General features: G+C 46.2%; 7 protein-coding genes and 1 long non-coding RNA gene across 13 annotated transcripts in view; 4 read left to right on the forward strand and 4 right to left on the reverse strand.

Annotated features, from left to right (window-relative positions):
• The first annotated feature begins 7,434 nt into the window (after positions 1-7,434).
• Positions 7,435-15,230, forward strand: GPR142 (G protein-coupled receptor 142). Its single transcript, XM_083490405.1, has 4 exons — positions 7,435-7,477; positions 9,272-9,515; positions 11,073-11,219; positions 13,497-15,230. The coding sequence occupies exons 3-4, from the start codon at positions 11,093-11,095 to the stop codon at positions 14,396-14,398; spliced, it is 1,029 nt and encodes a 342-aa protein (XP_083346531.1). The 5' UTR covers positions 7,435-7,477; positions 9,272-9,515; positions 11,073-11,092; the 3' UTR covers positions 14,399-15,230.
• A 9,745-nt stretch (positions 15,231-24,975) lies between these two features.
• On the reverse strand, positions 24,976-33,203 carry LOC310700713. Its single transcript, XR_014522748.1, has 2 exons — positions 26,222-33,203; positions 24,976-25,539 (listed from the first exon to the last, which is right to left on the reverse strand). It is a non-coding gene; the product is annotated as an uncharacterized lncRNA (long non-coding RNA).
• Positions 33,204-34,122: 919 nt separating this feature from the next.
• On the reverse strand, positions 34,123-62,044 carry GPRC5C (G protein-coupled receptor class C group 5 member C). Its single transcript, XM_083490297.1, has 5 exons — positions 61,008-62,044; positions 45,630-46,695; positions 39,739-39,833; positions 37,893-38,039; positions 34,123-36,568 (listed from the first exon to the last, which is right to left on the reverse strand). Exons 2-5 carry the CDS (start codon positions 46,669-46,671, stop codon positions 36,536-36,538), a joined length of 1,317 nt encoding a protein of 438 aa, XP_083346423.1. The 5' UTR covers positions 46,672-46,695; positions 61,008-62,044; the 3' UTR covers positions 34,123-36,535.
• A 32,838-nt stretch (positions 62,045-94,882) lies between these two features.
• Positions 94,883-100,865, reverse strand: CCDC137 (coiled-coil domain containing 137). Of its 2 annotated transcripts, none has more exons than XM_083490518.1 (6): positions 100,731-100,865; positions 99,492-99,613; positions 98,350-98,545; positions 97,153-97,235; positions 95,752-95,831; positions 94,883-95,467 (listed from the first exon to the last, which is right to left on the reverse strand). In XM_083490518.1, exons 1-6 carry the CDS (start codon positions 100,805-100,807, stop codon positions 95,255-95,257), a joined length of 771 nt encoding a protein of 256 aa, XP_083346644.1. In that variant the 5' UTR covers positions 100,808-100,865; the 3' UTR covers positions 94,883-95,254. The 2 variants fall into 2 exon arrangements, with proteins under 2 accessions (XP_083346644.1, XP_083346645.1); XM_083490519.1 differs by having other exon boundaries at positions 99,492-99,597; positions 100,712-100,835.
• Positions 100,866-100,988: 123 nt separating this feature from the next.
• On the forward strand, positions 100,989-111,420 carry OXLD1 (oxidoreductase like domain containing 1). Its single transcript, XM_083486855.1, has 2 exons — positions 100,989-101,134; positions 109,134-111,420. The coding sequence occupies exons 1-2, from the start codon at positions 101,036-101,038 to the stop codon at positions 109,578-109,580; spliced, it is 546 nt and encodes a 181-aa protein (XP_083342981.1). The 5' UTR covers positions 100,989-101,035; the 3' UTR covers positions 109,581-111,420.
• A 418-nt stretch (positions 111,421-111,838) lies between these two features.
• On the forward strand, positions 111,839-120,447 carry PDE6G (phosphodiesterase 6G). Of its 5 annotated transcripts, none has more exons than XM_083490606.1 (4): positions 111,839-112,313; positions 114,843-115,049; positions 119,367-119,407; positions 120,191-120,447. In XM_083490606.1, the coding sequence occupies exons 2-4, from the start codon at positions 114,904-114,906 to the stop codon at positions 120,265-120,267; spliced, it is 264 nt and encodes an 87-aa protein (XP_083346732.1). In that variant the 5' UTR covers positions 111,839-112,313; positions 114,843-114,903; the 3' UTR covers positions 120,268-120,447. The 5 variants fall into 5 exon arrangements, with proteins under 5 accessions (XP_083346732.1, XP_083346729.1, XP_083346733.1 ...); XM_083490603.1 differs by lacking the exon at positions 111,839-112,313 and adding an exon at positions 113,291-113,839; XM_083490607.1 differs by lacking the exon at positions 111,839-112,313 and adding an exon at positions 113,798-113,900.
• Positions 120,448-122,253: 1,806 nt separating this feature from the next.
• On the reverse strand, positions 122,254-126,852 carry TSPAN10 (tetraspanin 10). The gene is made up of 3 exons (XM_083490391.1): positions 126,303-126,852; positions 124,857-125,458; positions 122,254-122,991 (listed from the first exon to the last, which is right to left on the reverse strand). The coding sequence occupies exons 1-3, from the start codon at positions 126,402-126,404 to the stop codon at positions 122,622-122,624; spliced, it is 1,074 nt and encodes a 357-aa protein (XP_083346517.1). The 5' UTR covers positions 126,405-126,852; the 3' UTR covers positions 122,254-122,621.
• Positions 126,853-129,331: 2,479 nt separating this feature from the next.
• The window catches only part of NPLOC4 (NPL4 homolog, ubiquitin recognition factor), a 51,904-nt gene continuing 39,577 nt past the window's right edge, over positions 129,332-141,658 (forward strand). Inside the window, exons 1-3 of the mRNA XM_083490080.1 lie at positions 129,332-129,569; positions 135,788-135,868; positions 137,755-137,867. Coding sequence (XP_083346206.1) covers positions 129,555-129,569; positions 135,788-135,868; positions 137,755-137,867 — 209 coding nt within the window. The 5' untranslated portion in view covers positions 129,332-129,554. The remainder of the gene's footprint in view (positions 129,570-135,787; positions 135,869-137,754; positions 137,868-141,658) is intronic.

Below are 141,658 nucleotides of genomic sequence, written 5' to 3' on the forward strand. Positions count from 1 at the left end.
GCAGATCCAGCCTTTTCAATCCACTGCCCTTGTTCATTTCAGATAGAAAACGCCTATGCAGAGAGAGAGAGAGAGAGGTCCACTGCCTGAGCGATTTCATTTCATTTCATTCTCTTGCATGGCGAGGTGCAGGAGTGCATTAAAGGAAGAACTCTTCTCCCCCAAAGTTCACTCCCCCGTCTTGATAACAGTGTCCACTCTTCAAACTGGCAATGCAAAGCTTCTATTGTGTCTCACAGTGGGAGGGGTGGAAGAGCCCTTGACCTGTGTCTCAGCACTGGGCATGCCAACAGCTCGTGACCAGTGCCAGCCTTTGCTAGAGAGGGAGGAGAAACTCAGCTCAGTTCAGATTGAACGCAAGCCTACATAATTTGCGTCTTCCGAAACACCGTCCATCCTTTGAAATTCGCACCTCTCCAAATGTTGTGATGCAGTTCTGCAACCAAATAATGTGAACATTTGAAGGGGGTGTGTGCATAAAAACGCACAGATTTGTTAAAATGCATTTGTAGCAGGGATTATAGGTGTCTTCTCCGAAGTTCCATTCCCTTGGGAAGGGTATCACATTTCCCCAACCCTCAAACTAAAACATTTATTGCTGATGAAAATTAGATGATTCCACACGAACGCCCAAGCAAGCGATCACATCCCCTTGCTACAGTGGGTCAAGTGAATGAATTTTATTATTTCGGTCACGGACCAGTTCCAGCCCACATACAATATCAAGGAAGTCATAAAACACGATAGGGATACATTTGAATATGCAATTAGGTATAACAGGGACAATACAGATATAGCAACAGTTTAAAAATATATAAATTAAATGGGACAAATGTGATTGTGGAAGTGTCATCGGTCTCTGTTATGCAGCGCCTGCAACATCACTAGCGGTGAGTGACATGACTCCCCTCCCATTCCTTCCTTTGTATTTAGCCTAACAGTGTGACCATATACCCTCTAGCCACATGTGGCAATGGGTGGAAAAACACAGCTTCCCGCCCACCTCTCCTCCCAGTCCTTTGCTGCAATGGTGAGAGGAGCTCCCCAACTCCATCTGCTTACTTCTAAAAGGGCATCTTTTCCCTCTAGTGTGGCACCATCACTATGCAATCTTAGTAGGTGAAAACAGGAAGGAGCACTCCTGAGTGCCAAGAGCAATGATGCCATGTCAAATGAAAAAAGAGGCACCTCTTTCTCCTGGGCCAAAGCATACTCTCCAACATTTCTTCAATAAAATAGGGATGTCCTGTTCAATACGACGACGACGACTAACAATAACAATAGTGTTATTTATAGCCCATCCATCTGACTGGGCTGCCCCAGCCATTCTGGGAGGCTTACAACACATATAAAAACATAAGGCCTGGCCTTTGGTTTGGACTCAGTCTGACCCTTATGTTTCCCTCCCCTTATGGTTTTGAGCTATGGGCTACTATTAAAATGAGGCTGCATTTTAAATTATATTTTAATCTGTATTTTAAATTGTATATATATATTTGTAATTTTACTGGTGTTAGCCACCCTGAGCCCGGCTATGGCCAGGGAGGGTGGAGTATAAATAGTGGTTAAGAGTGGTAGACTCGTAATCTGGGGAACCGGGTTCGCGTCCCCGCTCCTCCACATGCAGCTGCTGGGTGACCTTGGGCCAGTCACACTTCTCTGAAGTCTCTCAGCCCCACTCACCTCACAGAGTGTTTGTTGTGGGGGAGGAAGGGAAAGGAGAATGTTAGCCGCTTTGAGACTCCTTCAGGTAGTGATAAAGCGGGATATCAAATCCAAACTCCTCCTCCTCCTCCTCCTCCTCCTCCTCCTCCTCCTCCTCCTCTTCTTCTTCTTCTTCTTCTTCTTCTTCTTCTTCTTCTTATGAAGAAGAAGAAGAAACATTAAACATTTAAAAAAACCTTCCCTATGCAGAGCTGCCTTCAGATGTCTTCAAAAGGTTATGTGACCCCTTGGCTCGAGGTCACATAACGCCATGCCCTCCAACATTTCTCCAATGAAACTGAGGACATCCTACTATACCCTCCGACTTTTCTCCAATGAAAATAGAGACACCCTAAGGAAAAATGGGGCACTGCATTATCAAATCAGAAACTGGGGCATCTTCAGTAAATCTGGTTGTGTCTCTGTTAAACAGGGACCCTTAGAGGGTCTGCTACAGCAGGTAGAACAATCCTCCTTCAAATCTGTCTTCCTTTGTAATAAAATTGCCCCTTTCTAGTATGCCATACTGAGGCTTGAAATCCATTATCCACCTACTCTGCATAGGAACAAGTTCCCTAGTATAGACAATATTTTGTGTGGGGGGGGGTAGTGACTCCCCTGGAAAGGAGCCGAGTGTTCTGAACTGAGAAGATAGAGATGTGATTTCAGAAAGATACGGGGACAAAAAGCAAAGTCACCTCTTGGCCTTTTTAGGTGCAAAGAACGGCTGCACTGTGACCCTGAACGCACCACTATCTACCGCTAAGTAAGGCTGCCAAACTGGGCAAATATGGATTCTTGGATTAGTACCCGCGATGGTGCTCGGCACTGCCTGCCATTTGGTAGGTTAATTGTTTGACAGGCCATCTGCCAATGGCTCATTTAACCGCCAGCGTGAAAAACAACAGCTTGCTGAGGCAACGCAGGCAGCCATAAAGGAGAAAGGAGGGAGGGAGAGAGGGAATGAATGGATGGGTGGATGGATGGATGGGGAAGCTAAGCGGTAAGGGAAGGAACAGCGCTAGGGCCTTGGACAATTAGCGGTGGCTGGCAGGAATAGGTGTGCTTCCTGTGGGTGAGATCCTGCAAAGGGCAAGACTCATCAGGACCATCACTGGGAATATATATGATGGACAACTGGTACAAAATACTTGTAAAAAAGTTTTTGTTTTTTATTGGGGTTTTTAAAAAAGACTTTGTTCAGACAAGCGGGAGCCAAGCTGCGCTGTTTTCACACAGCCAACTGCTTCCTGTTCAGAATGTCTGCTTCTAGAAGCTTTTCTCTATTGGCCCTCTGTCTGAGGTGGGCAGTTATATGCAACTAGCTCAGGGATCAGCTAACTTTCAGCAGGGGGCCGGTCCACTGTCCCTCAGACCTTGTGAGGGGCCAGACTATATTTTGGAGGGGGGGAATGAATGAATTCCTATGCCCCACAAATAACCCAGAGATGCATTTTAAATAAAAGGACACATGTAAAAACACGCTGATTCCCGGACCGTCCGTGGGCCAGATTTAGAAGGCAATTGGGCCGGATCCAGCCCCCGGGCCTTAGTTTGCCTACCCATGAACTAACTGCTTAGCACTTTTCCTCCGTATGCTGATGTTGCCATTCTCCACCTGTGAGCGCTAAGCGTCAGAGGCAAATTGTCTTGAAAATGATTTACATAAGGTGATTCATTTGCACAGAAGAGTGAATGACTCAGCCGATGGTCTTCCGATTGCTTCAGTCAAAGCCGCTGACTTTTCTTGCTACAGGATCTGTGCTACATTTATGGTCCATCTTCCAATGCTAGCAGTCTGTTCATAGGTTGCGAGTGACGTCCTGCTGTCAATGCATTGGTTAAAGGGTAAAGGTAAAGGGACCCCTGACCATTAGGTCCAGTCGTGACCGACTTTGGGGTTGCGGCGCTCATCTCGCTTTATTGGCCAAGAGAGCCGGCATACAGCTCCCGGGTCATGTGGCCAGCGTGACTAAGCCGCTTCTGGCGAACCAGAGCAGCGCACGGAAACGCTGTTTACCTTCCCGCCGGAGCGGTGCCTATTTATCTACTTGCACTTTGACGTGCTTTCGAAGTGCTAGGTTGGCAGGAGCAGGGACCGAGCAACGGGAGCTCACCCCGTCGCGGGGATTTGAACCGCCGACCTTCTGATCGGCAAGTCCTAGGCTCTGTGGTTTAACCCACAGAGCCACCCGCTGTGTCATATCTTTATTCTTCCAATTCATCAAAATCAATCTCTTGTCCACCATTTGGGGCGCGTAGGGTCCATTTTTGTTGTCCCATTGTTAATTTCCTTACAGTAAGTATATCACTCGATAGAATATTCTCCGCTGAAAGATTAAACTTTTTCTGCACAGTCATAGTTACACAGCCCAGCAAATTAACAGGATGTCTAGACAAATGGGTGCACCGACATCCACAAAATATCAATGGGTTTATTCTGTTTTTATTTGCTGTGCCTCCTCTTTGCACAATCATCAGTCACGAGGCATCTAAAAATATTGCTCTGGGTGCTGCATTATGATTCCAACTGTCTGTTTCCCACAGGCACCCAAAGAAACCTCTTTACCTGAGCTTGCAGGTGTGCGGTGGGGGGAGAGAGAGAGAGAGAGCAGGGAGGGAGGGGCAGGAATTGAGAGGGTGGGGTCTTTCTTTCATTGCCGGTGGTTTTCCAGCCTTCCCGCACTGAGCGGCAGCTTCTGTTTACTTTGAGATGGCAAGTGCAAAGCTCCTCTATCAGTCCATCAGTTCACTGCTAAACACCTAGTGATATTTACACAAGGCAATACTCAGCAAGCACAGTGGCCAGAAGGGGCTATGGCCAGAAACAGGACCCCTCTCCAACTCAGCCATTGTCACTGAGTGTCCTGGGCAGCTGGGGGCTTAGGCTGTAGTTCTTAAGGACACAGGAAAAGAGTCCTGCTTCATGAGGTCCATGGTTCTAGTTCAGCAGTGGAGGTCCTATAGCCACTACTTTCCCGGGAGCATGTTGCACTGAACTCCTTGGGACTTACTTCTGAGCCTCTTGGGCTTGCTAATCAGAAGATTGCAGCGGTTTGAATCCCCATGATGGGGTGAGCTCCTGTTGCTCTGTTCCAGCTCCTGCCAACCTAGCAGTTTGAAAGCATGCCAGTGCAAGTAGATAATAGGTACCACTGCGGTGGGAAGGTAAACAGGGTGTCCATGCACTCTGGTTTCTATCACAGTGTCCCGTTGCACCAGAAGTGGTTTAGTCATGCTGGCCACATGACCCAGAAAGCTGTCAGTGGACCAACGCCGGCTCCCTTGGCCTGAAAATGAGATGAGCGCCACAACCCCATAGTTGCCTTTGACTGGATTTACCCGTCCAGGGGTCCTTTACTTTTACCCGGTGGCGCTGTGGGTTAAACCACAGAGCCTAGGACTTGCCAATCAGAAGGTCAGCGGTTCAAATTCCCATGATGGGGTGAGCTCCCATTGCTCGGTCCCTGCTCCTGCCAACCTAGCAGTTCGAAAGCATGTCAAAGTGCAAGTAGATAAATAGGTACAGCTCCGGCGGGAAGGTAAACAGTGTTTCCATGCGCTGCTCTGGTTCGCTAGAAGTGGCTTAGTCATGCTGGCCACATGACCCGGAAGCTGTATGCCAGCTCCCTCGGCCAGTAAAGCGAGATGAGCGCCGCAACCCCAGAGTCATCCGCGACTGGACCTAATGGTCAGGGGTCCCTTTACCTTTATCTTACCCGTCCAGGGGTCCTTTACTTTTACCCTTTTATTGCTTCTTAGTTAGAGGGTTAGAGAGGGTGTAGCCACATTAGCACTCCCTAGTGTGGTGTCCTCCAGCAGTCCAGGAATTTCAACTGCAATTCCCACCCTCAGGCAGCGTAGAGTAGACAACTGCCAAGAATGATGGGAGCTACAATCCAACAGCATCTAGATGGAACCAGGTTGGAGAAAAGGCTGGTCTACAAATATACACATGGTATAATTTGTTAGTGGGGGGGGTGAGGTGGCTTCACATATCAGGTGCCTCATTTCTCCCCATTTTGTGTCCTTTCTGCCAAATGAAGGTTTATGTTGTGAGTGAATCGGTCCATCGATCTGCTTCTTCCGTAGGTAAAACAACAAAAACAATCAATACAAAACAGCAATACAAATAAAACCTCCAAGATATTCATAGTAACAATACAACGTTACTTGTTTATCAGACTGAAGGGCTCAGACTTCAGAAAATTGTCTCAAACTGCCCAAGCAAACCTTGCCACTGCTAAAAGGGTCATCCTAACACAAGTAGCCCGTGGGAAATCAGTTCTCCGCAACTCAGACCAGATGGCTTTCCCCCTCAAGAGCTGGGTCTAAAAATTTAGACCCAGTGGCAGAAAAGATAGGGCAGAGTTTAATCCTGTGCTGCCTTTCAGCCAAAAACATGGCTCACAAATCTATAAAATTCAAACAATAAAATTCAGCTCACAAAAATGAAGAAACCAGTGCCTCAACAACATCTTTAAAAGAAACCTAATATGCAAATACAACCATCCTGTCCAAGCATAGTTCCCCTCTGTGGTTGTGCTTGAGAAGTGACAGGAGACATCTTTCTTCTCACAGAGATGGGTCTTTGGGAAGGACAAGCATAGTTACAATCCACCTTTGTGATTCTAGTGGATTTAAGTACAGCTAACTATGTGAGAATGGGACGTGGGTGGCGCTGTGGGTTAAACCACAGAGCCTAGGACTTGCCGATCAGAAGGTCAGTGGTTTGAATCCCCATGACGGGGTGAGCTCCCATTGCTCGGTCCCAGCTCCTGCCCACCTAGCAGTTCAAAAGCACGTCAAAGTGCAAGTAGATAAATAGGTACCGGTGGGAAGGTAAACGGCGTTTCTGTGCGCTGCTCTGGTTCGCCAGAAGCAGCTTAGTCATGCTGGCCACATGACCCAGAAGCTGAATGCCGGCTCCCTCGGCCAGTAAAGTGAGATGAGCGCCGCAACCTCAGAGTCGGCCACGACTGGACCTAATGGTCAGGGGTCCCTTTACCTTTACCTTTAACTATGTGAGAAGCATCCCAAAACATTGATCGTCTGGCTTGAAAGGGCAAAATCCTGTACACTGACCAGCCAGTTTTGTGAATTACATTTCCCCCTCTTCAGAATGCTTTTCTAAAACTTTGTAATCAAGCCAGCTAAAAGAACGGTCTGCTTCTTAAATCGGTGGTTAGAGAAAGTCACTGTGCTGCTCTCAGCAGTTCTTTTAAGAAATCTTAGAGACATGGTAGTTTGTTACTGATTAAGTTCCGGTTGCTAAAGTTGACCGAGGTGTTACAATACTAATGAATCCTGTAACTTTCCTTGACCTCCTGTTAAACCCTGTTGCCTGTGGAACTGAGCAAATGGGCTGTATTAAATGAATTTCATGGGGTTGTGCCACCCCCTCGGGCTGTTGCATTTACATCCACCATGTTGGAAGGCAGTGGGAAACCCAGAGGCTTCCTGTTGTTCCAAAACTTGATCATATTTTGCTATTCTGAAACAAGGCAGGACAAATGTGGAAGATGAAAAGGGTGGGGGAGGAGAATTACTTCAACAAACCTTTTTTTCTTTCTTTCTGTGATTATAGGAGATTTGATCCCAATTTATCCCACTACCATATTCCCATCTTTTCAGGCTACAAAGCTCCCAAACCCAAGTATTTGCACCACCAGGGTACAAGAGACGTACAGGTTCTCTTGCTTTTTCCTGCTGATCTCTTTGTTGTTGATGAGCTAATTCACCCAGGGAACCCCAGCTGAATGTCAACTGGAAGGTATTTGGCTGTCCAAAACAATACTGGAAGTCTGTTGGTTTTAGGAACTTGTCATGCCTATAAGATTTATTCCACCACCACCAACCTCCTTTCTTGTCTAGTTGCTCACGTGATGGGCATAGACCCATGCCTAAGATCACCCAATCCCGTCTCCTAGCACATAACTGCTAGTCATATGCAAATAGACTTGATCTGGTCTTTGAATCTGGTCTCCTCAGATCAAAAGAGCCGTGACTTGTGTCTTTCATCAAATGAATGGTTTAAAATTGTACTTTGATTCTAACATTCATGGGCAATGCCTTCATCACGACACACCCAAATGCCACAAAACGGTGGCAAGCTTTTGAGTTCTCCAGAACTCTTCATCAGGCAAGAGGCTACACAAAGCAGGGACACAAATAAAAATAAAAAAGCTCCGAAATTAGGCTGGACGTTGTAGTCATGAGGTCAGCTTGGACCAGGACCTCTGCTTTTTTATGTCATTTGATTGCTTGTTTGTATATCCCTACTGAGGATGCTTCTTAGTTGCAGTGTTGACTCTGTGCCACTGAGTCCTTGAGCCAGCAAGGCTGTATCACTTTAGCCAAGAAAAATGTATGGTTTTGTCAACCAAAGCAGGTCCTGGCCAACCAAATGCCAACAGTCTTGCTGCTAATCCATTGGCATTGTAACTGCAACCATCTTCCATTTTACATCCGTCCTATCAATATACACTTTTTATTCCGGGGTGCATTTAATTTTTGTTGTCATATGCAAGTCAACTTGCAAGGATCTTCTGAGTCACTTGAAGAAGTATACCGATTTAGTGTTTCCTTAAAAAAAATTCTATTTTGCCCCTAATTCAGTATGGAGGGATGGATCAAGCCAAATGCTATTTCTTGTGGCTCTTTGCTTCTAAGCATTTTGACAACTAAAAACCTAATGAGTGTTGGTAATCAACAGTGTTTTTCTTTTCTTGCTTCCAACAATACCTAGAAATGTGTCTGCATTTCTATCGGCCCTGATAGTTGCCATGTATCTAATTACAGTGGTACCTCGGGTTAAGTACTTAATTCGTTCTGGAGGTCTGTTCTTAACCTGAAACTGTTCTTAACCTAAAGCACCACTTTAGCTAATGGGGCCTCCTGCTGCTGCCGCGCCACTGGAACACGATTTCTGTTCTTATCCTGAAGCAAAGTTCTTAACCCGAGGTACTATTTCTGGGTTAGTGGAGTCTGTAATCTGAAGCGTATGTAACCTGAAGTGTATGTAACCCGAGGTACCACTGTATGTTGTTCGCAGTCCCCAGAAATAGTGGCTTTCATTGCTTGTAACTTAATGTGCTGTGTACCCTTATACACTCCTCTGCTGCTTTAAGATGAATGTTTCAGACATTTTAGGTAGTATAATCACTTGCTAACTGCTAGGTCCTTGGTAGTGGTTCAATCAGCATATTAGAGTAGATATGTTTAAAAGACAACCAGTTTGTATTAGCCATTTCTCCCACAGCTGGTGAGATTGAGTTTTGATCCCCAGGCACCACAACAAATCTTCCAAAGGCGTATGTGATTTTAAATGGGCTCAACATCCCAGGAATAGCAATTGACAGGCATTTGCTACACATAATAATTTTATTATTCGTACCTTGCTCATCTGACATGGGCTGCCCACATATTTTGCATTCAACACTCAGATCTGAGCCTCTGTTTCTTCCCACATGTAGTTTATACCATGTAACAGGAGCGTGACAAAAAATGCCCTGTGGCCACTCCATCTGTGCTACGCCTGCTCACTTACACTCTCCACTCATTCCAGGTTTGTCTGCATCAAGCACACACCTGCTGCTGCTCCTCCCTCTTTCCGAGTCTCTGGCCGCTCGCTCAGCCTATTTCACAATTTGCCTCTCAGCGCTGGCTCTCAAGAGCAGGCTTACAGGTTTGGTGCACAGAGGAGGAGGAGGAGGAGGAGAAGTAGATGCACCGTTGAACCATCTGATCAGGGAGAAGAAGCCAGAGCAAATACAAGACAGGGGACCAGTTTCTGCGGCACAGGCATCAAGGTAAGATTCCCACCAGCATCCATTGCAAACATCTGCCTCTCTAGTAATGTGGGTTGAGCAGAGTGGCATGATCGACAAGGGGGGTAAGGGGACCCGTGCCCTGGAATTAACCCGAGGTGTGATGTTACCTTGCTCAGTTCCATGAGACCCAAGGGACAGACGGACAGGAGATTCCAGCATATTGTTACAAAATCTGGGTGCCACCCCCACTCTCTGCAAGACTCCAGGGGGTTCCAGGCACTCGCCCAGGATCTGGGTTCCATTGAAGGATTGAGACATGGCAGAGACTGTCTTAGCTTTAAGAAATACAGTGGTACCTCGGGTTAAGTACTTAATCCGTTCCGGAGGTCCGTTCTTAACCTGAAACTGTTCTTAACCTGAAGCACCACTTTAGCTAATGGGGCCTCCTGCTGCCGCCGCGCCATTTCTGTTCTCATCCTGAAGCAAAGTTCTTAACCCGAGGTACTATTTCTGGGTTAGCGGAGTCTGTAACCTGAAGCGTCTGTAACCTGAAGTGTATGTAACCCGAGGTACCACTGTATGGTTTATTCACCTATTTACGCCTTCAGTCTGTATGGAAGGGTCCAGATAACTAGGAAAGGTTGGAATAAGTTATCAGCACCCATTATAAAGGTGTGTGTCCATTATTCATGCTGCTGCTGTCCGTCTGTGTGACTTTATGCCTACCGTTTCAACCAAATATACCTCTACTTAGCTTCTGTCTCAGGGGGGTTTACTAAGCGGATCCCTCATTTTAACTTCCTTCTATTTAACGATCACTTGCTGCCCACACCCTAAGTGGGCATCTTTGCAGGTGCGTAAATCATTGGACCCACTCGTGTCTCTGAGGCTTCAGCAATCCACTGGCCTTGGGTTCTGTCGTGTGATTTCACATGCTTGTGTGTTTGTGCGCCCCCTTCTACCACTTCGTTTTACATGTTTAGATGGCACCCTTCATTCCTTTTGGACGGGAAGGTGGGAAGTGGCTGTCGTGGCATTTCTGAAAAAACCTGTAAAGGTAAAGGGTAAAGGGACCCCTGACCATTAGGTCCAGTCGTGACCGACTCTGGGGTTGCGGCGCTCATCTCGCTTTATTGGCCGAGGGAGCTGGAGTACAGCGCCACCGGCGTCCCTCAAAAACCTGTAGCCAGCTGATAATCTTCAGGAAACAGAAGTCAGCGGCTGATCATACCTGGGTTGGGGGAGAGAAGAGGCATCCAGCTCGTACCTCTCCATATGTTTTCGCCTTGAACAAGACTGCTAGCAGCAGGCCAAGCAAGAGAGCCTCCGTTTATATATTGATACCGATCAGGGTGGTCTGCCACAATCTAGAGATGCACAGAGTACACCAGGAGGTTAAAAACATAATCAACAGTTGCCAAGAGTTGCTGCAACCAATGCTATATCGATCTCTCTGCTTGTACTGTTGTTTTTCGCCCTGTGCTTAGCGAAGGGAGAATTTCAATCAAAGTGTCCCACGCTTTGTGGGAAACTGGGATTATGCAGGCCAAGAGTTGACTGTATTCTTCACCATTTGCTCCTTTGCCTCCCTCCTAGCTGGAAGGTACTAAGGAAAGATGAACATGACCGATGCAACATGGGCAAACAATGCCAGGGACCCAGATGGGGATGGAAAATCGCCTTGTCTTGCTGGCACTGCTGCTGTCATCTATTACGGCATCCTGCTGTGTGTGGGTCTGCCAGGTAAGGAAAAGGATGAGAAGCAAGCCATCTCCGCAGGTGTGTCTGGGAGAAGCTTAAGAGGTACAAAGAACAAGGAGGAAGAGAAGCAGCAATTCAGAGTGAAGGAATTTTTAATTCGCAGTACTTTACTTTGAAAGAAAAGTGGAATTTAAATGTAGTGAAATAAAAATGTGTTTTTCTATTTTTATTAAATAAAAATATGTTTCTAAAAATTTAAATGATATAATCAAAAACACATTGCAACAACTTTTTTTAAAAATGAAACAAATAAAAGCCCACAACAGAATCACAGAGAGAGCTGGTATAATATAAATGCTTCTTGGAAGCAACCTAAAACTTTGATGCCAAGGGGCCAAACAGATGCACTGTTGCAAGTTGTGGAGCCACCACTGAGAAGGACCTGTGTCTGGTACCCATCAACAAAAAGGGAATAAAATTCTGAGACCATGTGGATCATGAGCTCTGGGGTGAGAGAAAGTGGGGAAATTTGGGTGTGGAAATAGCAAGGGCTTTAGGAAATAGTTTAGAGAAGTGTTGGCATAAATGATTTGCAAACAAAATCTGACAATGATCACGATAACCTTAGGAAGTTCAGAACGATGCAAAGCCAAGGGGTCATGTGATGAGAGAGCAGAAAGCAACAAATTTTAAAAAGGCATTTTTTTCCAAGTGAGGGTTTGTTGATACATTGCTGCTTGGTGTGGATTAATTTACCCCTTGTTTACAAAATAAGAAACCTTTTTAATCAAATGCAGCGAGGTTCATTTATAGTGACCCAGCAGTTATCTGTTAGCAGCATTCACACACCATATTGGAAAGCAGGAAATGGAAAATGGTTATGAAATGTCCTATATGAGCAGAAGTCATAAATGCTACTAAGCTTTGTAAATAGAGGAGTGCCGAGTTCTCACAGAATTCATTAAGTAAAAAAAATGGGACGCTGTAATGAGAATGAAACCCATTTCAATGCAAATAAATTTTAAAAACCCATTTCAATGCAAATAAATTTTAAAAAAAGTTGTGCCAGTGGTTGGAAATAAATATAGATAGCAAATTGGGATGTTGTGCCAAAACTCAACCACGGTGTAACAGCCTTGCTACAGTGAGAATTGGTGGGGATTTCTTTTATGCTGCACAAAGTGGGGGTGTTCGTTGACGGCACCAAGTTCTCTGAAATTCTAAATTATAATCTGCATGAATGTCACTTAATTCTCAAACTTTGGGATACTTTGCCAAGGCACAACTCACAAGAGACCCATCTCTTTGTCTGTGGCCAACTGCATCAATAGGACATTTCCCACCCCCTGTGTTGTAAAGGGGACACATTTTTTGAGCTAAAAAAAATTGCAGCTTGCTGTGACATACCTTCAGGAAACGAAGAAAATATATATATAAGTGATTGGCTTGGGAAAGGAAAGCTTATTTAGGACAAATAGATGGTCCCCTTATGTAAAGCAGAGTATTATTTTTTAGAGCCAATCACTAGAGGGAGCCATGAGCTCATGTAGATAAGACAATCCAGGACATGCTACTGGTTTGGACAGTTCAGCAAGTGCAGCTCTGTGAATCTGTGCTGGGGAAAAGTAGACCGGAGGCCCTGAAAGAGAATCAGGGGGTATGAAGGAGAATCTGATTTGTACTGTGGAGGGGAGAAGGTTCAGAGCCAGGCCCAAATTGAGGTACACATGCTTCCCCAATATAAATAAGAAGACTTTGGATCTCGATGGGATAGGGACCTCCACTGCTTAACAGAGAAAGTTGCCTTATACTGAGTTAGACCACTGGCCCACCTGGCAGCTTAGTGTGGTCCACTTCAACTGGCAATGCCTCTCCTGGGTTTCCAACAGAGGACATTCCCCACCCTTGATGGAGTCGCCAGGGATGGAACATGGGAGCTTCAGCTTGCAAAGCAGATGCTCTGCTACTGAGTTATGGCCTGGAGAAACATTGGGCACATTGAGGAAAGCTGGGGAAGGAATGCGCAAAAGGTCACCCAATGGGTTTCATGGCTGAGTGGGGATTTTGAACCCAGGGCTTCCCGACAGCCACACTGCCTGTCTTTAGCAGAGTCATTCTGTTTGGAACTACCACCACATTTCCATTTCTCTTTTTTTTAATTTGTAAAACTGAGTTTAGAATCAAGTGGATTTGCAGATGGAAGCTATTGGTTATGTTCCTGTGCCTTGCTTGTGGTTGTTGTTGCTGCTGTTGTTGTTGTTGTTTTCTGTGACGATCTCCCACCTGTTCTGACTCGCTTGCCTCTTTTCCTCGTTTCAGTGAACATTTTGGCTGCCGTTGCGCTGACCCGCCTGGCTGCCCGCACCAAGAAGTCCTCCTACTGGTACCTCCTGGCCCTCACGGCATCCGACATTATGACCCAGGTCTTTGTCGTCTTTGCGGGCTTCATTGTGCAGGCGGCCATCTTGGGCCGCGAGGTTCCAGGCGCCTTCACCCTCACCATCAATGTACTGCAGTTCACAGCCAACCATGCCTCCATCTGGGTGACTGTCCTGCTCACTGTGGACCGTTACGTGGCCCTCTGCCACCCGCTGCAGTACAGGGCTGTGTCTTACCCAGGGCGCACCCGGAAGATCATTGGCACCGTCTTTGCAATATCGTTGGCCACCGGAATCCCCTTCTACGGGTGGCTGGATGTTTGGCATGATGCCTACCCACCCACCACCATGGACAAGATCCTGAAATGGCTTCACTGCTTCCTCATCTACTTCATCCCCTGTAGTATTTTCCTGGTGACAAATTCTGTGATCATCTACAAGCTCAAGCACTCGGGCTGGCCCCACCGGCGCCTCAGCAAGACCACAGCCATACTGCTGGCTGTCACCACCGTCTTCATCATCCTCTGGGCTCCACGGACCATTGTCATGATCTACCACCTCTACGTGGCCTCCGTCAGACAGAACTGGGAAGTCCACCTCGCAATGGACGTTGCCAACATGGTGGCCATGCTCAACACCTCCCTCAACTTCTTCCTCTACTGCTTTGTCAGCAAGACTTTCCGGCGCACTGTCTGTGAGGTGCTGGCGTCTATCCGGCTCCCATGCACCCAATCGCCAAGGAAGAATGGCCCCTCGGATCCGGCCCTGAAACCCCTGGGGGTCTTAGATGGGACCATTCTAGGAGGAGCATCTCCCTTCTGCAACCAGCTCCAACATTGCTGAAAGTTTCCACAGCCCAACAGCTCACTGGGACAGATTAGGCTTGGCGTCCTGGCATGACTCTGAATCTAGAGCATTAGATGACAACACAGGAGGGTCTACTAGACATGGATGCATATGTGTGCATGCATATCTATATATGTATGCTTGCATATATGTATTCTGTGTATCTGTGCATGGAGATAGGGTGTGCGTGAGAAAGAGAGAGAGAGAGAGAGATTTCATGTGCAGAGAGATACAGTCATACCTCGGGTTAAATATGCTTCATGTTGAGCGCGTTTGAGTTGCGCTCCGCGGCAACCCGGAAGTAACGGAGCACGTTACTTCCGGGTTTCGCCGCTCACACATGCACAGACACTCAAAATGATGTCACACGCATGTGCAGAAGTGGCGAAAAGCGACGCGTGCATGCGCAGACATGCCATCGCTAGTTACGTTTGCTTCTGGATGCGAACGGGGCTCCAGAAAGGATTCCGTTCGCATCCCGAGGTACCACTGTAACCATTTACAAAGTAGGAGCGTTTCCACAGTGTGCATATATCCACATGGGGAGCTGGTCATCTGTAATATCCCAACTAATGGGATGTAAGAGGACAGGTCATTGCTGTTTTTGACCACACCACGAGTCAACATGCTCCCATGACAAAAATCAAAGGGAGGAGGCAACTAGGAGCCACTCAGGGCTCATCTATACTGTTGTTTATTGTGGATCGCAAGCTTCCTGTACCTCCACACAGGTCAATTCTGAGTCCAGAGCGACTGTCTACTAGCTCCATATGGTACTCCGGCTGAGACCTTACCTGCCTACGTCCCATCTTGTCAGAGTGGTACATGCTCTAGTTATCTCCCGCTTGGACTACTGCAATGCACTCTATGTGGGGCTACCTTTGAAGGTGACTCAGAAACTACAACTAATCCGAAATGTGGAAGCTAGACTGGTGACTGGGAGTGGCCGCCAAGACCATATAACACCGGCCCTAAAGGATCTTCATTGTCTACCATTAAATTTCTGAGCACTATTGGTACTGACCTTTAAAGCCCTAAATGGCTTCTGCCCAGTATACCTGAAGGAACATCTCCACCCTCATCGTTCAGCCTGGACACTGAGATCCAGCACCGAGGGCCTTCTGGCGGTTCCCTCACTGCGAGGAGAGGTTACAGGGAACCAGGCAGAGGGCCTTCTCAGTAGTGGTGCCCTCCCATCAGATATTTAGGAAATAAACAACTATCTGACTTTTAGAAGACATATGAAGGCCGGGATGTTTTTAATATTTGATGTTTTACTGTGTTTTTAATATTCTGTTGGGAGCTACCCAGAGTGGCTGGGGCAACCCAGTCAGATGGGTGGCATATAAATAATAAAATTATTATTAGTAGTAGTAGTAGTAGTAGTAGTAGTATTTTTCCATTGTCCATTTGGCATTCTCCTCCAAATCACTGCCTTGCCGCACTTTCCCCTTCCTCAATCTGGACTTTCCCATACCAGGGATACTCAAAAAGAGAGGGTTTGAAAAAACAGAGAACTAATGGAGGCACAGAAACTTTACTATCCACATTAAACAACAGTATGGATCAGCCTTCTGTTTGCTCTGATTGTCTCTCCACACACACAGTAAGAGGTACCACACAGGGATATTTTAAGCTGCTGCCCTGTGTGCCGGTTTGGTGTCACGAGTAGCCAGTCCGTTGATCTCGAACACGGGTTCAAATCCCCACAAAGGCCACTGAACCAGTCACTGTCCCTCAGCCCTTACCTACCTCACAGGATTGTGATGAGGAATAAGGGGAATAACTAGCTGCCACCTCGGCTGCCCTGAGAGCCTTTAAAGAAACTCTGAAAGGTTTCGAATTTCATCCAATGAATAAAAACATGGCTTCATCCTGACATAACTCTTCTATCTTGGCTCAGGTTTGTTTGGCTGGGAAGAGGGAGTAATTCGTCCTCCTTTTATGCTGTAAAGGTGAAGGGCCCCCTGACCATTAGGTCCAGTCGTGGGCAACTCTGGGGTTGCGCCGCTCATCTCGCTCTATGGGCCGAGGGAGCCGGTGTACAGCTTCCGGGTCATGTGGCCAGCATGACTAAGCCGCTTCTGGCGAACCAGAGCAGCACACAGAAACGCTGTTTACCTTCCCACCGGAGCGGTACCTATTTATCTACTTGCACTTTGGCGTGCTTTCGAACTGTTAGGTTGGCAGGAGCAGGGACCGAGCAACTGGAGCTCACCCTGTCGTGGGGATTCGAACCGCCAACCTTCTGATCAGCAAGTCCTAGGCTCTGTGGTTTAACCCACCTGCAACCCTTCCTTTTATGTTGAGGACTTGCAAATATCCTCGGTTTTGTTGCTCAGCACTAATGTTGTCACAGATCCTACCCAATGGTGGGTCACGGAATCTACACAGATATAGGATGGCATTCAACTAAGTTTTACTAAGAGAAATTAATTAGTCATGTTCATACATTTCAATAGGTCTGCTATAGGTATTGCTTAGTTGAATACCACCCATAATCGGCCCAACACTCCTAACTGATGCTGTATGGGGGAAATGGGGCAGGAGTACATTTCCCCAGTGACAAAATATTGCATGCTAAAAGAGTTAAAATAATGTGATACCCCCGTCACAGAAGTGCTGTCAGTTTCTGGGCTGGGTGGGTGGTATTTGGAGCCCAGTCGAACTCCCCATTCTACTTTATCCCTTTTTCATACCAGCCCTGGTCCACTACCAAGACACAGCATTTTTTTATTCTGGAGACAGAACTCAGCATCTGACCAGAGTGAAAAACCAGGGAGCTGAAAGGTGAGCAATGAGCTCAGTCAATGCCCGAGCCTGCAAAATCCATTCCACGTTTTCAAGATTACAGGCACGCTTCTCCTCGCACCCCACCCCCTTGCTTTTTGCTCCCATAATATTTGCCTTTGGGTGGGTTTCTCTCCCTCTCTGAAAAGCTCCTTTCACACCAGTCCTGAGTGCTCCTCAAACCTGGCTGCATACCAAGTCGCTGGAGGCTGTAACACAGCCTGGGAGAAAAACTGGCTGTATCCTGCCATGCTCATCATCAGCTCATGCTCTCTCACACAAGATGCATTTATTTCAGCTCCAAACATCACATCTGTGTGTGTATATACATATATATATAGACACACACACATATGCATTCACACACATTTGTATATGGATGTGCAAAGCAGAAACACAAATGTATGTGGTCCATTCAAAGGCGGTTCCACCACAGGTTGAAGGTGCTTGACTGATGGCTTAGCTGAAGACACTGTAAAAAGGTAAAGGGACCCCTGACCGTTAGGTCCAATCGTAGATGACTCTGGGGTTGTGGCGCTCATCTCGCTTTACTGGCCGAGGGAGCCAGCGTACAGCTTCCAGGTCATGTAGCCAGCATGACTAAGCCGCTTCTAGCGAACCAGAGCAGCGCACGGAAACGCCGTTTACCTTCCCGCCGGAGCGGTACCTATTTATCTACTTGTACTTTGACGTGCTTTCGAACTGCTAGGTTGGCAGGAGCAGGGACCCAGCAACAGGAGCTCACCCTGTTGCGGGGATTCGAACCGCCGACCTTCTGATCGGCAAGTCCTAGGCTCAGTGGTTTAACCCACAGCGCCACATGTGTCCCTCGAAGACACTGTGAATCCTCCTTATATCCCAGCATGGCCCAGTCTTCTCACTGAGGCGATAAACTTAGGTCTGGACCACTTCAGGGTCTTGCCACACTTTCCCCTCCCTCAATCTGGACTTTCCCATACCAGGGATACTCAAAAAGGAGAGGGTATCCCTTGTTGTTGATGATGATGATGATGCTTATTAATCGCCTTCCACATGCACATTTCAAGGTAGCGGTTTCCAACCACATATTGAAGTATAGCTGAATCAGACCAGTATATGTGGAAGATACAATGCTAATCATGCACACATTATAAAAACAAAACAAAAAACTGGATCTGAACAGCCCATTTGAGATACAAAGTCCCTACCTGGAAGCACCCTTAAAATACTTGGGTTTTTTAAATACACATTAAACATCAGCAGTCAATATTCTCTCTCCCATCACAAGAGGGCAGAAGAGACAGGGTCAAGAAAGGAGCGGATAGAAATAGACTTGAGAAAAACTATACTGATTTTAAAGACATTTGACATTTTTTCCACAAGCCCTAGGGGTTTTTTATTTGCAGTTTTTTTAAGAGGGGGAGAGCAGGATAGAAACTACTTTCCCCATTAAGGGTGTTTCCTTCGGGCCTGGCTGCTCAATATAGATGTAAAAACCTAGGCTGGATCTAGACAAATAAAAAAATGTGTTTCAGGAAAACGTGTTGTAAACTTCAAAATGGGAAATCACATTGGCAAAAGACGGGACTCTGCAGCGCCTTCTGGTGCCACAGTGTTATAACGCATATAAAATGCTTTTTCTTTAGTAATGTAGCTGTGTCCTTAATCACACCTTTAATGAAAATAAACAACAGAGAAGCCTGCAAGGATTGTACTGTATTGATTTGTGTGCCTTTCTTTGAATGTACAATTGTAATATGCAGTCAGTCACCTGATTGTCAAGGGACTTAGATCTCACAGTCCCTGGTGAATAGGCTCAGCTGAAGAAATGGCTGAATGCTCCTAACTGAGTCAATTTTTCTAGCAGTGTAGTTATGATCCTGTGGTTTTAGCTGGGTGTGCTTTCACCAGAAGGCTATTTTAGTAGCTCCCATCACGCAATGTTTTTTAAAAACAAAATCAAAAAATGAAAAGAAAGCTTACATTTTATGGGAAACATTTAGGCTACCCCCTCCCTTGTTTCTTTGCTTTTTTAAAAATAGAAACTACTTTTTTCAGAGACAATTTGTGTTACAACAGAGTGTTAGAACTGGAGAGAAAGGATCTTTCCAAAGATTACTTCAGCACTTCCACTCATGTCAGTGAAACATATTCACATGCTTGTATTTAGTTTTTTATTACAGTGGTACCTCGGGTTACATACGCTTCAGGTTACAGACTCCGCCCAGAAATACTACCTCAGGTTAAGAACTTTGCTTCAGGATGAGAACAGAAATTGCGCTCCGGTGGCGCAGCAGCAGCAGGAGGCCCCATTAGCTAAAGTAGTGCTTCAAGTTAAGAACAGTTTCAGGTTAAGTATGGACCTCCGGAATGAATTAAGTACTTAACCCCAGGTACCACTGTATTTCACATTGATGACTTCTTGTTGTTTAGTCGCATCCGACTCTTTGTGACCCCATGGACCAGAGCACGCCAGGCACTCCTGTCTTCCACTGCCTCCCACAGTTTGGTCAAACTCATGTTGGTAGCTTTGAGAACACTGTCCAGCCATCCTGTCCTCTGTCGTCCCCGTCTCCTTGTGCCCTCCGTCTTTCCCAACATCAGGGTCTTTTCCAGGGAGCCTTCTCTTCTCATGAGGTGGCCAAAGTACTGGAGCCTCAGCTTCAGGATCTGTCACATTTACTTACACATGTTATATAATCTTACATTCCACTAGCAGCACAGCAAAGCTTTAGGATACCAAAATGCTTTCTCAGCAGGCCATTTAAGAAAAGCATCACCCAGGTTTTAATATTTGCTTTAGAGGTACCTGTAAAGTAGCGCAAAACAATAAGTATCCATAAACGAAGCATGGTAAGTAGCCAATAGCTGCAGGAGCAAGAGACACTGGATGGAAGTGTGTGGTTCTGCAAACTGCGAGTGCCCTTGATAAGAGAGAGAAAACTGCATTTTCTCAGCAGCATTTTCTCTGTTCTCTTTACAGGGCAGTTCTGTACATTTCTGCCCAGACGGAAGTCCCACTGTCCCACTGATTTCACAGGGCTTACTCCTAGCTCGAGGGACGCGGGTGGCGCTGTGGGTAGAACCTCAGTTCTGATCATATGGTCAGCGGTTCGAATCCCCGCGGCGGGGTGAGCTCCCGTCGTTTGGTCCCAGCTCCTGCCCACCTAGCAGTTCGAAAGCACTCTTAAGTGCAAGTAGATAAATAGGTACCGCTTTATAGCGGGAAGGTAAACAGCGTTTCCGTGTGTTGCGCTGGTGCTGGCTCGCCAGAGCAGCTTCGTCACGCTGGCCACGTGACCCGGAAGTGTCTTCGGACGGCGCCGGCTCACAGCCTCTAGAGCAAGATGAGCACGCAACCCTAGAGTCGGACACGACTGGCCCGTACGGGCAGGGGTACCTTTACCTTTACTCCTAGCTCAGTTGATATAGGATTGCAGGCAATGAGAGGCTTATTCGTGGCCTGTGAATTTGTATCACTGCTCTCTGCACTAAATAAATAAATGAGTGAGTGGGTGCGAGTGCAATCATATACACAGTGCTTCTTTCGTGGGGGGGCGCAGGGGTATGCATACCCCTAAACATTTTGTGAATCTTTGTACTTTTGTCCATTTACTCTATTTATTTTCCCCCATTGGAACTATAAAATGGTGGTTTTTTGGAGTCAAAATGAGAGTACCCCAAAACATTTTATAAGAAAAAAGCACTGCGTATACATATCTGTTAGTTGCTTTGAGAGGCGGTGGCTCGACAAAGCGGGATTTCAAATAGAAATAAATAAAACAATAAAAAATAGCAGTTCAAAAGCATACCAATGCAAGTAGATAAATAAAACAATATAAACACAATCGCAGAGGAAAAGATACATCTAGATCTCCCCATAGCAAATGAGCAGCTGATGGCGGTACATTTTTTAAAGACGTCATCCCAAAAGGCCCTGAGAGGCAGATGGTCCGGAAATGGAGACATTTTGTGAAAATCTCCGATACTGGACACAGCATCTTTATCAGAAAACTCTCTGCCTCGGAGGGCATTTTGGAATGGCTGCTCTTATTGCACAATGACACCTCTGTGCTTTAAAACACGTTTTGTTTCTTCTGGCTGCTGTTACCATCTTTGGCAGGTTTTAAATGGCCGCTTGCCAAAAGTAGCTGCCTTTGCTCAAATTCCAGGCACAGATCCAGAGGCCGATTGCTGTCCTTTAGCTAACTGGGCAGCTTTGACAGGTGAGCAGTGGGATGTTGTAGGGCTGGAAAGCAAAGTCAATGGCGTGCTTCAAGAAAACCACTTGCTATGGGCCCAGTGCAGCTCATGCATTCAAGTTCTTCACAGCTTCCAGTTTACATCACCCTCATAAACATGCCACCCTGTTCCCAAGCGCTGAATCTGGATTTACCATTTCCACATGGTGCTTTATTATATTACTTAGCCACTGCTTTTTTTCTATTAAAAAAAGTTTAGGGGTACTCTCATTTTGACTCAAGAAAATCACCATTTAGCAGTTCAAATTGGGGAAAATAAATACAGTAAATGGACAAAAGTACAAAGAACATGCATTATCTCATATTACATAGCTGGCAGCTGGCAGTAAATTCCATGTTGGCGTGAGGTTGTGTACACTAACATCTTCCCAATTCCTCTGCTTGCTGTTGGTGAAAGATAGTAATTTTCCTACTCATATTGAAATACTGCCCCTCAATGAGGTCAAATTTTCATCAATAAAACACCCCACATCCACATTCCACACTGCTTCACACATTAAACGCTCGCTTCTGTCTGAGACTCAGGAAACACCGGGAAAGGAAATGAAGCCGCCATCGGAGGTGGTAACAACGGAACTGACGATTCACTTTGCTAGAGAAGAAACTAAAAATTGTAACATTTTTAGTTTCTTCTCCCGTTAGATTCACAAAATGTTTAGGGGTATGTGTGCCCCTGCTTCCCCCCAGAAAAAAGGCACCGTACTTAGCAGATTTTTCCATGGAAATGGTAAATCTGAATTGAATGGGAAGAGAAGATGAGAGAGCATTTTTGATGAGGACATTGTGTGGTCGCTGCAAAAAAACCCCCAAAAGTTTGCATGCATGAGCAGCGCCAGTTTTGCAATAAACTGCTGTGTGACAGCCTCCTATATCAACTCATATGCATTATGTGAGACTTTCTTAGGCTTCTTTCAATAAGGGATGCTGCCTTGAATTAAGGTATCTATTTTGGTAGCCTGGGAGAGAATACAGACATTTTGATTGGCACTGCAGTAGGAAAAAGAATTCAGTGTCATTCGAAATCATGCCGTCTGATATACAGGAAACTTCCTCCAATGGATCACCAGCTTTGATCCATCAATCTGACTGCATTGTCCACAGTGACGGGCAGCAGTTCTCCGGGATCTCAGAAAAAGATCTCTTCCAGCCCTACTTAGAGATGCCAAGGGGTAGACCATGGGTCAGCAAACTAAGGCCCACAGGTGGAGGAAGGGAGCTGGGCTTTGATTGGTGCCAGCCAATCCGAAGCCTCACCACCCGCACACTGAGACGTGGCCCAGACTCGCCACCCGCCCGCCAGCCTCTCTGTCCATGGCTGCGTTGTGGGCATCGTGACTGGTGCATCATGGGGCTTCGGCTGGAGCTTGGTGCGCCTGCTGGTCCCACATCTGGCGCCTGGGAAAGCTGGCCCAGAAAAGAGGCGCCGCCATTGCCACCGGCTCCCAACCTCAGGCAGAGCGGAGGAGGAGGTAGGAAAGCAGGGGGAGGGGAGGGGGGAGAGATAGAAGCCCCCCTCCACCGCGTGCAGTCTGGCCCACCACAAGGTCTGAGAGACGTTGAACCGGCCCCCTCCTTAAAAAGTTTGCCGACCCCTGGGGTAGACCTTTGCATGGTCATCTTATAACATAGGGTGGGCCAAATAGAGAGAACAATGTGTCTTCTTTTCATTCATTGGTGTTGGGAGCAAGTTATGCAAGTTGGAGTTCACTCTTTATGAGCAAGAACCCAATCTGTACAGACTTGGCAGAGTTTCAGGCCTAATTGACACAGCAGCTCATCCTCAGTATACCGGTATATTGCCCCATGGATTAGTTGCTGAAACTGGGGAAAAACCCCACCTCCCCACAGCTGTCTAGGTCCTGTCCTCCCCAGGGTTTCCCCCAAGCAATCAGAGACTGTGCCTTTGTGAAGCTAATTTCTCCTCCACCCTTTTCATGCCTCTTCTGATTTTGGGAGACCAGGTGCGGAGCTTGTCGCAGCAGGAGAGGGAGACTCCCGTGACTCTTCACCACCCGGACTCATCTCTGCTTCTTGGCCTCCCTCCTCTCCTGCTTCAGCTTCTGCCTCTGATTTTGGACCTCTCTCTGCCACAGACTCCCCTAGCTCACTAAGCCCTGTTACCTCTTTGAATAGCACGTGCTGATGAGAGGGGCACTTTCTAGATGTACTCACCTGTTTGCTATTGAAAGCACAATGCTGCCCTAGCTAGAATTTCTGATCCAGCATAGAAAGGCTTGGTGTATTGCGTTTTATAGTCTTCCAAAGCAACTACTCTATTCCAAACTTAAAAATGGAAAACATGATGCCGGTGGTTAACAGACTCTCTCAAGGCAAATCTCAAAAAATATTGTATAAACACCGACAACTGGGAAACACAGGCCTGTAAGCGCTCCAATTGGAGAATAGCCTTTACCAAAGGTGTAATGGGCTTTGAAGACGCTCAAATTGAGGACAAAAGGGAGAAACGTGCTGAGAGGAATGTATGCTTGGCAAACCCTCACAGTGGTCAACTCCTGCCCAGAAACCTAGGTCCCTACTGTGGAAGGACGTGTGGATCCAGAATTGGCCTCCACAGTCACTTACGGACTCCCTGTTAAGACCGGGTTCATGGAAGACAATCTTACTCGGCTACGAGTGATTGCCAAAGAAGAAGAAGAAGATAACTCTTCAGCTTCTGACACCTCCACCTCCCAGACTTTCTCTTTTCTTTATGACCTCTCATTGTCTTCCCACCGCCAATCCCCAGGCTCAGAGCTGTCTTCTCTTGGGGGTTCCCCAGCTGGGTCCTCCCGTCATTCCTCTGTGTCCAACCGATCCATGACATCTGGTGCCTATTGCCTGCTTAATCTGCTCGCTGATACTCTTTTCATCCTTCAAAGTGGAGGAGGCTGGCAGACAAGGTCGCTTTCGCTGTTAGACTGGGGTTTTTTGTGTGTGTGCTTTTTAAGAAAAAGACCTGAGTTAATAGGGTTGGTGTAACGCTCCTTCCCCCACCTCAATCCTCCAAGAAGCTCTCAAGTCATTAGGGGCTGATTGGATTCACTTGGCAAACACAGACAAAGGTCTGGCTGTTGTTGACTGTGCGTAAAGTGTCCATCTGACTTCATCTGCTCTGTTTGAACAAAGGATTTCCTGTTGGTGTGCTGATGTGTCCTTGGGCACCAGTGGCGTAGCGTAGGGGGTGCAGGGGGGCCGGCCGCACCGGGCGCAACATCTGGGGGGTGCGCTTGCACTCGCAGCTCTCTGCCCCTACCTGGCTCACTCGGGTTAGGGGGCGCAAATTACTTGCCTTGCCCCGGGTGCTGACAACCCACACTACACCACTGTTGGGCACTGCTGGCTGGGTTGAATGGTTATGCTCCCAGGGTTCTCTCTCCCCCTTCCCAAAATATGAACACATAATGTTGGTGGAAGATGGCAGCTACTATAGCTGGGGAAGATGTTGTGCCTGTGTGTGCATGCAAACTCACACAACTACACACACATGCATACACACTGTATTTGCTCAAAGCAGGTGGAGCCTAATTCAGAGAACGTGCCGTCTGTAAAAAAATACGCCACATTTTATTTATTTACACAGTATTAGAGCCGACCTTTTCACAAATCCTTTTTTCAATGTAATAAAAGACAACATAAAAACGCAATAAGACTTTAAAAACAATCAACGCACAAAGCTGAACAGCAGCAGAATAATCGGAAGTGGTACAGTTCAGAATTCTACCAACTCTGTCGTTTACCTGCTCATTCCGTATTAAAGCTGTTATAAGAATTTAAAGTCTCAGATATATAAATTAAATGTACAAGGCAAACACGTACATAAACATATAAACCACATGTCTGAAACAGTACAGGAAGACAGTCCTGAAACCATTTTGACTCTCCCAAACTGACCATATGCTTCTCTGCAAGGAGGGAGGAAAAAACCTCCCCATTGTCTCTGTGCTCACAAATCCTGCCTTAAGGGCACATTTAAGGAGTGAATAGGGTGAGCCTATGACCTGGCTCAGGAATTAAGTATTTATCATTACAAAAGAATGGCCAGGCTGCCCGGGTGATCCAATCAGTGACCATTGACAGGTTTTTTGCCAGACAGGATTTTGCTGGAGACTGTTGTAAATAAAAATATGCCCTTTTCCCTTATGGGGTATCCAAGAGCCCATATAGAGTCCTTACATAGGTTCCCTATTGGTAGGAGAAAATAACAGAGGCCAACCAGAGAATATTGAGAAGCAAAGCAGCTAGTAAGCCTGATCTTTATTGATCTGTTGCAACAGGGTGCTCCCCTCACTCGCAGGAAAGGCGGAGGACCCCCAAAATTGCTGTGCAAGGGCTTATAAAGACTTTTGAAATTCCCATCCTCTAGATCAAGACCACCCCCAGAAACATTATGCGTACATCACAGAAGGGGTGTAACCTAAGACCACGCCTCAGATACATCCCACCTACATCACAGAAATTTTAATGTTGTTTTTCTCCTGTCATAGTTTATCTCCTGTCTGGCAAGTTACTTGATTGGATTGCCTGGGGAGCCTGGCCATTCTTTTGTAGTGGTAAAATACTTATTTCCTGGGCCAGGTCACAGGCTCACACCTTATTCAAACAGACATATCCTTGAGACAGGATTTGTGAGGAAAGAGACAATGGGGAGGCTTTTCCAGTTTAACCTTGCAGAGAAAGGATTTGGTCAGTTTAGGAATCAAAATGGTTCCAGGTTGGTCCTCCTGTGTTGATCTATGTATGTGCAGTTATGAACATTACCATATATCTAAGACCATAAAATTCCTATCACAAGACCACCTCTTTCTGTGATGTATGCATGATGTACTGGGGGTGGTGGTCTTGGGCTACACCCCTTCTGTGATGTATGTATGATATTTCTGGGGGTGGTCCTGAGTTTGAAGGTGGGCAATTTCAAAAGTTTATATAGTGGCTGGCACCACCTTTGTTCCGGGTTCCTCCTCTTTCCTGCTTGTGGTGAGTGAGGACCCTGTTGCAGCAGTTTAATAAAGATCAAGCTTAATAGCTGCTTTGCTTCTCAATATTCTCTGGTTGGCTTCTGTTATTTTCTCCTACCGATAGGGAACCCACTTAAGGACTCTATACGTGCTCCGGAATACCCCATAAGGGAAAAGGGCAGATTTTCTTTACAACAAAGCCGATTTAAGAAAGGGATTCACACGCAAACGATCTACTTTGCACAGGTACATAGTGTTCTCAGCCCGTTAACAAACAAACAAAACTCACATTTTACTGCTTCCAAGGTTTAGCCACACAGCCCACTGTGCATTAGTAAATGGGGAAGCTGAACTGCCTTGTGCTACGCTGACGAAGGACCGCAAAGTGATGGCACACACAATGGATCCTTTTTGCTCTTTCTCTGGAAGATCTATGCCATCGGCAACACTGCGGCACAAACTGCATTGGCAGAACCAGCCGATAAAGGCCCCGCATTGCCCTATTCACAGCTTACATATATGGGGCATTTCGACAGATTGTGTTTGTTTTTAAGATGCTGCAAGACTCTTCCTTATTCTTTGCTGTAACAGACCACCATGGCTACTTTGCTGGACATGCAGGGCAGAGTATGTCCCTGGCAAAATCTGCTTTGCCCCCGGGACATCCTACCCCAGCCTCCACCCGTGCTGTCATTCTCATTCCTTGCTGGGATCAAACACACACCAGCATGGGTTGCCCCGGGCGATAAGCTCAGGATGAGAGTTCCTGTCCGCTCAAAAGAATGAGTAACATTCTCCGCTTGTCAGAGAGCAAAGGAAGGGCATCATTCACACCCCTCTCCTGTTGCATCTGGCTGCCACCTCCTCTGCCAGAGACCAATGTCAAACAGAACATAGCTGGCAAGCCACAAGCTGTCTGTCACTGTGACATAGAGTTGCCACGCAGCAGAAAGAAATAAGGAAAACAGCCTGACCACCTCTCCCACTTTGGAATCCATTGTCAGGAAAGCAAGAAGCAAGGCCATCGCTAACACCATGGCATTTGCTGTCTGGTTTTTAGCTGAGCCCCTTAGTGTAGCCTTTGCCAACCTAATGACTGCCAGAAAAATGCAACCTATACGTATCTAGACTTTGAGATTAGACCACTGAAGAAGCCCGGAAAACTATCTTGGGAGTGTGCTACCTGCAAGCCCCACTTAAAGGGCCCCATCGGGGGCGAACAGCGGCCTTTTGATTACTTGGACTGCCAGGGCGAAACAGATGCAAAACGCCGGCACCCTGTCTCTATCTACAACTCTGCTAGGATCTCTTGGTATTTTGAATACCACCAAACTTACCTTTTGTTGGTATCTTCATGAACTTATCTAAAAGACTGAGTTAAGCATTTGAAAAATCTATTGAAAACAGACATTATAAGTTCATTTTAGGTTGGGTAGTTCGCAAGTCTTTGTGGCTTTATTTAATGTTATGTATTTTTCTCAGAAGGTTGATAAAGTATGTATAATTATTGTTCTGTGTATATTAATCGCCAACGTGTTGCATGAGTCGCACTGCAACCTAATGACTGCCAGCTGTTTTGGACTACAATTCCCATCAGCCCTGGCCCAGGCAATAGGTTCACAGCGGCTGCCTTAATGAATGAACAGCATTGACTGGGTCTCCCATCCTCACCCTGTATCCATCACGCCCCCTCCACTACTGCCCTGGGACTTTCTTACAGTCCATCAAAGATCGTGGAGATCTGCTCCACTAGCTCTACCAGCAGAACACTTTGTGGGCCCCACATAGATACAAGAAATTTTGATTTCAGTAGATTTATTATTTGTTTGTTGGATTTATTCTTACTTGTTAGTGAGCTGGGGGAGATCAGCTGCATGGGCTCATTTCCTTACCTCCTTCCTTCTCAATGTTCCTGACTATAATTTAGGTTCATAATTTAGGTCATGATTTAGGTTCATAATTTAGAGGGGGTGTCCTGAGGCTAAGGGACAGTGACCCAGCCTGGTGAGCAGCAGCTGAGACTCAGAAACAACCACATGAAATTTGGCTGTGTACAATTTAAAAAAGAGCCCAATTATCCTCCTTCTTTCCCATCACAAACTTTTCCTCCACGCACTCACCCAGCCATGTACAAGCCTGTTGCGCAGGTCTCACCAGCTCATGTCAGGTTAGCTTTGTTCCCTTCAAGAGGGAGGGTGCCAATTGGGTGAGAAAGAACTCAATGCTTGGCTGTCTCTCATGTGGTTATGATTTTCATGTGCACACACTTCAGCCACATGGGATAGTGGCTTTCAAATGATGGGCTGTAAACAGCACGTAGCCTCCATTAAATGAGAACAACAGAGAGCGAAAGAGAATGCTTTTCCGTGTCTCCTGCATGCTCCCTACGCCTGTACATGTGTCTGAGTACTTTCAGGATCTGAGAACAACATACCCTCCAACTGCCCCAATATTCCCAAGATGGTCCTGTAAATTCCCCCAAGCCATCACGGCTTCTGACTTGATCCCAGAATGTCCCGATTTCCCCCACCAGTGGATGGAGGCTATGGAAGCAGCTCCTGGGGTGGCAGCAGTATTGGGAAGGAGGCGAAGGCAGAAGAGTTAGCTTCATAATCCGCAATGATACATTGGGCAATAGATATCGGTCATAAATATAGTCATGGAAGCATGGGGACTATTGTAGAATATGGATATAAAAATTTTAGCATGTTATGGTCTAAGAGAAAATTATATGAAAATGATATATTGATGGTATCTAACACCGAGTAAATTGGCAAAAAATGTATAAATCTAAATCAAATAAGTGTTGGAGGTGAGGGTCCCACGCCTTGCCAAGCCCAGATGCTGCAATGAACATAAAAAGTGTGGCCCAGGTTTCTCTTTCTTTCATGGAACCCTGATAGCTGGAAATTTGGCAGGTGAAGCTTTTTTCTGGCATAGCAATAAATCATGAGAAGTGTTAATTAAACAGGTAGGTAGTCTAATGGCAGGCTGCTGTTGAATCCCGAATGAAAAACCTACGGCTCTCCAATGTTAGTAGACTACAAACTTACATCATCCGATCACGCCTGACCATTTGCCATGCAGACTGCGGTTGAGCCACACATCTCACAATTTGGTTAACAGTCCCACAACCTTGTGTTACAGGGACAGAAACTGGAAAAGTGGGTGTCAGTGCTTAGCAAGGCTAGTTTCTCTCATGTCTCTGGTTCAGTCAACAGAGCAGTTATAGCAAGTATTTGTTCTGTTATCTTAAGCCTTAGGACCTGCCAGGAAGTCCCCCTCATGCCTAAGTATTTATTCTGTAGCTATGACAAGGTCAGCTCTCAGCTTTAGGGCCTCTGACGCCAAGCAGCCCGGAAACAGGGGCCTCTGGATAGAGATGGTTTTAGACCAACAGGAATTTACAACAGCTCCTTCTCAGACTTTGCAGCTGGGAAAGGCCAGCTCTCACCCTGATTTATGGCCAGATTACCAATTCTTTCATTTGATTGGATTGCTTCTATTGTTTAGGTGGGAAAAGGAAACACAGAAGACAGAACAGCCTTCACTAGAGCAGGGTTTCCCAAACAGTCTCCGGCTGTTGTTACCATCATCCCTAGCTAGCAGGACCAGTGGCCAGGGATGATGGGAAATGTAGTCCAAAAAAAACACAGCTGGGGACCCAAATTTGGGAAAACCTGCTCTAGTGAAGGGCTGGCGAATCTGTAGCTTTTCAGATGTTGTTGGATGCCATCAGCCCCAGCCAGCATGTCCAATGGTCAGGCATGATGGGAGTTATAGTCCAGCAACAGCTGGTCAGAAAGAGGGGCAGCTACAGGTCCTACAGAACAATGGGTGGAAATGGTAAGATTACGGCTAAACATTGAAATAAATGTCCCAAAGATAATTATTATGATTATGATTACTGTATTTATACCCCGCCCATCTGGCTGGGTTTCCCCAGCCACTCTAGGCGGCTTCCAACTGAATATTAAAAACAATGCAGCATTAGACATTAAAAAGAGAGAGCTGTTCATTAGTGGATCGGAATGTCTTGGGAAGGTGGGCAGACTCTCCTTCTTTGAAAGCATTTAAGCCACGCATGTCCAAAGTCCGTTTCGGGGGCCTAATCCGGCCTGCCGGTCAGTTTAATCCGGCCTCTGTGGCAGTTTATTCCTAACTTTGGGGTAAAATCATAAAAAAAACACTCAACAACTTCAATCCTAAAAAAGGATAATTTTGGTCAGCCCTCACGGCCCTTCACTTCATCAAATCTGGCCCTCTTTGAAAAAAGTTTAGACACCACAGGTTTAAGCAGAGGCTGGGCAAACACCTGCAGTTCAGCCTTCCCTGACCAGGTCCCTTGTAGATATTTAGGGGGCCTTTTACAATTTTAAGCAAATATCTAGGGCTTTGGGGGGGGGGGTTGTCTGGATTTTTGCCTCTGGAAATATGGCAACTCTACCACAATACCTTATCAGAATAGACTCTGCTTATGTTCGCAGGCTGCCGATTGTATGAAACATATTTTATTACACTGTGGGCTATATAAACAAGCCAGGAACCAATTAATTAATCCCTTATTGGCGAATTTACCTGGAAACGCTGATATCATCTGTCAGGTATCTCCTTGGAGATAAGATAAATGATATAACTGTGGCAAAAAAAATTCTCTCGGAGGTGATAAGAATTAGAAATCAGCATGTTCTGGATAAAACACAGTGACTGGCTAGAAATGCCTTTCCTGTATTTCAAAATCGTTTTCTGTGGGTCTTTGGACCGTAATGAAGATTGTGTGTGTTCCAGAGCAGATTTGGGGAGGGGGGGCCTTGTGGGGAAGAAGAGAAGTGGGGGGAGTCCTGTTGTGCTAGCTTCTGCTAGCCCAGCAAGCTGCTTGAATATATAGCCCTAGGATTCTATGATGCCATTTCCAACGGGCTCGTTAAAAAATGCATGCGGCTCCATCACAAAGCACCCAGTCTCCAGCTCTTGCTTTGCAGAGCTCCTGGGCCTGCCTGAAGGAGAAAGGGAAGGTCACCGAGTCTCCACCAGCCACATCGAAGCACTCAATAATTAATGGTGTCTCTGTTTGCTTCGGCTGCCATTTCCTGAGTGGCTGAAAAATTGCTGCTGATAGGAAAGGCTATCTGACCAGGAGATGTGCCGCCTGACCTTGGCACGACCTCTAGCCCACCATTGAGTTGCTGAAGCACTCCGGAAAGTTGGTTCCACCAGATGCCTTTCGAGAAGAACGCTAAAGCTTCATCAGAGGCACTGGTCATTTTGCAGCTCCTGTTCAAGATTGCAGAAAGCAATTAACCCATCACCTGGGAATATCCACAAGGAGTATCGGGGCCTTTGATTTTGCGGTAACAGCCTAGCATGGCTACCTCTTCATATTTTCTGGCATAGGAGCCAGTTCCAGAGGGCCGAGGTCCCTTTGTGTGCCCCCCCCCCCAAATAGTTGAATATTCAAATGTTGTGTAAGTGCCGCATCTTGTGATTATGTGGGGTGGGGTTGACCTGGTCCCCCAATATTTTATTCAAGTTGGCACCCGTTTTCAGGAGTGCCTAAGAAACCAGCTTTGCAGCACTTGTTCCCTGAGACTCCCCAGGCATTCTTTGCTAGTTTTGGAAAGCGGTGTTTTGAAAACCCCTTTCATTTCCATAAATGTACATCCCTCATGATTTTTAGATTAAATGTTTCAGCTAGCATTCCAGGGCATCTGACAACCATGTTGTTGCTAGTGCTGAGGACATACAGTTTCTATTTTGAGTGTTTTGGGTTGTGATGGAGTGGTTTATAGATTTTTGTTGCTGTGCATTTATTTAGCCACCGTGACCATTTGAAAAGGTACATTAAAAAAAAACCACACACACAAATAAATGCAAATGCGGGGAAAGCGACAACAACAAAAAGTGCTTTTACTGTAATAAACATGCCCTAAGGTAGGGTGGCCATATCCCCTGAGGTAAAAATCCAGACCAAATATATATATATATGCCGAGCTTCAGCCTTTTGGGAGATCAATTGCTCAACCACCGGCCATCTGCTGCCACCGACGTCCACGCCAAAGCCCAAAACACAGCCAGAATTGCCCATGCACATATTTTTTTCTAAACCCCACCCCTGCAAACCCTGGATATTTGCTTAAATTGTAAAAAATACCCCTGGATAGGCATGTAGCCCCCCAAAAGAGGACATGTCCGGGATGTATGGCAACCCTACCCTAAGGGGGGAGGGGACACAACTGAGGGGGAAATTGCATATTATGCCAAATGCATAGGGCAGAGTTCACCTAAGGATTCTTGTCAGCAGATGTCCTGCACAAGAGCTTCTGCTTGCACAACAAGGCTTCCTCCCACCCCCATGAACCCCCCAAAAAATGGTTCAGAGGGATCAGAACCCCACAGAACAGTGTGTGGGGTGTCATTCCATCTGGTACGCTTGCCCATATTAGATGTGCGCCATTGTGTGATGGAGAATGGCACGCTTAATGTACAACTACACGTCTTGGTGATTCTTTTCTTCATTTCAAAGGTGCTGGGGTGACAGGTTCTCATAAGGCCTAATCCTTCCTTCCTCAACTGCAATCCCAATGAGAATCTCACACACAGATACACAAGGCTTGGGGGGGGGGAGTGCTCATGGGTAGGGGATGTGCTTCTCATCAGGATCGTGGCCTATAATTAAACAAGGAAAGATGGGAGCTGCGTGGCACACAGCTGGCCAATTTGCACTTTGGACTCTTCCTTTTGTGAAGTTTCTAGGCTGAGGTTCAGAATTTCCAGGTACCGTATTTTTCGTCCTATAGGGCGCACCGGCCCATAGGACGCACCTCGGGGTTTTTTTGGGGGGGGTGAATTAAAACAAATTATTTCCCCCCCAGCTGCGGCTGACGCCCCAAGCCTTGCGCACACCTGCCCGAAGCATGGGGTGCCCTCCGGAGGGCGCCCCGTGCTTCGGTCTGCAGGCTGCCGCCCCAAGCCTCGCGCACCTGGCGGGACCTCCCGCCGGGCGCGCAAGGCTTGCGGACACCTGCCCGAAGCATGGGGCACCCTCCGGAGGGCTCCCTGTGCTTCGGGCTGCAGGCTGCTGCCCGCAAGCCTTGTGAGCCCGCGGGAACTCCCGCCGGGCTTGCAAGGCTTACGGATAGCTTCCTGAAGCCCTGAGAGCGAGAGGGGTCGGTGCGCACCGATGCCTCTCGCACTTCAGGCTTCAGCGAAAGCCTGCATTGGCCCCATAGGACGCACACACATTTCCCCTTCATTTTTGGAGGGGGAAAAGTGCGTCCTATGGGGCGAAAAATATGGTATGTGTTTGAACATTTTCCCGCCTTTGTCCTGGCACCTTCCCCGGGTAAACCCATGTTTTACCGCCGAACTGGAGCAAACGGCAGCTGGGTTTTCCATGGATTGATCCGATTCAGTGGTAAAGCACGGGTTTTCCTGGAGAAAGCGCCAGGGCCTAAAAACAATGCCACCCCACTTGGGCACGGCGAGGAAAGCCCAGATCTGTGCCTAGAAAATGCAGAACAAATGTAAGTGTAGATGAGCCCTTAAAGGAGTATAGCAGACCATGAGGAAGTTGAGTGGGATTGGCTTTCCTTGATCACCTGACTCTCAAGGTCAGGAAGGCCCTGTTTGTTGCTGGTTCTCCAAAAGGCCTGCCCGTATTATGTGGCCTCCCCATCCCGTTCCTCTCCAAACTCACGAAAGAATATAAGAGAAAACAAGAAGTCGGCCACAAAAATTAGGAAAAAAACCAAAACTGATTTAATTTGTCAGAGAACTCTGGGCTAAAAAAAGCCAGTCCTAAAAAGGACACACTTCTTCCCCCGACCCCCACTTAAATAACACTTGGATTAAAACACAACAGTCGCACACAACCCTCCTCCTGAGTTCTTCCTGCCATTCACTTTTTAAAAATCACACTGCATTATCTATATAGAGAACAACTCACCCAAATACACACATACATACAACAGCAAGGCGCAGAACATCATTCTCAGTAAGGCTGGCCAGAAATCATGACGGTGCGAGGCTCTTCATGACTAGCCTTGGCTTCAGTGAGCATAAATTCATATTCTTGAGCACAAAGTGGTAGGGCGGCAGATTCTAAAAGCTGGATATGATCCCTCTCCTGCCATTGTAGAGAGTGCTTAAGATAAAAGGGAGGCCCATCTGCAAAAGGCACTGAGTAGACCCACTCTCGGAAAGCAGAGGCCAGGTACAAAGGCATTGCCGGGAGTGCTTTCTGCATGTCCACTTCTTCAAGCCCTTCTCCCAACCAGGCCCACACAACAGCAGCGTCCACCTCCCTGCCTGTATCGGAGAGAAAAACAGAACCTCTTTTCCTCTCTCCAAAGTGAGAACAAGGAAGAGGAGATAAAAGGTGCTGGAGCCTCAGGTTGCTAAGAGTACCAAGAGAAAGGTCAGGCCATAGCCCAACACAACTGGCACAGAGCAGCATGTGAGTGGTGGCACCTTAAAAGACTAAGGCTGAGATCCTGGCACCACTTACCTGGGAGTAAGCCCCACTGAGCTCAGAGGGACTTGGGTGTTTTTTTTTTATGTGGTGAGGTTTGTACTGTAACTGTTTTATTGCAGCACAAAGCTCTCATGGGTCAAGGCCCACTTTTGTCAAAGGTGGAGAAGGCAAGGGGATTATAGGGTTGTTATTAGCAGAGACAGATTGCCTAACAATGCAAGAGAAAAAGGGGGCGTCACTTTATAATGTGCACAAAAGCCAAGAGAGCTTTAGGCAGGAGATTCAGAGTAGGTGCAGCCCATTCTTAGCAGATGAGGAGTGAATAAAACTAAAGAGAGGCAATTACTTTTCTGTGATGAGCTCTGCAGCCCAAGACTTCCAAAGCTTTATCCTCTGAAACTCCAGTGGAAACACAGCAACTTTGGGCATGGAAAACTCCCCATTCTCCTGCACTGCTAGACCCTCTGGCTTCACTTTATAATTCCATCTCCCCTCCTTCTCTCCTTTCTGTGGAGATGAACTTACGTATCTGTCACGAAACTGAGGTGATCACTTTGCGAATCTCACTCAGAGGTCCAAATGAGCTTGTGCTAGGGAGGCAGAACTGGGACGTTGCATCTACTGACAGGGAACAGCAAATGTCATGGATCTCCCACAACTCTCATTCTGTGTGAAAACTAGGAAGTCCCCTATCTGTCTCCTTTATCTTTCCCCATCAGTTGGCACCTCCTGGATGTTCAATGGGTGGCACCAAGAACTCACAAATACCCCCAAAACACAGTCGTCACAGACATCCGAGGTGCTGCCTGCAAAATAAGGCAGAACTGCAACCCCCCTCATGCGCCTTGGCACCCAGAGCTAAGCACCAACATTAAAAAGTCCTTATGCGGCCTTCATTTTGTGTTGCCCTGAGGGGTGGAGAGGCAGCAGATCCGGAGCAATCAGGATTCTGGGACAGGCATAATATCTGTTGCACTTCAGGGTTGGTCCAAAGGCAGGAGGGCTATGAGAGAGCGGTTACCACAGTTCTTTCTACACTTGACAAAGTTTTTCTCCGCGGAAGGACTAGCATCTACACGGCCTCCGTCAAAGAGGAATCGAAACAGCAGCACCCTTCTCAGTTCTGAAGCACTCCCTTGTGGGATTTGGCAATGGGGTGCAAGGTAGGGGCAACTCAATCATCCACCAGGAGGCCAAGTTGTGGCCTAGATAAGATCCTCTCAGTATTAGGAAAGGCGGATTTGTACAGCATAAAAACAGGTAGCATTGCGGAAGAATGTGAGACACAGCAAAGTCAACGTGGTCCATGAATGGCGTGGCGTGTTTAAAAAAAAAAGGAAAGAGTCCCGAAATGCTGGCTAGTTGTACTGCAGAGGTGGCACTAAGAAGAACTTGATTGAAGGCTCCAAGGAACACAGAAGTCCTGTTGTCCAGAATTTTAAAAAACAAGCAAACCACAGGTGTATCCCAGTACGGCAACCCAGATTTTCTAAAGCAGAGGTCAAGCAGAGCACTTGGAGTTACGTGTAACAAGAAGAAACTGTATTGTCTCCACTGCCAGAATGAAATCTCAATGGCTAACTGAGGCCTAGCCTCATTAGATGCTCCTTCACAAAGGCAGGTTTTGCAAGGCATCCTCGAGGAACGGGACCTTCCGAAATCAAGGCTTTGGCTTCTACCACCTGCTCTTGCTGTAAGGAGATGAAGCCTGAAACAAAAGAAGAGATTGATACATTTGTTTTCTTACAGCAGGAATGGTATTTTAAGTGCAGCTAACTAAAGCCAACTGGGATGGGGTGGGGGCAGGAAACGAGCCCCTCTAAGTTTGGAACCGACTCTAGATTGGGTTGCACTCCTCTGAAGGATCAGCTTTGCAGTTCACACTCCACACTTACTGGAGTGTGGTTCAGGTGCTGGAGTTGGCAAGGGGTGCTTTTTAACAGCTTCAGTTGGTTCACCAGCCGCAATCCTATCTGGAGAGAATGGACCTTGCCTCGGTTACCACCTATTTATTAGCGACATGCAGGCTTCTAAAAGCTGCTTAGAAACTTCAAATGGTAGAAAATGCAGCCACCCACTGGTGTATATTTACAGTGTGTTTCTGGAACCAAATTAAAGTGTTGCAAATGACCTTTAAAGCCTTGGAATAATTTGGGACCAGGTTACTTAAAGGACCATCTGCATCCATTATCAACCTGTCCCTGCCTTTAAGATCCACTTCAAAGGCCCACCTACAAAGACAATTAGGTTGGCTGGCAAATGCCAACCATGACTTTCTCAGTGGTGGCCCTACAGTTATGGTGCTCAGTTCCACATCATATATTTACTAGCATTTTATGCTGTTTAAAACGTCTTTTTTTTAAACCGTGTTAGGAATTTGGGGGGGGGGGGGTTGTACATTTTTGAAAACTGCTTTGGGAAGCACTTTGCTTGAAAAGTGGTGTATAATAATCAGTGCTTTTTTCCTTTTAAAATGTTTAGGAGTACTCTCATTTTGACTCAAGAAAATCACCATTTGATAACATTATTCCTGCTTATAAAACCCAATAAAAAAACACAGGGAAGAAAACCCCCATTTTATAGTTCAAATCGGGGGAAATAAATACAGTAAATGGACAAAAGTACAAAGAGTCACAAAATGTTTAGGGGTATACGTACCCCTGCATAACCCCAGAAAAACCCCCACTGGTAATAATAATAATTTAAAAATTAGCAATCAACCTAAATAAAATTTGCAGGATATTCCAAAATTCAAAGTGAGGACCAAATCATAGCTTGTATTTTCTCCAGGTTCTGCGGCTGCACAAGTCGTGCGTTACTCTGCAAGGCACATAATATAAACTCACAGCAACATACAGGTCAGCTGCAGTCACATGGGTGTATTATGAATTGCAGAGATTGTATCAAGGCAAACTGGGCTAGAAGCAGTGTATAAATCAGTTCAGAGGGGCAGAAAGATAGGGATTCACTACATATCTGTAGTTGGGACTGGAACAGAATTCCAGTCGCAGCTGCATTAGCCAATTACACACCTGCCCGCTCTTTCCATCTTTCTGTGCCACTGCCTGCTTATTCTGTGAAATGTAGGCATCCTCAGCACGCAGTGTAGAATTGGCACTGCCCATCACTTGGCTGTTGGCTGTGGCACGAGGGAGGATGACATCATAGGGGCCCTCAGACTGCAAGTAAAACAACAACAACAAAAAGAGTAAGAAGTTTGCAGAAAGTGTGGTCAGAAAGGCAACCAGCAGCTGCAGTATGGTCAAAGAAACACAGCCAGTCAACATTCTGCACGCATCATCTATAGGAATACATATTTGACCTTCAATGAAGAAGGCTTGAACTGTTCCATTTTCAAATCACTAAAACATTTCCACTTTTCACCAGGCTGTATGAAACTTTTCCTGATTTTGGACATCATTTCCACACGTGAGAAACTGTTGGCACATGCCACAGATCTGAGGCTTTTTTAGATCAAAACAGAGGAAGAAAAAACTGTTTTGTTTTGACTTTTCAAGGGCATGACTCAGACAGAGAGCATTTTCACTTGGGTCCCTGGAGCAGCATGGTTACATGCACACTTCAAGTTCACGCACACCTTGGATTCCTAAATTGCAATATACTAAAACTTGCAAACAGTAGAAATACAGCAGCTGCTGCGGCGGTACCAAAGATATTGAGTAAATGCCCAAATCCAGCTTCTGCCGCATTGTTAGATTAACTTCTGTATAGAAATACAAATGGATAGTAGGGAAGGTGCAAACTCCTCTCTCATCATCTCTGGCACCCCAAATTCACTGAGTATATTTTGACTGTGTTCAGACAATCATGCCTCATTTTAATATGCTGAGGTGTGGATGATCCTCTCTTGGCCATGCCCTGCAGCCCCTTTTCATTCCTCTCTTTGCGTGAGCTGGCAAACAAATCATGGGGCCTTCCAATTAACTATCGTGTCCAGTTTTGTCTGAAGCAGGAAACAATGATTAACAACTCTGGAATAAGCCAGGATATTAAAACCAACTTTAAACCATGGCTTTGTGTCTGGCTTGTTTGAAGCTTTTCATGCTAACCATCGTTTCCCCCAGTTCGGATGAAACAGTAAACTATAGTTATTGGAAGACTTCCTGGTTCGTTTCCCAGCTCCCGCAAAGGGTAGCACCAAGGGCTGTGTATGCAAGCTGAATAATAATCTGAATGCTTTCTTTGACCAAGTCAGATGACAAAATAGTCAGATGAACTGTCTTCCCTAGCCTCAATCCTTTCCCCTGCCACAAATATAATCTCTGCAGGACAATGCAGGCCAAATGAACTCCTTCGGTTTTGGGTTGTTGTTTTTTTTAAAAAACATGTTCCTGTCAAGCCTACTTCTCCCAGGAAGCAAATGAGGTGGTGAACCTGATTCTGATTGTACCTTCTCAGACTCTGAATGAGGGCTTGCATAACTGAACACTTATCCATGAAATAAAATGTTCTGAAAACATTTTTTCAAACTAGGTGTTGAGGCAAAGGGTCCTAGGCTTGCCATCTGAATAAGGCGCAGATCAGAAGCAGTTTCACCCCATTACCCTGCAGAATCAGGGCAGAAAGAAGGCTGTACTCAAAGACCTGCGAGTGTTACGTTTACATCCAAAGAATGCAAACACACAGAGTGACGCTGTTTATCCTGCTCCCTTATCTAGAGATAACTACACAGAATATCTGGATTTGACATTTATGAGAGTTTTCACCTCTTTCTGTCAGGAGCCAACTTCTCCTGCTGAACTGCTCAAGAGGATGTTGTGTTTTTCATTTTATCTTTTTTAAAAAGCCCAACATTCTGGAAGCTAAGCTACAGTCGAGAAAGATAAGAAACACCAGCAGAGCTTCACACTCACTTACAGGCCCCTTGTGCATGAGAGCCATCTCTGTGGGCTGGTACACACTCGTCAGCAGCTGCCCGTTGTATCCGCTGTATGGGGACACAGGTTTTTTGGCTGAAAAGAAAGAGAAATCACAAGAAAAGTAACATTAAAAGGCACACAGGCTTGGGAGTGACAAAGATGGTTTTCAGACAGTGCAGGCTGAGCAGAAGCAGAGAAGATTTTTTACTCAAATAACCCATGTAAGACACAGAATAGTGGTTCGCCCCAGGTAGCTCAGTTGATTAGAGTGTGGTGCTGATAAATGTCAAGATTGTAAATTCAATCCCCATATGGGACAATTGCATCATCCAATTGCAGGTGATTGGACTAGCTAATCCGAGGGCCTTCTGGCGGTTCCCTCACTGTGAGAAATGAGGTTACAGGGAACCAGGCAGAGGGCCTTCTCGGTGGTGGTGCCTGCCCTGTGGAACGCCCTCCCACCAGATGTCATAGAGAACAACAACTACCAGACTTTTAGAAGACATCAGAAGGCAGCCCTGTTTAGGAAAGCTTTTAATGTTTGATGTATTATGGTATTTTAATATTTTGTTGGAAGCTGCCCAGAGTGGCTGGGGAGGCCCAGCCAGATGGGCAGGGTATAAATAATAAATTTATTTTTATTTTTATTATCATCCTCAGGGTCCCTTCCAACTCTACAGCTCTATGATCCTATGATGCATACTTCTGTTTGTACCACTTTTTCTAGGCACAAGTCCATGACTTCCAGACATGGGTGCTAGCAGATCTTCTTTTTCTTTTTGGTCCCACCACTTTCCCCAGGAAAATCCACTGTTTGCTGCTGAATCAGAATACAGTGGTACCTCGGTTTAAATACTTAATTCATTCCAGAGGTCCGTTCTTAACCTGAAGCTGTTCTTAACCTGAAGCACCACTTTAGCTAATGGGGCCTCCCGCTGCTGCGCGCCGTCAGAGCACAATTTCTGTTCTCATCCTGAAGCAAAGTTCTTAACCCGAGGTAATATTTCTGGGTTAGCGGAGTCTGTAACCTGAAGCATATGTAACCTGAAGCGTATGTAACCCGAGGTACCACAGTAAATGTCAATCAGGTTTTCCATGGATTGCTGTTTGTTCTGATTCAGCGGTAAACTGTGGGCTTCCCCGGGGAAAGAAAAAAATCGTGCTCAGACCTGTACCTGGAAGTCACAGAGACCTGTGCTTAGAAACTGCGGCACGAATGGAAGCATGGAAAAGCCCATACTCCACAATCTAGTGTTAAGCAAAGAACTGAAGCAGATCACAGAGATTTCCCCCCCCCCCCACACACGACAGAAACATGACTCATGTCAACGTAAGTTCAGTGTTGTGGGCACAACTCTATTGAACTCCCTCTTACTAGAAGTTCCGAGAGGCACCGCCCATACAGAGTTTCAGACACCTGGAGACCTTTGCATCATGAATACTTATCTGACGTTTTAAATTTTCTGATGCTTGGTTGTTGTTTTTAAATAGATTTTAAATATCTGAGATTTTTAATTTTTTGAGATTTAATTTACATTCTAAACTTTTTTTGCTTTTGAGACCTAGATGATAAAAAGCAGGTTGTGTTTTAAAAAATAAACAATTACATCAAAAAGGTAAAGGTAAAGGACCCCTGACAGTTAAGTCCAGTCACAGACAACTCTGGGGTTGCGGCACTCATCTTGCTTTACAGGCCGAGGGAGCCGGCATTTGTCTGCAGACGGTTTTTCCGGGTCATGTGGCCAGCATGACTAAACCGCTTCTGGTGCAACACCGAAACCAGAGCAGCACACGGAAATGCCATTTTTTACCTTCCCGCCAGAGCGGTACCTATTTATCTACTTGCACTTTTTCTGGTGTGCCTTCGAACTGCTAGGTTGGCAGGAACTGGGACCAAGCAACAGGAGCTCACCCCATCGCGGGGATTCAAACCACAAACCTTCCGATCAGCAAGCCCACGAGGCTCAGTGATTTAGACCACAGAACCCCCGCGTCCCTCAAATAAATACATAGAATACCCTATATGGTAACCTCCAGATGTTGTTAGACTCCAAATCCCATCAGTCTCGGCCAACAACATCTGAACGCCACCATGTTGTCTACCCATGATATAGGGTCAGAGAAGGCGTATGATTGGCTTACAAGAGGCATACATGATGGTAAACTTCTCGCAAGCAGAAGAACCATGCCTAAAAGCCAAAATAAAGCATGCCAATTTTAACACACTATCCAATGATGCATTCACAAAGTTGCATCAAAAAGATAATATCTTTTCCTCAATTCAACACTGCATTAACTCATATTTAATTTACACAGTTACAAGAGCAGATCCCGGTTAAAAAGGGTGGGGTGGCAGCCCTAAATGATTGCATGGGCAACAATCACATTCGTAATCATTTTGACAGAATCGCTATATATGTATATTGTTGTAAACAAAAATCTGCCCTTTTCCCTTATGGGGTATCCAAGAACCTACATAAGGACTCTGTATGGGCTCTTGGATACCCCATAAGGGAAAAGGGCAGATTTTTGTTTACAACAATATGTATATATATGTATATACATACATACACACACACACACACACACACACACACACACAGAGAGAGAGAGAGAGAGAGTCAGACGTACAAATTAGCCCTGAGAGAGCAAAACTGTTAGATTTCCTCTCCGTAATATACAATGCTTCATTTCATATGCCACTATGCGTTTGCAAAAGCCTTCACCTCTTTGCAAAGAAGTGATTGCTATATTTCTTCCATGCTGTTGGAATCAAAGCAGGAAGCACTAACTAATCAATGTTCCCAAGTGCAACAACCATCAGAAGCCTGCTGGGGCATTCTGTGACTTAAGCCAGCATAAAACAAAGCCTTGTTTGTGGGTAACTATAGACAGAGTAGGTTTTAATGAGCACACTGTGCTCAGGAGACCTTTCCTAAATAAGAGAGTCTTCTCTAGGGTTTAAGAGGCAAAGCGTGCTGTAATAAAATCCTGTCAGCCATGTAGTCATATGTGTGTATATTTTAGCCTATTGGTTTTTCCAACAAAGAATTGTGGAGCGGTTGAGATTTTTGACTGTGTGTGAAATGGCAACAATCTTGGTTACTATTGCCATCAAACATACATGGGACTTCCATTCCGGTTCTTTGTCCCTATCATAACCTAGTTGTGTTGTTGTTGTTGTTGTGATTTACATACCGCCCTCAGCTTTGCTGTCTCCTTCTATAGAAGAGCAACAAAATGAAAGGTCTTAACTTTGGCTTTCTTCAGCAGTGTAGTACAGTGGTACCTCGGGTTACATACGCTTCAGGTTACAGACTCTGCTAACCCAGAAATAGTGCTTCAGGTTAAGAACTTTGCTTCAGGGTGAGAACAGAAATCGTTTTCCGGCGGCGCGGCAGCAGGAGGAGGCCCCATTAGCTAAAGTGGTGCTTCAGGTTAAGAACAGTTTCAGGTTAAGCACAGACCTCCAGAAGGAATTAAGTACTTAACCCGAGGTACCACTGTCTATATATTTCCACAAAGACTGAAAGATTAATTTTTTTAAAAAGTGGGGGAAAAACAATTTTGGAGTTGCTTCAGTGTCTGAAATATGGAGAACCAAGTTCTACAGGGAATCCAAAACTAGACACAGAAAAAGCAGATTACTTTTCTTTTCAATGCAGAAATATTCAGAAGTTCTAAACAAAGGAGGAATACATAGCAAAATTGATCCCTGAAGAGATAATCTAAGGAAATTCAAAGACATGGTGAATAAGTGTAAAACAGCAGGAAGCAGAGGCATTTCGGAGTGAGTCACAGAACAATGCTGTGAGTTCTTCACTTCGTATCATGCAGATGAGGATAGTTTTGCATATTGGGGCTTTTCTTGGTGGTGCTTCTTATAAAGCCTGGAGAGAGAATGGCAACAGCTTGTTCCAAATTGTGCTCTTCCGGTGACACATACAGGTTTTTCCCCTCTGCTTGAAACTAGGGGAGGCTAAACTGGCAACAGGTTTCAAGAAGACACTTTCTGTGGGATTAAGGTGGAGTCTTAGGTGGGAGGTTGGCAGCCAAGAACAGAGGTTAGAAAGAATATATTTAAGTGATATTTTCAGCACAGGGAGCAATGCAGGAAATGGCTCCTTCTCACCCAGGCAAAGCAGCTTCTCATTTATATGTGGCACATATACCCCACACTTCATTTAGACAGCTCAGAATGGCTCACTTGGGGATCCGTGATGAGCTGCAAAAGCATCATGTGCTCATGAATCATTTTCTAAGCCCGCTGGCAAAGAATCAGTGCCACAGTAGTAGATTCTTTAAAACAGGGCACGGACTAGTGAGTGGAGGGGGAGAAGTCAAGGTAATCCAATCATCAAAACAATTTCTTTACAGAAATACTCATCTGGGTCCATCATCTCACGCAGATGGAATTGTGGCCTTTTGAGCAACTACTAGGGCAAAAAGGAATCCAGCAATTTATTTTACAAGATGCGATTCCTCTCATTTAAGTTTCTAAACTCCTGAAACTAAAATTTTGGGGAAAGAGACACGAATCCTGGATTTGCAGATGTAAGATTATGCATACTGCCAGCTTTGAAAATCTGAAGGAGTAGAATTTAGGATCCTCTTCCCAAGTTTCAAATTATCATCACCTGAACTTGGCCCATGATGAAAGTAAAGCCAGTGCCATCCTGGGCTCCTTTGAAGGAAAGTCGGGATAGAAATTTAATAAATAAATTTCACACCGTCATGTTCTAAGCCAAACAATATATTTATAGCCCAATCCTATGACGCTCTCTGAAGTTAAGTGTGAAACAGCTTAGAGGTTTTATGCACTATCAAGAGGTATACAAGCTTTGTTAAATAAATAAATAAAAAGTTTGTAAATTTTCAGCCACACATCTTCTCTGCAAGGTAGGTTTCCGAGACTCAAAATCCAAAACAATTTAGCAAAGCTAAATACTTTGCAAAGTAACCAAGGTCTGAGCTGTGATTTGACCTAGCCACTCTTGATTCTGTGTGGCTTATTAAATGAAAGTGAAAGTGACCGGAACATTAGAAAAGTCAGGAAACTGAATTACTACATCAGAGGAGGAGAGGGAAGCAAGGGCGGAAATCAGCCATAAGGCCATATCTCTTCAACCCGAGCACAGAAAAGATGTCAGGTCTGTCTATGCCAGTGCTAGCCATTGTGTTGGGTTTTTTTGCCACAAGTGTGCCACAAGTCAAACTGAACATATGAGTGCTCTTGCGAGCACCGCTTTATGCATGCAATTCTTGCATGCCTTGGTGTTGTTGCTTTTCCTTCCAAGTCTACTGAGCCAAGCAAACATGTTGTAACACAGATTGAGACAGGAAACCAACAGGGTAAGGCGGACTCTGTACCACAAGTCAGGCCCTGGTTCCTCCTGCTCTTCTTCAGGTATGCCAAAGATGCCCATCACCTGCTTGCGGCGCTGCCCACTTGCACTGTATTGTACTCTAAAAACTCAGAAGATAAAGACAAGGCAAACCTAAGCATTTTTTTAAAGCAATACAGTCATACCTTGGAAGGTGAACAGATTCCGTTCCAGAAGTCCGTTTGACTTCCAAAATGTTGGAAAACCAAATGGCAGCTTCTGACTGGCTGCAGGAAGGTCCTGCAGCCAATCAGAAGCTGTGGAAATCCTGCCGGACGTTCGGCTTCCAAAAACGGTTCAAAAACCGGAACAGTCACTTCCGGGTTCGCGACGATCGGGAGCTAAAACGTTCAGGAACTAAGCTGTTCAAGAACCAAGGTACGACTGTATTTTAGAACAAGCCTTGTGGTGTTTATGCCTATAGAAAAGCATGATGGAAGTTTCCACAAACCAACCCCATGCCCACTGCCAAATACCTCTCCACAACAAGTATGCGGAAGCCTACCTGAAGAAGGTTCGTCCATTGAGAAGGCCTTGTTCTCCACAAACATGCTTTGGGATTTCTGTTCCTTGAGGATGGTTTCATATCCCACTCCCCGGGTGGGGTAGACATCTTCCTCGTAGATTTGCTCCGGTCCTGGCCGGATGACTTGGGAGATCTCTGGGATGACATAGAAGAAAATAAAGACGCAGGCGTTGGAGACGAGAGCAATGGCCAACGTGGGGTCGTCCCAGGCCTGGCCTCCTTCCTGCTGGTTGCCGTAAATGTACATCACAATCCACACAACCCAGATGGCCATAGAGAGGGAGGTGGTGAGGAGAACAAAGATGGCGTGCTTTCTCCAGTGCTTGTAACGTCCACACAAGACAGGCCACGAGGCAACGAAGGCAAGCACTTGCAGGAACATGACGTAGATCAGCGCCATGACAAAGTCTTCATTCTTCACCCGGCAGGGGTCCTTGGGCGAATCATCGCCCCTCACCACAGTGATGATGAGCCACTCAGCGTTGATAATGACCTCCACCAAGACGAGGAGCAGGGCCATGCCAAAAGTGACCAAGCCCCGGGGCCCATGGTTCCGCCGGGCGAGGAAATTGAGGCTGAGGGAATGCGCCACCAGGCAAGAGAAGCACACGGCAAAGAGGACGCCGAAGAGGAAGCGTCGCGAGGCGCACGTGGAAAAATCTTGCTTCACGATGAAGGCAAAAGTCAAGCAGAAGAGCCCAAAGGTGCCAAACAACAGGAAGGCTTGCGTCCCTATCAAGCTCTTCTTCCGATAGTCCTGGACAAACGGAACGCTGGCCACAAGGACGACGGTGAGGACAAAGGTAGTCACGACACCAAAGGCGGCTACCGCCTCCAGCACGACGCCCCAGGCTGACGACAGGTCGCACAGGTTGTAATAGATGGACGGCAAGTCCTTGCCACAGCCTGCCGGCGGCGATGGAGTCACTTCCGCCAAGCATACTTTGGCGGGAAGTCCCAGGAGCCAAAGGTATGGCAGCAGCGCCTTGGGTACACCCATCGTTTTGGAGCGATGACACATATTCTTTGGCACTTTGGGAAAGAACTGAAAAACAGGAGGGAAAAGACAAGGTTAGCGTATCCGAAAGAAAGAGTATTGTTATCAGAACTGGGCAATTTTGTAGTATCGATGGTGGTGTTTGGTTATATAACAGAACCGGTGATGGTCTATGCCAGCGTTTCCCAAACTTTGGTCTCCAGGTGTTTTTGGACTCCAACTCCCATCACTCCTAGCAAGTAGGACCAGTGGGCCTTCAATCTCCAAACGTTCAGCTTCCTCGGATGGTCCCAAGTTCTCGCATGGTAGAGCAAAACTTACTCCATTCACTTCCTCCACACTGAGGCAGGCCTGTGCCTCAGGGCCAAACAACACATTATGCAGGAGTTTCGAGATTAGATCTTCTGCCATTTTAATCGCGGGGGGGGGGGGGGACTCCAAATGGGAGCAGTGGAGCATGGATTGGGGGGGGCAGGCAGTGAGTGTTTTAACCCCTCCATCTGCCAATGTTCTCTTCCAGATCTGATCATTTCCCCCCAAGTTGCTGTTATAGCCCTGTTGTGGGGGAGGAAATGTTTGAGCCTCCCCACTCCTGAAGGGCTAATACAGTAGCTTTCGTTTCGGATAGGGAGTGAGCCGTGTCAGAAACTCAGATATACAGTGGTACCTCGGGTTAAGTACTTAATTTGTTCCGGAGGTCGAAACTGGACAAGTCAGCAGCTTAAAACACAGCAAGGTGTCTCCCACCCCACTGTTGACATGCAGAGGGCCGAGACATGTTGCTGTACACACCAGAGAAAGGGCGGAGATGTCTTCATCCAATGCACATTACCTGTTTGGCTTCCCCATCCCTGCAAGCTACCCCCACCCCCAACTCCTATTCCTAAAGTTGTCACCTGCATATGTACAGTCATCTCCCCACCTGCAACAGTTGAGTCCAATGTACACACCTCTGCTTAACTGCCGAGGGCGGGGGGGGGGGACCTGAGCTAGCATGTGCATATATACAGTAGACGCTCAGGTTGCAAACGTGATCTGTGTGGGATGCACGTTCACAACCCGCAGTGTTCACAACCCGCGCCTGCGCATCTGCACAGGCGCGGGCTGCAATTTGGCGCTTCTGTGCATAGCGCAATTTAGTGCTTCTGCACATGCACAACCGCCAAAACCCAGAAGTAACCCTTTCTAGTACTTCTGGGATTCGGCGGTCCACAACCCGAAAAACCACAACCTGAAGCGGCTGTAACCCGAGGTATGACTGTATGTGTGTGTAGATAAATAGATGATAGATAGATAGATAGATAGATAGATAGAGTGGTACCTTGGGTTAAGAACTTAATTCCTTCTGGAGGTCCGTTCTTAACCTGAAACAGTTCTTAACCTGAAGCACCACTTTAGCTAATGGGGCCTCCCGCTGCCACTGTACCGCCGGAGCACGATTTCTGTTCTCATCCTGAAGCAAAGTTCTTAACCCGAGGTACTATTTCTGGGTTAGCGGAGTGTGTAACCTGAAGCGTATGTAACCCGAGGTACCACTGTATAAGCTAGGTGCCAAATGGCTCCTTAAACCAAGATTAGAGTCGCCAAAACGAAATGTCTATTTTGGGACAAGACAACTCCAAAGTCTTATTTTTCAAGTGATAGGCTGACTGTGCTTGATTCTCTGTTAAACACCTGGCAAGTTAAGATGACAACCTTGAGCTAGGCTAGGGTAAGAACTTTGAGAACTTAAGGAAGAAAAGTCACTTGGTGCAGGGACAGGCCACATATAAGGACTCCGGTGGATACAGAGTACACTGGTACCTCAGGTTAAGTACTTAATTCGTTCCGGAGGTCCGTTCTTAACCTGGAACTGTTCTTAACCTGAAGCACCACTTTAGCTAATGGGGCCTCCTGCTGCCACTGTACCGCTGGAGCACGATTTCTGTTCTCATCCTGAAGCAAAGTTCTTAACCCGAGGTACTATTTCTGGGTTAGCGGAGTGTGTAACCTGAAGCGTATGTAACCCGAGGTACTGCTGTACACATGTCCCACAGTGCCTCTTTTAAATGACTGACCCTGTATATATTGGCCTATTCCTACAGGACGGAGCATGAGTGTGTGAAAACAGTCAAGAATCAAGGATCACCAGATGGTGGAGATGTCAGGCATCATCCTGGCGCCCAGGTATCTTCACTTGGTCGCAAGTGGCCGATAGCCAAGTGAAAAATGAGCCTGGCACCTGGCTAAGTTCAAGCACTGGGAGCAAGAAGCACCCCACATAATATATAGCTCGTCCTTGAGAGAGGGGGAGAGCCGCCGCCAATCTGGGTAAAGTACGGGGCTTAGATGGGCCACTGCCCTGGCTTGTCATAACGCAGCCCTTTAGGGTATATGGAAAGGTGTCACCACAATTACATAGACTCGGAGCAACGCTGAAGAGTATTTAAAATGATGGACCAAGGCGAGAAGAAAAAAAATAAACGGGTTGAGAGGAAGAAACCATAGACTCCCAGAGTGATCAGCAGCAATCCATTAAACCCTACCCTCTTGAGACTTCTTCCTCACTCCAAGGTTAGAGGCAAAAATACGCTAACTCGCCGCACCACCAAACCACCAGCAGCCAACCATCTCAGGCTTCACCTGGAGGCAGCTGCCTTTAGCATCTTGTTGGGATGATGTAAGTCAGGCATCCTGCCCCACCCTCTATGTGCCTCACCCTGACCTCCCTGGAAGCAGGCCAACAGTTAAATTAGCAATTCCGTTCCCAACGTCTATTACATGGGTAGGCAAACTAAGGCCCAGGGGCCAGATCCGGCCCAATCACCTTCTAAATCCGGCCTGCAGACGGTCCAGGAATCAGCGTGTTTTTACACAAGTAGAATGTGTCCTTTTATTTAAAACGCATCTCTGGGTTGTTTGTGGTGCATAGGAATTCGTTCTTTTTTTTCCTTTCCAAAATATAGTCTGGCCCCCCACAAGGTCTGAGGGACAGTGGACCCACCCCCTGCTGAAAAAGTTTGCTGACCCCAGGGACTCTATTACCTTGATTTCTTTTGCAGCAACAACAACAAAAAAGACCTCAAAGTGCTCACAAAATTAATATAAAATCCGGCTCCCTGTCCCTCTCCTCCAGATTGGCACATTGCTGAAGGCTGGAGAGGATAGAGGCCAGAGAGAAGCTAGGTCAGACAGGCCAATGAAAAACGCCTGAATCCCCCCTTTTTTGTGGCTGGGTTTTGAGGGATTAGAGTTCAAGGAAACAGAGGTGACTTTTAGATCATTATTATTTTTTTAGAAATCACTAGGGCAGGGGAAGAAGAACACATCCTCACGTAGGATGTCATTTCTAAAAACAGCTGTAACTGCAGCATAAAAGGGGGGAAAACAAAATAAGGAAGAAAATGAAATAATTAGCTGCCCCACTGCAAAGCATATTCCCTGACCGGCTATGTTCCCCCTGAGAAAGAATCGGCCGGCAAACTGTTGGCCTCCCCTTGGCTGCCACTCAACACTTCTTGGTTCCCAGGCTTAGAGGATTCCAGATGACTTCCGAAAGAAGAGAACTCTCTCACATGCCTTCCAAATCCGCTTGTTGTGGGGCTTGGATCATGGGCTAGTCCCAGCTTCTGGGGATTGGGGCTTTATGCTACAGCATGTGAGAGCTAGCGCTGCTCCAGCTTTCTCTCTCCTGTTCAGACAGCCGCTTCTTGTACTAGCTGAGAATGCTGGCGCCCATTCAGTTTGGGTTACCTTTAGGAGTACTGGCACAAGGCTAGTTCAGCTCCAAAACGTAACAGTCCATACATTAGAGTGAATGCTGCACATCCTCTGCTTTGCAAAAGCACGTTTTCCACCGAGAAGCAGGAAGGTCCCTTATCCTTTCAGTTTCTTTTCTGAACTATAACCATCATAAAGTTTGAGACCGAATGATGCAAGGTTAAAATGAACTAAATGCATCAGACAGCTTTTAGCAGGGACTGTTCAAGGACCTGTTTCGTTGGCTTAGGTAAGAATAAGGCCTGTCTTGTCATAGTTTCAGCACCAAGCAAAGATTTTCTTCTTCTTCTCCAGGGCATTTGGGCAGCCCCAGAAACGAGTTGCTTGTACAGTGGTACCTTGGGATGCAAACGGGATCCGTTCCGGAGCCCCTTTCACATCCTGAAGCAAATGTAACAAGTGACAGCATGTGTGCGCGTGTGCGGGTCGCGTTTTGCCGCTTCCACGCATGCGCGTGACGTCATTTTGAGCGTCTGCGCATGCGCGAGTGGTGAAACCCAGAAGTAACGCGCTCTGTTACTTCTGCGTTGCCGCGGAGCGCGACCTGAACGCGCTCAACCTGAAGCACATTCAACCTGAGGTATGACTGTATTCTGATTATGCTTTTAATAGGCTTGTTTTTATTTTTATACTGGTTGTAAACTGCTTTGGGACTTTTCGCAGCGGGCAGCAATATATAAAACTAATCATCATAGTAAACAACCTATATCCTGGTCAGTCCTAAGAACCAACCTGCACTCTATAGATCATCACCTATGTGGCTTTAATTGGCTCCATGTAATGTATTAGCCTAGATGAAATCCTGAGAAAGTAAGACCGTTTAGTTTTTTAAGACTGCAGTTCTATCGGTGCTTCAGAAAACATACAGCTCAAAAATCAGAAAGAGGCAGGAATGATCGGAACAATGATGGAGCAACAGAACATCGTCCATGTAATGCCCATTGTCCACTGAAGCTCAGAAATAGCTGGAGTCATGTTGCAGACTCCAAATCCCATCATCCCCCAATCAGCAGGGCCAATGGTCAGGGTTGATGGGAGATGTAGTTCACAAAATCTAGAAGACACTATGCTGGCTACTACTATGTCCAAGCAGAGCTCCTGCACCTTTAAACCACTACCAGACAGGCAAAAATGAAACAGACACACATCTTTCCATCATTACATCTCCATGCCAAGGGACGGCAAACCTGATTAATTTCTGCCCGCAAAAGGGGTGCAACCATCGTTTTCTGGCAGTGTTCCTAGTAAAATGGAAACCGTTAGGACAACTCTTATCTGAGCTGAACACCTAGGGGTTTGGGGCACGAATGTTCTTGTTTCAGATGAGACCATCGATCTGGGAGGGCTTGACACACAGAATATTTTCTCAGCTCTGCAAGTCTGCAATTCTATGAAAGCCAGAGCACTTATGTGATTTCCTCCCCAGCTTACATAAATCAGCATTGCATAATTCAGCATTTTCTAGTCGCCAAACATGGATACTTTTTATGGTGTGGAATATTAGACTTCCTGCTTAAGAGATTATTTATCATCCCGCTACTGTTAAAAGAGTTTTGTCTGGTGGTTTATCTGTGGACAGAGAGAAATTCAAGAATTCCCTCTTGTCTGGAGGTGCAAGACTAGCTTGAGCAGCAAGAAGTTTGCTGGTGGTTCCGTTTGCCAGTCCACACCTCTCATTTCAGTACATCTACTCCAAATAAACTTCTTCCCTGCCCTAGCAGCTGGACAGGGCTTTGTTTTAGTTAATGTGGTTTCCATCTCAACAATCACACAGTTAGACTGCTTAATGATTAAGCCACTAAACTTGCAACGCATTTGTGCGAACGCATTCACTTTCTTTGCAAAGAATTTGCAAACTTCTGGGGGGTTGAAAGGAAAACAACAAACCTGCCCCATTACAGATCAGGTATCACATATATGTTATTTTCAAATGCACCATTCTATATAGCCCATTTCATTGTTTGCGTAGGAAAAAAACACACTACGTTCCAGAATTGTGGAGACTACGGATGATCACTATGTGGCTATGGGATCCACCGTTTCCTGCCTAATGCATAACTGTGTAGATTGAACAATAGCTGCACTTCACTCTGGAAGCCACTGATTTGTGGTGAGGTTTTAATTCTACTCTGCCAATCATTTCAGGAAATAGGCAGGTTGATTGCATCTTACACCTCAAGAGGTGGGGTTTTTTTAATCACTCCTTTCAGCAGAGCCACAAAGTCCCCTATGGCTTACAGGCTATCCACGTGATAGTCAAGATGAATGATGAGGAGCATGAGAAACACTTACGTGCGGTGCTGCCGCTTTGCCGGTGAGTCTTGGGGAGGACCGCTCCCCCTGCAAGCCCACTCTCCACCTTGGGCCTGGGGGCGGCCCCCAGACTCCACCTCAGCATATAAGGCTCCAAGGAGGCCTCGGGACATCGCTGCTGCCGCTTTGCCGGTGAGTCTTGGGGAGGACCACCCCACCTGCAAGCCCATTCTCCACCTTGGGCCTGGGGGCGGGCCCCAGACTCCACCTCAGCATATAAGGCTCCAAGGAGGCCTCGGGACATCGCTGCTGTTGTTCTGCCAGTGAGTCTTGGGGAGGACCGCTCCCCCTGCAAGCCCACTCCCCACCTTGGGCCTGGGGGCGGCCCCCATACTCACCACCGCCACAACTCTAAGGACACTGCTGCTGTGGCAGCAAATGTTTAAGCGTGTTATATATTTTAAAATGTTTTAAAGGGGTTTTACTTTTTATTTTGTTGTACCACCAGAAACGGTGGTTTTTTATCCATGTATTTTTATTTTGTTTTGCTTTATTTTGGGTTGGGGTGGGATGGTTTGTTGAGTGGGGTGGGGATTGGTTTTGTTTCGGTGTATTTTTTGTTTGCTTTTATATTCTGTAAATGGAGGCGAGTATGAGGCTTGGGATTCCTACTGTGGAGGGGCGAGGGAGGTATGGCGGTGGGGGCAGATGGCATAGGCGAAGGGGATCGAGATACGGATATGCTCGTACCCCTTCCAATCTGCGCCCCATCCCGAGAGACGAGGGTAGGGTGAGAAAGGATTACTCACCTCCGTCACTGGTGTTGTGCAATGCCAGGTCTATAGGCAATAAAACCGCCACCCTGCGAGATTTCATCATCTCGCAGGGGGTCGACCTGGCTTGTGTGACGGAGACCTGGGTGCGCGAAGGGGTAACTGTTACCTTACGAGAGATGGCGCCCCCGGGTTTCTCCGTCCTCCACCAGTCACGGACTGTGGGCCGGGGGGGAGGGGTGGCATTATTAATCCGGGAAGATTGTTCTTTCAGGGCTCTACCACCGCCATCGATCCCCGGCATTGAATGTGTTGGCCTAGTGTGGGGCTCCGAGGTGAGCTTGGCTGTCTGGCTGGTGTACCGGCCACCTAGCGCACCAGCAGCCACCCTGTCAGGCCTGCTGGAGGCGGTGGCCGGCTGGGCCTTGGAGTTCCCTAACCTATTGGTACTGGGGGACTTCAACATCCATGCTGATGCCACTCCCTCCTCACAGGCTCTGGACCTGGTGTCTTCCATGGCGACACTAGGGCTCTCCCAGTTTGTTTCGGGCCCCACACATCAAGCAGGCCACACGCTGGATCTGATCTTTGGCGTTGGTATAGATGTGATCATGTTTCCTTCGATGAAGGTGCCATGGTCTGATCACTACGCTCTGAAAGCCAGGATTGATGTTCCACCCCCACCCTGCTTAGGTGGTGAGCCGATTTGGGCTCGCCCGCGGAGGCTGATGGACCCTGATAGATTCCGCCAAGCCTTGCGGGACCTTGCTCCCCCTGGCGACTCATTGACTGAGCTTGTTGAGGGCTGGAATACCCAGCTCCTGGCAGCCATCAATGAGATCGCACCTAAGCGCCCTCTGCGACCCCGCAGAAACCGGGCTCCCTGGTTTACTGAGGAGCTCCGGAAAATGAAGCGGGACCTCAGACGGCTAGAGCGAGTATGGCGGGGTGCCCGTGACGGAGCCTCAAGAACATCTTATAGGGTTTTTATGAAAACCTACGAGATGGCAGTGAAGGCCGCTAAGAAGTCCTACTTCTCGGCCTCCATTGCATCCGCTAGCTCTCGCCCGGCACAATTATTTAGTATAATTCGGTCTTTAACGTCCCTCGAAGGACAGCCAAATTTAAATAACAATTCGACACACAGCTGTGAGGCATTTGCGAGCTTTTTTGCGGAGAAGGTCCTGTCGCTCCGCCATGACCTCCCTGCCAATTTGGATACAATAAAGGAACTGGAGGCCCCTCGACTGTCCTCGGGTCCAGTACTGGACCACTTTGACCGGATATCCCCAGCCGATGTGGACAGACTCCTCCGAGCTGGAAAGCCCACCACTTGTCCTCTCGACCCGTGCCCGTCTTGGCTGATTAGAGCATGTCCAGACGAGGTGCGGGCCCCCCTGTGGGATATCATCAATTTGTCCCTTGGCACCGGGACATTCCCAGGGGAATTGAAGGAGGCAGTGGTGCGTCCGCTCTTAAAGAAAACATCATTAGATCCCTTAGATCTATCCAATTACCGCCCAGTTTCGAATCTTCCATTCCTGGGTAAGGTGATTGAGAGAGCGGTTGCTGAACAGCTTGGTAGGTTTCTGGATGAAACATCGGCTCTGGATCCATTCCAGTCCGGCTTCCGCGCTGGTCATGGGACCGAGACGGCTCTGGTCGCCCTAACAGATGATCTTCGTAGACAGCTGGATCGAGGTGGGTCGGGGCTGCTGATTCTTCTAGATCTGTCAGCAGCTTTCGACATGGTCGATCACGAACTTCTGGACCACCGCCTCGCCGACGTGGGGATCCAGGGCACAGTCCTTCAATGGCTGCGCTCGTTTCTCTCTGGTCGGGGACAGAGGGTGGCGCTTGGGGGGGAACTGTCATCCCGCCACTCCTTGGTGTGTGGAGTGCCTCAGGGTGCGATTCTCTCCCCGATGCTTTTTAACATCTTTATGCGCCCCCTCGCCCAGCTTGTCCGGAGTTTTGGGCTGGGCTGCCATCAGTATGCTGATGACACCCAACTCTATCTGTTGATGGATGGCCATCCTGACTCGGCCCCAGACACACTGATCAGATGCTTGGAAGCTGTGGCTGGATGGTTACGTGGGAGCCGGTTGAAGTTAAATCCTTCGAAGACAGAGGTCCTCTGGCTGGGACGGGGCGATATGGGATTGAGGGGGCAACTCCCATCTCTTGCGGGGGTGCAATTAGTGCCAGCACCGTCCGTCAAGAGTTTGGGTGTAATCTTCGATACCTCCCTTTCTATGGAGGCGCAGATTACAGCTATAACAAAGGCGGCATTTTTTCATCTCCGCCAAGCTAAGCAGTTGGCCCCTTACCTCTCTCGCCCTGACCTAGCCACTGTGATCCTCGCGACGGTCACCTCCAGACTGGATTATTGTAACTCGCTCTACGTGGGGCTGCCCTTGAGACTGACCCAGAAACTCCAGCGGGTGCAGAATGCCGCAGCGAGACTCCTTACGGGGTCCTCGCTGCGAGATCACATTCATCCGGTGCTATACCAGCTGCACTGGCTCCCGGTGGAGTACAGGATCAGGTTTAAGGTGCTGGTTTTAACCTTCAAAGCCCTATACGGCCTAGGACCCTCGTATCTACGGGACCGCCTCTCCTGGTATGCCCCACAGAGGAACTTACGGTCCTCAAATAAAAACATCTTGAAGGTCCCAGGCCTCAGAGAGGTTAGGTTGGCCTCAACTAGAGCCAGGGCTTTTTCGGCTGCGGCTCCAACCTGGTGGAACGCTCTGTCACAAGAGACAAGGGCCCTGCAGGACTTGACATCTTTCCGCAGGGCCTGCAAGACAGAGCTGTTCCACCAGGCCTTTGGTTAGGGCACAGCCTGACTCCCTCCTTTGGCAATCTTTACAGTACTTTAGTTCATGGTTGCCATCAATTCTGATTTTAATTAATTCTTATGATGTTTTTATAATGTTGCACTATTTTAGTGTTGTTAGCCGCCCTGAGCCCGGCTTCGGCTGGGGAGGGCGGGATATAAATAAAATTTATTATTATTATTATTATTACCTCAAACGACTAAAGGTAAAGGTAAAGGGACCCCTAACCATTAGGTTCAGCCGTGGCAGACTCTGGGGTTGCGGCGCTCATCTCACTTTATTGGCCGAGGGAGCCAGCGTATAGCTTCCGGGTCATGTGGCCAGCATGACTAAGCTGCTTCTGGCGAACCAGAGCAGTGCACGGAAACGCTGTTCACCTTCCCGCCGGAGTGGTACCTATTTATCTACTTGCACTTTGATGTACTTTCGAACTGCTAGATTGGCAGGAGAAGGACCGAGCAACGGGAGCTCACCCCGTCACAGGGATTCGAACCGCTGACCTTCTGATCGGCAAGTCCTAGGCTCTGTGGTTTAACCCACAGCGCCACCCGCGTCCCTCCAACGACTGGGGAGGCTCAAATCCACACACACCCAGCTATGAATCTCACAGGGTGGGCCTTGGGTCAGCCACTCTCTCTCAGCCTATCCTACCTCACGGGGTTCTTGGGAGGCTGCAGTGGAAGGGGCAGGAATACTATGCATGCTGCCTCGAGCTTGTGGCGGTGGGGGGGGGTCGGAATATTCATGCAACAAATAAAAATACATTTTTCTAAGTCCTTCTAAGCAGATGTAGAAAGCTGCAGTCTGCATATGGAAACCGAGGTACACACCACCAGCTTGCTTTTACAGCCTGGAAATTATAATGAATATGTGCAGGTATTCCTGGTGTTCCTTTTTTCCCTGCAGCCACGACATGCCCAATAGTCGCTCAGTCCAGACGGTTGGGCACGGTCAAATCCCAGCCGCCTGCTCTGTGCACTCTAAGCATTACGGCAGCATTCTGCTCTGCAAGTCTGCACCTCGCAAAAGGCAGGAGGGGTGCTTTTTGTTCGTTATCTTGCTGAACGAATGCGGCAATTATAGTTCTGAGTTTCTCACCACCACTCCTTGCCTCAGGGTTTCCTCGCTGAAACTGCTTCCCTAAGCACCTGGGTCTCTATGGAGCATCTATGGCACATGCTACACAGCTAAGAGGAAGAGGAAGGAGAGACTGTGTCCCAAAGCATGGTCTGAGTGCATGCATGTGTTGGCAAGAGGTGCGCATGGGAGGCGGCCTGAGAACCCTACATGCATTGCCTTGAGTGCCAGGATGGAAGAAACCATCATTCAGTGAGGACTTGGCCTATCTGTCGCCACCACCTCTGTCTTTAGAGCCAACATTTTTGCCCTGCTAATGAACAGCATTTGATCAACATTAACCCATGCATGCTCCTGGTGTAGATGCCCCAGTGGGAGTTATTATGGAGAAGAGCAACGTGGGGTTGGTGGTAGTTCTGTTAACATCGCTGCTGGCTCACCAGAACTCCCCCCCCCCCAAAAAAAACACCTATATGGTCAGTGAAGTGGCTTAACTTTCATCCTCGCTTTCCCTACAGATCCCAAACTGGCAAGAAAATGGTGCTTACACCACGTTGAAAATGGGCACTTGCTGATCTTGGCAGTGACGTCTTGAGATTCGATTTGGTTTGCTCTAACGGGTCATCGCTGCCTAGGGATGGCTCCAAGGGTGACCACGCAGAAGGTCCCAGGTTCAATCCTGGGATCTCCAGTTAAAAGGATCTTGGGAAGGAGGAACAGGAAACATCCCTTGCTCAAGAGCCAGTGCCAAACAAAAGAAAAACCAAAGTACTGAGCTAGATAGGCAAACGGTCTAATTTTTAGTAATAGCACAGCTACACACGCTATCAACATTTCTCAGGAGCAACCAACATGTTGCATTAATAATAATAATAATAATAATAATAATAATAATAATAATAACAACAACAACAACCGTGTAGAGGCACTGCTCAAAGGGAGAGGAATCACATGCCAATGTGAAACCACAGCGCTGACACAACCGCAGATGCCTGATTATCATCTTCCAAAGCAACTACTCTATTCCAAACTTAAAAATGGAAAGCGTAATGCTGGTGGTCAACAGAAGAGGTTTAAAGACTCTCTCGAGGCAAATCTTAAAAAATGTAGTAGAAACACCAACAATTGGGAAACACTGGCCTGCGAGCGCTCCAGTTGGAGAACAGCTTTTACCAAAGGTGTCATGTCGTGGGCTTTGAAGAAACTTGAACTCAGGATGAAAGGGAGAAACGTGCCAAGAAACCTAGGTCCCTACTGTGGAAGGATGTGTGGATCCAGAATTGGCCTCCACAGTCACTTATGGACTCACTGCAAAAACCATGTTTATGAAAGACAATCTTACTCAGCGACGAAGGATCGCCAAAGAAGAAGAACAGTGCTGACATTTCTGCTTGTTTCCATGCCACCTCAAGAGCACACAGCAAGCCAACCACTTTTGTTAAACACTTCAGGGTCTTTTAAACTTCTCCACTCATGTCCCTTCTTGCACAACAGAGGCTTGGGTGGGTGATCTCTTTCACTGCACTAAATAAGGATCTTGCGTAACACAGCATAGGGACGTGTTGTGCTTCCCATTCTAAAGAGCAAAACCCCCAATACCATCGTGGGCACGTCTTCGTCAGAGCAAAACAAAACAATCCATGCAACTTGCCATGCCCCCCCCCCCCAGTTTAACTTCAGAGGCCCAGGCTGTCCCGTCCCCGTATGATTCACTCCTTCTCCAGGAAGCAAGCCACATTTATCAAGGTAGCTGGAAGCTGTTACCGGATCTGTCTCAAGAGGCTGGTTCCAGCTAAGAGCCTGGTGTGGGCAGAGGGCAGGAGAAAAGGCAAGGGAGGAGGAAGCAAGGAGAGACTATCTATTTTGGAGAGCAAGAGAGAGGAATGGTTTGGAAAGTCAGGAGTTGGTGGAGCAGATCCTATTGGATCTCGCCCTTCTCACCGGGGTTCAAAATCCCCCAAGGACTTCTCAGGAGAGGGTGACCGTTGGGAGTAAGCACCACTGAATCCAGTGGGCCTCATCCCCAGTCGTTGTACCTAGGATTGGCTTTTTCGTATTGCAGGCAAAATAAAAAATAAAAAATGGGGAGTTCCTGAAGGTCATATAGCAAAATCAGCAAGAAACTGTGGGGCGGCAGAGGGAATGAAAAGGTTCATATTTCGCTCCAAATCACAGAGCTATACTCTCACAGATGGGACGGCCTGTCACCTACCTGAAAGCGGGGGTTGGCAATGTGGCCTAGTGGGCACACATGAATCTGCAGACCTTCTGTGGCAGCCTCAGGGTCCCTGCCTCTCCCCGCTGCTAAAACTAGGCTTGGGAGAAGCATTCTATCCTAGCCAATAGAACGTGTGAGACACTCACAATTGTTTCTTCGGTTTGAAAAGTGCCCACTAGCCCGCAAGGGTTGGCAACCCCTACAACTCTGCAATGTCATCCACTGGGCAGTATAACTTTGGTGTTTGGGATTTGTTTTAACTTGGTTCTGAGATGGGAGCTTGGCAAGGCCTTTTCACCTACTCCAGAGCTTGGAAAACTATGTGACCCCTGGTCTGGAGTCCAAAACTCCAAACCCACTTAAACAGGACCAGACAGAAAATCCCTTGCCCAAAATCTACATCTTAGTACGCTCCCCTTCGTACCGCAGGACTCCTTCCCTTTCCCAAAACAGAGCTCACCTGGCTCTCCATGCCAACCCACACCACTCCCATTCCCACATTACCAGGGCAACATGTGAGAGAAACAACATTTATTTATCTGTCACGCTGGCATCATGCCCTTCCTCCAGGGCACTTGGGGTGCCACATATGAACCTATCCCACATTATCCTGCCAATAACCCCAACCCACTAGCAAGCTTTGAGACTGAGCAGAGATTTGATTCCTGGTCTTCTGGGGGCCGATTTCATTACTACCCCACCCTCCACTATAACTCACAACTCGCTATGGTTTAGTTTCCCCTATTCCAGTTATTAGATCCTACTGGAGGGTTAAGACGCAACCTAGTACATAGGCACAGATTGCATTTTGCAAACCCTTTGTCTTGTGCGTTTTTGTGTATCAACAGAACTACCACACCAGAGGCCAATTCACATTTTGCCAGCCCAGATTCTCAAAACCCTTTGACTTGTCTCCTTGCTGAAATCTAACCTTTGGGGGGGGCTATTTCCTCTCTTGTTTAAACAGGCTTTCCTCATCTCCATTTTTCGAAGCTTCAAACCTCCCCCACCCAGTATCAAACACCGATTTAAAAAAGAAATGCCTAAATCTGAAAACCAAAACTCAAATGAACACCAGGACAGTATTATTCTTCGGGAGAAGCATCTGTATCAAATTCAAACACTACAGCTGCGTAAGCTACTTCTAACGTATAGTTTAAAGGGCTAACCTAGGAGTTTCCCCCAACGCACAGGCTAGAGAAGGGGAGACTGAGAACAGGAGGCAGGGGATGTTGTTGTTAGACCTGCTCCGTCCCTTCCATTCAGCCAAGGGAGGGGAACACCTTTGACGCACACAAATATTCTGGAGTCAACCGGGTCAGCAAGGCGGGGGGGGGGGAAGGAGAGGTTCCAAACTTTTAGAGACCCGTGCGGGGGAGTGTGAGGGAGATGGATCAGCGTCCCCAGAGCGAGAGAAAAGCGCCCGGGCGCTCTTACCTGCCTCTCCCCACCGCGGAGGACAAAGCCAAACGGCGCCAAGCCGGGCGCCCGGGACTCCGAGGTGGTTTACGGTCCGGCCACTACCACCTGGTGCCTTTCACAATCCGGATCCGAAAGTTGAGGCTCTGGGAGGCAGGCAGGCAGGCAGGCGGCGCAGGGGGCGTGCCGTGGCAGAGCAGCCGCGCTGGGCGCGGGTGGGCGCGGAGAGGCTCTTTCTTCCCTCGCTCGGCGCTCCCTCGCTCTCGGCTCCGGGAAGCTACGAGCTTGACATCACGGTGACATCAGCCCCCATTCAAGGCTCTTATCGGGCCTTCGCCCAGCCCCGTGCAACCAGATTGCAGGCTAATCAATCACCTTCCCCGCCCACCGGCCCCGAAATCTTTGTGTCTCGAGTAGACGCGCCGGAGCGAAAGTGCCGCCGCGCCCGCCTTCGCCTCCTCCTCCGGCTCATCCTCGAGTCGATTCTCTGGCGCTGCGATTCCAGACCTGGTTTTGTGGCCGACACTCCCCCTTTTCTCCTCCACGCCTCTTCCTTCTTTCTTCATTGTATTCAGGCGCTCAGGTACAACAAATCCCGCATGACTGGTGAAGCTAAAATCTTTCGTGTGCGCGCCTTTGTTTCCAAGCTGCATTTCACAACGAGGTGGTGGCCCCGGTGGCTTAATTGCAATAAGAAACGTGGGGGGGGGGCTGTGGTGAACGCATGTGCTCAGAGGCACTCTGCATATCCTCAGAGGCACCCTGGGATTTGTTGTCGCTACATCAGCCCTGTTCTCCCATCAGTAGGATCTCTTTGGGCTTGCTGCCAAATCACAAATCGTAGAATTGTAGAACTGTAGAGCTGGAAGGGACCCCAAGGGTCATCTAGTCCAACCCCCTGCAAGGCAGGAATCTCAGATGAAGCATCCATGACAGATGGCCATCTCACCTCTGCTTAAAAACCTCCAAGGAAGTGAGAGTCCACAACCTCCCGAGTGCACTTTCTTCCCTTGCTCTGCACTCCATTACTTTTGGCTCCAGGAAGACACAAGATTGACATCACTGTGCCATCAGCCCCCATTCAGGACTCTTATTGGGCCTTCGCCCAGCCCTGTGCAACCAGATTACATATATCCTGTGCACACTTTCCCCAGACCATGGAACACTGTGGGAGCTGATTCTGAGAAAACATGCATAGGATAGCTGTTGAAAAGGTAAAGGGACCCCTGACCATTAGGTCCAGTCGTGGCCGACTCTGGGGTTGCGGTGCTCATCTCGCTTTATTGGCCGAGGGAGCCGATGTACAGCTTCCGGGTCATGTGGCCAGCATGACTAAGCCGCTTCTGGCGAACCAGAGCAGCGCACGGAAACGCTGTTTACCTTCCCGCCGAAGTGGTACCTATTTATCTACTTGCACTTTGAGGTGCTTTCGAACTGCTAGGTTGGCAGGAGCAGGGACCGAGTAATGGGAGCTCACCCCGTCGCGGGGATTCAAACTGCCGACCTGATCGGCAAGTCCTAGGCTCTGTGGTTTAACCCACAGCGCCACCCATGCAAACAATTCCTTCACAGGCATCAGAACTTCCCCTCTGTACTAAAAGGAGGGACGAGGCCTTGGTTAAAGGTTAGGTCGGGCAGAGATAATTAGTTTAATATTCCCTTTTACTTCTGTTACTCTGGAGGCAATTGTCAGAATCTATATTCATTTATTTGTGCATCAGATTTTATTACCTGCCCCTCATCCCAGTCCCCAGGGCGGATCACAACAGTAGAACGTCGCATTATAAAAACAGATAAAACATTGCAGGAACCAAACAAGTAAAACCCGTTCCAAATGGAAGGAAGCAATGCACTCACCAAGTGGAAGGGTGTCCGTCTGCCTCCCAGACAGCGCATATGATTCCTTGATTTCAAAGGGGGAAACAACCATCAGCGTAATAGCAAGGAGCAATTGCTTGCAGTGGTTTGAGGAAGGGGTAGGGCAGAGATTCAGGCTGCTGTGTGAGCCTTGTTAGTCTGTGGCTTCACTACACACCTTGGTCCAAGTCTCTTAGGCTGCATGTTTGAACCCCAAACTGCGCATAAGCACCTGGCTCCTAGAAGCTGCTACTGCCATTGTGGTGTAGTGCAGTATTAGAAACTGACATATGAAATCTAGAAGCTAAATGGCACCTTAATCCTAAATTTTGTTGTTGTTGTTTAGTCGTGTCCGACTCTTCGTGACCCCATGGACCAAAGCACGCCAGGCACTCCTGTCTTCCACTGCCTCCTGCAGTTTGGTCAAACTCATGCTGGTAGCTTCGAGAACACTGTTCAACCATCTCGTCCTCTTTCGTCCCCTTCTTGTGCCCTCCATCTTTCCCAACATCAGGGTCTTTTCCAGGGAGTCTTCTCTTCTCATGAGGTGGCCAAAGTATTGGAGCCTCAGCTTCAGGATCTGTCCTTCCAGTGAGCACTCAGGGCTGATTTCCTTCAGAATGGAGAGGTTTGATTTTCTTGCAGTCCATGGGACTCTCAAGAGTCTCCTCCAACACCATAGGATGGATTAATTAATTAATTAATTAATTAGGGAGGCACAACAAAATATCTAGGCATGCTTTTTCTTTAATAGCAAGGTATGTTCATTTTTCACATGGTCCAATGGCTTTAATGCTTTAAATCTCCCAAAACATAGTCATTTACCCCTTTGAGATTCAAAGCTTTGTCCAGCTCAGCTGGTAGAGCATGAGACTCTTAATCTCAGGGTTCCAAGTTTGAGCTCCACCTTGGGCAAAATATTCCTGCCTTGTGGGAAGTTGGGCTTGATGGCCCTTGTGGTCCTCTACACTTCTATGATTCTATGATTCCAACTGCTTCCTCACCTAGAAAAAGCATTAGCCTAGGACAGGGTTTCCCAAACTTTGGTCTCCAGCTGTTTGGGGACTACAATTTCCATAATCCCTTACCGCTGGTCCTGCCAACTAAGGGTGAAGGGAGTTGTAGTCCAAAAACAGCTGGAGAACCAAGTTTGGGAAACCTTGGCCTAGGAGATACCTGTCGGCGAGGATTTGTACAAGTATAAGAACTCTATGTCAAGATTGCTTTGTGCGAAAACTATATTTCAGTTGTGTCTTCTTCACTTTGCATCACAAAAGAGCACTCCTCTGCTTAGGGCACCTGTCTATCCAGAACTCAATTTAATCTTTTCTCCTTAGAGGATGTTTGAAATTATGAGCTAAGAGAGAGGCAGTGAAGAGCGTACATTGCTCCTGGGAAATGCAATCTTATACTGGCATCAGCAACTTATCTACAGTGCAACAGGAAAGTCCTTTTCCAGGGTGGAGGAATGCTAGGTCTCAGCATTCAAGTCAGGATAGGGCCCAAAGGGAGAGGTTGGGGTAGACCAGGTGTCACCAGTCTTCTGATCTCAGCCTCTGATTGTGGGTCTTCCCCTGTTAGCATGGTAGAAGAATGTGCAAGGATACTATATATCTCCGTTCTCAAAATGCAAGGTGACTCATCCTGGTCTTAAATCTCTCCCTGGCTCCCTGACTCATCTGTCTGGGATCCTGATTTCCACTTAAACCCTGCCCTATTCCTGTGGAGTTTTTCTTGATGATATAAAATACGGTTGGAGCCCAAGGTCTACATGATAACACTGTGTATTCCTTCCTCAGCAGGGATTTCAATTAAAATAACTTACTGAAATGACTTTTGCCCTGAAATAGGGGATTTCATACATCTCCCTTTATCAGTGCTATTACTATTTCAGTAGCATTTTCATATACAGGAGCTTCACGGTTCTCCATTTTAGCCTACGACAACTCCCTGAGATAGCTTCGGGCAGTCTTCGCCAACTGGGTGTGATGCTTTTGGGACTACAACTCCCATCAGCCCAAGACTGATGAAATATACATTAAACATCTGGAGGGCACCCTGTGACATATTTAAATAAGGAGAGTGTTTATTTCAGGAAACAGAATGAGAGCAGCAGAGAATGAGTCAGGCAGAAGAGAAAAGCAAGGAAAACGATAATGTTAATTAAGCGCTGTGAAATCCGGCAAAGCTCTCTGTGCACAGCTGTGTGAGGGGTTTGAATTACTCAGGCGGGAGAGCGCACGGGAGCAAAATGTGGAGGTGAGGAAGATCCGGCAAGGGAGAGGTTGGGCACACGTGCAGGATGCAGAGGAAATAGCAGAACATCTGGAGAACCTGCTGAATCACACCAAAGGTCTATCTCGTCTGGCACTCTGTTGTCACAAGGGCCCATGGGAATCCCAGAAGCAGACCTGAGGACACCTGAGCTCTCCCCTCTTGCAGCTCCTGGCAGCTGGTATTCAGAGACGTACTGCCTCTTAACAGTGGAGATGGAGCATATAGCCATCAGGGCTTGTAGCCAGGAATAACCTCGTTCTCCACAAAGTTGTCTACTATTCCTCTAAAGCCATCCTTTAAAGCTACCTCTTGTGGAAGCAAATTCCATCATCTTCTGAAGGAGGCTTGTGGGCTGTAGGTTGCTTGAGGGGTTATGGGTAAAGCCAAGAACACGAGAGCTGCCTTTTTGAACCAGCGGGAAAAATAAATCTAGTTCCTGCTTTTGGTTTCTGTCAGAAGAGTCAGCTCAGTGCCTCTGGCAACTCACAGGCAGGGCTGATCAGAGTCAAGATCATAACAGTGAACTTTCGGCCCACTTTGAGCAGTCACAAATGTCCTCACTTTTTATTATAATAATATTTTATTCTTTTTTCCAAATGGAAAGTTACATTTGTTACTCAACAATTACATTCCGATTTGACAGAACTAGTGGCTTCCCGCTCACCCAACGTCGATGTTTGCAACCCAAATTATGTACAATTGCATTTTAAGGTTCTGTCGTATCTAATTTCATCCTCTTTAACATGTTTCTTAATATAGTCTGCTATTTTCTTACACTTCAAGCCATGCTGTGATCTTTGCATGGGGGAAAATCACTTTTTGTATAGACTAGAAAGACTTTCTAGTCTTCTTTAAAAGATTCTAAATTTGTATCTTTTATTGGTGCCGCCAACTTTCCCTTCTCTGCAAAACATTTGGTACAAAGGTTCTCCTTGGGTCGGTCAGAAGCCCAAACTGAAAACTGTAGGTACTACAGTTTTCAAGGCACTCTTCTCAAAACCATGTACATCCTTTGAGAAGAATGACATCACAGATCTCGATGACGCAGGCCTTACTTATCTTGATGCGTTTCGGGTATAGGACGTGCGGTACAAACCGAACCTGCTGTGCAAAGCTACAGAAGTTAAATAACAGTGCCATTCTATATGTGCATATTTCATTGTTGTTGCATTTATGCAACAACTCCAAGGAGCGCAAGATGATGTACATGGCTCTCCACCTCCCCATTTTGTGCTCACAACAACCCTGTGAAGTAGGTTAAGACTGAGAGATGGTGGCAGGCCCAAGGCCACCCAGTGAACTAGGTGGCTGAGTGGGGATTTGCGCCGTGGTCTCCCAGGTTCAGCACACTAATCGCCACACTACAGTGGCTGTATACATCTATTCAGAAGCAAAGCCCATTGAGTTCAATGAGATTGGCTCCCAGGAAAGTGTGTATAGGATTGCAGCCTAAAAAGACGTTGATACCCATAGATCAGGACGGGTGGCTCATACATTGCAAGTTAGCAATTAATTGGATTTTGACTGTCAATTTAGGCTGTATAAACATTACCAGTTTAAAACACTGCTAGGTTCTTCTCTATCTCCATTTGGATCAAACCCGATTTGGAAATGCACACACATCAAAACGCAATATTTCCTAGGAAATAACAAGATAGATAATGGATTGTGGCTAATGCGGTGTGCTCACCGCTTCCTAAATCCACTGGGTGACTGGATGCAGATTAAGTGGAGGTGTGTACACAGCCATGAACTGGAAATACCAAACACGTCCATGCTAAAGTATTAGAGAAATATATAATACAATTCATATCATATCAAGAACATTTATTTTCTTTCGTGCTTGCCTTCTGGTTCAAGCAACAGTCCTCTGTGCTTTAGATTGCCCTCCCCTTCAAAAGTCAACATCCTGCTGGGAGCTGTTCAAAAGTTCTTGTGGATCCCCGAAATTCAGAATAGACAGGGCTAGATCTGAAGATACCATTAGGGAGACAAAAGGGATGTCTTCATTGTGCGATCAGCAGAGCACGGGTATGAATTGATTCAAGACCATGAAGAGATCCAAGCACTGATAAGACAATTCTGCAGGACATAGACAGATGGGGAGGGTGTGCCATTGAAATTTTCCATAACTTTGGGAGCAGGACTTTCTTGTAAGGAGGGGGGGCATGGCATCCCCCATGCCTTCCAACCACTAGGAAGTCCTACCACATTTGAGATTTATCAGCATCTTAATGCCTGTGCCTTCAGCAAGTATCTCTAGCTTTACTAATAGAAGGGTTGCTCTGCTGGTTTTGTGCTTTCTAAGAGCTCTGCGAAGGCCAGATGGCATTGGAGACGCAGACATAGCTTATTACTGGCTGTTACACACACACACACACACACACACACACACACACACACACAGCCTCCTTACTTTGTCCCTCCAGGCTTTTGTGTAACTTGAACCTCCACCAGCATCACGCCTTTGAAACGTAATGAAGGATCTGCTTTAACCCACTTCCTGCACTTTGGTACCGAAAGACTGCAATGCAGGCATTGCTGAATGTACAGCAGCCTAGCACAGTGACATCTATCTGTATCCCCTACCCCCCCCCCAACATTCATCCTAAGAACCGGCGAGACATGAAAGCTTCCTTTTAGAATTTTAAATACCAGATGGCTCTGTTAAAAGTACTGCTTCGCTCGCTTGCCGCTAATCATAGGGGCAACGTTGTTGGGGTTTTTTGCTGAGCATGCTTCTTACTTGACAATGCTCTTCTGGAAAGTGTAACCAGAAGCTAGTGAACTGGGAGCTGGGGGAAAGCCAGGCTGGTTCTTGCACAAAAGGTCTGTGGGGATCTCTCCAGTGCTGGCAAACCCACTGGTCTCTGGGGGCACATCGCTGTGGACGGAAGCATCCCCTTATAAGCTCAAAGAAGTGTGAGGAAGTGTAGCGTTGCAGAGCTGAGTTTCCCAAATGGTGGGTCACATGCGAGTCTTTATGGCCCAATCAGCACATGGCTGGCTATGGAAGCTGGAAAACAAAACACATTTCCCTCTAAACGCCGCAAAGTGCACGCTCCCTTAAGTCTAAGGCCCAGTGTAGCAAGAAATTAACCGGCTGCTGCCTGAAACATCAACGCACTAGCTTCTGGGGCTGCGTCATATAGAGTTTATTGCCCTTGCATTATTAACAATAGAAATTGCCCATTGTGTGTTGAACATGGGCTAGCTTCTCGGAGAGAGAGGAGCCCTGCCAGAAAATAAAAGGCAATCAACCCTGCGCACAATATATGAGCACGATAATCATCCAAATGGGAGCCAATTTGCAAGAATCATCCGTAAGCTTCGTTCCAGAGCTGGGAAATGCAGTCTGCTCTGTTAATCATTCCCAGCTCTGCCATCTTTCATGGCAATTGGCCCTTGAAATGGCTATTAACCCAAAAGTCAGAGGTGGAGAATCCAGAGGAATTAAAATCACTTATCCCACCCCAACACATCCCCAATTCAGCTTTCCCCAAACTGGTGCCTCCAAATGTTGTTGGGCTACAACTCTCATCAGCCCCCAGCCAGTATGGCTAATGGTCTGTTGGTTGTGGGGAAGGCTGTTGTATGCAAATTTTAAACAATCCCCTTTTTGCAACTGAATATGAAAAGCCATGAAGAAGAAGAGAGTTTGGATTTGATATCCTGCTTTATCACTACCCAAAGGAGTCTCAAAGCAGCTAACATTCTCCTTTCCCTTCCTCCGCCACAACAAACACTCTGTGAGGTGAGTGAGGCTGAGAGACTTCAGAGAAGTGACTGGCCCAAGGTCACCCAGCAGCTGCATGTGGAGGAGCAGGGAAGCGAACCCGGTTCACCAGATTACAAGTCCATCGCTCTTAACCACTACACCACAGCCCGGACACTGAAGTCCAACTCCGAGGACCTTCTGGTGGTTCCCTCATTGCAAAAAGTAAAGTTACAGGGAACCAGACAGAGGGCCTTCTCGGTAGTGACACCGTCCCTGTGGAACGCCCTCCCATCAGATGTCAAGGAGATAAAGAAGTACACAACTTTTAGAATACATCCAAAGGCAGCCCTGTATCGGGAAGTTTTTAATGTTTGACGTTTTACTATATTTGTATGTGTGCTGGAAGCCGCCCAGAGCGGCTGGAGCAACCCAGTCAGATGGGCGGGGCATTATTATTATTATTATTATTATTATTATTATTATTATTATTATAGTTCAATGGTGGAGCAACTTCTTTGCATGCCCAAAGGTCCCAGGTTCAATCCTTGGCATCTCCAAGTAGAGAAAGGACTTCCCTGTCTGAAACCCTGGAGAGCAGCTGCCAGACTGAGTAGGCAGTATTGAGCTACATGGACCAGTGGCCTGACTCAGGGAAGTTTCCAATGTTCCTTGAAAAACTGCTATCTAATTCTCTACTCTGTATGACAATCATTGGCTATCACCCTACCTGTAGATCTAGATCTACATAAAGACATACACTTTTATTCTTTTCTTCAGAGATGACTCACATACTCTCTCATCCAGGGGTCAGCAACATTTTTCAGCCGTGGGCCAGTCCACCGTCCCTCAGACCATGTGGGGGCCGGACTATATTTTTTTGGGGGGGGGGATGAACGAATTCCTATGTCCCACAAATAACCCAGAGATGCATTTTAAATAAAAGCACACATTCTACTCATGTAACAACATGCTGATTCCTGGACCATCCGTGGGCCAGACTGAGAAGGTGATTGGGCCACATCCGGCCCACGGGCCTTAGGTTGCCTACCCCTGCATCCATAGAGCTCCCTTGGTTATCAGTGCATTATCTTTTGGGAAGTGAGTTGGCCAGCCCATCTGTATCCGGCCGTCTGCCCATCGGCTGTTTTCCCTGAGTGTTTCTCAAGCAGGAAGCATTCTTCACCAATACCTTGCTAAACTTTGTTCCTAGCTGCTCTGGGGGCTGCTGCCAAATTCCCCCAAACTCTCATATTTAAAAGTTAAGAATAGGTTGCCTCGGAAATGCATTGCACAAACTGCGCAGCAGGTGAGCAGAAAAAGGTATTTCACCATCTGACGCAGTATCAAGGATTAAAAGATCTCCAGGGGAACAGGCGCGGCGTCTGGCTGGGACTTCGGTGGCTTATTATGCTACAAGAGAGTGTCCTGCACGCTCACTTTCCTAAGTCCTGCTGCAGGTTGGCTGCCATGGATTGCGCTTAGTTCTGTTGTGAGTTGTGTGTGTCGAGGTGGCGGTGGGAAAGAGAAGCAAGTGGGCTCTCAGCTCCTGTTGGGTTGAAATTCCAGCAAGATCCTCCCCTTTTAGGTGCCTCTTTCGCTCAAAATAGCTGAGCGGCTGGCAGTGAGCTCCAGGAGGGAACACGGCAGCTGTTGTGAAATACTGGAGAGGCCGAAGGGTCAGGGAGTTGGGAGTCTGACTGGTCCAAAGGGCAGCTCTGGCCCATCTTGGATTCCTTGTGACACGTCAGGGGTTGTATGAAGGGCAGAGCTACATTCCAGGCTTAGAAACAGCCTAAGGCCCTGGACAAGTCGGCAGCTTAAAACACAGCAAGGTGTCCCCCACCCCACTGTCGACATGCAGAGGGCTGAGACATGTTGCTGTACACACCAGAGAAAGGGCGGAGATGTCTTCATCCAATGCACATTACCTGTTCAGCTTCCCCACCCCCAACTCCTATTCCTAAAGTTGTCACCTGCATATGTACAGTCATCTCCCCACATGCAACAGTTGAGTCAAATGTACACACCTCTGCTTAACTGCCTTGGGCGGGGGGAAACCTGAGCTAGTATGTGCATATATACAGTAGACGCTCGGGTTGCAAATGTGATCTGTGTGGGATGCACGTTCACAACCCGCAGTGTTCACAACCCGCGCCTGCGCATCTGCTCAGGCGCTTCTGTGCATAGCGCAATTTAGTGCTTCTGCACATGCACAACCGCTGAAACCCAGAAGTAACCTTTTCTAGTACTTCTGGGATTTGGCGGTCCACAATCCGAAAAACCACAACCTGAAGCGGCTGTAACCTGAGGTATGACTGTATGTGTGTGTAGATAAATAGATGATAGATAGATACAGTGGTACCTTGGGTTAAGAACTTAATTCGTTCCAGAGGTCCGTTCTTAACCTGAAACAGTTCTTAACCTGAAGCACCACTTTAGCTAATGGGGCCTCCCGCTGCCGCTGTGCAATTTCTGTTCTCATCGTGAAGCAAAGTTCTTAACCCGAGATACTATTTCTGGGTTAACGGAGTCTGTAACCTGAAGCGTCCGTAACCTGAAGCGTCTATAACCCAAGGTACCACTGTAGATGATAGATAGATATAGATAGATGATAGATAGATGATAGACAGATAGACAGATAGACAGATGATTGATTGATTGATTGATTGATTGAATATAGATATAGATATAGATATATAGATATAGATATGATAGATAGATGATAGATAGATAGATAGATAGATAGATAGATAGATAGAGATAGAGATAGAGAGATAGAGAGATAGATTGATGATAGATATAGATATAGATAGATAAATAGATAGATAGATAGATGATAGATAGATAGATGATAGATATAGATAGATAGATAGATAGATAGATAGATAGATAGATAGAGATAGATATAGATAGATATAGATAGATAGATAGATAGATAGATAGATAGATAGATAGATAGATAGACAGACAGAGGTAGATGATAGACCAAGACTGACAACCTTTAGATTTCAGTCCGTCTTCTGCTTTTTTAGAAGTTAGATGGGGGGCTGAAGGAAGGAAGATATGTCTTGATGCCAGCACAAACGCATGAACGCTAACCCATCTTACAGTCCCCATCATGTGCCGTTTCTGCTGCTGCAGCTGACGAAATTTATTTTCCAGTGCAATTACACTTTCACAATTTACCTGCAGCTGAAAGAAGAACACCCTCCTCTTCTTTAAGTCAGTGCCTGGCAGGCGAAATGAATTCAGGACACAGAGCAAACAGAGAAGGTCCTTTGGCAAGGTGGAGGGCAGGAAAGAGAGAGAAAGAGAGAGAGAGGGGAATGCAGGCAGTGTGAAGGCAGGGGTGTTCTATAGGTATACATTTTCTTTATAAAGGCTGGAGGGCATGGAAAGGGAGGTCTGCTAAAATACCATTCCTTGATGGATACCTGCTCCCTGCCTCCTTGGCCCTTCCTCCACTTTGTGCTAGAACACTTCCCCGTGCTAAAGCTTAGCTGAGAGAGGATTCCAACCAGCCTGGCAGCAGCTGCTGCTGCTATGGGAAAATTTGTCCTTGACTAACAACAACAACAACAGAGGCATCTGGCCATGGGCTGCAGCTTCTGCCAGCAATATATGCTGAATCATCACCAAAGGCGACCAGGACACACGCTGTTTCCTTAAGATTATTTCTTTCCACAGCTCAGGTTTATTTTCTAAGAGCCTGACCCTGGCTTGCACCTAAACACTTTGGCACCAGATTGTAAATTCCAGGAGAGTTCCACAAATGCCATCAAGGGCTGCCCGCTGTGCCAGGAGTTCTCCACGTCCAACTAGACCCTTGGAATGGCAAGGGAGCATTTGCTACGCGGCCATTTCCAGAGCCCTTCGTCACAGCACACAAATGAGCACAGGAAGCTGTGATTTTCTGATCAGATTACTGGCCCGTCGGACCCTGTTCTGACAGCACTGACTCTTCATGGCCTCAGGTAGAGGTCTTTCCCACTTGCTAAATTGCTAGCCTTTTAGCCAGAGATGCTGAGGGTGCAACTTGGGACCTTCTGCACTGAGGAACCCAAGGGTACCGTTTCATCAGGAATGTGGTGGTTCCTCAGAGCCTAAAATGTCGTGCTGTTGTCCAAGCAAAGGATTTACCATATTTTTCGCTCTATAAGACGCACCAGACCACAAGATGCACCTAGTTTTTGGAGGAGTAAAACAAGAAAAAAAATATTCTGAATCTCAGAAGCCAGAACAGCAAGAAGGATCGCTGCACAGTGAAAGCAGCAATCCCTCTTGCTGTTCTAGCTTCTGGGATAGCTGCGCAGCCTGCATTCGCTTCATAAGACGCACACACATTTCCCCTTAGTTTTTAGGAGGAAAAAAGTGAGTCTTATAGAGCAAAAAATACGGTATTTCTCATCAGTGTCTCACTTCCAATGTAATCAGTTGGCAGGAGCAAGCCAGGAGGAAAGCACACCAAGCAAGCTCGAGTTAACTCTTTATTAGCAAAGCAAGGTCTGTGTCAGGTGGTCTAATGAGCACAACAATCCAGGTCTTGCCCTCCAGGAAGCAGTTGCAGAGACTAAAAGTTGCTGCCTGCCCACAACCAGCTATGTCTCCTCCTTTCCAGGGTTTTTCCAAGCAATCAGAGACTGTGCATACATGCCTGCCTTTGCTTCTCCCACTTCATGCCTCTCTTGGTTCTGGGAGACTGGGGACGGGGAGGAAAGCCTGTCGCAGCAGGAGTGAGAGTGACACACCCGTGACTCTTCACAAGCCTGATCCATTTTTGCCTTTTGGCCTCCTTCCTCTCCTGCTTCAGCCTGTGCCTCTCATTCTGGCCTTCTCTCTGCCACAGACTCTCCCCACTCACTAAGCCCTGTTACCTCTTCAGCTTCCATCACCTCCTCTGGCTCCGAGCCTTCTTCCCTTGGGGGTTCCCTACCTGGTTCCTCCCATCATTCCTCAGCCTCCAATCAGTCCATGACATCAATTAAGCTGCTCAAATACCTCAGTACTTTAGTAACTGTGATATTTTGAAGGTATTCAAGAGACAGCACAATTTTTTGCTTAAACAGGCAGAGACCAAATGTTCAGAAAATGATCTCCAGCATATTGCTATACAGTGGTACCTCGGGTTACATACGCTTCAGGTTAAAGACTCTGCTAACCCAGAAATATTACCTCGGGTTAAGAACTTTGCTTCAGGATGAGAACAGAAATCGTGCTCCGGCAGCGCGGCAGCAGCAGGAGGCCCCATTAGCTAAAGTGGTGCTTCAGGTTAAGAACAGTTTCAGGTTAAGAACAGACCTGCAGAATGAATTAAGTTCTTAACCCAAGGTACCACTGTAATGTGATTCTATAACAGTTTTCCATACTAGCCAAAATGCATTGAAGAACCCACTGGTATTGTAAGTTGTGCCAGGTCCTTTGAGACAACTATCCAAAGCCCTGCTTGGCCATCTCCTTTCTGCAGAACTGGAACGAGAAACCAGTGGCCCTTTTGACTCCAACTCCCATCAGCCCCGGTCAGCATTGCCAGTAGTCAGGGACAATGGGATCTGAAGTCCAGCAATATCTGGAGGACCAAAGCTTCCCCATCTCTGCCATAAGGTAATTTATTACCCTAGAGCAGTGTTTCCCAACCTTTTTTGGGCAAAGGCACACTTGTTTCATGAAAAAAAATCTCGAGGCACACCACCATTACAGCCCCGTGACGTCAGCGCGCAGCGTCACGCCGGGAGGGACATGAATTGCTAGCAAATTACATAATCACCTCCTTGAGGGCTGGCTCATCTTCTCCGAAGGCAGAACCCCATTAATTAACAGCACAGACTCACACCATAGCCAAGACCAGGGGGGAAAACCTCAGTCATGCACAGTCATGCACATGTGGGGGCTAAATGAGGACGAAGACCGGGCAGAGAGCAGGGTTCAAATCACCCCACCTGGCCAGGACAATCCCTGGGTGCTCCCTTGGGCCACTCGCCTGACCCACCTCGCAGGGCTGTTGTTGCGAGGATAACACGGGGAGAACCACGCGCGCCCCCGGGAGCTCCTCGGAGGAGAAAGCGGGCGATGAATGCAATGCATGAAATATATGAGAGGCGACCAGGTTTTGCAGGTGAGGGGCCCCCGCCAGCCTCCGCTTCCAACACCCGGCGCAACGACGCCGAAGTTTCCCCCCGGGCTCGGCTCGGGGAGCAGCGCTGCTCCTTCCCGGCTCCCCTTCTAGTGACGGCGCCCCAATCGAAAATTTGACTTTAAAAAAAAAAATCTTTCGAATTTTTTAATTTTTCCCGCGGCACACCAGGCAATATCTCGCAGCACACTAGTGTGCCACGGAACAGTGGTTGGGAAACACTGCCCTAGAGGGCTGTGTTCCTCAATTCCAGGCTGCTTGATACTACTACTGTTTTTGAGGAGTATCCTCCAGCCCATGACCTTGGGCATGCTGGTGACCCCCCAAAAAGAGAAGCTGTGGGAAAGAGAGATGAATTGTAAGAGAGGACATCTTGCGTCATCCTGATGCCCTTCTTCAGCAGCACAATTTTCCATCTCTCCTTGTAGATTTTTCACAGCTGTCTGCTGGCATGATGCCCTTCTAAAGCCAAAATTAGCCAACATCCACATTTCCTTTCTTGGCTCAGTCTAGCACTACAATTCTGTTGTGGCTTAACAATGTCTGTTTATTTGTTGGTGCTTTTCAGTACATGGAGAGTTTCACCTGTGGGATGAGTTTGGGAACTTCTTGTACCTGGGCAGGGCGCTTTTTTCAGCCGGAACTCACCAAAACTCAGTTTTGGTATCTCTCAGGTGGATGCCATTGCCATTTGAAGAGAAGAAGGAAGTGTTCATGATGAGTCCAGGCATCTCTTTTTTCTAGAAAAATAGCACTACCTGGGAGCAAGACAGAGCTGGCTGAGCTTGGCAGCTTCGTGTGGGCTAATTACCACTTCCACTGCAAGCTTTTCCATTCTGAATCGTTCTTGTCCAAGCCAAGTCTTCCAAGAAACCACCCCATTTGTGTAAACAAAAAACCCTGAGTACGATTTAATCTACCTCTTGCAAATGAGTAGAAAACAGATGTCAAGCTCTGTGTATATAATGAAATATGTCCTTTTTGTTGCACTGCAATATGTCACTTGATGGGTGGTAAACCAACGCCCGTCGCTTGCGTCACCACCATATCTGCCATCAAAATGTCCATTATTGTGCAGATGTGGGATGAAGAGAGCATATGCACTTGCCCCACATTTTATGGGACAGTCTCAGAAAATTCAGTTGTTAGATGTGCGCTTTCCTGGCAAGATTCATATACCTTTAAAAGGCTGCATGCCAAAAAGAAATTCAGCAGATGAAGCTTTTATCATTGCATCTCCAAGCCAGGCAATGGGCTTAATCCAGGCATAGGCAAACTCGGCCTTCCAGATGTTTTGGGACTACAACTCCCATCATCCCTAGCTAACAGGACCATTGGTCAGGGATGATGGGAGTTGTAGTCCCAAAACATCTGGAGGGCCGAGTTTGCCTATGCCTGGCTTAATCCAACACAGTTAGGCATCTCTGCTGAGCTTGCTTGTTTCAATGAGCTTCAGCATGCTTAAACTGTGTGGGGTTTAGGCCAAAGTTTCACCTCTAAATTTCAGCTTGCCACACAGTAGTAAAAGTGTAGGGGCTCTTTTAGCAACAAATGGACAATACTTCTTGAAAGATATGTTTTCCTTCTACATACAGAGCATACCAAACCACAGCTTTGCATCCACAATTATTTATCACATACTGTCAGGGAACTGCCATCGGAGCATCAGGTGGTGGAGGGACTCAGGGAGGAAGAAAGAGACTCAACAGCTGAAGCAGGGACCAGCAGGGGGAGGAGTGGGTCTCTGAGGGAATGCGAGCAGGAGGGAGGGCTCAGGGAAGCTTCCAGCGAGAACAGTGGGGAGGTATCTGAGTCTCCCATAGGGAGACCCACACCTCGCCGGAAACTGTCACGCCGTGAGTCCAGGAGACGCGTTTCCGTTAAGGAGCTCCTTTGCTGGAAACGCTTCCGCAGACAGCCACTGTCGGACTCTACTAGTGACTAGAGCAGACATGTCTGAGGAGCTCCGTCACACACGGAGGTTTGTGGGGTCGCACAAACTCTGAGGGAGCACGTTTTTTTACGCACAAGCAGCTAATCAATCCCTAACTGCAGTCCGACAGTCTCTGTACGCTGCCTGTGCAAGAGAAAGCATCATGAGCGAACCAACCGGAACCGGAGGAGCGGGGGCTGGAGCTGGTCCAAGCTTGGAAGATAGATACCGAGCGTTGGAGGTCCAACTGGCGCTGCAGACGGCGAGGCTGGAGGAGAGAAGGGCTCAGGATGCAGACAAGAAGGGGAGAGCCACTCAATTCCCCAGAAAGGTACCAGGATTGGTGCAAAAATTTGGGGGGGACCCCAAGGATTACCATGCCTTTAGGACAGAGATGCAATATGCCATTAATGTGCAGTTCGATGAGTTCCCTGATGAGGAATCGCGAGTTGCTTTCGTAATTGGGCATCTTGAGAAAGGGGCGAGAGACTGGGTTCGACCCCTAATGGCAACGCACAATGACATACTAAAGGACACGAGGAAGTTCTTTCGTGCAATGGATATCATGTTTTCCAGCGATATTGAGGAAGGGGCGGTGCGCAGACAGCTAATGGCTTGTAAGCAGGGAAGTCGATCTGTCCGTGAGTACTGGACTGAGTTTACTATGCTGATTCACAGACTGAGTTGGGATTTATCGGCGGCACCCATTCAAATGCTATTTGAAGAAGGTCTTTCTTCGGAGGTGAAAGACGAGCTGTCACGGAGCCCCAGGGCGGAGTCTATGGATCAGCTGACCAAATCTGCGCTGACCATAGGAGCGCGGCAGGAGGCAAGAGCCTTGGAGAGGCGGGAAGGGAGAGGGGAACGTTGGAAGGAGTTCCGCATTCCAGACATTCCTGAGCCAGCTTTCCCGCCGGCAGAGCCGATGGAAATCGGAACAGCGCGCGCGCGCGCATTTTCAAAAACCAGCGAGGGGGCTAAGAAGGAGGGAAAGGGCCCCCGGAAATGCTATCTCTGCCAACAGCCAGGCCACTTTGCCAGAGTCTGCCCCCAGAGGAAGGAATGGCAAGGGATGGTGGGAGCTGTTGAGGGGGGAGAACAGGGGGGAACGGAGCAGGTAAAAGCCAACGCCTGGTTGCCACAATCGGGGCACTGCAGCCAGGCCAAAGAGCAGTGAAAGTGCCCGTGCCAGAAGCTCCTCGACCTGCTCTAGTGATTGAAGTGTCGCTAGAGCTGCAAAATGGGCACCCCCTAAAAATAAAGGCGCTATTGGACTCAGGCAGCTCCTGCAATTTTATGAGCAAGGAGTTTGCTGCTGAACACCAGATACAGACTATCCCTTTAAGCAACCCCCTGCAGGTGACCACGATTGATGGCAGGGAGTTGTTGGGAGGAGGAGTCAGCTTGCAGACTGTCCCAATGATAATGAGGGTGGCAAGGCACACAGAACTGATAGCGTTTAATGTGGCCACCCTGGGAGGCGCTCCCATTATTTTGGGAATGAGCTGGCTAGCTCTACATGATCCGCTGGTTGGCTGGCATCAAAGAGTGGTGTCCTTTGGTTCAGCACATTGCTTAGAACACTGCAAAGGGGAAAAGGGTTCAGCAGGGGCCCAAGCCACCCTAGCAGGGACTGAAGTAATGGAGAAGGTGAAGGTACCACCACAGTATGCAGATCTCAGCGACGTGTTCAGCGAGAAGGAAGCTGACCAACTACCACCTCATAGACCCTTTGATTGCCAGATCAATTTACTCCCTGGAGCACAGCTTCCCGTGGGCAAGTTGTATGCCATGTCAGACAGAGAAATGCAGGAGTTGCGAGGGTTTATTGACAAGAACCTGAAGAGAGGCTTCATCAGAGAGTCCAAAGCAGCAGGGGGTAGCCCAGTGTTCTTTGTGGACAAAAAAAACGCGGACAAGCCGAGACTTGTATGCGATTTTAGGAGGTTAAATGCAGTGACTGAACCGGTGGCTTTCCCTATGCCCAGAATTGATGATATTTTGACCAGGGTGAGGAAGGGAAAGATTTTTACAAAGCTGGATCTAAGGGGGGCGTACAACCTGATACGCATAAGGAAAGGGGATGAATGGAAAACCACCATGTTTACCCCTTTGGGGGCATTTGAATACCTCGTTATGCCATTTGGATTACAAGCAGGCTCAGCGTGTTTTCAATCTTTTATGAACCACGTACTGGGCCCTTTGCTCTACAAGAATTGCGTTGCTTTCCTAGATGATGTGTTGGTGTATTCGGAGAATGAGGAGCAACATGTGAGAGACGTCAGAGAAGTGTTGAGCAGACTGCAAGCCAACAGGCTGTGGGTCAAACTGGAGAAGTGTCGGTTCCATACCAAGGAGGTGGAATTCCTGGGGTACCGCCTGTCAGACAAGGGATTGGCCATGGATCCCGGCAAGGTACAGGCAGTGCTGGAATGGAAAACACCCAAAACCAAGAAGGATGTGCAGAGGTTCCTAGGGTTTGGAAACTTTTATCGTAAGTTCATCCGCAACTTCGCCCATCTGACGGCGCCCATCACTGACTGTCTCAGCAGTAAAAAGAAGTTTGTATGGACGGCGGAGGCGGAGCGAGCGTTTGAGGAGCTGAAAAGGGCCTTCGCCTCTGAAGAACAACTTCTGCATGTGGATTTACGAAAGAAGCTAAGGGTTGAAACAGACGCATCTGACAGAGCCATAGGGGCGGTGCTTCTTCTGCAGCCGGGGAAGGAGGAGTCAGAGTGGCGACCGTGTGCCTTCTTTTCGCGAAAGCTGAACAAATCCGAGAGGAACTACACGGTGTACGACCGAGAACTTCTTGCTATTCATGAGGCGTTCCGGAGATGGAGGCATCTGCTAGTTGGTGCACAACATAAGGTGCAAGTGTGCACGGACCATAAAAATCTAGAGTATTGGAGAACTGCGCGAGTGCTCAACCAAAGGCAGTTGAGATGGGCCCAGGAGTTCTCCAAATTTAACTTTGAGATTTGTTACGTGCCAGGCCCAGAGAATGTTAGGGCGGACGCTCTCTCACGCAAACCTGAATATTTGGAGGGGGAGGGAGCACCCGAAGAAACCCATATCATTCCAGAGGACCGCTGGGTGTGTGGGGCGACTTTGGTGGGGCAAAGGGAATTGGTAGAGGGTACGGTGCAGGATGCATACGCCCAGGACAAACTCAGGGATCTCAGGAGGGAGGAAGACAAATCTGGTGGTTTTGAGGAGAGAAACGGGGCATTGTATTATAAGGGAGCGTTATATATACCTGAAGGGGAATTGAGGGAGAAGGTACTCAAGCAGCTGCACGATAGCCCCACAGCAGGGCATTTTGGGCAACACAAGACCATGTGGCTGGTTACCAGGGAATTTTGGTGGCCCAAGGTCAGGGAAGATGTGCGGGAGTATGTGAGAGGGTGTGAACAATGCCAAAGAGCCAAGGGGGAGAGGCGGGCGCCGGCTGGTTTATTAGAACCACTGCCCACACCTGAAAGACCGTGGGAAGCAGTGGCAATAGATTTCATGACTGATCTGCCAAGGTCTAGAGGGAAAACAGCCATCATGGTTGTAGTAGACCTGTTAACTAAAATGGCCCACTTTATAGCCTGCTCACATGCGGTCACAGCAGAAGAAACAGCCAAATTGTTTGTAGAGAATGTGTTTCGGTTGCATGGCGCCCCCTTGAGGGTGGTTTCAGACCGAGGGAAACAATTTACTTCCAGGTTCTGGAGGAAGCTCATGAGCTTACTGCATGTAGAGGTTAATTTTTCAACGGCCCGTCATCCAGAAACCAACGGGCAGGCGGAAAGAGCAAATGGGGTTCTCCAACAATATTTGAGGTGTTATGTTAATGACAGAGAGAATGATTGGGTGGAGAAGCTGGCGTTGGCAGAATTTGCCTACAACAATGCAGAGAACGTGTCCACGGGGATGAGCCCCTTTTTGGCTAATCACGGGTGCCATCCCAGAGCCTTCCCAGGGGGGGAGGGGGAGAACTGGAGCGTTCCAGCTGCAGAACAGTTCGTTGAAGAAATGGAAGCGATCCATCGCCAGCTCCAACTCAACTTAAACAGGGCTAAGGAGGAATATAAGAGGCAGGCAGACAAAAACCGAAGGGAAGGTGAAAGCATCAGGGTGGGGGACCAGGTGTGGCTGTCAACCCAAGGGTTGCCGTTCAAAGGAGGTTGTAAGAAATTAAGACCCAAAAGGCTGGGTCCGTTTGAAGTCATGCAGCAGGTCAATCCAGTGGCTTTCAGGCTCCGGTTACCGAACCACATGAAGCTGCACCCAGTTTTTCACAGGTCGTTGCTGTCACCGTATAGAGGAGACAGTGAAGGGAGGGTCACTAGGGGACCAGCAATGGAGGAAAGGAACACAGCTACCATGTAGCGGAGATCCTCGATTCCAGGTGGAAGGGAGATCAAGTAGAGTATTTGGTAATGTGGGAAGGGGAACCGGAGTCGGAAAACACCTGGGTTAGGGCAGAGGATGTCAATGACGAAGTTTTAATAGAGACCTTTCATCAGAGGTTCCCACGTAAACCTCAGCCTGTAGCGAGGTTCCGAAGGGAATACTTTGCCACCACCGACGAGGAAGAGGAGTTGGAGGGGTTCCCAGATTCTGAAGAGGAAGAGGATTCAGCGAGCCAGGACGACGATCGATGGAGGGAATTGTTCGAGACGTCGGAAGATGAGGAAGATTCGTTTCGGGGTTTTAGCCCTTCACCTCCCAGGGGAGAGGAAATGGGAGGGGGTGAGGGGGGCCCTGGAGGGGAGGTGGATGTCAGGGAACTGCCATCGGAGCATCAGGTGGTGGAGGGACTCAGGGAGGAAGAAAGAGACTCAACAGCTGAAGCAGGGACCAGCAGGGGGAGGAGTGGGTCTCTGAGGGAATGCGAGCAGGAGGGAGGGCTCAGGGAAGCTTCCAGCGAGAACAGTGGGGAGGTATCTGAGTCTCCCATAGGGAGACCCACACCTCGCCGGAAACTGTCACGCCGTGAGTCCAGGAGACGCGTTTCCGTTAAGGAGCTCCTTTGCTGGAAACGCTTCCGCAGACAGCCACTGTCGGACTCTACTAGTGACTAGAGCAGACATGTCTGAGGAGCTCCGTCACACACGGAGGTTTGTGGGGTCGCACAAACTCTGAGGGAGCACGTTTTTTTACGCACAAGCAGCTAATCAATCCCTAACACATACCTTCCAAATAACTTGGGAAGCCACAGTGCTTCAGAGCATCCTTGGGTGCTTCCAGACTGCTGCCCTTTTCAGGTCAGAGTCAATAATGCATCCTCAAATTCAGGTTATAAAATTATAGCCTTGCACAACGAACCCCCACCCAAAAGATAGGACCTTTTGTGATAAGGAAAGTGATGGGGAGAGGCATTGAAAAGTGTGGGCTAATACGTGCTTTGATACTGTGTCATCTAACCGCCCCACAAACAAATTGGAACGAATGCTCATTAAATAGCCAGCACCATCTCATCTCCCTGCAAACAAATCAGGATGAAAGTTTGAGAAATAGGTTGTCTGAACCACCCCACACCCTTTGAAGTAGATCAGGGTGACACAGGGATGAGCTCCCATTGCTCAGTCCCTGCTCCTGCCAACCTAGCAGTCCAAAAGCATGTCAAAGTACAAGTAGATAAATAGGTACCACTCCGGCGGGAAGGTAAACGGCCTTTCCATGCGCTGTTCTGATTCGCCAGAAGCGGCTTAGTCATGCTGGCCACATGACCCAGAAGCTGTACGCTGGCTCCCTTGGCCAATAAAGCAAGATGAGCGCCGCAACCCCAGAGTTGGTCACGACTGGACCTAATGGTAAGGGGTCCCTTTACCTTTTTACCCCTATCTGAGGGGTGCACTGTACAATTTGTTTGGATGTATGCACGAAAACCGCAAAAGCATTAACACAACAACGGAGAACTATCATCAGGGGATGCTTGGATTGACTGCACACCCAGATGTCCTGCCAATTCAAGTAATCTACAGAGCTGCATTGGGGACCCTTTTTCAGCCCAAAGGAAGTTTTTTCCATCTTGGCCCATTCTCCAGGGTCTGGGTACCAGCCATGTGTGTGCCCAAAGCAGTGTAATCAATCCCTGACCAAGAGAATGTGTCACAGTCTTGAACAGAGCAAGCCACTGCTCTAGGCATAAATCTGTCAGTTTCATGGATTAAGGAGAAGTGAAATCTACATAGCATCAGCCATCCCAGTTATATTCCCTAATAAATCTGATGGGGCAGGGAGTTCCTTTACCAATGGCATTAAGTGGGAAGTTCCAGTAGATCGTAACCCATTAATGTACGTGATGTGTGGTTTTCTACAATGGCTCCATCGCTATTTGCTTGAACATTTCGCTGTCCTTGCCATATTTAATCACTTAAGCCTCGTCTGGCTTAGTCTCCGCTTCCTTCTTTACTGCTCATCCTTAACCTACTTCACTTCAGAGCTATTCTGCACAGAGGTTTACACCCTCGATGCCACAACAGGACCGCAAGACAAGTACAAGCAACCCTTAGTTTTTCCATTTACTCTGTTTTCAGTTCTCATCCGTCAGTCCCGCATTGTGAAGCTGAATCAATACGAAAAGCCGCCAAAGAGGCTAAATCCGTCTGTTCTGCAAGTTCTCTAGGGGTGCAGAAAAACATGGTTTAATGGAGAATTAACAGTGGGAAAGCCTGGTCTGGGTTTGGAGGATTATTCAACCAGATTACAATAAGATTCTTAAAAGGGGATTTAGGCTTGAAAAAGTGGGACACTGAGCCCATCAAGTACTTGCTTTCAGGGGGAGATTGAGACAAGCTGGGGAGTTAGGGGAGGGGGGCTTTGTGCAAATGCACAGTGCGTGTTTTCGGGGGCGTAAAACCGCAGCTCATCCCAATGTGTCAAATTTGTACACCCCACACAAATTCTTGAGCCAGAACTGGGGCTACCTTCTTTCAGGGTTGTAATTTTTTTGTGGGCACATGCAGCTATTGGGATGGCTCCAACCAAGCTGTGCTCAGAGTAGACGCCCTGAAATTAATGGAACTTAGTCTGATTTCACACTCTTGAATGTGACTAACGGTGGATGCAATCCTTTGGACTCCTTTCCTCTATGCTGCGTTTGCGGTGAAGCAGATCTCTCCTACCTGACAGATGCTCACACTACGTGATGACACTTGTTAGCCTGTGAAAATGGCGCAGGGTTTTGGGAGGATGGAAATGATTCACTGGTATGACTGTTGCCAGGATATCAGAAGGCAGCACATGTGAGTGAGGGCCGGTGTGCATTCAAGTGCAATGCTTTGCCCCATGCTTCAAGAAGCAGGAACATAAGTCTTTTCCCAGAATGGTCAGCTCTGGCTCTTGTTGAAGCTTGTATTTCTGAGTCAGGGTCTCCAGGCAGCTGCCTGCTTCCAGATCTTCTGTCGCCAAGGTGGAACCACGGGGGTGGCACAGCAACCAGCCAGCCAGCTGCACATATTCTATCTTCAGGCTTAATTAAACAGCACCACATCCTCACAGAGAGGCCTGTTTGCTGAGCACGCTGAAGGAGAGGGGAAGGGGGCAGCTGCAAGGGAAAACAAACAAAGACTCCAGCAGATCAACAGGCCATTATGCAGCCAGCTAGAGATTGCACAATAAGGACACGGATGGAAAAGTAGGAGAGGGTAGCACAGCCACGAAATGGGCAATAGGTTCCAATAACAAGCAGCACTGATGTTGCTACAAAACAGTCCCCGTTTAAAAGAAGAAGAAGAAAAAAAAGAAAACCACCACTTCCAGCTATGTGACTTTGGCCTTCTCAACATCCCCATGGAAATGTGTTCCATAAGCAAAGATTTGTTTATTTATAGCCTGCTCTCACCCAAAGGAAATGATAGGCATGTATGAGGTGCTTAGTTCAGGCAGGATTTCAAGCCCCATTGATTTCAGTGGGAGGGGTTTAAACACATGCTTAAATCTGCTATGAGAAGAAATGAGCCTTAAAGAAGCTAAATGATAGGTGGGTTGTACCTGAGTCCAACGTTTCTATACATTTGGGGATGTTGGACACCTCTTAAAATATGGTAACTGAATTTTGCATGGCAGTTCCTGAGATCAAGGAGCAGACGTTTGCCAATGTTTGGATATAACGGGACACTATTTTGAATCAAGATGGCCGACTGACCCTTTCAAAACTGCACTGATTTTGCCCACTGGTTTCAAAACTGCATGGATGTTTTGGGTTTGGTTTTTTTAGACTTCCTGATCAACTCTTCTAATCATTTCTAAAACAAGATGCTCCAGAGCCCACATCACCCTAGGTATCATGCTGCTTAAGATCCTAGATGTGTAGTTACCTAGTGATGCAACTCTGCACATGCTCAGAAACACTTTATCTACAGCCGGCCTGCTTGTGTGGCAAAAAGGCTACTGACAACTGGATTCCCAATTGAATCCTGGTACAGATTAAGTTCTGGAGTATGCTCACTCACAGCCGGACAGGTTGTTCCCATCATATGCTGCCAACTCCATTCTAGCTGGGCTCCTTAGGAAGTGAGAGTTCAGAGTCCCCCTCCCACAACAGAGAACTAAAGGGCTCAGTGAAACCTGAAGCTGGCTTTCTGCTTCACATTTTTCCTTCCCATTGCTTGCTGCATATTTGCAGCTCACCTCCTGATCCTTCTTGTTCTTTTTGCATTAGAAACACACCTCAAATTTGCATATTAGTTTACTCTGGGGCAACTGGTCTCTCTTTGGCATGTGCATATGAGTGAATGGGTACATCTCCTCTTCTGAACCACATTTTTTTTTTGAAATGTTGATTGTTTTACACTAGTAAAAGTGTTATGAGAATTATAAGGTCTAAAATGTTCATAAATGTACCAGGCAAACACCTACATAAATATATAAACCACATGTCTGAAACAGTACAGGAAAACAGCCCTAAAGCCGTTTTGACTCTTTCAGAGACCTCAAATATTCCTCTGCAGTTTGGATGGAAATGGGAAAAGCCTCCCCATTGTCTCTGTGCTCACAAATCCTGCCTTAAGGGCACATTTGTGTATGAATAGGGTGAGCCTGTGACCTGGACTCAGGAATTATGTATTTATCATCACAAAAGAATGGCCAGGCTCTCCAGGTAAACCCATTAATAGGTTTCCTGCCAGACAGGATTCTGCTGTAGACCACCCCTTCTGTGATGTATGTATGATGTAGTAGGGGGTGGCCTTGAGCTACAGGGTGGCAATTTCAAAAGTCTATACTGTATAAGGGATTGCACACCATTGTTCTCGGTAGCTCACCTCCCTCTCTGTGTGAGGGGAGTGGGGGACCCTGTTGCAACAGTTTAATAAAGATCAGGCTTACCTGAAACTGTTCTTAACCTGAAGCACCACTTTAGCTAATAGGGGCCTCCTGCTGCTGCCGCGCCGCCGGAGCACGATTTCTGTTCTCATCCTGAAGCAATATTTCTGGGTTAGCTGAGTCTGTAACCTGAAGCGTATGTAACCTGAAGCGTATGTAACCCGAGGTACCACTGTATTATTTTCTCCTACCGATAGAGAACCTACATAAGAACTCTGTACGGCTCTTGGGTACCCCACAAGGGAAAAGGAGCAGTTTTTTCTTATAACAAAAGGAAACACATCATTTACACTTCCGTGCCTCTTGTCCATTTCATTAGACATGAGCTGATATATATTTTAAAATTATATATAACATGTCATATGACACCAATGTTTACTGCGCTGTTCCGGTTGTGCCGTAATACTCTCTATCACAACCTCAGCTGAAAGAATAAAGGGTTGCTCTTGCACAAATTAAGCTTAAGACAACAACTCCTCTTTGGAAAAAGCTTACTTCAAATACATCAAAGCACAATCCAGTAATCCAGGCTGGAAAACAGCAAACAGAACATTTCTAAGGCCTGTGCAAACAGAGTCTAACTCAGAAACCCGATACGCAAACAACACACATTGTTAGGAAGCAGCTACCTTGAAAAGCACCTCTTATTTCTGCCCTAACCTCTTAGTCAAGTGTCAGGCAATAGAGGGAAGAAGAAGGAATAGCTTCCCCTGTTCAGATCCAGGAAATTCCTTGGCTTGAATAATACAGTGGTACCTCAGGTTACAGACGCTTCAGGTTACAGACTCCGCTAACTCAGAAATAGTACCTTGGGTTAAGAACTTTGCCTCAGGATGAGAACAGAAATTGCGCAGCAGCGGGAGGCCCCATTAGCTAAAGTGGTACCTCAGGTTAAGAACAGTTTCAGGTTAAGAACGGACCTCCAGAACGAATTAAGTTCTTAGCCCGAGGTACCACTGTAAATAATAAGCACCACCATCTTAAAGCAGTAGCCTATAACTTCATTTATGCAGAAGCCTGACTGCGGGCAATGGGACTTAGGCTTGTGCAGTGCTTTTTTCTGGGGGTACGCATACCCCTAAACATTTCGTGAATTTTTCCATTTACTGTATTTATTTTTCCTGATTTGAACTGTAAAATGGTGATTTTCCTGAGTCAAAATGAGAGTACCCCTAAATATATTTGTTATGGGGGGAAAGCACTGGGCTTTTGTACACATGCTTAGGACCTCTGCTTTAGGCATACAGCCTTCAGTTCTAAGCACATATGGAAATAAGTCTCAAAGAAAGAACTCAATGGGACTTAAAGGTAAAGGTACCCCTGCCCGTACAGGCCAGTCTTGACAGACTCTGGGGTTGTGCGCTCATCTCACTCTATAGGCCGGGAGCCAGCGCTGTCCGCAGACACCTCCGGGTCACGTGGCCAGCGTGACATGCTGCATCTGGCGAGCCAGCGCAGCACACGGAACACCATTTACCTTCCCGCTAGTAAGCGGTGCCTATTTATCTACTTGCACCCGGGGGTGCTTTCGAACTGCTAGGTTGGCAGGCGCTGGGACCGAGCAGCGGGAGCGCACCCCACCGCGGGGATTCGAACCGCCGACCTGACGATCGGCAAGTCCTAGGCGCTGAGGTTTTACCCACAGCGCCACCCGCGCCCCTTATCAGCTTATTATCTAAAATACACCCTGCGTGTACTGGAGTGTTTGAACTGTCTTGCCTTTGTCTCTGAGGGAAATGATCGTGCAAATCAGACATTTCAGATCAGCTAAGGGTATGTGCAATAGGTAAGAGGTAAAGGTAAAGGACCCCTGGGCAGTTTGGTCCAGTCAAAGGCAACTATGGGATTGTGGCGCTCTTACCGCTTCAGGCCAAGGAAGCTGGCATTTGTCCACAGACAGCTTTCTGGGTCATGTGGCCAACATGACTAAACTGCTTCTGGAGCAACGGAACACCATGATGGAAGCCAGAGCACATGGAGACACTGTTTACCTTCCCACCGCAGCTGTACCTATTTCTCTACTTCCACTGGTGTGCTTTTGAACTGCTAGGTTGGCACGAGCTGGGATAGGGCAACGAGACCTCACCCCGTCGCATGGATTTGTACCACGACCTTCTGATTGGCAAGTCCAAGAGGCTCAGTGCAGTGGCGTAGCGTGGGGGTGCAGGGGGGGGCCGGCCGCACCAGGCGCAACATCTGGGGGGGCGCTCGCACTCGCAGCTCTCTGCCCCTACCTGGCTCAGTCACTCTCTCTCACTGCAGTGCTGGCTGTGCGAATCCAATCTGAGCCACTGGGTCGCCGCCCACTGTGGAGGGGGTGGGTGCCAGGCGTGTGGTGCAGAGAGAGAGCGAGGGACTATCTGGGGGAGGGACAGTGCAGTGGCCGCCCAGCGCAGCGCTGAGCGCAGGAGAGAACCACACCAGACCAGACCAGGCAGCAGCAAGAAGAAGCTGGCAGCGGCGGCAGGTTAGGGGTTAGGGGGCGCGAATTACTTGCCTTGCCCCAGGTTAGGAGGCGCAAATTACTTGCCTTGCCCCGGGTGCTGACACCCACGCTACACCGCTGGCTCAGTGGTCCTCCGTTCACCTCCCACTGGTAAGATGGAGGGAAGAACAGTGGCAGCACAGCCAAGGGGAGGAGGGATAGGAGAACTGCTGAGGAGACCTGTCTGACCACTGCCAAAGGTGCTGAAGAAAACCAGCACCCTTTTCTCCTCTCACCCCACCTCACAAAAGGTCCTTCCCAAATGAGATGACCACAGGGTAACCACCTGCTGTACCTTGTGCTGTAAAGAGGCAGGTGCAGCTGAAAGTTTAACAAAATATAATAATGCACACTGCCCTGGAAGTTGTGGTGTCTCTTTTTGTGAGTGGCAATGAACGGCGTCTTGGAGCCAGATGTCCGAAAATCTGCACGTGCGTTTATTAGGCTCTACTGAAGCATGACATTCAGAAAAAGAGGACAACTTTAAAACAACAGCCCCTTTGATGAGTATGATGTGGGCATGCCTTGTGGCATGTTCTTCCTGGCCAGAAGTTATTGTTCATATTAACTTTGTTTTGGAAAAATCCTTGATATTTGTGGATGGTCATGCAATCGTCAGTTATAGTCCTGTTGTGTGGAGACCAACAGATGGGGCAACAAACATGGAACCCGAGACCCCTTATGGTGGCAAATATTGCAAAACTGGAAGGACAAACATCCTCCATCCACAACTCAGGGGCCTGAAGATCTCACTGCCCCATTCTCTGATTAAATGTATCTTCATCTTGGTAAGTGAATTGTTCACTAGGAATCTGGGCACTTCTTAAGATATTGTAACCAAATTCGGCATGGGAGTTCCTGAGATCAAGGAGCAGGTTCAAGATAGCTGAGATTTTTTCCATAATGGAAAAAACCCGATTTTAATAAATGAATACAGAATATTTGTCACTTAAGAGAAGTCTTGAAGCTGCAAAGAGACTGAGGGAAGTCAACTAATATAGCAGGGATTTATTTTACAGAAATAAAGTGACTGTAAAGAAAGAGAAGAAAAACTACAAATGTATTTCTTTCTGAGAACCTGGTGTTTAGAATATTCAGACTTCTGTTTGTATCCTTTGGATAATTTTGTGTACAGTCATACCTCTGGTTGCGAACGTGATCCATGCGGGAGGCACATTCGCAACCCGCAGTGTTCGAAGCCTGAAACGCCGCGTCTGCACACACGCATGACGTGATTCGGTGCTTCTGCACATGTGCTGAAACCCAGAAATAACCCGTTCTGGTACTTCCAGGTTTGGCGCGGTCCGCCACCCAGAAATGCACAACCCGCAGCATTCGTTATCCAAGGTGTAACTGTACTTGATCAATTCTTTTTCATTTGTTTATTAATCTTTTTTTCTTTTCTCATATATATATATATATTGCATTTTTTCTTTTTGGAATATATGGATGTAATCTTTAATTTATGCTTTCTCTGTAATTTTTTTTTTAAATGCAATAAAGATTTTTTTAAAAAAATTAAATAAAATTAGAAAGCAAGCAAGCTGAGGGTTTTCTTCTTCTTCTTATGGGCTAACACAGCTACTTTTGACTTTAAGAAAAATGTTCCAAATACACAGAGCTGGTGCCCCCACATGAATGCAATACTGCTAAAATCTAGAGAGCTCTCCCCTGGGGCATCCTGTCATTGTGCAACAGGAATTAGGTAAGGCCATAGAGGAAAAGGCGGGCTGTACATCCGAGAAGCTGTTTATAAGTCCTCTTAATTGAGGACAGCACACCCACAATGTCATCGTTTGTGCAATCAGGCTCAAATTGGTTTTAATTAAATCTCAGCCAAGTAGTTTGAACCAGCGACATCTGTCCCATCCCCAGCAGCTTCAGAACATGCTTCTGATCATTTTTCTTTCTTCTGGGGACAGTTTACCTTTCCATTCCTCCTTTGTGGGATAACTGAACGTAAATAACTGCAGCAATAGGACTGACCCCCAAACACCATGCTTGGGACACCGTCCTTGATGGTGCCCTGTGTATGTGTAGGATGGGGAAAGACAACATGGTGCTCCTCAAAAGTTGCTGCACAGCAGACCTCAAGACTGCATAGCATCTCTTTGAATCAAAAGCTTGTCAATATATTTTACTATCGTGGCCCACCCAAAAGCACAGTCTCAGCAGTTCTGGACCTTGCAATACTTTGGGACAAACTGAGCACCCATTCTTGTGCTTTTAAGGCAGCACGTACCTTGCAGAAATAGAGGCAGTGAGAGATTTTACTTTCTTGGGCTCCGTGACCACTGCAGATGGTGACAGCAGTCACGAAATTAAAAGACACCTGCTTCTTGGGAGAAAAGCAATGACAAACCTAGATAGCATCTTTAAAAGCAGAGACATCACCTTGCCAACAAAGGTCCGTATAGCTAAAGCTATGGTTTTCCCAGTAGTGATGTATGGAAGTGAGAGCTGGACCATAAAGAAGGCTGATCGCCGAAGAATTAATGCTTTTGAATTATGGTGCTGGAGGAGACTCTTGAGAGTCCCATGGACTGCAAGAAGATCAAACCTCTCCATTCTTAAGGAAATCAGCCCTGAGTGCTCACTGGAAGGACAGATCCTGAAGCTGAGGCTCCAATACTTTGGCCACCTCATGAGAAGACTCCCTGGAAAAGACCCTGATGTTGGGAAAGATGGAGGGCACAAGGAGAAGGGGACGACAGAGAACGAGATGGTTGGGCAGTGTTCTCGAAGCTACCAGCATGAGTTTGACCAAACTGCAGGAGGCAGTGGAAGACAGGAGTGCCTGGCGTGATCTGGTCCATGGGGTCACGAAGAGTCGGACATGACTAACCGACTAAACAACAACAACAACAACCTTGCAGTTCAATGCACTCAGCTCTAAACATTGTGTGACATCTTCCAACAGAACTGCAATCCTGAATGCTCTTTTTGCACACTTTCTCTCTAGCGATTCCCAGTGAAGTCAGTGCAGGACTTGTCTTTCAAGCAAAAGTGATAGGCACAACAAACTCAAGGTGTTCATCTGTTTGAGTACGACTGTATAGGACATGCAACCGTAACATTCCCAGCAGTCTGGTTGTATCCAGAGTTTTAGAAGCCAGGGGATAAGCTGTGAAAAGCTAGTAAAACAAAATGATTCAAGCAACAATTTGGCAGAACTAGACTGATCCTTGTATTGTATAAATATAGGTTAGTAGGGAGATGAAAAGAGACTATATAAGAAATATGCAACTGTGCGGTATAAGGTAATTGATAAAGTACAGTGAGATTAATTGGAAGTTATTTTTAATTTCCTTCTTTATAAGTTTTATAACTGATTTCAGTATCGGGAGTATAAATGATGTTAGTTATACTAATTTTGTTTTTTCTTATATTGTGGTTGTTTGTTTGACTTCTTCATTATTTGATTGTATGTTTGTTTGTTTGTTTGTTTGTCTGTTTTCCCATAAATGTATTTATTTCAAATCCATAAAGATATACTTTTAAAAAAAATGATTCAAGCAACAGGTAGCTAAAAGTGGTGGCGGATGTAGATCAGGTGCTTTGTGAGAAAATTACCATACTCTTAGAGCCTAAACCAGCAACACAGTGTAGTAAATAGCTGTATTACAGATTGTAACCCCTTAGATTCAGCCAGAACACAGACAGTGAACATAAAGGTTCAAACCAGCAACTACAGCCCAATTCTGCATGGAGGCTGCAGGTGAAGCTGTGGGAACATCCCTCACTACTGTTAAATCAAGGATGTTGTTTACTGCCGTTTGGCTGTGACAAGAAGTCTCCTTCTTCCCAGCCCACAGGATGCTACTTGTACCACACTATATTAGTATAAAAAGACAAGAGAGGATTCCCTGTTGCTTATGGGCAGATCCTGCCACCTACTGACAAGACCCATGCTAGACATTTTAAGACGCCACTGCCACTCTTTCCCAACCTCCTTTGTTTGCACTTATGGGGACATCCCACTAGGACATCAACCTGGGTTGTTGTTGTTTTAATGCAAATTTTGTTAAAGGTAAAGGTAAAGGTACCCCTGCCCGTACGGGCCAGTCTGGACAGACTCTAGGGTTGTGCGCTCATCTCACTCTAGAGGCCGGGAGCCAGCGCTGTCCGCAGACACTTCCGGGTCATGTGGCCAGCTTGACAAGCTGCATCTGGCGAGCCAGCGCAGCACACGGAACACCGTTTACCTTCCCGCTAGTAAGCGGTTCCTATTTATCTACTTGCACCCGGGGGTGCTTTCGAACTGCTAGGTTGGCAGGCGCTGGGACCGAGCAACGGGAGCTCACCCCGCCGCGGGGATTCGAACTGCCGACCATGCGATCGGCAAGTCCTAGGCGCTGAGGTTTTACCCACAGCGGAGGAAGTAAATTGCTCCTGTTTTCAATTAACTCTTGTGAGTGACTGAAGAAGCTAGAAGCCTTGAAGAATATTTTTTTTGGGGGGGGGGAGCAGGGGAGAGAAGAGAGAAATGACATAGGTCTTTCCCCCCTCTTAGCTTCACCAGCCCCACATTCCAGGATGGAATTAAGTATTTTAGCCTTTTCCGTAATGGCGTCCCGGTTTTGAAATGCCTTCCTCAAAGAGAGGTATACCAGGTACTGACTGTCGGATCTCTAGTGCCAAGCAACAACCTTTCTATTTGCCCAGGCATTTTAGATCTTGCCTACTTTGATTTATCCCATTTTTTTAAAAAAAAGAAGTTTGATATTTTGGGGGGTTTTGGAAACTTTTGATGGTGGGCAGTTAAAATATTGCAAAGCAGACTTGCTTTCTGTTGTTCCACCCTGAATAGGCTGCCACAGTAAGGCACATTCAAATTCACTCTGTGACGGTAAACCCATTCCAATACTGGATGGGAGTCACAAGGGAGCACTATCTGCTCTGAAGCCTCATCCCACTGCATCCCACTGCAGGGAAAATAACTCTCTTTGCGACTGGAACAGGACAGCAGAGAAGAGACACAGCAATGCCTCCTAGCTGCGGGGAGAGAAGAGGCAACAGATCTGGTAGTGGAGTAGGACAGCTAAAAATAATCCCAAGATATTTCAAAGCTGGCAACTCACATGCTCCTTGGCTTTCAGATAGTACAGGCATGTCCAACTTTCAAGAGACAGAGATCTACTCCCACTATAAAAAACTGGCAGTGATATACCAATGTTTTGAGCGTGTTTTTAGAAAGCTTGTTGAGCTTGCGTTGAATACAGTGGTACCTTGGTTCTAGAACTTAATCTGTTCCGGGAGTCCGTTCGACTCCCGAAACCATTCAAAAACCAAAGTGCGGCTTCCGATCGGCTGCAGAAGCTTCCTGCACTCAATCAGAAGCCACAGAAGCCACATTGGACACTCGGCTTCCGAAAAACGTTCACCACAAACCGGAACAATTGCGGCTTTCGGGAGCCAAGCCGTTCGGGAACCCAGGTATTACTGTATACACTTCCAGAGTTAACGCTAAATACATTTCTTCTGGTAAATGAGCCACCATAGCCACTAGATGGCTATGAAAATTTGTGTCCCAGGCTTTTTAGACATATACCCATGTACTGGGACGCGGGTGGCGCTGTGGGTTAAACCACAGAGCCTAGGACTTGCCGATCAGGTGGTCAGCGGTTCGAATCCCTGTGACGGGGTGAGCTCCCGTTGCTCAGTCCCTGCTCCTGCCAACCTAGCAGTTCGAAAGCACGTCAAAGTGCAAATAGATAAATAGGTACCGCTCCAGCGGGAAGATAAACACCAGAGAAGTGGATAGGAAAAATGTGCATATTACCAGTGTAATATTAAACAGAAGAACAATTTCTGACCACCTTCCAGCCACAAGAGGAAGACCAAGCTGGGAAGAAATGTATCTTAAACCCTAAATAGCTTTGCTTGGCAATCCTCGTTCTCCTTTCATATCTTATTTATCTTTGTGCCAGTGCATTGAGAGTGGGAGCAAAATGTATTTCTCCAACTTTGTTGGGGAATATATGGATGCAGAGTTGCGCTGGACAGTAAGCAGCAAAAAACAGAACTTGACGCTGATACTGAAAGAGGGGGAATAACTGAGCACTGGGCCTTTCATAACCTTCAAAATCAAATGAGACCATTTTGCTTTGTTGTTATTTTCAGGGTGCTATTTTCATTCCGCATTCCTCTGCCAAATGGCTGCATCAGTGGATAATATAAATATATTTATTCGGTGTAATTGCCTCCGAGACCATTCCCATACTAGTCCTTCTACTCTGAATCCCAGAGGAAAATTAAGAGAAGATTACAGAACCCCCAAGTTGCTAAGATCACTAGGAATGAAGTTCCAAGGTTGAGTCTAGAAAAATTCCACTGTATACACTTCACTCTGCTTCTGGAAGTAGCAGACGACCGCCATATTGCCCAATGTGTACAACACCAGTCAATCTTGCTGGTCCAGATGGCTTGATGTGGTCATCCAAAAAGAGGATCGTTTAAATACACCGCCATCTTGGCTGCTGCTCTGTCCTTGTATTAAAATGTTTCTTCCTGTTTTCTGGCACAGTGGAAGCATTCTGACATCTCAGACGGGCTTCTTTAGTTTGTCAATAGCAAGCTGACTTTCAGCCATTTGCTGCTGCTTGCGTTTCTTTATGTCCCGGTAAGCTTGGACAACCCTTTCTCTTTCCTCCTGCATGATCCTCTGGCGAGCGAGGGATGTGTGGAACACTTTTGGAGTAGAGGGTGTCCCACTGGAGCCCAAGAGAGATGTCAGCAGAAGCTCCTTCTTGCCGGCCTGGAATGTAAGAGAGATTGGTTCAAGTTAAAGAAGCACACAGAGGAAAGAGGTTATAGATTGAGTATGATCATGAACACTGAACCAGCTTACAGAAAACAAACAAACCCTGAAATACCCGAATCTCTGATACAGCTAGTTTGATAATAGTATTGCTAACACCAAGTCAGTGTTCTTCCCCAAGCTTTGCTACCGATCGTGTAAAATTACTTCCTGTATAGGTAGCAGGGTCACTGGCAAAGTTAGAAGACAGAGATAGAATTTCATGCAGCTACATAACTTACCTTGTCTTTGACAACACTCTTTCTAGGTTTCGCTGTAATTGTTGGGGGCTGTTCAGCAACCTCACCAAACTTCACCGAGTCTGAAAGGAATGGCAAAGAGGTAAGCTCCAAGGGACTGAATTGAGATGGAGATAGCACTAAAATAGATATATTCTCCTCCCGTTATATCCTACTTAGCAGCCTGACTCTAGCCTGAAGTCCAGTCTAGAGGCCAATACAGCCACTCCTATTTGTCATGTCACAGCAAAGAACAAGTGCCTTTCCGTCCTGTACGTTAATCCCCACAGTACACAGTAACAGAGACTATGTTTCAGCTCCCATTCAAATGTACCTGTCCCTATTACAAAATTCAGCACAATGCAACTACACTTTTATATAGTTCAGCTGGGAATTTGTTGCTTTGGACATAAAGGTGTGCCCTAAAAAACAGGTATCCAAACTTTGGAAGTGGAGCTGGAACCCAACTTCCTCTTGACAATAGATTTGCTTGATAGCAAAGACCACCAGGCTTTGGCTTTTAATTATCTGGTTTCTTCAGTGTTTGGGATGTTTTAGTTCTGCCTTTTAAAAATACGAAAAAGTTTCCGTTTTTATTCTGTTTCAGCTTTATGTTGATTTTACTCCATGCGTTATTTATTTATTTGTTGTTACTACATTTGTTTAAGAAAGCGACTAATGAGTAACAACAACAACAACTGACAGAGAGACTGGTGGTTCAATTGATGAAAGTGTTTGCAGTGCTATAAAAACTCCTAACACCAGCTCTCCATGGCTGGATGCTACAGCAGATGGCATGTAGCTTAAGGGTGCATTCATTTTCCAATCCTGCTTGGCTGTGTGTGTGTGTATGGATGGATGGATGGATGGATGTGTATGTGTTCATGTGTGTGTGTGTGTGTGTGTGTGTGTGTGTGTGTAATGTTAGGTGTTTTTAAGCTGCCCTGAGTGGGGATTTTGCACCAGAAGAGCGGGATAATAAATAATACGCAAATGATTTAACATATCACTATAAACAGTGATATGCTAAATCAACTTTCTGTTCCCGCACAAACTGCAAGTTTTTGTTTTATAAAGTACAAAGAAAGAAAGATACTTTTTGAGTTGAACTTAGACTACAGCCTTATGAAGATCCAGACACATCCCATAATCCAAAGCAATTGTGTATCCTGTTGTAACATAAGTCAACACCACAATCCTTCTCCTCAGTATGAAATTCTCAATATCCAGATAGAACTACCACCACAAAAATAAATGCACACTCAAAGCACCCCTTGGAAAAAAATATACATGCAGAAAGATATGGTGGTTTTCAAACCCTTGGAATTATGTAGCAGAGATTTGGGGTGTTCTGGAACTCTGAAGAAAGCCGAAAAGCCATACATTGAAAAATACTTCCCCTACCTTTGAGAAAGTCTTTCTCCAGCAATGCTGCTTTTTTCTCCTCTTTCTTCCTACGGATTTTATCCAGCTTCTTCTTCTGAAAACTAGAAAGCAAGTTTTGTTGAAGAAAGGATGCAACAGGAGCTGTACACATGAATTTCAACGGAGGATGAAGGGAATACAATTCAGAGCCCCAATCAGAGCAAAGAGGGCTACAAAGATCCTGTGTCAATAAAAGGCATTGTGTACCTGGCTATTGGCTACCTGCGGCCAAGTGCAGATGCCTGGGTACCAGGATGGTGCCTGACATCTCCACCACCTGGAGGTGCATTCCTGAACCGTTTGCACACACTAATACCACATCCCATAGAATTCTATCAGTTATATTTTATCTGCACAATTGGAATGAATTTTAGGAACCAAATTGCTTTTTCTGTGCTGCCTGAGCTGGAGCGGTGAAGAACGTTAACAGTTTGTTGTTGCAGCTTGCCTTCACTTACCCCACCCCACTGCCTTGCTCACAGTTGTGAAGAATATTCTTACATTATGAATAGTCTGTGTCACCATTAAGAAAAAGAGGTAGGAAGAGGCCAATATCTATGTGGGCTGTCCCTGGATAAAGTGACTTTTCTTCCTTAAGTCTGCAAAGTTCTCACCCTAGCTCAAGGTTGTCATCTGAACTAGCCAGATGTTTAACTGAGAATCAATCACAGTCAGCCCATCATTTGAAAAATAAGACTTTAGAGCCACCTTGCCCCAAAATGGCAATGAGACATTTCATTTTGGTGACAGTAAGCTTGGTTTAAGGAGCCATTTGGCACCTAGCTTATATATCTCAGTTTCCAACATTAGCTGCAAACTAAGGACGTGGGTGGTGCTGTGGGTTAAACCACAGAGCCTAGGGCTTGCCGATCAGAAGGTTGGCGGTTCAAATCCCCGCAACGGGGTGAGCTCCCGTTGCTCAGTCCCTGCTCCTGCCAACCTAGCAGTTTGAAAGCACGTCAAAGTGCAAGTAGATATTTACCACTCCGGTAGGAAGGTAAACAGCGTTTCCATGCGCTGCTCTGGTTCGCCAGAAGTGGCTTAGTCATGCTGGCCTCATGACCTGGAAGCTGTACATCGGCTCCCTTGGCCCATAAAGTGAGATGAGCACTGCAACCCGAGTCTACGACTGGACCTAATGGTCAGGGGTCCCTTTACCTAAGGGATCAAGCTTACTCTTTCTTCCTCTGGGACTTTTCTGGGACTGGCTCTTCTTTTTCGGGTTCACGCTGCAGCTGGTATTTGGTAAGGAACATCACATGCTGAGTTTCCCGCTCAATGCGCCCGATGTAAGTAGAATCTCCCTCTCCTTTTCGCCGCTTGAATTTTGGCACAGGTATGTCACCCTCCAGTATATGACCTGGTTGCTTCTCTGAGATGAAAACACAAACTATTACAGTCTTACTGTGCCCAACAGCACCCAGAGAAATAAAGCAAGACAAAGACAAAAAAAACCTTTATTTCCCTGGCCCTCTGCAAAACAAAAATAGACAAGCACAGCATCTATTTGACAGTGGTCCAAGCTAGAGCAGTCTAACATACTTTTGTGGGGCATAAATGGGTGTCACACCATGTCCAACCACCCTAGATTTCCCCACCCCCAAAATTTCACAGTCCTGGTGCTAGCTAGGAGGACTGGCTCCGCAACTGAATATAGGATCAAATTACATTGGAATCCATTAACTTCCCAATATAGCATGTGTTTTTTGCATTGATTGTGTTTATTATTACAGAGCTCCTTAGAGCAGATAGCTGCTGGCCCTCTGCCATAAGCAGGCAACGGATGTTGTTGCCAAAAGACAAATGGATTGGCAATGAGTTATTTATTTCCTTAATAAATTTACACCCAGTTTTCATGAAAACAAATCCACAACAGTTATGCTGTTACTGACTGATCAACTCCCCACGCCAAAGCTTAATGAACTGAAAGTTGCAGAGAGACATATGTGTGTATGCACACATGTGCTATTATGGTAAAGAGACAGTAATCCTAGAATTGGAAGGGACCCTGAGGATCATCTAGTGCAGGCATCCCCAACCTGCGGCCCTCCAGATGTTTTGGCCTACAACTCCCATGATCCCTAGCTAACAGGACCAGTGGTCAGAGATGATGGGAATTGTAGTCTAAAACATCTGGGGGGCCAAAGGTTGGGGATGCCTGATCTAGTCCAACCCCCTGCAATGCACAAATATGCAGCTGTCCCATACAGGGATCGAACCTGCAACCTTGGTGTTATCAGAACCATGCTCTAACCAACTGAGCTATCAGAGTTGGGTCCATAGTGTATGTTGGAAAAACATGAAGACTGCTTTTTTACCCTTTTTCTTTTTCTTCTTGCTCTTGGGGTTCTTTAATTCATCACGGCTCCTCATTATTTCCCGCAACCGAAAAGGAATTTCTTGCTCATCCAGGCACTGAGTTTTCTTCTTCTTCATTTGTCTACAGGTTTTAAAGGGGGGGGGTGTTATTGGCAAGCTTGTACAGTTTGTTTCAACAACAGCTGCCACCAATTAAAATTTCAAAATTCCTTTGTTAAGTATGATTTGAAGACCAGCTTGAATGACAGGTTTAGAGCAGCTGTCCATCACACAGGCAACTAGCAGGCAAAAGCTTGTGCTCACAATTTCACAGGCTGCTCCATATTAGAATGTCAAGGCTACACCATCTGTACGGGGCAGCTACAACAATGCCCACATACAGGACAGCTGCAATAGCATCATTTATTACACCGTGACATCAATGTTTTAAGCAGGGGTACCTAGTATATGCCCCTCCAGATGTTGCAGGGCTAAAACTCCCATAACCTCTGACAAGCAACAGAAATTGGGAAGCCAAGACCTGAAGGGAAACAGGGTAAGCACTCCTGGTATAAAGTGGCAATTGATTACATTTACCCGAAAGCAACACAAGATTAGGATAATAGTTATAGTTTAGCAACACCTGGAGGGTGTTTATATATACAGTGGTACCTCGGGTTAAGAACTTAATTCATTCCAGAGGTCCCTTCTTAACCTGAAACTGTTCTTAGCCTGAGGTACCACTTTAGCTAACGGGGCCTCTCGCTGCTGCCGCATGATTTCTGTTCTCATCCTGAAGCAAAGTTCTTAACCTGAAGCACTATTTCTGGGTTAGCGGAGTCTGTCACCTGAAGCGTATGTAACCTGAGGCACCACTATATGTCCAACACTGAGTCTACTACTACTAATCATCTGAAAACAATGAACCTCAAGCTTGACCTCAAGTTTAAGCCGCACCCATCCCGAGTACAGTATTAAAGCAAGTTTTGTTGCGTGAGTTTTGGTGATCTTGAGCCGGGTTCCAGACGCAGCTGACATTCCCAGTGCCAAAAAAAGAGAGAAAGAAACCCGAAAGGCACGCTTACCCCACTACCGGGAAGCGCACAACCGAAACCCGACATCGGCTTTTTAAGCAAGCCGCTGAAAAACCTTTCAATCCTCAGCTCCGCGTCTGCGATAAGGAGGGTTGTTGTTTGCCAGCACCCCCCTCCCCGGGACAACGCGCACACCGAAACATCACCGGCGGGATAAACACTCACCTGCCCCTTGGAGCAGCCCCTTCCCGCGAGGCGGTGGCAGCAGGCGCCGCTTGCTTCCGCTCCTTCCTTTTGCCCATCGCGCCTCTTCTTTCCTTTCCGCTTCACCCACGTGCGCCAGCTCTACTTCCGGTGCCCTCCTTTTGCCCGCTTCCCATTGGCTGTGCTCTTTTTTTCACACGCCCACCGTTTGACATCTCGTCGTTCCCTTCCCTCGAGGTCGCTGAGGCCATTGGCCGAGAGAGATGCCAGTCTCGGCGCCCGGCGCAGGGACGGGGCGTGGCTTCTTCCCAGGCAATCCGGAGCTGATGTTGATGCTGCTGTTAGTGGGCGCCCTCCGGTGCAGCCGGTGGCTAGCCGGGTCTCAGGCTGCAGCAGCAGCAGCGGCCGGGCGCTCGCCGGGGAAGGTGAGGGGGTTCGGCGGCGGGGCGAAGCTGCTGAAGGGCACAGTTGCATGCCTGGTCCTGAGCGCGTTTACTGGGCAGCGGGTCGCTCTTGCCCGCGAACGGAGAAGCTGCTGGGAGGAGGCAAAGGGAGAGAGCAGCCGGGAGTCAGCTGTGCCTAAAATGCCCGCTTGAAGAGGCACCCCGCTTTTCCCTTTCGCTTTTTAGAGTTACAGGCCTCAGCCGATGACTTGTGTTTTGTTTATAGGGCGCCACAGCAAATAGCAATAATGTTGTGGCGACTGTTTCTAGAAGGGGATTTGTGTGCTGCTCCACCATGAAAGACTCTGATCACAATTATTATTACCCTTATTATTATTGTTATTATCATAATGGTCATCATTATCATTATTTTTTTGTACCCTGCCCAGTGTTTTTATTCTAGAAAAAAAGGGGCCGGTACTCACCATTAAGTTGCTACACTTAGTGCCACATTTTAAACCAGTGTTTTTCTTCTAGAAAAGGTGCTGGCACTGTGTAGCCCCATAAAAAAAAGAAAGCACTGATCCTGCCTATCTGACTGGGTTGCCAGTCAAACCTTGGTTCCTAAACAACTCTGTTATCATATGTTTTGATTCCCAGATGCCGAAAACCCGGAAGTAAATGTTCCGGTTTTCGAACATTTTTTGGAACCCAAATGTCCGGCGTGGCTTCCACTTTAGTGCAAGAAGCTCTCGCAACCATCGGAAGCCGTGCCTCAGTTGTCAGACTTTTTGGAAGCCGAACATTATTCCAGAACGGATTACATTCAACAACCAAGGTTTGACTGTATTTTATGTGTACCCTGCCTAGTGTTTTTCTTTTTTTTTTTATAAAATTTTTATTGGTTTTACAAAGTTTTTAAGGAAAACAGACAAACACTAAAAATGGCAAACATACACGTATAGTTTCAAACATATTTTCATAAACCTCTTTTCTTGGACTTCCCCATACCCCCCCTCTCTGCATCCCAATGTCCAAAATTCAACTAGCAACTTCCAATTGTAACTTTCCAATCTTTATCATCTTAGTCCTCTTTTATAGTCTAACCTTGTATCCCTGTACCCTTTTGCTTCTGAAGACCACAACATTTTAGCATTCATTAAGTTTATAGTAGTCCTTAAGATAACTTTTAAATTTTTTCCACTCTTCTTCCACCGTCTCTTTTCGTTGGTCACGGATTCTGCCTGTCATCTCGGCCAGTGTCATATAGTCCATCACTTTCATCTGCCATTCTTCCACAGTGGGTAAATCTTGTGTCTTCCAATACTTTGCGATGAGTATTCTTGCTGCTGTTGTAGCATACATGAAAAAAGCTCTATCTTTCTTTGTCACCAGTTGGCCGACAATGCCCAAGAGAAAGGCCTCTGGTTTTTTAGGAAAGGTACACTTAAGTACCTTTTTCATTTCATTATAGATCGTTTCCCAGAAGGCCTTAATCTTCGGGCATGTCCACCAAAGGTGATAAAAGGTACCTTCAGTCTCTTTACACTTCCAACATTTGTTATCGGGCAAGTGATAGATTTTTGCTAGCTTGACTGGGGTCATGTACCACCTGTATACCATTTTCATAATGTTTTCCTTTAAGGCATTGCATGCCGTAAATTTTATACCGGTGTTCCATAACCATTCCCAGTCAGCTGACATAATGTTATGTCCAACATCCTGAGCCCACTTAATCATAGCCGATTTAACTGTTTCATCCTGTGTATTCCATTTCAACAACAAGTTGTACATTCTAGATAGATTCTTAGTATTGGGTTCTAACAGTTCAGTTTCTAATTTTGATTTCTCCACCTGGAAACCGACTTTCCTGTCCTGTTTAAAAAATTCCATTATTTGGCGATATTGGAACCAATTTTCTACTTTATCCTTCAATTTCTCCTGACTTTGTAGTTTAAACTTATCTCCATCCTGTTCTAAAATTTCCCAATACTTCGGCCATCCGACCTCCATATTGAGTTTCTTCACTGCTTTAGCCTCCACTGGTGACACCCATCTAGGGGTTTTGTTTTCCAATAGATCTTTATATCTTATCCAAACATTAAACAATGCTTTTCTGACAATGTGATTTTTAAAGGCACTGTTAGCTTTATCATACCAAAGATATGCATGCCAACCAAAAGCGTTATTGAAACCTTCCAGATCCAAGATGTCCGTGTTCTCGAGGAGCATCCATTCTTTGAGCCAGCAAAAAGCTGCTGCCTCATAGTACAGTTTCAGGTCCGGCAGGGCAAATCCCCCTCTTTCTTTAGCATCTGTCAATATTTTAAATTTGATTCGGGGCTTTTTGCCCTGCCAGACAAATTTCGAAATGTCTTTGTGCCACCTCTTAAAACATTCCATCTTATCAATAATCTGCAAGGTCTAAAACAAAAATAACATTCTAGGCAATACATTCATTTTGATTACTGCAATTCGGCCTAACATTGACAGTTTCAAACTTGACCATATTTCTAAATCTTTTTTGATTTCTAACCAACATTTTTCATAATTGTCCTTGTACAAATTCTGATTCTTAGATGTTAAGTAAACCCCTAGGTATTTAACCTTCTTGACCACAGTCAAACCTGTTTCCTCTTGAAATTTCTCCTTTTCCATATCTGTTAGGTTTTTCCCTAAAACCTTGGTTTTTTGCTTGTTCAACTTAAATCCAGCTACCTGGCCAAACTGTTGTATTATTTCTAATACCTTTTTCGTACTAGTGTTTGGCTCTTGCAAAGTCAATACTAGGTCATCTGCGAACGCTCTTAACTTATAATGTTTAGCTCCGACCTGCACACCTTTGACCTGCTGGTCATTTCTTATCATGTTCAGCAACACCTCCAGAACTGAAATAAAAAGTAATGGGGAGATCGGGCACCCCTGTCGTGTTCCTTTTTCTATCTTAAGCTCCTCAGTCACAACATTGTTTACAATCAGTTTAGCTTTTTGTTCAGAATATATTGCAGCCATACCATTCTCAAAACCCCGGCCTACCCCCATCCCATGAAGATTCTTCTTCATAAAACTCCAAGAAATATTGTCAAAGGCTTTCTCCGCATCCACAAAGATCAATACTGCTTTAGTATTTATATTCACCTCTAGCTTTTCCAGAATGTCTATTACATTCCTTACATTGTCTGCCAGGTGTCTTTTAGGGAGAAAGCCTGCTTGGTCCTTATGAATCTTCTCCATCAAAACTCTTTTAAATCTTTTTGCCAAAATGTCTGCAAAAATTTTGTAATCCACATTAAGGAGTGATATTGGGCGGTAGTTCTTGAGTTGGGTCTTTTCAGTCTCTGACTTTGGTATGAGTGAAATATATGCCTCTTTCCACGATTCAGGCGCCCTTTTTCCCTCAAGGATCTCATTACAAACTTCTCTTAGTGGTTGAGTCAACCATTCCTTCAGCGATTTGTAGTATCTGGAAGTCAGTCCATCTGGTCCCGGAGATTTGCCCAGTTGCATATTCTGAATGGCAGCCTCTATCTCTTGTTCTGAGATTCTCTGGTTCAAGTCCATCTTGCTTTGATGAGAGATGTTTTGTAATCCATATTTTCCAAGGAATTTATCTATATCTTCTTCATTTTGCGGGCCTTGAGTGTAGAGTTTTTTGAAATAACTTAAAAAGCAATTTCTGATTTCATTGGGTTTAGATATATTCTTTCCATCCACCTCAAGGCTTGTAACTGTATTTAGTTTCTGCCTTTTCTTCAGTTGCCATGCCAAAAGTTTACCACATTTATTTGCTGATTCAAAGGTCTTTTGCTTCATTTGCTTTATCTTCCATTCAATCTCTTGGTTCATCAATTCCATGTATTGTGTTTGATATAGCTTGATCTCTCTTAAAATGTCTTGAGACTTTGGTTTTGTTCTTAATTTCCTCTCTCCTTCCTTTATCATTTCCAAAATCTTCTCTTTTTTCTCATTTTGTTTTTTCCTCTTTATTGAATTTTGTTGAATCAAAAATCCTCTCATAACCGCTTTGCTTGCATCCCAGATCACTCTTTTCTCCACGTCGGTCCTCAAATTTATTTCAAAATAGTCTTTTAGGGTCTTTTGGGCCTTCGTGAGAATCTCCTTATCACGAAAGAGGGTGTCATTCATTCTCCATCTAAATTGACCAGTTATTGTGAGTTTCATCTCCATCTTCACGGCGTTATGGTCGGAGCAAGTTTTTGGGCAGATTTCCACTTTCTTAATCTTTGGAGCCATTCCACTAGTAACCCAGATTTGATCGATTCTGGTCCAGGTCATCATTGCTTGGGAGAAAAAGGTTCCCTCTCTCTCCAGAGGGTTCCTTGTTCTCCAAATGTCTATCAAGTCCATGTTTTCAGTCATTTCGAAAAAAGTCTTAGGGAGTCTCCCTTCTTTGGTGACTGTTAGTCTTTGTGCCTTGTCCATATTGGTGGAGACCACGCCATTCATGTCTCCCATAATTATCATATTGTAATCCAGATAATCCATCAACGTTTCATGAAGTCTCTTAAAGAAGTCGGATTTGCCTTCATTTGGTGCATAAATTCCGACAACTAGAAATTTTTCTCCTTGTACTTGTATCTCCACAGCCAGATATCTCCCTTGTTCATCTTTGAATATCATTTTTGGAGCCCATTTCTCTTTCACATATATTACAACTCCTCTCTTCTTGACTTTGTCTGATGAAATAAATTCTTGTCCTAGCCTTTTGTTTGTAAGTAATCTCCTATGGGCTCTAGTTATATGAGTTTCTTGTAAACATATCAAGTCCAGTTGTTCTCTATTTAATACATGAAATACTTGTCTTCTCTTCAAAGGCCCATTGAGCCCATTACAATTCCAACTAAGGAATTGCAGAGCCATCTTTCTATTTTTCTGAGGCTCCTCCAACAGCTCCCAATTGTTGCTCTTCTTCTGATGGTGGTGGTTTTTGTCCAAACGAGAGATTCAGGATGTCCAACGCTCTCCTCTGTTCTGCAAGTGCGTCCACAGTCCCCTTCTGTAGATCCTCCTGGTATCTTGCCAAAAATTTGTCTTTATCTTGAATTGTCTTTATTTTCACCTTGTTTGCCTTGTAATCAAATGACAGCCCTTGTGGGAATTCCCACCTGAAGCGGATAGAGTTTTTCTTTAATAAAAGGGCTAAGTCCTTATAGAAGTTTCTTAAGTCCAGAATGTATTTTGGGATGTCTTTGAAGATCTGTACAGCTGAATTTCCAATTTGCAAGGCCTTTTCAAAGTGTAGTCCCAATATTTTGTCTCTTTCCTCCTTGGATCTGAGTGTGATCAAACAGTCTCTCGGGGTCTTTCTGTTTTGCTTTTTGCCCAATCTAAAGGCAGTCGTAATTTTGAATTCGTCTTCCTGGAGGTCCCAACAGTCCACAAACTCCCGTGTCAAGTATTCCACAAGGTTGTCTCTTTCGTTCTCCGGAATCAGTCTTATTTTTAAATTTCTCTCTTTCCTCTGTAACTCCCACAAGGCCAAAGTTGCATCATGCTCATAGACCTTCTTGGCGATCGGCTCTAACTTCTCCTGTGTCTCTCCCGCAGTAGCTTTGGCGTCTTCGGCAATTTGGCGCGTAGTGGCGTTTTCCTCCACCAATTTATTTATAGATTCTGTATTCTGGTTTAATCTTGCTGAAATTTCTGTTAGTTTTAGTGTATTCTCTGAAGTCTGTTTTGTCAGAGACTCCAGAGTTTGATTTATCTTGAGCAGAGCATCTGTCACAGCTTCCATGGATACGGCTGCTCCTTTGTCTTGCCCTGTTGTTCCTGTTGATCCAACTGTTGCGCCTGAGATTGAGCCTCTTTTCTTTACCTGTAGCTGCTGCAGCTGTTGTTGTTGTTGCTTGGTTTTGGCTCTTGTGACTATCTCCTCTTGTGCGCCACTCATGTCAAGGTCAGTTCCCACGGGATTTATTCTCCCTTGGAAAATTCCACTGTCTTAGGCCGTGCCGGACCTCACTTTGTCCTCTAGAGGGAGCAAATCAAAATGGCCATAGAACAAAGTTTCCAAATATAGAAACAAAGGAGAATGTCCAGAATGTAAAAAGGGAGGTTAACACTGTCAAAGTCAGTATTACTAAAGACTTGTTACTTCAAATTGCCACAGTTGCCCAATTTATGCTACTTCTTCTTGTATTGTACAGTAGCCAGGCGCTGTGGAAACTTTGTATCAAGGTATCACTTCACAGGGAAAAGTCAGTTCAGTGTGATACAAAGGCAGACCGTTTCGTTTTCAGATAGATGAGACAGCAGAGGTTTTTTTACTTCCCACAAATCATGCAGTTGTTGTTCAAATTCACCTCCCCTCTGCCCTGCTAGCTAGAGGGGAGATCAAAGGGTCTAAATGTCCGGTTAAGCTAATCAGAGAGCAGATTTAAACGGATGCAGGTTTAGAGCTCCGTTGCTTTCACTTTCATGCAGTCGGGGGGAGGCAGACTTCCTTTGTTTAGATCTCCCCCGTTTTTAGCCCAATTTTTGAAATTTAAAGGGTCCCGATTATATTTCAGCTCTTACTCACGGGGATTCAGTCCAAATTTTCTTTTCAGGAAGGAATCGGCGCTCTCCGCTTATGGCGACGCGGCTTCACTTCGCAGGCTGGGTAGCGACTCTCAGCACCGCGCTCACTCCCGATGTCGATCCGTAGCCTTTAAAAAGGCTCTTTCACGGTACCGGGGGGCGCAAAGGTGCCCACCGAGTCTCCTTGTTCTCAGGCTTCAGCGCCTGGGATTTTAGGGGTCCCCCGCTTGCCGTAGCGGGTAAGACCCGAACTTGCGAAGCAGTCCTTCTCCGGAGCTCGGAGCTAGGACCGCCATTAAGCGCTGGCACCGACCGGAAGTCTCCTGCCTAGTGTTTTTCGTCTAAAAGGGGGGGGGGGAGACACTACTTGCCATGAAGTTGTTACAGTAAGCACCACATTTTTAACCAGTGTTTTTCTTCTAGAAAAAAATAGTCCTGGTACTGCATACCCCCATAAAAAGGCACTCACCCTGCCCCCCTGACTGGGTTGCCCCAGCCACTCTGGGCAGCTTCCAACATATACAAAAGCATATTGAAATACTAAACATTAAGAACTTCCCAATACAGGGCTGCCTTCAGATGTCTTCTGAAGGTTGTGTAGTTCTTTATCTCCTTGACACTTGATGGGAGAGCGTTCTACTCAGCTACAATAGCCCTAGATGTTTCTCCAAGTCCTCAGTATCCCCCAACCCACAGGGTCCATGGATCAGGGTGGTGGGAGTCCAGTAACAACACCTGGAGGACCACAGGTTTGCATCTCCCTGTGTGGCGTTCAGTATACATGCATTTGTTGACGCTCCATTTCTGTTCAGACTTCCCACAACACACACTTTATTTACAGGACTTGTTGCCTCAAAACGTGATAGCTGCTGACTGAGGTGGCTTTAACAGGAGGTTGGGCAGATTCAATGAGGATGGCTGCATGCCCCAGAGGCAAGATGTATGAGTTTAATATGTTGCAGATTTTAAAACCCTTCGGAGTTTGAATTTGTCATTACTGATACTGCAATTGGGATATACGGTATAGCACATGGGTAGGTAGGCAAACTAAGGCCCAGGGGCCGGATCCAGCCCAATCGCCTTTTAAATCCGGCCTGCAGACGGTCCAGGAATCAGCGTGTTTTTACATGAGTAGAATGTGTCCTTTTATTTAAAATGCATCTCTGGGTTATTTCAGCCTGCCTGGTGTTTTTTCATGAGTAGAATGTGTGCTCTTATTTAAAATGCATCTATGGGTTATTTGTGGGGCATAGGAATTTGTTCGTTCTTCTTCTTTCCCCCAAAAATATAGTCCGGCCCCCCACAACGTCGGAGGGACAGTGGACCGGCCCCCTGCTGAAAAAGTTTGCTGACCCCTGGTATAGCACGTGTTACAAATTTTATGAATAAAATACATGAAATCTGGCAGATCACACCCTGGGATGGATGGGAAGTACTGGAAATAATTGATGGGGATATAGAAAGGGTTTAATCCATTTGTTTATGTTTTTGTTCTTGCTAGGAATGCATCTATCTATTCAGGCACTCACACAATAGTGGTACTGCAGTGCTTTTGCACAGATCCCATCACAAGTACTTAGTTAACATGTGGAGGTTTCCTGCAATGCTGATGGTCGATGGACGGCGGTACATGCACCCAGATGCACAGGGCAATGGTTCCAAAAATACTACTTCCCTGATGGGCAAGGAGCCTAGCTCCAAGGAAGAGGCTGCTTCTTCAGAGGACAAAGATTCTGCTTTTGCCAACCCTCCAACACTTCTCCCCCCCACAAACTGTTGCATGAGTGGATGCCACAACTGTGTGTGGATTGCATACACTGAAGAGCTTCTGAAGTATTACCAGGATGGTGGAGAACAGGCATTAGCAGCTGTGGACAAACACATACAGGATGAGAATATAAAAATGATCTTAAAGATGGAGATCAGATTCCGAATGAAGAAAGACTGAAACCTTTTAAAAAGAAAAACAACAACACTGTCACAGCTACATGCCTCATGCCTGGTCTTGGGCCATAACAAATTCTGAAGGAAAAATCTATCCTGATTGTTTATTCTCCCTTTTCTGAAGTAGAAGGGGCAAGTCTGATTTTATACAGGAATCCCAGTATTGTTAAGCCTATCGGGATGATATGCAGTCCTAATATTCTTTTAAATTTAAACTACCTGTTCTTAAAAAGATGTCCTTATCCTGTATCCTATGATGACTATTATGTTTAACTGTATTTATTATTTAATAATGGGGGAAAATGCTGGTTTAAGATCAGAGTTAAGGCTATCTCAGGTTGGCTGACGATATAACAAGGGTGCCACTCAGTAGGATGATAATGTTATTTACTATGACTGTTCAAAGTGCTTAGCATACATTATTTCACTAATCCTTATAGCTGCCCTGTTACATAGATTGAGGATGAGCCATAAAAGTGAATGGCTTCCATTGTCCTCTACTTTTCCCCATAAAAGGCCTACAATCAGCAGTGCTGCTAAGGATGTAGCAAAACAATATTGAGCAGTGCAGAGGGCTTGGCAGATTTTGTCTCCATTTCCAGCAGTGCTGCCAATTGTAGCTCTTTTCCTCCTTGATGATAGGAAGAGCTTTTCTAGGCTTTTGTGGTAGAGAACAAGCACCCACAAAAGTGCATTCCCCTTCTAGGCCAGAAGGGGCAACCAGCTGGAAACCCAGTGTATCAGAGGCATATATTTCTGTGTGATATTATTATTGGGGAGCTGCCTAGCCATGTGATACCCGCATATAGAGCACTGCCTATGATTGCCAAGTGACCACACAAAAACTGGCAAAACTGGCTTTGTACCTTTAAGATCACTGTTAACTGGCACAAATCTGCCAGTGAACCTTTTTTGCAGAATGGATGGACATTGTGCCTGCTTTTAAAGGAGCCAATTAAAAAGATGGCATTCCTAAAAAAGAAATTTCCACTTGGCTGTGTTAATTCCACTTAATTCAGACCAGCTAACAATAGCCTTGCCTCATCGGTAAAAAGCCACAAACTGCATTTCAAAATCCCAGAGAAGGATCTTGTGCAAAGCTTTGTATTTCTCTGGCCCCTTCTAGAAAAGCAAACCGCCACCCTTGTCCTTGGTTTGCCAGGATAATATCACTTACGATCCTTTCCTAACCCCCTTGCTCTAAAGGATTTCTCAGACAGCCTAATCGCAGGTCACTTTAATGGAACTGCTGGACGTTCCACAAATTACAGCTAGCTAGACTTTAGCAAATAGGATTAAGCTACATTCTGTTAAGTGAACACAGCTGGATCACTTTGTGTACCAACTTTTTTTTAAAAAAATGCTTAATTTGGTGCAAGTGGCGTGAAACTAATTGTACTGAAATTCATTGGTAGGAATTCTTGCCTGTGAGAAAGGACATCAGAAGCCTTTAATTCACCACGCCACCTTATGTTTACACAGACAGCCCTTTGTTTCTGATTCTTGCACGGAGTATAGCTGCAGCTATCTTCTTACTTTAAGATCACCAACTCCTTTTTTTTAACCAGTTCCCGTGGCAGAGCCTCCCAACAGCAACCTGATGGGCATATATTTTAAGGTGCAAAAGGAGGTCAGGACAGGTTTTGTTTTGTTTTCTAGCCAGATGGCAAGCTTACTTTCAGGACATTTTGCTTTGTAATGATCTCTGGTGTAGAGGAACATTTTGCAAGCAATATAGACCATTAGGTGGAAATGGCCTTAGTTCCCTGTAACCTACAGTTTCCTATTGCTCTGCTGAACAGCTGATCATTAAAGGGAACCTCTGTGTATCCTCTTGCACCGTTCTCTGCCCCTGAGTGCAATGCATTGAGACGTCTTGCCTGCAGCCATCATCTTCCACAGTCACTCAGCACTTGGTTATTGCAGATCTTGTTTGTACAAGTATTCCACAACTGCTCTCTAAACATAGATAACACTTGTATTAGACTACCGATAATTTGGGTCGTTTTGCTGGAAGCCTCCAACCTCCTCTCACTAAGCCTTGCTATTCCTGCCCAAACCATATAAAACAGAAGTGGATGTGCAGCCCCTGCAGGCCCAAATAGGATATTTTGATTTCCTATAGTGCTAGCATAGGAGTATATGAGCCAGTGTGATGTAGTGGTTAAGAGCGATATACTCGTAATCTGGTGAACTGGGTTCGCGCCTCTGCTCCTCCACATGCGGCTGCTGGGTGACCTTGGGCTAGTCACACTTCTCTGAAGTCTCTCAGCCTCACTCACCTCACAGAGTGTTTGTTGTGGGGGAGGAAGGGAAAGGAGATTGTTAGCCGCTTAGAGACTCCTTAGGGTGGTGATAAAGCGGGATATCAAATCCAAACTCTTCTCTTCTTCTTCAAACTGCACAGAACACCATTGGGCATGTAGTGTCGTGGAAGCGCATTTGTCTACTGGTTCTAGAGGCAACAGGCAGATGCTGAGCCTATCACAATTGATCTGGAAAAATTTCCATACATTTCCCCCACTCCTCATGTTCTGAACATCCAGCCCACAATGTACCTGTCATTGAGGTTGATACCGGATTAGAAACAAGAGATATAATCCTATTAGGAGGAGCAGAATAAATCTAGCAAACCCCTTTGAAACCTCTCCAGAGTGTTTGCAAGCTAGAGATACACTCACTGGCAGCTCTTAATTCTTGCTGCAGTGGTTCAGGCAAACGTTAACACTGGCGTCTGGTGAGTAGCAGCCCCCTTATGTTTTTATTTGGCTCCTAGTTACTGACCTGTTTAGTCCACCCAACTTGCCGCTTCTGCTTTAATGTGGGTCCCGTTGTGGTTGTATTCCTGGGAGGATAGACCCAGCTATAGTCCCACGGGTGCAACAGACTGTGTGTTGAATTTCATTCTAATGCTTCCTCAGCCATGTGATGTCACTGGGTAGCTTTGGGCAAATACAGTCATATCTCGGGTTACAGATGCTTCAGGTTGCGTTTTTTCAGGTTATAGACCCGCCGAAACCCAGAAGTACCGGAACGGGTTACTTCCAGGTTTCGGCAGTCGCACATGCGCAGAAGCACTAAACCGTGATTTGCGCATGCGCAGAAGCACTGAATCGCAACCTGCGCATGCGCAGGTGTGCCACTCTGGGTTGCAAATGCTGTGGGTTGCGAATATGCATCCCACACAGATAATGTTCGCAACCCGAGCATCCACTGTACTGCCTTTCTGCCATAGGGTGGCTATTAGCATGCATAATATTAATAATTTTATTCTTTGTACCCTGCCTATCTAACTGGGTTGCCCAGTGTCTCTGGGCAGCTTCCAACAAATATAAAAGCATCATAAAACTGACTGATCCTGCAATGCTATGCATACTGACATGAGAGGAAGTGAGACTTCCAAAGAATAGCAAGGCAGCAAAAATAAAAAAATAAAAATGAACAGCTTTTTGTAGCTTGACGAGACAGCTTGGCGTTGGCAAATAACAATGAAGTTAATGGATACGGGAGCATAAAAGTAGATGTGAGAGTTGTGGCTAATTTTGTATAATTAAACAATGGGGTGAATGTACGCATTTATTTGATTGGCTGCATATATGAATCATAACTTTTTTAATGGTTTGGCTTTTTAGATACAAGGTGTGGAAATCCTGAGAAAAGCAATTAAGATGCTAAATCCTCCCTCATTTGCTAGAATAGCTGTGGAATAAATATCATGATCTGGAAAAATTAACATTACTGAGACTGGGAGTAGTAGGGTTATGCAGGATATGCAGCAGTTTTCAGAGAGGGATGGTAATAACTAATGAACAAAAATAAAATCCTCTCCCCCTGAAATAATAATCCTGTAAGCAAGTGCAAATATTAGCAAGCTTGTTTACTGGAGAGGGGGAGAAAAGGTTTAATCAGATTAGCATTTGTTTAGGGATTTATCTACGAACAAAATTAACGCAACAGTGCACCAGACCAATGGCCCATTTATCCTAGTGTCCTAACGACAACAGCCAGCAGCTTTTCTTTGGCTAGGCTGTGCGATCTGCTGAGGGCACATAAAGCAACAAACCAAATTTAGCTGCCCATTGGGTGCGCATGGGCACATTCTATCTGCACTGCTGCGTGTCAAGTGCATTGCCATGCCAGGTGCGTTTGGCACGCGTCATTCGCCGAGAATAAATTTCACATGGCACTCTCCTCCTGTGCAACCCCATTCCAGTGTCTTCTTGACCTCATTCCTAGGGATGAAAGTGAAATAGAAAACATCGGGTGAGTTGAACAGGGAGCGGCTTCTACAAGGCCACGCCCAGACAAGGCCGAGATAAATCAGGTATTTCCTGGATCCTAGCCAGCTACTTTTTGAACATTATAATCTGAAGTTTCAGATGGAATAATGAGTGTTTCAACATCAAAGCTTGGTCCACACATGGGTTCCAGTCCAAGTGGTGCCTCGCAAGACGAAATTAATCCGTTCCGCGAGTCTCTTCGTCTTGCGGTTTTTTCGTCTTGCGAAGCACGGCTATTAGCGGCTTAGCGGCTTTAAGAAAAAGGAAACAAACTCCCAAGAACTCGCAAGACGTTTCGTCTTGCAAAGCAAGCCCATAGGGAAATTCGTCTTGCGGAACGACTCAAAAAACGGAAAACTCTTTCGTCTTGCGCGTTTTTCGTCTTGCGAGGCATTCGTCTTGCGAGGTACCACTGTACTTAATTTGTTCCGGAGGTCTGTTCTTAACCTGAAACTGTTCTTAACCTGAAGCACCACTTTAGCTAATGGGACTTCCTGCTGCTGCCGTGCCCCCGGAGCACGATTTCTGTTCTCATCCTGAAGCAAAGTTCTTAACCCGAGGTAATATTTCTGGGTTAGCGGAGTCTGTACCCTGAAGCGTATGTAACCCAAGGTACCGCTGTATTTCGCTCTGTGCTACTTAAAGAGTGAATGGTGATAAACCTGGAACTGTTATGTATGGAAATATCTGTAAGGAGTTGTGTCTTAGAAGGCAAAAGCATCTTCAGGTGAGTTTGGGTATGCCCCCCTCCTGAAACCCTGCAGAGCTGCTACCAATTAGTATTAACTTCACTGGATTAGATGAGTTAATGGTCTGACTCAGTATATATATTCTGGAGTTAAAGATGTTGCACCTCATTTGTTTCTCTTCATTGGAACACAAACTCAAGATGTGATGGAAGTTCAACAGCTGACGTAATTAGCTGTCCACAGAAAAACTAGACCTGGGAGTATAATCCTTTTCCCTCCTTCCTTTCTTCACAACAGATTAAACCACAGGAATCGGAAGCCATTTTTGGTGCCACGGCGTTTTCTCTTCACGGCAGCCATGAGCCTCGAACCTCCCAAGCCAGAAATCAAATCGGCCACCAGAGTGACTGGAGGTCCTGCCACCCCCAGAAAAGGACCCCCCAAATTCAAGCAGAGGCAAACCAGGCAGTTTAAAAGCAAGCCACCAAAGAAGGGTGTCCAAGGGTGAGAGATGGAGACGTTACTTGGGTGAAGAGGACTGATTTCATGTTCCTCCAAAAACAGCCAGTGTGGTGTAGTGGTTAAGAGTGGTAGATTCGTAATCTGGTGAATCGGGTTCGCTTCCCCGCTCCTCCACATGCAGCTGCTGGGTGACCTTGGGCCAGTCACACTTCTCTGAAGTCTCTCAGCCTCACTCACCTCACAGAGTGTTTGTTGTGGGGGAGGAAGGGAAAGCTAGCCGCTTTGAGACTCCTTCAGGTAGTGATAAAGCGGGATATCAAATCCAAACTCCTCCTCTTCTTCTTCTTCCCCACCGCTATCAACAGCTAGCATCCCTACCAGTCCAGGAGCAGTTATAAAACCATTGTTTTGTGTATAGGAAACGGGCTACCTGGGGCGTTTTGTCACCTGAGGTGAAATTCCCTGTTGCATACCCTCCAACATTTCTCCAGTGAAAATAGGAACGTCCCATTCCATAATGATAATTTTACTATTTACATCCCACACATCTTACTGGGTTACCCCAGCCACTCTGGGCAGCTTCCAACATATATAAAAACATAATAAAACATTAAACATTGTTTAAAAAAAACTCCCTATACAGGATTGCCTTCAGATGGCTCTGGAGTTGTAATAACTCCATACCCTCCAACGTTTCTCCAATGAAAATAAGGGCATCCTAAGGAAAAGCGGGAAATTCCAGGATCAAATAAAAAACTGGGACGGCTTCTCTAAATCAGGGATGTCCCTGGAAAATAGGGACACCTGGAGGGTCTGCTGCTGCCACGCCTGAGATGAGGGGCACAAACTCCAGAAGGGCTTCCCCTTGAGACAGGAGGGGAGGTATTCTGCAGAGCTTTGACACGGGTCCTTCTCTGCCCCTAGAGGCTAGGGAGACCAGCAGCAAAGCTGGGTGGCAGAACACTCCTGCCACCCCTTGAGTAGGTGCCGCCTGAGGTAACCGCCTCACCCTACTTCATGGGTGGGCCAGCTTTAGAGAACACATTCAGTCTATAGATCAGTGTTTCCCAACCGGTGTTCTGCGGCACACTAGTGTGCCGCGAGACGTTGCCTGGTGTGCCGTGGGAGGGCGGCGGGCGAGTCGGGCGGCGAGAGGCGGGGCGGCGGCGGCAAGGAGAGGCCGCCCAGCGCGGGGCTCTCGCCATCTGCCTGCCTGGCTGCCTGCGTGGCGCTGACGTCACGGGGCTGTAACGTGCCCCACATAGGCACACGCGAGGCGGCGAGCGAGCTCCCTCCCACATCCCATCGCCGCTCGCTTCGGCCGGCCTACTGGGCTGTCGCAGGCGGAAGGCCTGCGCATGCGCGAGATTTTCGCGCCTTCAGGATTGCCTTCACGCCTTTCTCCTCCCGGGTCCTTGAGAGCGCGGGAAGCGGCAGCGCGAGACCGGCATTGAGCCTGGTAGGTATTGCGCTTGCCAAGGCAGTCATTTGGGAAATGAAAACTTGCAAAGCAAGCAACCAGTTCAATCTGAAGTACGTGTATGCTTAATATCCTGTATCTGAAACCTGTTCTGCCCCCTCCCCCACACTTGGTGCCATTTTCATCTACACATGCAGCAGAGTAAGTTGACCCAGAATAGTACCAATTCAGATGGCAGATGGGAGAATGACAGTGCTGAATGCTTTCCCATGTAGAACAGTCCCTGCAAATAAAAACCTAGCATATTTGGAAGAGGGATGCTAGCCTAACCATTACCTTCTATGCTGTTACTATTTTTTATTTTTTTTTACATAAGTAAAAAGTGACCTTTCCCCATCTGGCATGGTGGTGTGCCTCGAGATTTTTTTCATGAAACAAGTGTGCCTTTGCCCAAAAAAGGTTGGGAAACACTGCTATAGATCACACATTTACTTCCAGTATTAACAGCAGGTTTCAAAAACATTCCTATTTCTCCTCTCCTGCTCCCAGATGACTCAAAATGGGAATTACTGTGTTTGCCACAATGCTAACAACAGTGGCGTAGCGTGGGTTGTCAGCACCCGGGGCAAGGCAAGTAATTTGCGCCCCCTAACCCGTCGATTTGCGCCCCCTAACCCTAACCCCCAGATGTTGCACCCGGTGCGGCCGCCCCCCCCTGCACCCCCCACGCTACACCACTGGCTAACAAACAATGGTTTAGGGTCCCCCAAAATAAAGGAGAACTTTTCTGAGAGTGGAATTCAATGCAATGCTAAGTGGGATATGCAAACAGGGAACAAGGTCTGCTCACACACAAATAACTGTATTTTTCCATGTATAAGACTCTATTTCCCCCCAATTTTTTAAAGTTTAAAATTGTCTTATACATGGAACGTTGCAATTAAATATTCTTAATTTTGGGCTCAAAAAATAGGGGTCGTCTTATACATGGAGGTGTTTTATACATGGAAAAATGTGGTACCTTCCTTCTCCTTACTCCCCTCCTTACTTGCATGTACCCCCATACCTGTCTGGGCATTCTCTCAACCTTCCAGTGCAGATTTATGGGGTGCACATGGGCAAGAGAGGCGAAGTTCTGCTGCATGATTGGACCCTGCTCTGCACATGTAACACCTTGAATCCTGCCCTGGGATAACAATTGCCATCCATACACATTTTGGATCCAACAATATTCGGATTTAAACTAGTGAAGCTATCCAGTTTGCACCCACAAGGAACAGAATGGTTTCTTATGAGTCAGCATGCCAGCCTGCTATGTGGAACAGCAAGCCAGAATGCTGACTCATTAATCAATCTGTTGGTAACGGAGGGGACAGGTCCAATCCTGCTACTTGTAACATTCTTCTTCTCTCTGCCAGCAGATTTTTCTGGCTGGGAACGATTCCTTTACAAGCAGCAGGTTGGAACCTTTCCCATCAGTGAATCTAGTCATTTGCCTATTCAGGAACAAATCTCCTTCACAATGCCTCTTCCACGATCATCTTTCTCAATTAAGGAACTCACTTTCTCGCTGCCAAACAGGGCACTAAGGTGGTGATGTGGTGCAAATTGTTATTCTGGGGAAATGGCTGGTCCAGATATTTGACAACGATGCAACGATTAACATGTATAGAAAATACTAAATAAAAAAAAAATCCTTCCAGTAGCACCTTAGAGATCAACTAAGTTTGTTATTCTTCAGATATCTGAAGAAGTGTGCATGCACACGAAAGCGCATACCAATAACAAACTTAGTTGGTCTCTAAGGTGCTACTGGAAGATTTTTTAATATATGTATTTTTTACTACGGCAGACCAACACGGCTACCTACCTGTAACTAGAAAATACTGAGCTAGACAAACCACTGGCCTCACTTCCTATGTTCGTTTGGAAATGCAGTGTACTTTAATATTCATCCGTCTTGCCTTGTTGGTACTGCAGCAGATAGAACTCAATGATGGCATGCTGCATTGCTTTTGTTTAGGTTTCAAAAGTGCAAGGTTTGCCAGTCTGAGACATGGTTGTAATGTTTACCATGGATGTGGTTTTCTTTCTTGATTTGTGCAAATGCAGGTTCTGAGCAAAAGATATTTAGGTAAGGTAAGGGGACCCCTGACCATTAGGTCCCGTTGTGGCCGACTCTGGGGTTGCGGCGCTCATCTCGCTTTATTGGCCGAGGGAGCCGGCGTACAGCTTCCGGGTCATGTGGCCAGCATGACTACGCCGCTTCTGGCAAACCAGAGCAGCACACGGAAACGCCGTTTACCTTCCCGCCGGAGCGCTACATATTTATCTATTCGCACTGGCGTGCTTTCGAACTGCTAGGTTGGCAGGAGCAGGGACCGAGCAACGGGAGCTCACCCTGTCGCGGGGATTCGAACCGCCAACCTTCTGATCAGCAAGTCCTAGGCTCTGTGGTTTAACCCACAGCGTCACCCGTGTCACTAAAATATATTTAGAATATGATTAATATGTCAGGCACCATGGCAATAGCATGCATGTGTCTTTTAGACTGTGTTTCGGTTGTGTCCTGCAAGGAATCTGCGGCAACTTTGCCCAAAGCTGGTGAGGGTTCTGCCATGTATGGAATTATTGAATCAGTGGCTGTCCTGAGACTTAAGCTCTTTCATGGAAAAATCACCATTCCGCCTTAAACCGTGGAGCCCTATAAAGAAATTATATCAGGGATAGACAACATGTTGCCCTCCAGATTTTATTGGACGACAACTCTCACCACCCTTGGTTATTGGTCAGGTTAGCTGGGGCTGATGGGAGTTGTAGTCCAACATCTGGAGGGCATCACATTGGCCATCCATGGATTATATAATGTGGAGGAATGATCCGGGTTGGGTGAAAAAGCCAAATGCATCGTAGACTGCTCTTTCTCTTTTCCTTTGCAGATTTGGCGATGACATCCCTGGTATGGAGGGCTTGGGAACAGGTACCAAAGATTCCTATTTTTAGCACACCACACAACATTAATCTGCATCTTTGTTAGTACAAAAACTGCCTGGTTTCTCTTTATTGACGTTTTCCGCCTACCAAGGAATCTATGTGTTTTGCCTAAGGATGGAGGCAGGTCTGGGAACCAGCTTGTGTTTGTATGTCCTGAGATTGTTTCTCCTTCCCAGAAGGCCTTAGTGCAACCCACAGCACTTGCAGCGCTTTCTTTGCATGTCTACTAACTAGAGCTACCTCCTGCCATTCATTGGTTGAGGACTGTTTTTAATCGCTCGTCTTGGCATCCCCACTTTTGGGTAAGGCCATGCCAACATACCAGGCGGTGTTTTGATAGAGTCCCTTCTCTCTGAACACCACTGCACAGAAACTGAAGTCCTTACTTCACATGAGCTACATTTATGATTATGAATCCCCACAATTGCTTCCTCGACCAGTGTGAGAACCAGTGTGGTGTAGTGGTTAAGAGCGGTGGACTCGTAATCTGGTGAACTGGGTTCGCGCCTCCGCTCCTCCACATGCAGCTGCTGGGTGACCTTGGGCTAGTCACACTTCTCTCAGCCTCACTCACCTCACAGAGTGTTTGTTGTGGGGGAGGAAGGGAAAGGAGATTGTGAGCCGCTTTGAGACTCCATAGGGTAGTGATAAACTCTTCTTCTTCAGTTGTCATCATAGGCCTTTGGGGCAGATTTCAGCCTAGAAGCACAATGACCTTTGGCAATAAGCATATACATAGGTTGCCCTGATGCTTCTCTCTTTCTTTCAGATATTACTGTGATCTGCCCCTGGGAAGCCTTCAGCCACTTGGAGCTACACGAGCTGGCCCAATATGGCATCATATAAACACACAGAGGCCAGAAGTGGGGCTGCATAGATATTTGCCTCCCTCCAGTTGAGGGGGCAGCTTCTGTGACCTTCCTTTTATCTGTGCTCCTAGCCTCTTCAAATCAACCAACTTTGCAGAAATCAGCTCTTGACCTCCAGCAGTTTATAAAACCAAAATAAAACCCACGTGAGCAAGTATTACGCTTGACTTTATGCTATTGTCTCTATCTGCGATGAACCTCCCTCCATTGCAGCTATAGTTTGCAAAAATAGACATCTTTACATGCATAGTAGTTTCTCCATTTTACTATGACATCATACCCTCCCAACATTTATCCAAGGAAATAGGGATGTCCCATTCCATAATGATAATTTTACCACTCCACACATCTTACTGGGTTGCCCCAGCCACTCTGGGCGGCTTCCAACATATATGAAAACATAATAAAACATTAAACATTTTTTTTAAATCCCTATACAGGATTGTCTTCTGATGGCTCGGGAATTGGATAGCTCCATACCCTCCAATGTTTCTCCGATGAAAATAGAGACGTCCTAAGGGCATGGGTGGCACTGTGGGTTAAACCACAGAGCCTAGGAGTTGCCGATCAGAAGGTCAGTGGTTCGAATCCCTGTGACGGGGTGAGCTCCTGTTGCTCGGTCCCTGCTCCTGCCAACCTAGCAGTTTGAACCTTGCACGTCAAAGTGCAAGTAGATAAATAGGTACCGCTCTGGCGGGAAGGTGAACGGTATTTCCATGCGCTGCTCTGGTTCGCCAGAAGCAACTTAGTCATGCTGGCCACATGACCCGGAAGCTGTATGCTGGCTCCCTCGGCCAATAAAGCGAGATGATCGCCGCAACCCCAGAGTCGGTCATGACTGGATCTAATGGTCAGGTGTCCCTTTAGCTTTACCTTTAAGGAAAAGCAGGACATTCCAGGATCAAACAGAAACCGGGATGAGCTTCTGTAAATCAGGGACTGTCCCTGGAAAATAGGGACACCTGGAGGGTCTGTGACATTCTCTTCCTTCTTATCTATTCCCTGGAAGTAGGAGGGTGGTGGTAGTGGGGAGGTTTAAAGCAGTGGATGCAATGCGGCTAGCAACCACTGGACCTGGTGGGGCAGTCAAGGAGTTCACCGGAGGGAGGGCAAATTTGTTCTGGTTTTCTCTCCCTCCTCCCTCGTGAAGATGCTGTGGACACTTAATCAAAGACCAAGTAAAAAAAAATACTGGTGGGCCTTGCCTGAGTGATCAGCCTTCTGTGAGCAGATGAACTCATGCAATGAAAGCTATTGCAGCACTACTTGTTGGGCTCAAACAAGGAAGCACGAGGGCAGGGAGAGAGACTTTATTTGCAACAGGGAACCTTTAAGATGCAGTGTGATGTGAGTGGAATACAGCAGTGGAAAGGAGTATGGTTGAAAATATGGATTCTGCACATATAGAATAGGATACAGTTTCTCCAGAGAGGTTGTAGTGTGGCCATAACAGGTTTGCTGGCTTGTAATCTCTGTTTTCACTGCCTGTTGAAAGGCATACAGAGAGGGGACAGGTAAGATTCCTACAGGAGTATGTTCCCTAAATATTGCCACCACAGAGGAACACACCTTGGGAATGTTGGTTTTGGGAAGGCTGGGGGAAGCCGGTGGTTGGGCCGAAAATGCTTTCCAGGCACATTTCAGAAACCGGCTTTGAGAAAGGGCTACAGGAAACTAATGGACGGAATTCCACAAGAACTTTCCACAACACATGGAGACCAAATCCTGAAAGGGAGCTGCTCCGCTGCAACGCTCTTCTTCGTTCTCTATGCATATTTGGAGGGTGTGTCGGAGGAAGAGAGACAGAACTGATAGAACAGGATGCAGCCGGAGGAGAATCAGGGACAGTGAGAATGAGGAGGAAGGGTATGACGTAAGCAAGAGAAATCCAAGCACAAAGGGTCTCCCTTTTCCTCATACGAGGTGCAAACCCTGCTCTGAGGAATATACTCGGAGTCCTGCAGTGATTTTCTGCTCTTTATTGCAGCTTGTAAAACAGTGATTGAATTGCCCCCCAAACCTCAGGCTTTTATATACATTATTTACACAATGAGTCCTGTCTGGTTGACTGATTCTGCTTCCCTCCTGGAGCCTGATTGGTCTTTTCCTGCAGGCCAATCAGCTGTTGCATTCTACGATCCTATCAGCCTAATAGGCTGATTAACTTCCTCCTGGAGTCTGATTGGTCTTTTCCTGCAAGCCAATCAGTTGTTGCATTCTAGGATCCTACCTGCCTATTGTTCTAGGATCCAAGCTTAGTACATAACACCCCTCCCCTCTAAGTTCCCGTTGCTCTCAGAAGGTTATTCTGGATTCATAGTTTGCAGCAGATCATGAGCAAAATCCCTTTTGTCTCTGATGATAGGAGAGCAAATATGTTTCCTCCCTGTCATTGGAATCCCGAGTCCTAGCAAGGGCAATGCCTGCCAGGAGCTTAGTGGTCAGTAATAAGCTTCCTACTTCAATCACAATCAGAAGCACACAATACAAGCCAATCACTCCTGCATGATTACTAAGCCATCTGCTCAGCTGGGGAACGCAGCCTCCGAGATAGACGGTGCTTTGAGCCACAAACTCCTCCAGGGCCAGGGTGCCAAAGCCACACTGGGAATTCGGGATGGTGCCGTTTTCCAGCGGATCCAGGCAGCAGGAAGCTGGGACGCCGCAGGCTTGCACTCCTGGAGAACTGCAGTTAAAATATCTGGAATGCAATAACAGGAAGAATCATTTCACCTGCTGCTAAGGCACAGAGGCTCTCCGCCTCTTCCAGCACACGCACTCCGTTTTCTGCACGTGAATGCAGAAGATATCCAGGCAAAGGAAGGCATTCCTGCTGGTAAGGATGGTCTGCACATGGATTCGCTAACTTGACCAGGACCAATGCATGCAGAGGCGTACTTTGCAAAGGGAAACTGCACACCCAGCACTGTGTGCACAGTGTGATCCATGCATAATTGACTTTAGGCATGCGTTGCTGAATGGATGGACGGCGGCAGCAGGTTTGACACTGCCTGTTAGGGTTTGAGCTCACAGCAATTCTTCAACCGGAGAGGTGGCAGGTGCGGATTCAAGCTGTGCACCTCTTACCAGCTCACACCAAAGGAGGGGAGCACAGAGAGAGACCAGATGAAGCAGCTAAGGAAGCCTCTTAACAAGAACAAGCCAGAGCAGCTCATACAGTACTTCCTGCCAGTGTTAAAGCCAATTGTGCCAATTATCAGTCGGTCTGCACATGCAGGTCCTGAGTAAATACGTTAAATATGTACGTGAATGTTGCCTTTGAACAAAAGATGAGACTAAACTGACACAGTCTTAGAAACTGTCTAGCACTTCTTGCATTTATAGACAATAACATGGCACAATATGCTTTTATAAAGGGCAAAAAAACCCCACAAAACCCCCACAAAAATTACAAGCTTGTTATTGTACTTATCCTAAACTTAACCTAATACCTCAATGTTTGTAAGGTTTTTTCTGTTGTCTTTTTACATGGCTGTATCTTAACAACTGTTATTTCCCCCCACATCTTATTTTACCTCATGCACTTATAATTTTATACTAGGTACAATTCCTTTTTCAATGAAGAATGTGTGTGTGGAGACATGAAGGAGATGAATATTAGCAGCACAGAAACCATAGACAAGATTTTCTGTGGCTGTGAGGTTTCCTTGCATATTCTGGAACCGATCCAGAGAAAATTAGTCATGCTTAGTTATTCACAAGCAACATGTCCCACTGATTTTAGTGTGGCTAAACTGCTTATGGACTGGGGCCTCTCTCAGCGTGATTCTGGTTAGAAATGAACTCAGTTAGGTCTCTTAAAACGAAAGCAAGCAAGAGGATCAACCCAGATTAGTAGCCCAGGTGAAACCCAAGTAAAACGTGAATACCATGCTGGTGAAACAAGATGGGCATTGATCACATCACACACTATCTTCCTGGGCTTCCCAGGCTTCTTGCAGGCATTATGTGAGGAGAACACAATATAGTTCTGTTTCAATCACATAAAGTGTGGATGAAAATAATAATAATATAATAATAATTTATTATTTGTACCCCGCCCATCTGCCTGGGTTTCCCCAGCCACTCTGGGCGGCTTCCAACAAAGATTAAAAAATACATTAAAATGTCACACATTAAAAACTTCCCTGAAGATGTCTTCTAAATGTTAGGTAGTTGTTTATTTCTTTGACATCTGATGGGAGGGCGTTCCACAGGGCGGGCGCCACTACCGAGAAGGCCCTCTGCCTGGTTCCCTGTAGCTTTGCTTCTCGCTATGAGGGAACCGCCAGAAGGCCCTCGGAACTGGACCTCAGCATCCGGGCAGAACGATGGGGGTGGAGACACTCCTTCAGGTATACTGGGCCAAGGCCATTTAAGGCTTTAAAGGTCAACACCAACACTTTGAATTGTTGAAAACAGATGGCATTATTAGCAATTTTGATTGATGGGTGATGATGACGATGATTGGGCTACATTGTGCTGTGATGTGCTGCTGTTCTCCCACCTTTCCTAGGTGTTAACAGAACAGGGCAAGGGGAATTCTCCAAGTAGGCTCATACTCACAAATTTGTTTTCCAGTCTAGGTAGGATTCCACCCCACAGCACTGTAGGCCCATCTGAATTTCATCCATGATGAATTTTAGATCTGGGTCATCCTGGTATCGTAGCATGGCCACCGTGAGGGACTCTTGCAAGGAGGTCTTGATTTGGCGTCTTAGAGAAAAGAAAACGATTCCACCCAGAGTTTCCAGGATCACAAACATCATGATTCCTCCCGTGAAAAGCTTCAAGAGGCAGGTGTTTTCAAAGAGGGCTCCTAGACAGCCCAAGAGAGAGATGGTGCTGGCTACAAGACCCGCTAACACAAAAAAGAGCATGGGGTCGCTGCCCAAATAAGTTATCCGCTCAGTTGCCAGTGACTCTTTGTCGGAGAGACCCCAGATCCCAATGGCCAAAATGAGCAATCCTGTAATGGAGAAGGCCAAATTCCAAACAAAGGTCAAGTATTTAACACAGCGGCTAAGTGAATCCAGAGGGTGATGGGAAGATGGGCAGAGGTGCCATTTTCTTATCCGTTTCCTAAGATGCCATGCTTCTCTTCCTCTGCTGGGATTCAGCAGGGAGCCCTGTGCATTAGAGGGGCAAAATATGTCCACTTTGTCCGCCTAAACAAAGAAGAGAACCGAAGAAAATGTAGACCAAGCGTCAGAGATGAACAAAACCAAAAAGGGAGGTACAGTAAGCATTTCCCCACCTGGAATATCCTGCTGTATAACTGGAAGCCTTTGGCATAACAGTAGGGTAGAGAGCAGAGGACAGGGCAGAAAATAGATTTTTGATCGACTTATATGGCAGGGGGGAATAATACATTATGGCTGGGTTATCATCTAGTCAGCGAAGACTTGTTCCCCTGTGGCTCCACTTTATAAGTCAGCCGGAGGCAGAAGCATAGATTAAGGGAAGATCCACACCATACATTTAAAGTACAGTGGTACCTCAGGTTACATACGCTTCAGGTTACATCGGCTTCAGGTTACAGACTCCATTACCCAGAAATAGTACCTCGGGTTAGGAACTTTGCTTCAGGATGAGAACAGAAATTGTGCTCCGGCGGTGCAGCAGCAGCAGGAGGCCCCATTAGCTAAAGTGGTGCTTCAGGTTAAGAACAGTTTCAGGTTAAGAACGGACCTCCGGTTTTTAAGTCTGACAGAACTCAGGGGACTTACTTCAAAGTAAATTTATTTAGGATTATTCTTAATATTTTCATATTGATGACCGTGCAACATGACAGACTAGAGAAAAATTCAGTCTCTGCAAAATTAGGTCAACAGTTTTTCTTTCTTTCTTTCTTTCTCTCTCTCTCTCTCTCTGGCTCTCCCCACGTGCTATTAGAAAATCTCATTTGCTTTCCCCTCCACACAAATGGGAAAACGATGCCATATATAGAGGACTCAAGATCTCCAAAGACAAGGGTAAACTCAGAAACAATATGCAAATCATAATAATTACCTTTGGTAGCAATGCACTGGTTTCATCAACTTCCATCTTGTTGTCCTGCAAAGATAGTCCTGGCAAAAAAGGATTTAAAAATGCAGCAAGTTTCTCTTTCATATTTCTAAGGCCGTAAAAGCAATTAATTGGATATCATTCTGCCCTTCTTCTGGCTAATCAAGCGAGAAAGCTGCAAATGTTATGCGCTGTGTAGGGGGAGGGAGTTTCAGGGCAGACCCCACTACAGTCATACTTGTATCATGTGAGAAATCACATTTCCTGGCTCAAAGAGGCCACCTTTGTGTTGCTTATGAATTATCCACTAAGTAGTTATATGTGCCATGCTATAATTAATACCACACAACTGAATGCATTTCATACACATACACATACACATACACATATATAATATTCAGACTTACAAAGATAAGGGTTGCTGCTGCACTGTAGCCTTCCACGACAGATAAAACTGCAAGATCAAAATGAGATTCACCTTACTCTGGAAATTAGCTATGTCCTTATTTGGCCCAAACTCTTAACTGTACCGCCAAACAGGAGACACGCTGAACATCAAAAAGAGCATCAAATAACAATAACAATAACAATAATAATAATTTATTATTTCTACCCCGCCCATTTGGCTGGGTTTCCCCAGCCATTCTGGGCAGCTTCCAACAAAACAACTAAAATACAATAACCTATTAAACATTGAAAGCTTCCCTAAACAGGGCTGCCTTTAGATGTCTTCTAAAAGTTTGGAAGTTATTTTTCTCTTTGACATCTGGTGGGAGGGCGTTCCACAGGGCAGGCGCCACTACTGAGAAGGCCCTCTGCTTGGTTCTCTGTAACTTGGCTTCTCGCAGCGAGGGAACTACCAGAAGGCCCTCAGCGCTGGACCTCAAGTGTCCAGGCAGAACAATGGGGGTGGAGATGCTCCTTCAGGTATACTGGACCGAGGCCGTTTAGGGCTTTAAAGGTCAGCACCAACACTTTGAATTGTGCTCGGAAACGTACTGGGAGCCAGTGTAGGTCTTTCAAGACCAGTGTTATATGGTCTCGGCAGCCGCTCCCAGTCACCAGTCTAGCTGCCACATTCTGGATTAGTTGTAGTTTCCGGGTCATCTTCAAAGATAGCCCCACATAGAGCGCATTGCAGTAGTCCAAGTGAGAGATAACCAGAGCATGCACCACTCTGGCGAGACAGTCCACGGGCAGGTAAGGTCTCAGCCTGTGTACCAGGTGGAGCTGGTAAACAGCTGCCCTGGACACAGAACTGACCTGTCCCTCCATGGACAGCTGTGAGTCCAGAATGACTCCGAGGCTGCGCACTTGGTCCTTCAGGGGCACAGTTACCCCATTCAGGACCAGGGAGTCCTCCACAACCGCCTGCCTCCTGTCCCCCCAAAACAGTACTTGTGTCTTGTCAGGATTCAACCTCAATCTGTTAGTCGCCATCCATGCATCAAAGCATCACAATTTTACATTCTGCAGAACTACAGATCTTAACGACTGTAATAGGTCTTACAGGAAAAGGCACCTTCTCACCCTTTGCCTTTTCCTGTAAGACCTATTACAGTCGTTAAGAGTCGTCAACAGGCTCATCTCAGCTATCTGCCCATCTCCCATTCCCACCACCCTTCTGAGTAATACCCCTCCCCATCTTCTCACTATATAGAAGGATCTGGCAACTTCTGTTTCAGTGTATCTGAAGAAGTGTGCATGCACACGAAAGCTCATACCAAGAACTAACTTAGTTGGTCTTTAAGGTGCTACTGGAAGGAATTTTTTTATTTTGACTATGGCAGACCAACACGGCTACCTATCTGTAACTGAACACATATGTGTTATATATATATATATATATATATATATATATATATATATATGCAGGTTTTGGTGTCCTCGGGTGTCTTCCCGTGTAAAAGTTGGGGTGTCTAGGCGACGTTTCGACGAGGTCTCACTCGTCATCTTCAGGCTGGTGCTTTCGGCTTCTTGTTACTGGAACAGAGCGGGATCTCAGTGTTTGAGTTCCTATAAATACTGTAGAGGGGTGTGGTGTATTGCCTCAAAAGTTCTGGGCAGAGGGGAAGTTCCCAGGCTAGTGTTCTTTTCTTCTTTTGTTCCTTAATTACTTGAGGGATATCTTGAGTGGTGTATGGCCTCCAACGTTCTGGGCAGATATACACGAAGCCAAGCCAGAGCACAACTAAGTGCAGTACAACCATCTTCTCAGAAAAACTCTTCACAAGCTCAAGAGGTCAAGACACGAAAGCTTTAGCAACTAATCCACACCTAATGACCCTCCTAAGTGGTACTCAGAATATCACTCAAGAAATCACTCAAGATATCCCTCAAGTAATTAAGGAACATAAGAAGAAAAGGCACACCCTGGGAACTTCCTATCTGCCCAGAACGTTGGAGGCCATACACCACACCCCCTCAACAGTATTTATAGGAACTCAAACACTGAGATCCTGCTCTGTTCCAGTAACAAGAAGCCGAAAGCACCAGCCTGAAGATGACGAGTGTGACCTCGTCGAAACGTCGCCTAGACACCCCAACTCTTACACGGGAAGACACCCGAAGACACCAAAACCTGCATTCCTGTACCCGTGAAAATCTACGAAAGCATATATATATATATATATATATATATATGTATATGTGTGTGTGTGTAACAAAAATCCTAGAAGAAGCACTGGGATTGCTATCGCTAGTTAAAACAGTTTCCCGGTCTGCCATAAGCCATGCTCAGGCAGGAGAAGGGAACTCATGAATGAATTGCGACTGGAGAGAGCAGCTTCCAGAGGACATTTTGCAGCAACTCCGCGCATTACAAGACATGGGAAGCACAACTGCATTGAAACTTAACGACGAAACAAAACTTGCCAGGCGGCTTGCTACCTTTTTAAGAAACTTCTCTTCATAAACAAACAAACAAACAAACAAACACCTTCTGGCGGGGCGTGTCATGTGCGCGGCGTAGAATCCGCGTGGAACCTACGATCTCTCTCGTGAGAGACAAGAGACAGAGTCCTGAGTGGGCGGAGCCTAAGCGCAAAAGAAGAAGAAGAAGAAGGGGCGGGGGGAGAGCAGCGCCCGCATTCGACGCCGGACCGTTTCTCCCCCGGAACCTTGTTGCCTCCGCTTGCGTTACCGGGCCGGGAACGGTGACGCGGCACTATTGGCGGTGCACAAGCTGGCAGGCAGGCAAGAGGCGGCGCTACCGGTGCCGGGGCAGGACGCGGGGTCGGGAACGGTTGCGAGGACATGGCGGAGACTATTGTAAGTTGGGCTTGAGGTGGGGGGGGGGTGAGAAGAGAAGGGGGCACGTGGGGTTACCTGTCGTCCTATCCCCCCCCCGCAGCCAGCCAGCCCTGGTTGCCCCGGGTTCCCCCGACGTGAGGCCTGTGAGGGAACAGGAGGCTCCGCCGCTCCCTCCCTCCCTCTTTGTCATGCTGAGGGAGGCGGCGAGTCTTGGGAGCGCCCCCCCTGCCTCGCCCTGCCCCTGGATCCCCACCCCAGTGGGGGGGGGTGGCATTGGCCAACTGGGTCTGATTCCCCTCCAGTCTCTTCATGCAGGTCCTGTGAAGGAGGCGGAAGAATAATTTCTCCGTGGGATTCCTCGGCCCTTCTTTTTGAGGGGGGGGGCGGTCCGGCCTGGGGATACTGGCACTGGCGGTCGCCAGCGTCCGACCTCCCCCACCCCCAAAAAACAACAACTTGGAAGTATGAAGCGATCCCTCTTCTGCTTTCACCAAAGGGAGGAGGAGTGCGGAAAAGACGGGGCACCGCAGGGCTAAGCCGCTTTAATCTCAATTTCTTCTCTCCACCCCCCAAAGGGAGAACAGTGGGAGCTGCAGTTCCCGAGGTTGGGGGGAGGGGCTGCGAACTAAGAATTCCCAGCAGAGCACCAAACTACAATTCCCAGAATCCTCTAGGTGAAACCATGACACTTCAGCTAGCATAAAACTAAAAAAACAGCATGCATATGCCTAGTTAGTCGACCTTAACTGCTGTCAAAAACCCGTGGAAGTGGGGAGCATGTGTGGCCAATGTGCAACCCATGTGAACATAGTTTCTGCGACAGCAACTGTTTTTTGTTTTGTTTTTTGCCTTCGGTTTAGTGATCATTTTATTTCTCAGTGTCCAGGTTCAGTTGCTATTTTTTCAAGATCGATGTGCTGTTGGGCTATTTGGCGGCCTGCCTAAAATGCATTATGTCTTGTGTGTGTGCATGCGTGCAAGTGTGGGCATAGGGGTGAGTGGGAGCCTTAATATTTTTCAGAATTAAGTAGGAGGCTAGCTCACAGGCTGTAATTGTAATTCTGTGCCTCGTGAGATCAGTAACTCTTAATGTATGGTCATAAATAGCTGAGTTATTTTCTACTTGAAGCTTTAGATGCATTTATATCCATCTGACAATACCCAGTTAGGTTGGGTACAAGGCAAAAAAAACAACACAACAACAGCAACAAAAAACCCTGGATTTAACTTGTAGAAAATTCATAAGCATTCTTGGCTTAGCTCCAGTTGTAGAATGTCGGAGGATTATGTTCCTTACTGAATAAGGGAAACTTAGTTCATGCTAGAATGTGGGAATACTCCAGCGGTTGCCTTACATTAAGTTGTTTTTGTGAAGAAGCCTTCACATTGTTTTCCTCTGTCCATGTGGACAAGGTGAGAAATTATTCCCTTCAAATATAAGTTGAGTTAAGGCACTTTTTAATGGGACGAAGGAAGAAAATTTAGGGTAGTATTTGAGGCATTTGAGAAAGAACAGATTTATCATAATGCCATATGCAACATAGGAAGCTCTCTTGCACCGGGACAGTCTATACTAGGCAAGTATAATCTACTCTTAAGCAGCAGCTTTGCAGCATGTTAGACAAAAACCTCTCATGTTACTTGCTACTTGACCGTTTTTTAATTGGAGAGACTACAGACGAAATGCAGGACATTCTGTGTGCAAAGCGTGTGCTCTACTTGTGTGCTCCACCTCCTTCCTATAGATGTTTGAAGACTCTGATTGTTCCATAAGAGCACACACGTCTGAAGGTTGAATTACATATAGTGTGGGTGTATCCCTCCCTATAGTGCATAGAAATTAATATCACATAGGCATGAACACATAATCATGAGAAACCATGGGCAGCTTGAAATGTTGTCTTTTGAATTATTAGGTCACTAGTACTCAGTTTTCTCAACAGCCTGGTCCTGTGAAGATTCAGGTGTATGTAACTGCATAGGATCAGACAGCACAAGTTATAGTAATGTGCGTGTGTTAGCTAGTTGTAGCTTATGCCAATGTTAACAAATTGTTGCCAGTATCTGTGATAATCTTGACCATATGTATCAATATTCATTAATTGTCCATACAAGTAAACGAGGCAGGGCCTTATTTGGGCATTTTTGGCATGCAGTCAGAGCCTTCAGTCTTCAGAGCGAGACTGTGGTGTGGTTTTAATGGCATTCTAGTTAAACCTGTTTTTGGTAGGGTTAGATCATCCACTTTGATTGTAGCTAAACGGAATGTAAATGCCACTGTTTAACCTCCTTAAGAGGTAGGTTGTTTATGTAGTATTCTTTGTGGCAATTAAATGCCCCACTTGGTTGCTGACACCTGGTTTTCAGTGTAAACCAAGTTTTAGCAGTAGAACTGAGTCAGCATAGTTTTCAGTAGGAAGTGCAAATCACATGAAAGACTTGACAGACAATAGTTTTGGGGAAATGCTCTTGCTGGGGCTTCTCTCAAAATTATCTGTCCTTGCCTGTCTAGGAAACAGGGTAGTTTCCCTGCTTGTAAAGGATTCTATTGCATGTCACTATTATAAGATTCTGACTTACAGGTGGCTTTTAATATTGGCAGGTTTCTTGGTTGATATTCTCTGTACTTTGGGCCATCTGCTGAGGCAGCTTATCTGCCTATCATCATCATCTGGACACTGCAACCTTTCAGTTTCAAAAACCTTTAAGGTTACTTTTCTAAAGCTACACAGCAAGCATTTTAAAAGTGTCTTCTAATAGTCTTTCATGTTTGTTACCACGATAGAGGAATACTACAGTTTCAGAGTAATTATGGACAAATGCCATATACTGTATTATTCAGATCCATTTTTCTCTCTATGTGTGATTGGCGTGTTAACACCCACAAGGTGAGTGCTGGTTGCTATTCTGTGTGCCATCTACACCAATGGATGGAGCTTTGGGGAATGTATCCTGCCTTTTGGACAGGGGCTTTCCACTCAAATCATTATTTGCCTGCCTCTGCTACTTGTTTCTAATTTGGGCATGCACTTTCTGTACTGCATGTGCACACTTTGGGAGGGGGAAAAATAATCACGGAAGTGCACCGGAGCAAACATTACTAGCTCTTAGTTGTCACATGTCCCAGTAAATTAAATATAGGCTTTCACTTTTTTGGAAGGTGGGATGCAGGGTTATACATTCCCATTTGGTTTTAATTTGAAAATATAGGGAGGCCTTGAACATAAGTGGCATTTAGCTATGTTAAACTGCTAATTGATTCGAAGGACAAGGTGCGGTGTGTCAATAAAAAACAAAACAAAATCCCATATCCATAAGATGCACAACTGCACATTATTCCCCTCCAAAAAAAAGTACTGCGGTGTGGAATATGGGACATTCTGATAAAGAAGTCTTACCTAATTCTGTGTAATTCTCTTAAAAATAAATAAGTTATTTTAGATGTACAAAAAAGAAAACACAAATCCATTAACAATGTTTACATATGGTAGGTGCATCAGTGGGATGGAGCAGGCTGACTCAAGAGTTACCATTTTTTTTAATAAAAAAAAAGATCCCAGTGTATGTACCATGATCTCGGAAGTACGGTAATTTCCACATTTACTGTGTGAAAATAGTGAGCGAATTGATCCTGCAAACTGTGTGTGCCTTCAGCATGTGGCAGTCTGAGGGAACAGAGGTCTTTCATTTAGGCTGGTGGAAGCATAACAGTTAAGTTGTGCTAATGAGCAAATGGAAAATATGGGTTTGGTCACCATGGACTGCTAGACACATGACAAACCACCCATCCAAAAATGCACCAGTGAGCTTCCACACCAGCAATGACTGCAGTTTTTATAACTGGCTATTTTTACTTACTGAATTTTCCATGGTAAGGGAAAATTGGGATTCAACAAAGAAAAACTATAGGCTGGCATTTTGATGGCAGCAGTGACATGTGGATGCTGTGAAAAGGTGTATGTATGAGCACCAATTCCCCCAGTAAATTCCCATCTGGAAACACCCACAAGTTTGAAGGTGATTTTTCAAATGGAAAAGAAAAGACCTATTACATGATGTTGAAATTCAGGGTTGGGCCTGGAATTAATAGCGTGACTTGGTCTTAGTATTAGTCATTCTGCTTTCACTCCAGAGTGGAATACTACAGAGAGTCACTGCATGTTTACTGTCAAGTAAGTTATATTGAATTCAGTGGGACTTGCTCCCAGGCAACATGCTGCTTTGTCATGTTGGATTTTGTTAGGTAATAAAAGCAAACATCAGAAAAATTGAATGTTAAAACAGTGTTACAAAACCACATTATGTTTATATACTTAAAACTCACAGAAAGTATCAAGGTGGTGCAAAACAGTAGGTGCCAGTACAATAAAACAATAAAACACTATTCAAACAATGCAAGATATATGCCCTAACTGTATGTGTACAATTAAAACATGGGCAGAACAATCTAAAGAGGGTGAATGAGGAAGCACCCAAGACAGAGGAACCACCAAATCCAAAGCCCTGTCAGGTTTATGCCAACAGAATAAAAAGCAATGTTTGTTTCCTTTCCTCTTTCCCTTTCTGAAGTCTTTTAAAAGACAAATCCCTTCCATTGGTCCCAGTAGATGGGAAAATAAGTACCGTATTGGCCTGAATATAAGCTGCACCCGAATATAGTCATACCTCTAGTTATGTACCTCTCTGGCTTCGTAACTTTCAGGTTATGAACACAGCAAACCTGGAAGTGTTTCCTTCCAGGTTCGCCGCACATGCAGAAGTGTTCTGCGTGCTTTGTGCATGCACAGAAGCAATCTGCAGTAGCAGCCCTTTACTTATGGACTTTTTGGGGTGCAGGCGGCACCCTGGAACGGGTCACATTCGTAAGTAGAGGTACCACTGTATAAGCCACACCTTTAAAATTGGAGGTGAAGAAAGAAGAAACACCCAAATATAAGCTGCTCCCTTCTTCACTGGCTGCTGTGTTGCCGGCAGCCTTTCCCCATCCTTCTTTCCTCGCTTTCTCCCTTCCTGGCCTTGGGGGAAGGGGGAGACTTTGCTATGCTCCTGGAGCCATTTGCCTCATAGTCCTGGCTGCATACTGTAAGGTCGTGAATAGCAGCTGCACCTATTCATGGTTGAAAATGGGGGGGGGGCGGGAGTGAGGTTTATATTCAGGCCAATACGGTATGTTGGAACCAGAGCCAATGTACTCCCCCTGTCCCTGTTCTCTGTGTGTTGGGAACAGAAGGAATTTGGATCCAGCGCTTCCCTCAACATGCTCACCTCCTACATGATGGGGGAGACAGCTGCAAAAATTTCCATGACTGCAGCATGGAAACATCCATGCTCCACCCCCCAAGAGGCAGACCTCTTGCTCCACCCAGGAATAGGTAGATCCACAAAATCCTGTGACACCTAGGTTACCATCTAGGGACCTAAGGATAGCTCTCCAGCTGAGGTTGCCCTTCATTTTTTCACAGGGCAAAATTGCAAAGGGATATCAGATTATTTTTCTTGACCTCTACGTATGAAAGCTTCTGAAGTGTAAAACAAGGCAGCAGTGCTTCAGGCCCAAGATTACCTTCCTAGGGACAATTACCTTGAGCTGTTGTTTTCCCAGAGTAGATAGCTGCCTTTCTTTTTCCATCTCAAGAGATTGCTCCATTGTTGTATGCCCCATAGGACTTGCATGATTTAATGCACTATACTGCTGTGGTGTTTGAACTCTAGCTGCGATTGGCCCTGCCACCATGTGCAGTGGTCAGAAATGATGGAAGTCGTAGTTCATCAGCATCTGGAAGGCCAGTTTCCCCACCCCTTGTGCTAAAATGAGAGCCACTGGCAGTTAATGATGCTACTTGATGTAATTTTTTTTTCTGCTAAGAGAACAGCCTGAAAACTCATGAATGTTTATTGCTGAGCTTGTATATAATTCCTGCTGTTTTTGATTTGTAAACTCAGTCTCTATCAGGAAAATAACTTAGAAACCTATTATTGTGTGTCTTTAAAAAAGATAATATGAAAATGCTTTAGATTTTACTATTCCACTTATTCCTCTTCCTGCCAGTTATATGTTCCTGCATTAAATTTTGTATTACTGTTCTCTTAAGGACTTTCAGGCTGCATTTGTGCTGGTTTATTTCCTACATTTAAAAGCCAGTTCTCTATGTTCAGCCTCTTTCCCCCCAAAACTCAGAACTTCACAATTTTATTTTATTTCTAATTTTCTTCAAAACCTTTGCCATTCTTCATAGATAATTCGTGTCCAATCACCCGATGGAGTGAAACGCATCACAGCAACAAAGCGGGAAACTGCTGCAACGTTTCTGAAAAAGGTATTCTAGCTTGGCATCGTCTTTGCTGTTCTTCTAAGGAAGCAACAATAGGGAACCTCTGTTTTCGCATCACAGCCAGTTTGTGCACCTGCTCTTTAGGCTTTGGTTGGATTTACCCAGAAGCTTTCTTTGACAATGATTTACCATAATTAGAAGAGAGTAGTGATGGCTTTGTGGTTCAACACACATCACAGAAGAAGCTAATCTTTCCAAAATTAAACTCCAACACCTTTTGGTTGGAAACCCACATTTGAAACTTTTATCAAAGCCTAACCTTGGTACATTGTAAAATGTCACCAGTGCTGTTTCAATCAGATGAGTATTTTTTAAAAAAACAACAAAAACCTTTTGATGGCAGAGGATCAGATGTATTGGTTCAATACACCAGGCACTTACAAGCAGTGTGGTGGCCTCTGTGTTTATGCTTGCTTCTTTGGGGACTAGTGGGATTGATTTGTATGCTCATAAGCCAAAACAGTGACTGTAGTACAAAATTCATCTGTTAGTTGGGAACCTCTTCCATAATTTAGTTGCCAAGCAAAATAAATCAGATGTCTTCATGCAGCCTGAGTCTTTAGTCCAAAGCATCTATGCCAGGAATTGAGTTATATTGAATCCAGTGGAATTTGAGCAAAAATGGTTTCGGATTGGACTTAATTGTATGGCTGCCTTTTTAACTGAAATATCACCAAAGTGGTATGTAACATAAACAATATTTCATTTCCAAACACTACTCAGCAATAAAATTTATGCTCAATATAAACTTCATAAAAACAGCCTAAAATTGCAATGCAACTGAAACCGAAACCATAAGTACTGTAATTCAGATTTTCACCTATAGAACCTGTACAGTGGCATATGTCAAAATTCAGGGAAGATCTTCCAGTAGGCAAGGACCCACAAATACACTTGCAAGTGCCCCATTTTTATTTATATTTTGCTCTATCAAGAGGATGACGTTGGAGAGGGTCTCCACTGTTCTTGGAGCAGTTTGAGGACAGTCCGTGGCTCCATGATGACTCAGAAGCATGGAAGAATGGCAGAGGTTCTTTCTGAGACTGCCCTGTACCACAATGATCCTTGGAAAACCCTGAAATTTCCTGCTGCTTTCTCAGCACCTGAGTGGGGTTAAGCTCTTAGCCCTTTTTCAGCAGGGGCTCTTCCCCACCTCCATTGTACTAAACTTTGTTACCCACTGCCAATGGAACAAGTTCTTTTTATGGGAAGTAGCTAGGTGAAACCCCACTGAGAGCAAATTCCATAATGCAAGACTGGCCTTTCTTACACTGAGCTCCATTTTCAAAGTCGAATGGCTGATTCGGACGACTGTTTAATTTATAACCATCTTATCAGCTCTAATGGGGTTTATTTTGTGCATTTGCCAGAGTTGCAATAAGGTACTTTGCCTAATTACCTATACAACTAAACAACAGATTATGTTTCCACAGTAATTCCCATGTACTTTTACCCATGAACAGGAAGAGTTGAAAGATCTTGGTGACATTTCCCTCTTCTAATCTGTATTCTACTTTCATTTAGAAATTTATTTTACCAGGCTTAAACAAATGGGAGTGCACCAATTGGGCTTGCCTGCTCCCTGTTTTCCGGAGTGAAAATTATTCCCTGAAATGGGCCTAACCCTGTTTCAGCATTGACTTCAACGTTAATTGCTGACAAGTGTAGCTTAATTTGAAATTTCCACCCATACAATGTCTACATAATATGTATTGTGGATTCTGTGAGTGTGCATTTCAGATATTTCCGCTTCCACTTTTGTGTAATAAACTCCATGTGAAGATAACATCTGAGACTTGTGATGTAGGGATAAACATAGTGTAACTGTGTGAGATTTCTGCTATAGACATTATGTTCTCTCTTTTTTCTAGGTTGCAAAAGAATTTGGCTTCAGAAATAATGGATTTTCTGTGTACATCAATAGAAACAGGACTGGTGAGATCACATCATCTCCCAATAAGTCCCTCAACTTATTAAAAATCAAGTAAGTACTTTGCAAAAGACATGGAGCCACTGTTGGACTATAGTAGGCTCTGTTTCTGTTTGGGCAAAGCCAGTCAGATTTCTTGACAGTGCCTGTCTTGGCAACTGAACAAAAATACCCACTCTAATATTCCCTATGTGGTGTCGTCTGTCCTATTTATGTCTATGGGTTTAGATGAAGCAGATCTCTTGAACTGAGATTTTGAAAGAATTATGAGGTACTACTTAGTAACCTATTCTAATATGTTACAGTGCATTAATTCTTTTTTGACCCCAAACATTGTTTTAATCCATTTCTTTCTTTGTTTACATGCACTTGGTCTAGAAAGGAGATGGAAGAGCTGGGCTGCTTCTGCTGCACAATTTTTCCTTGGATACCTAATTTCATGATACAGTGGTACCTTGGTTTTCGAACGTCTCCGTCGACGAACATTTCGGTTTTCAAATGCCGTAAACCCGGAAGTAAATGTTTCGGTTTTCGAACTCACCTTGGAAGTAGAACAGGCCACACGGCTTCCATATTGAGTTTTCTGTATTGTGTTTTCAGTTTTAGAACATTTCAGAACTCGAACGGTCTTCCAGAACGGATTATGTTCGAAAACCGAGGTACCACTGTACTAGTTAAAATAAAATGGATTTTAGAATACTATATGCTCAATATCGTAAGAACCAAATTTGGAAGGTATGTTGCTTGCCCTCTAATGGCAATGCTGGATCTATTGGGCCCTTCAGCTTGGATACAGACATGGGGGTCCCGTTCCTGGCCCCTGTGTGTGTTGGCGGAGCATGCATAAGCCCTGCCCCGTTCTGCCCTCTTCCACATCTAAAAGGTACACACATGTTGTTGGCAGTCACGATAGCAATTGACAACAATTAAAAAAGTAATAATTATTATTCTGATAAAATTTAAATGGGGTAGAGCAGAACTAATTCCCAGCAAAACAATGAAGTTCTCACTTGTTTGTAAAAAGCCAGCAGGGAGGAAGCTGTTTCATTTCCCTTGGATGGATGTTCTATTTAAGGGCAGGTGACTAATTGGCTCCTCTGTTAGCTTTTCCTTTTCTTTTTTAATTGCCTTTTGCTTTGGAGCGAAAAAGCAACTGAACAGCAGCCAGATGCACCTATGTTTTCTTTAATTGCATGAACTCTAATGGATAAGTCTCCTGCTTGTAGGCTAATTTGTGGCTTAGCAATAAGTTTCCTAGCTGTTCCTGGTAGTTTGCAGAGTATGGCATGCAGTCTTCATGTTTTTTTTCACTTAACATTACATCCAGTCTGACGCCTCGTGCATTCAGGTTTACATGGGTTGAATAATGAGCCCATTGGAAATCTGTGCTTACCCACTTTTGTTTAGAAATGTAGTAGAAGCAGCAACAGCAGTAATATTTTACCATCATCCTGGAACGATATTGTCAAGTAGGTAAACCATTTTACAGATAAAAGCAGAACACCAAAAAACATTGATTTTAGTAATAAAACAACCCTATTGTAGCATCTCGGACTTCCTGACTGTAACTGTCTTCATTACAGTTAATATAATAAAGAATTAAAAATAAACCCAGAAAATAAAAATATTAATAATAAAGTAATTTCAGTGTCATTAAAGGAATTCCAAACTATACTATTGCCTTAGAGTCAGGAGTAATTTTGACTGCATTCAAAGAAAGAGTTTGCAGTAAATTAATTTTGTCTTTGACCCATCTCATCAGATCTCAGAAAAGACGTCAATTTTGACATTAAAATGAATTTCCAACCTTGATCCATTCATTGATATTAATTACTAAAGGGGACTTCCATTTCTGCACAAGCAGCATTATTCCAGGAACTGTCATGTTTGAAACTAATTCTGTATGTATTCTATTAGATATTTTGTGTAATTTAATCGTAATAATAATAGAATGGTATTTCATATCCCAATACACTGGTGGTTTTCTGACTTTTTTGCAGTAAGCTACATTTCCATCACATATGAAAATGGCCTCCTGGTTCCTTCCTACACCTCCAACACATTTTTGCATTGTTTCTATTTTCCTTAATATCACAGGACTTAAATACCAGTATTGCCTTACAGTAGTTTCCCCTTATTGTTATGGTCTATGAGAATCTCTGGCATAAAACCCAGACTCTCGCGGAGATATTGCTACCAACACCTTGCACCACTAACCCAAGCACATTAGTACACTTGCTCAAAAACAGTTGATATTTTCTGGATAGTAGCCTTTTCCAAGTGCACATAGCTTCTTATTTTTTATTATTTTATCTAAATAGAGCACTCCTTCTCCAGTTCTTAAAGCTGTGGTCTGAGTCTGCTAAGCTTGGATGTTTCTGTTTAGGAGAAGAAAAGTTAGGCTTGGTGTAGCAAGGTTCTTTCCAGAACCCTGGCACAGAGCCGGCTCAGCTATTAGGCAGACTGAGGCGACTGCCTCAGGTGGCAGAAGCCCGCAAGGTGGCAGAAGAGAGACTGGAACAGAAGAGACACCAGAAAGCAGCCGAAATTGTGCGAGATCTTGTTGAGCGTGCAAGATTTCAGCAAGATCTTGCCTGAAATTGGTGCTGTTTATCTGCCAGCAGTGAAGGTGGCAGGGCAGGCAGAGAAGCAGCAGCAGCAGTAGGTATGGTGTTGGCAGCAGGAGGGCAGGGCAAGATGACACTTCCTGCTTTGCCTCAAGCAGCAAAATGGGATGTTCTGCCCCTACCCTGGCGAATAGCCTTCCCCCTGTCTGCTGTTCTTGGTAGCCTATCAATAACAATAGAAGGGAATGTGCTGTTTAGAAGGAGAATCTGGAAAAGCTTTTATGTTTTCCATGGCTTCTCAGTTGTTCCATCCCTGATTGGGGAGGAGAGACGGGAACATCTTTAAAATGTAGCACAGGACAGAAGTTGAGTGATTGCGCTCTGTTGGCTCATCTTGGGGAAACTGCATCACCGAAAACCACGTCTTTTAAAAAGCAGCATCATTGATTGGCATGAATTAGAAAGAAACATCATGCAGAGAGCCAGAGATTCTTTTAAGATTGCAGTCCTCACAGGTACTTGAGCACAACTAGATTTAACTTCCAAGTTAGCATGCACACGAATGCTCTGTAACTGATGCAGTGGTACCTTGGGTTACAGACGCTTCAGGTTACAGACTCCACTAACCCAGAAATAGTACCTCGGGTTAAGAACTTCGCTTCAGGATGAGAACAGAAATCACATGGCGATCACGCGGCAGCAGCGGGAGGCCCCATTAGCTAAAGCGATGCTTCAGGTTAAGAACAGTTTCAGGTTAAGAACGGACCTCCAGAATTATGTTCTTAACCCGAGGTACCACTGTACTGATTTAGGCTGGATTCGGAGCTCCTGCTTGAGGAAAGGTGGGAGCATTCCCCCCCTTCAGCCCCCTATGCCCCCCGAAAAGTTGCTCTGAAGGGTTAGAAGGACCATTCTACAGGGGACTACAAGGGGAAGGGAATGGGTAAAAAAATTTCTCCCTTCTTCCTCCAGTAGGAGCCTTCATAAGACCTTATTCCTTCTGGATTAGAAAAAGCCCTTCCCTTTGCAGAAGGGACACTCTAGATCCAACCCGTAATGTATAGTGCTAATGTCAAGACTATAGAACAGGCAGGTGGTCCCCCAGGTCTCTGAATCTGGGCTCCTGTTCTCACGTAAGCCATACCCTCTTACCCCTAGGCTCTACCCCACCAGTCCTGTTCCATGGTGAGTGGCCATGCAGGAGAAAATAGCTTCCTGTAAGGACCACTTATGGGACGCGGGTGGCGCTGTGGGTTAAACCACAGAGCCTAGGACTTG

This window comes from Podarcis liolepis (genome assembly GCF_965112155.1).
Source record: "Podarcis liolepis genome assembly, chromosome: 2".
Taxonomy (NCBI): Eukaryota; Metazoa; Chordata; class Lepidosauria; order Squamata; family Lacertidae; genus Podarcis; species Podarcis liolepis.

Coding starts and splice junctions, on each gene's coding strand:
- CCDC137 (XM_083490518.1), bottom strand. CDS start 100,807: ATGGGCAAAAGGAAGGAGCGGAAGCAAGCGGCGCCTGCTGCCACCGCC. Junction 97,236..98,349: donor AAGTCCCAGAGGAAGAAAGA/GTAAGCTTGATC, acceptor CTTGCTTTCTAG/TTTTCAGAAGAAGAAGCTGG. Junction 95,832..97,152: donor GGAGAAAGACTTTCTCAAAG/GTAGGGGAAGTA, acceptor CATTCCTTTCAG/ACTCGGTGAAGTTTGGTGAG.
- PDE6G (XM_083490603.1), top strand. CDS start 113,757: ATGGCACTCTCCTCCTGTGCAACCCCATTCCAGTGTCTTCTTGACCTC. Junction 113,840..114,842: donor AGTGAAATAGAAAACATCGG/GTGAGTTGAACA, acceptor TCTTCACAACAG/ATTAAACCACAGGAATCGGA. Junction 115,050..119,366: donor CCAAAGAAGGGTGTCCAAGG/GTGAGAGATGGA, acceptor TTTCCTTTGCAG/ATTTGGCGATGACATCCCTG.
- TSPAN10 (XM_083490391.1), bottom strand. CDS start 126,404: ATGAAAGAGAAACTTGCTGCATTTTTAAATCCTTTTTTGCCAGGACTA. Junction 125,459..126,302: donor CCAGTGCATTGCTACCAAAG/GTAATTATTATG, acceptor TTCTTTGTTTAG/GCGGACAAAGTGGACATATT. Junction 122,992..124,856: donor CTAGACTGGAAAACAAATTT/GTGAGTATGAGC, acceptor ATTGCATTCCAG/ATATTTTAACTGCAGTTCTC.
- GPRC5C (XM_083490297.1), bottom strand. CDS start 46,671: ATGTGTCATCGCTCCAAAACGATGGGTGTACCCAAGGCGCTGCTGCCA. Junction 38,040..39,738: donor CTCTCATGCACAAGGGGCCT/GTAAGTGAGTGT, acceptor TTTTACTTGCAG/TCTGAGGGCCCCTATGATGT. Junction 36,569..37,892: donor AAGATGGAAAGAGCGGGCAG/GTGTGTAATTGG, acceptor CTTTTGTTTCAG/GCTTCATCTCCTTACAGCAA.
- OXLD1 (XM_083486855.1), top strand. CDS start 101,036: ATGTTGATGCTGCTGTTAGTGGGCGCCCTCCGGTGCAGCCGGTGGCTA. Junction 101,135..109,133: donor CCGGGCGCTCGCCGGGGAAG/GTGAGGGGGTTC, acceptor TGTTCTTGCTAG/GAATGCATCTATCTATTCAG.
- GPR142 (XM_083490405.1), top strand. CDS start 11,093: ATGAACATGACCGATGCAACATGGGCAAACAATGCCAGGGACCCAGAT. Junction 11,220..13,496: donor GCTGTGTGTGGGTCTGCCAG/GTAAGGAAAAGG, acceptor TCCTCGTTTCAG/TGAACATTTTGGCTGCCGTT.